Here is a 119550-nt window from a genome sequence, read left to right as displayed (position 1 = left end):
TCTTAATGCAACTATACCTAAAGGATATTCACACACAATTTTTATCTTACCTAATTGCAACAATTTTCAAAGCTCATTGACGTTGTAGAATTCGTCAATTTTTATTAAAAAACAACATGAGGTCAATTTGTAGTTGTCATTACAATTGAATCGACGAACCTCTTATTAAATTTCAAGGCTTTTCATCCTGATGCTATAATTTTTCGCACGTACCGATTGTAATTATAAAAAGAAGAATACTTTGATAAATATATATTCTTGCATACGTCTTACGCCTCGTTATAAACTAAAAAAAAAAAAAAAAAAAAAAGAAAAAACAAATAACCACCTTGTAAGTATAGCGAATACCCACGTATCCTTTAAAAATAAAGTTTACGCACTTGCTCGACATATATTCATTGGATGCATCTAATTTTACTTTAGCCGTGTACAATACAAGCGAGAAATAATTTAATTGTTTACAGAGTTTCAGAGCAAGTTACACATCAGGAAGAATATTCAGTGTGGGAAAGTCAATGACTATATTATACATAAGGTATAATTATTAAACGCTAAAAAAAGTCCACTGGACGCTGTGACTATAATATATGGTAAGATATAATAAGTTAAACGATATGAAGTGAAAAAGAGTATGAGAATATACCCGCGTAAGTAAAAAATGTTCAACTTAAACTGTTTGTTTGATTTCCTCGCGGCAGTTCGAAGTGCGAAAAACAGTACAAACAATGGATGAGCACAAGCTGTCCACAACGCGTTGTCCACAACGCATGCAACAAAAAAACGACTCCGAAGAGTACAATATACAAATTGTATACAATCCGCAACCGAAAGGAGTATGGTATGAAAAGGTACTTTTACTTGCCTTCTTCGTATGATTGTTCAACTGATGTGCATCTCATATTTACAAATGGTGGAAGCTATAGGTGTACAGTAGCAACTTTATTTCAATGTTTTTTTTTCCAGATCGGTCAAACGAGCCATCGTCCCCGATAACGATGAATCCTCCCCAACTGTGCACCAGCCGAGTTAAAAAGGTCCTGGTGCGTCACCGAGTCCCACTACAGCTCCGGAGACGAGGTTTGGACCAACGAGAGGCCGATTTTCGATCTTCCGCGAGCCCGTTGCCATCAAGGACACCGGTAGTGCCTCGGGACTCGCTGATGGGCAAGGGGGGGCGCTCGTTTCAGAAAGACTCGGCATAGATATCTTTTATTTCCTCTAAAATGACAACTTTGTTGCAACTGTTGCAATACGGTAAATTTTGTGCTCATTTTCATCGAGTGAAGTCATATATGCACACAGATAACAATTTACGGTCACCGTGGACGTGCAAAAGTCGTGGGGGAAGGAAAAATTCGTGAAACGGTCGAGTGCGGGGAGATTTTTCGTGAAAGCGAGATTTCTCGCGTCGGCCATTGATCGAACTGAAACAAGGAAGGGCGTAATTTACAAGCCCGCACGGACCGCAGTGCCGCTGAAGTCGAACCTTTCCGTCTATACTCATTGAAACGGCACCCATGGGGATTTTGGAAATTTTCGTCCCTATTGTTTTCGAGGCGTCGTCCTTCGGCGTATTGTTTGTTTCGGGCTCGATGCCGTATACTCGGTATACTCGGATACGCGCTTGCTCGAGGAATTTTTCGGACCCGCGTACATATATATACATATATATTTATACACATACAAGTAGATTTTTACCAAATACAGCAGAGGAAGGAAAATGAAATGAGGCATAAAGTAGCTCATGATGTGCGACAAAAACTATTTCGTGGTTTGAAACAGAAATTCACTGATAATAATAATACTATATACGTGTAAGTACATCGAGAAAGTGTAAGTATACTTAATAGTGATACATATACGTTTTGCCTGTCGAAAGATAACAATCGGAAGCTAAGATCTCGATATACGTGCCGTACAGGTGTGTGGATATACATATATGTTTATCGTCGAGCCGATGTGTTTACTATTAACATTTCGAATAATTTCTTGGAATCAATTTGTTTTAACAGAGTCGTTAACAACGAACCAAAGACGCTTGGCAACAATGTTCATTTGAAATCTTGAGAGAGAGAAAAAAAAAAAATTCATGCATAGGTACAAAAACTTACTTCAATAAACCTTTAGATTTCTTTGAAGAAAACAAAAAAAAAACAAAAAAAAAAATTAATTACCGAGCCACCCATGCGTGTACACACGAATACACGCATGTACATGTACACATTTTTCGTCCTGTATGTGAGAAGCGGTTGAGGAAGTTGAGCCGTAGAAGATTCAGTTATTGATCCGCGCTCTGTGCACTTTTCCCTCGGTTTTTCCTCTGTGGGGCCTGTACATGCATGATGTCGTGTACCCCATGTGGAGCGTCTGCAACATATACATACATACATGTATCGATCCCAATGCCATTTTCATCATCTCATGCATGTCCGTGTACGGCGCGCGTATTATAATTATATTTTCACCCGAAACAACATAATTACAAACGGGACGCTTGTGAGTCCTTTTAACTTTCAAGTAAGTATTTCAATGAACGGTGATTCCAAGAGACCGCGGCGAAACCTCATTCAACAAACAAATCCCCATGAATCGTCAACAAATGGCCCTTGCAAATGTAAAATCGGTTACCGATGCGAACTATCATTCGGTACATATTCCGTTGAACGACCCCGGCTCTCCTCCGTAATTATAAACCCCTTTTGCCTTAACGATCCGAAAAATCCGCGATACCGATCGCTGTAAAAAAAAAAACGCATGTTATACACAGAGACACGTTAAAATTTGTCACACCGCACGGAGGCATTATTAATTAACATTTTAAATGATGTCCTTCCTTCCACCCTCGCGTTGGGCTCTTGCTCCACACGAGCATCAGAGCCAAGAGGGAGGGAGAAAAGCCGCATCGACAGCAGCGCAGGTAAACGCGAAAGAGAGAGCACGATCTTTCATTTCTCCCGTCGAGAGCTGCACGTACATACGTACATATACATACATATATAATACTCGTACGGGCATATTGGCATATATGGCCCTCTTTCTCGCTCTGTCGAATTTTCAAGGGGGGGAAAAGCCCCCGGTGTGCCCTATCCTATATAAGCTACTGGGCAGCCTTGAGGCCCCTTTAGTTAGCCACCGACGCTTTTCCGAGTTATATTACACGCGCAGTTGCAGCCCGACCCACGAGGATTCAACACCGAACCGAGAAGATGTACTCTTTTCCCCCGATTCATTCAAGTATACGCGTGTACTCTCGCTCAGGTCTTGCGGACCCCTCCCCCCCCCCGGCCGATGGCCAATTTTGGTTCAGTTCTTGCGGTTATAAATTAGCAATCGCTGAAATACTTACCGATCATTCTGAAAGTAACCTGCAGGTACACACGTCCATGTATACTCGCGTATCGCCACGAGCACATAAAATAAGGTAATTTTCACACACATATATATATATGTATATACATAGGATATCTCTGCGACGCGTCATCATTAAGTGCATTATTAATATACACCTATATATATGCTCTTTTGTAAATCTGTATAAACGTACATGCGTCTCAATTTCACGGACAATCAAAGCCGCTCCTGCTTGTACTTCATTGCGTAGCTTTAATTGTACGTACTGATTATTCCGATAAACGTAAAGCTATTCAATGGGGTATACGAGAGAGCCGATAATCGCCGATCGATCGTCAAGATGCATGCATGTACCTATACTGTATAATGTATATAGGAGCGCGCGCGCGTGTGTGTGTCCGACCCACGTGCGCGCCAGCGTATAATAATTGGTGTTTAGTAGTAATATTACATGTAGTTTGCATCATCGAATATATTTTGATACGGAAAGAGAAGGAAAAAAAGAAAAAAAGAAAAAAAGAAAAAAAAAAAGGATACACGCCCATCACCAACGGACATCACTAAAGGACCGGATGCAGGCACCTGTTGGATATGTCATGATATAATCAGTGCATTCTGACCGCAGTCTGCTAAGCTTTCGGTGCTGTATTGTCGATGAAGCACAAAGCTAGCGTACTTGGTCCAAGCGCCTGATTAGTTGAATCATCGGGCCGCAAGCGCCCAAGTAACGAGAGAAATCGGCACGAAAAACCTGCATCGGGGTTTAACGGCGCGCCCTGGCAGCTGCTCACCTGCGCCCTTGATGGCCATAATAATATATATATACCGTCGTCGCCACCGCATGCCCCAGCTCTCCCCCCGCAGGGGGAAAAGGAGATGATGCATCGGCAGTAGTGTGTGTGTGTGCGTGCAGGAAAAGGGAATGCATTTTCCGGCCATCTGCTGCTGCCGCTGTGTGTATTATTTTCTCTTCCATTTGTCCGTCTCTTTTCATTTTGAGACTAGAGGAAACTCTGCACGGCAGAGGGGAGGGAGAGAGGATGCCGCGTGCATACATACATAATACTGCTGATGCGTAGTTTAATGTACGTATAATATATTATATGTATATGTATACTTTTAATATGTGTGTATATTTATCAATGCGATGGATTACGTTCATCTCCTCTCTCTCTACAGCCGCAACGTCATCAGTGTGATTTTGTTGTTATTTTAATGTAAATATATACGCGCTTATGGTAACAAATACTCCGTTTGTGCGATACCGTAGCGCCCACGCGATAGATCACGATGATCGTATTAACCAAGATGATATAATTCTCTTTTCAGGACCATTTGGACAATTAAACGCTTGTATGCCCACAATTGAGTAACATATGTATTATATGCACGGTTTGCTTCTCTTTGGTGATCTAGCTGTATGGTTGATATTGTACTCATAAAGCTAGACTATCGAAGTGAAGCGATCAGTGTGACTAAGCACCGTGGGAGACGCTGTGACTGCAGAGTTGTTTTTTTTTTTTTTTCATTTTCGCGATCGATGAATTTTAGGTGTTCCTATGGAGATTGCGCCCGTACAATACTTGCATACCTACCAACAATTTAAAGCAACTCGAACTGTGGATTTACGTTGTTGTGTTATTCGTATCACAGTTTGAGTTCTTGAAATTCGGTTGAGTTTCGTCTAAAGTCAACTATGGAAGCATAAGCCAAAACGATGTATCGGTCATCGATGACGCTCGAAAACAATTCATTCCATGGGAGATGAATTTTTCGTGCTTTCCTTCCATACCTCTTACCGTTACCGCAAATGTCGCTGTGTATTTTTGACTCGTCAAAGTTTGTAACAATAAAATTATCCTCATTTTTCATCCTCGCACTTTTGGTAACTGTATGTTGTATGGAACTTATTGATAGTTCGATTATCTAAGCAAAGGTACTTATATTTTACAGGCGCCTGAATAAGGGTACAACATCACGATGCCATCGTATGATCAGCGTTTCGGACGTTTTCCTCGTGTATACAATTGTAATGCAGGTGATTACAGTTCGAGTACAAGGTGTTTATCAAATGAACTATACGATTCAGATGAAAAACTTGAATATTTAATTACAATGCAATTCAACTGATGAATGTATAAACTTGTTATTTTATGAAATAAAAAAAAAATGTTTTTACTGAAAATTCTTCTTGTTTTCACTGATCGAAACCTCGCTATACCTACATCCGCAACGTGGAAATTCTTCATAATCTCATATTTCGAAATGGATACCAAAAGAATTAACGTTATTCTCTTTAACTAAATGTTTAAATAAAATAAACGTAGCTCTTGTTCAAGCTTTGATCTGATTTTTAATTTAGTTTTTTATCGAAAAAAAAAAATTTTAATTTATTTTTAAACGAAAATGATACGAATAAGTTACCGATAAGCACAACAAATTCCAAACCCAAATAACACATAAATTCACATTGATTGAGTAATTTTGAAAAAAATACAGAAAAATGCATAAAGCACGTATAGTTTCAAATGGATGGAAAAAAAGGAACATTCTTCTCTTTACCTACATTTTTCAATAAAATAAACGTAGCTTTTGTTTGAGCTTCGATCTGATTTGTAATAAGCCCCGACGAAGTTTAGTTTTTATCGAAAAACAAAAATTTAAATTAATTTTTGATGAAAATGACATCAACAAGTCACCGATAAGCACAACGAATTCCAAATCCAAATAGAACCAAAATTCACATTGATCGAGTAGTTTTGAAAAAAAAATACAGAAGAACGCATAAATGCCCGTAGTTGCGCGCGAAAATGGCCAATTTATTCTCGGCGTAAGGCTGAGCCGATGATGATGCGTGCATTGTACCGAAACATATTTTCGGAGCAACTTATGACGTGACTACACATGCATGTGGCTATGCGTGGAGAACCGCGATAACGGGCGAAGACAATTATCAAACGATTTAGATAAATTGAATACAATCGGGGAAAGAAACTTCTCGTAAAACTACTGTTGGGGCCTACAAGCTCGAGGTATCGATTTGATTTACTTTTCCACAAAGTCCGTTTATACGTTATCTCATTTTCGAGTGCGGGCTTTTATCTCTAGCGTCGTAGATTTTCAATACGACTCGAAACAACAGTAGGTATATGGGTAAAGTGAGCACAAAGAGTGAAGAAAAAACTAAATGGCACCAATGGCACTCTGTGCCGGAGTGCTTCGCGCCGTTTCTTTTTCCAAGAAGATGCTCGAACTGAGAGTTGAAATCAGCGATTTTTGATTTTCAATATACTGAGAATAAAAGACCGAATGGGCAACGAAAAATTCAAGAAAGCTTTGTTGGGCGGAAAGAGATAAAGCTTTTTCTTTTTACGTTACTTTCTCAGCAGAGCCTTGTTGTTTATCAAACTCGAATAGTTTTTACTTTCTTGTTTGACACGCGCAAACAAATCTTCGACGAGGACAGAAAAATCGATACAATAATGCATGTATTTTACACAATACATGACATTTCGCGAGGAAATACAGACCCACGAGTATTGATAAAATGTAACTCGTGTTAAGGTTATTTTAGAAATTCATTAAAAATCCATTAAGATAAACGACGCTTAATCCAATGAGGTGCCGGCTGCTTTTTCGACTTTTGGTCTTACAAGGCTTTCACTTTTCAGCTATTTGGACTCATTACTAAAAATGACATCACCCACTACGTTCTGAACAACAAAATCTCCTTAAACCTAACAGTACGACAACAAATTTCGAACGAGCACTACCTCCATTAGAAAACGTTGTCATGCAGAAGTACAGAATATCTTTGGAATGTGGAGACACATCGAGCTTACGTTCTAAAAAGACTCCCGACGGTTTTACTCATGATTGGAATGTTTGGATCAAAGGAGCCAACGACGCACCGATACATCATTACATAGATAAAGGTAAGAACGACTTTAATACTTCTTTTCTGCAAAAGTATATTTTTAGTATTACTCGAATAAAACTGTATTTCAGTGGTATTCAATCTTCACGAAACATTTCCGAAACCAAAGAGAGTCATAAAAGAGCCTCCGTACTGTCTCACGGAATCTGGCTACGCCGGTTTTGATATTCCAATTCACGTGTACTTGAAAAACAAAAATGAACCGAAACGCTTTGACATCCTGTATAATCTCAATCTCGACACTACAACTCCAACTGTTAGTCACCGTTCGTTGCATAATGAGATCATTGTTAATCCTACTGAAGAATTTAGGAAAAAGTTGCTGAAAGGTGGTGCCGTAAGTATTTTTTTGTTCAATCATTTTGCACCAAAAGGACAATCCATTGGGATTAAACACAAAATTCTATCTGTTACACCAGATGCCCACAAACGTTGGTAATCCGTTGGAAAAGAACCAGATGAAAACGCTGTCATTGGTTGGCAAACCCAAGCTCAGTGGTAACTCCGAAGCGAGGAAACGTAAAATTGAAGAGCCCAAAACTTCGAATCAATTTACAGATCTGTTTGGTCCTCCAATTAAGACTGCAAAGCTTATGTATCAGGAGAATAAGAAAACTGTTAGTCACGGTTCGTTGCATGAGGCGATTGTTAATCCCACTGAAGAATTGAGGAAAAAGTTGATGAAGGGTGGTGCCGTAAGTATTTTTTTGTTCAATCATTTTGCACCAAAAGGACAATCCATTGGGATTAAACACAAAATTCTATCTGTTACACCAGATGCCCACAAACGTTGGTAATCCGTTGGAAAAGAACCAGATGAAAACGCTGTCATTGGTTGGCAAACCCAAGCTCAGTGGTAACTCCGAAGCGAGGAAACGTAAAATTGAAGAGCCCAAAACTTCGAATCAATTTACAGATCTGTTTGGTCCTCCAATTAAAACTGCAAAACTCACGCAGGAGATCAAGAAAACGTCCGAAAAACCAAACAGTTTGAAAGCTCCTGCAGTCCCAGAAAAGTCCGACAAAGTTGACAAGAGTACAAAAGTTAAACATAGCTCCCACAAGGATAGCAAAAAGGAGAAGAAAGAGAAGGAAAAAGATGGAGTCAAGGACAAGGAGAAGAGTAAAGATAAGTCAAAAAGATCTTCAAGTCCCAGTGTCAGTAAGGTATGTCTAATTATTCGTTTGGTTGAAAATATCAATGAAATGGATTGTTATATTTAATGTTCTTCCTTTAGGCGAGTCAACACAGTTCGGATAAAAGGTCTTCCAAGGATAAAACATCTTCACTTGCTCCAACTGTTAAGCGGTTGTCCTCGCGATCGTCAAAATCCAAAGAAAAAGAAATTAAAAAACATCCCAAAAATGACAAGGACAGGAAAAAAGAAGAGAAATCAAAGGGCAGCTCTAAAAGCACAAGAGATGAAGTTAAAACTGAAAGGAGCGGAAAAGAAAGTAAAAGCGAGCGTAAGGAAGAAAGGAAGAAACACGAAGGAGATCGGGATAAGGAAAAAAATGACAAAGTACGAGACAAAAGTGAGGATAAAGATGGAGTAAAGAGCATCGCGAAGAAGGGCGAAAAGCCTTCGAAAGGAGAGAAGAAATCAGAAACAAAACCGAGAAAAGAGGAAAAGAAATCGTCAAAGACTTTGAAAGAAGATGTGAAGCCTAAAGAAGAAAAAATTTTGAAGCCGAAGAAAATAGAAATTAGTAAGAAAGAAAAGTCGAAAGAGTCAAAGAGTGAAAAATCCGACAAATCTGAAAACAAGTACCGAAGCAAAGACAAAAAAGAGAAGAGGGATGGCAGTCAGGAAAGAGAAAAAAAGGATAATCGTGAGAAGTCAAAAAGTTCCAGTGAATCTAAAAGTAGCAAAATTACGCATCCCATTCTCATGATTACCCCTGTAAGTATATAATCACTCTCTTGGTACCTTCTTGTTTTGTATTTTCAATAAATCAATCAATGTAGTGCACAACTTTGAATTTTAAGTTATTAATAGTCAGCTTGTTGCATGAAAACAAAGATACGATGAATTTTCTAAAATTCTTCGTATACCAATGCATACATAAAATATTGCTCAGATCAACTTTGTTCGAATTTTTTTTTTTTTTTTTTTTTTTCTACACGATAAAAAAATGTTTAAAAATTATTTAGGGGGCGTTTAAATGGTGTCTGCTTATCTGGCTTGAAGCTGATAAGAGTGGGAGAGAGGTTAGGTGTGATCGCGTGGTCAGCCTTTCTTGTACGAGCTTCAAGCCAGTGCCGGTCTGCAGGCAGACGCCATTTAAACGCACCCTTGCTCTGGTTGGTACAAATATATAAGTCAGTCAGACTTTGAAAGTTCATAGGATGAAATAATTATTTTTTACAGGTAACAAAGCGCATATTAGAAATTGTAGATATGGACGATAGCGACTCGAATTCGTTTGCCGGAGATTCAGATATGGAGGCAAGACAGAACAATGGTGGCACTCAGGAAAAAAAATGGCTGCCACCGGCAAAGCCACTGACACCGACTCCAATGGACGATAAGAAACATCAAACTGATATGAAGCACGACTGGTCGAAGGGCAGACAAGAAGAAATGGAGAAGCGGGAGAGAGACATTTTCGGTGAGTTTGGAGTTTTCATTTTTTTACTTTCATTAGGTATTTGGTTATGGCTTCCAAAAACGAGGAATAAATAATTGTCAAGTTAAAAGCGAATCAAAAAACTTTCTGTAACGTATAAGTAATACGTATCTCAAGTTTAATGATTGCGCTTGGGTGGATATGAACAATAAGGTGCTAGTTCAATTAAAGTTTATAATTGGTAAAAGTACGACACGATTCCTTGATATTGATTGGCTAAAATCTAATGATAATTATAATCTGAAAAATGATAAAAATTCGATTTGTCAGTAAAATGTGAAGATTTTCTTCTTTATCGTCAAAACTGTAATTTTTTTTAATTTGGCTTAGCTTAATTGTCACACCTTACGCCTCCCAAGTGACGATTAAATACTATGAGATCTGCCTGTGTAAAATTTGGGTGAGTTCAAAAATTACCGATCGTCACTTATTCCAAAATTATGAAACAACTTGTACTGATAATTGAATGAGCACACTATTGTTTCCACAACTTATCAAATTTTCTGAACATTTTTGGAACGAACGGTAATTTTCGAACGCGACCATATTTTTTATATTATTACTTCATATTCGGCTCCTATTATAAGATTCATCTTTAAAAAGAGATTTGGCATGGCCGTGAAAACCATCAGAACTAAGTACTAAACTTATGAAAAGTTGCGTGCAATTGTTTGAACGTAAGATAGCGAACAAACTTTTGCCCTCGCATGTACACTTGCACGTAACTTTTCACGAGTTGTCAAAAACTTATAAGATGACCCTCGTGATGATCCATTTACGATTAAGGAGTGAAAACATAAATCCTCCGAATTTTGAACCAATTGTAAACATGAAGAGATTAACGCGAATGGTCGGGTTTTCTTGTGATCAAAAAAATCATGTAGCACGCATACCGAGGCATACTAGGGAAACTCGAAAGAAAGAAAAATAATTGTCTTACTGCATCGATCGCGGGAAATCTACAATTTGATTATTTATTTAGCACCGAAGCTTAGAGAACAAGGAAAATATCCTACAAATCCTCCATTAAGTACTGACTTTGAAATTAATATTATTTCAACTTCTCTCTCAAGGTTCGGAAGATGAAAAAGACAGCGTACCCGTGAAAACGATCAAGGACTACGATCACTCAATTCTACCTGAAGCAAGCGATCCAAACTATCTGTTGCACTTGCTAAAGCTCCAACGAAAAATCAACGCGATGGAGGACGTTGAGCCTCAGGCACTGTTCGAAATCGCGCAGTTGATATTTGAAACAGGAAAGTACAATCGGGAAGAAAATATCATTGACTTTGATCTGTACCAACTGGACAGGCGCACTCTAGAGCTGATCCACGAAATAATCCTTCCCCTTGGTTTTGACTGATCTATACTATATAGGCTAGCAAAAGCTATACATGTAAATAATATATAAGTATCGTTATTTGTAACGACGCATGAGTTTTCTTTTATTCATTTTATACTTTCGTTTTAATTCAATATAATGTGTTAAGTACGTGTGACAATGTATTTTTTATTGATTTTATATTTATAATTAAAAATATTGACGTTTCTGTTCACAAAAGTATAAACCTTTCTTGTATTTTCTGTTTAGAAAAAAATAAAAATTTATTTTCAATTTACCATTTTGCTGAATTTTTACCCAAAAAGCACCCCGTTCAAAAATTTAAATTTCTATTATCTTTACAAGTATAGTAATGCACTAGTACTTACTTTTTTTTTTCTTTCTTTTTTTTTTTTATGAAGCTATATTCACGAATCGCTTATATCGTTAAATAAAGTGTCGAAAAAACAGTGATAAACAAAATGAGTTTTGAGAGTTAAAAAAAAAAAAAAAATCAATACTCTGGAAAGAAAAACAGTTTTGTAAAAGTCCACTCAACGATATATTGTATTGTTTTTTTTTTGCAGATGTAAACACCTGCAACAATGTATTCGCAATTCGTAAATTCAAGGAATTTCACTTGCCGTATGTTATTCGCATGTTGTAAATGTTACTTGTAAATATATTTTACATCACACATGCCTTTACTTACACATGACTGCACGAAGTTTACATATATACTTTTCGCATAGTTTAATCTCTCTTATCGAACAATCAAACCTACCTTATCTTGCGAGAAAAGTCCGACTTACCCGATCCGAATAGAATACAGTGCTCTCAAATGTGACTGGCAAACTTACGGGAAATTCAAATTGGCTATATGAAGCAAGACGCAAAACCCCAGATAACTCGACAACATTTCATACACCATAACTTGATAAATTAATCCTAAGTTATTTAACCCAATAACTCAACGCACCTTAAAGCAGTATCACAAGCTTTACTAATTAATAAAATACATTAAACAATAACGCAAGCGCCTATCCCCACACAACCCGGGGCGCTTACTGGCCACTTTGTTTTTTAATATAATAAATAAAATAACAGAAGCGCCAATCCCCACACAACCCGGGGCACTTACTGGCCGCTTTGTTTATAAATTAAAAAAAAAAAAATAATACTAGCGCCTATCACCACACAACCCGGGGCACTTTTTGGTTGCTTTGTTTTTTAATATAATAACTAAAATAACAGAAGCGCCAATCCCCACACAACCCGGGGCGCTTACTGGCCGCTTTGTTTTTTAATATAATAAATAAAATAACAGAAGCGCCAATCCCCACACAACCCGGGGCGCTTACTGGCCGCTTTGTTTATAAATTAAAAAAAATAAAATAATACTAGCGCCTATCACCACACAACCCGGGGCACTTTTTGGTTGCTTTGTTTTTTAATATAATAAATAAAATAACAGAAGCACCAATCCCCACACAATCCGGGGCGCTTACTGGTCACTTTGTTAACTAATATAAAAAAAAATAACACATGCACCAATCCCCACACAACCCGGGGCGCTTACTGGCCGCTTTGTTTATAAATTAAAAAAAATAAAATAATACTAGCGCCTATTACCACACAACCTGGGGCGCTTACTGGCCGCTTTGATAATTGATTAAATAAATAAAATAACAAGCGCCAATCACCACACAACCCGGAGCGCTTACTGGCCACTTTGTTTTTTAATATAATAAATAAAATAACAGAAGCGCCAATCCCCACACAACCCGGGGCGCTTACTGGCCGCTTTGTTTTTTAATATAATAAATAAAATAACAGAAGCGCCAATCCCCACACAACCCGGGGCGCTTACTGGCCGCTTTGTTTATAAATTAAAAAAAATAAAATAATACTAGCGCCTATCACCACACAACCCGGGGCACTTTTTGGTTGCTTTGTTTTTTAATATAATAAATAAAATAACAGAAGCGCCAATCCCCACACAACCCGGGGCGCTTACTGGCCGCTTTGTTTTTTGTAGCTCTTGTTCAAGCTTTGATCTGATTTTTAATTTAGTTTTTTATCGAAAAAAAAAAATTTTAATTTATTTTTAAACGAAAATGATACGAATAAGTTACCGATAAGCACAACAAATTCCAAACCCAAATAACACATAAATTCACATTGATTGAGTAATTTTGAAAAAAATACAGAAAAATGCATAAAGCACGTATAGTTTCAAATGGATGGAAAAAAAGGAACATTCTTCTCTTTACCTACATTTTTCAATAAAATAAACGTAGCCTTTGTTTGAGCTTCGATCTGATTTGTAATAAGCCTCGACGAAGTTTAGTTTTTATCGAAAAACAAAAATTTAAATTAATTTTTGATGAAAATGACATCAACAAGTCACCGATAAGCACAACGAATTCCAAATCCAAATAGAACCAAAATTCACATTGATCGAGTAGTTTTGAAAAAAAAATACAGAAGAACGCATAAATGCCCGTAGTTGAGCGCGAAAATGTCCAATTTATTATCGGCGTAAGGCTGAGCCGATGATGATGCGTGCATTGTACCGAAACATATTTTCGGAGCAACTTATGACGTGACTACACATGCATGTGGCTATGCGTGGAGAACCGCGATAACGGGCGAAGACAATTATCAAACGATTTAGATAAATTGAATACAATCGGGGAAAGAAACTTCTCGTAAAACTACTGTTGGGGCCTACAAGCAACAAGGTATCGATTTGATTTACTTTTCCACAAAGTCCGTTTATACGTTATCTCATTTTCGAGTGCAGGCTTTTATCTCTAGCGTCGTAGATTTTCAATACGACTCGAAACAACAGTAGGTATGTGGGTAAAGTGAGCACAAAGAGTGAAGAAAAAACTAAATGGCACCAATGGCACTCTGTGCCGGAGTGCTTCGCGCCGTTTCTTTTTCCAAGAAGATGCTCGAACTGAGAGTTGAAATCAGCGATTTTTAATTTTCAATATACTGAGAATAAAAGACCGAATGGGCAACGAAAAATTCAAGAAAGCTTTGTTGGGCGGAAAGAGATAAAGCTTTTTCTTTTTACGTTATTTTCTCAGCAGAGCCTTGTTGTTTATCAAACTCGAATAGTTTTTACTTTCTTGTTTGACACGCGCAAACAAATCTTCGACGAGGACAGAAAAATCGATACAATAATGCATGTATTTTACACAATACATGACATTTCGCGAGGAAATACAGACCCACGAGTATTGATAAAATGTAACTCGTGTTAAGGTTATTTTAGAAATTCATTAAAAATCCATTAAGATAAACGACGCTTAATCCAATGAGGTGCCGGCTGCTTTTTCGACTTTTGGTCTTACAAGGCTTTCACTTTTCAGCTATTTGGACTCATTACTAAAAATGACATCACCCACTACGTTCTGAACAACAAAATCTCCTTAAACCTAACAGTACGACAACAAATTTCGAACGAGCACTACCTCCATTAGAAAACGTTGTCATGCAGAAGTACAGAATATCTTTGGAATGTGGAGACACATCGAGCTTACGTTCTAAAAAGACTCCCGACGGTTTTACTCATGATTGGAATGTTTGGATCAAAGGAGCCAACGACGCACCGATACATCATTACATAGATAAAGGTAAGAACGACTTTAATACTTCTTTTCTGCAAAAGTATATTTTTAGTATTACTCGAATAAAACTGTATTTCAGTGGTATTCAATCTTCACGAAACATTTCCGAAACCAAAGAGAGTCATAAAAGAGCCTCCGTACTGTCTCACGGAATCTGGCTACGCCGGTTTTGATATTCCAATTCACGTGTACTTGAAAAACAAAAATGAACCGAAACGCTTTGACATCCTGTATAATCTCAATCTCGACACTACAACTCCAACTGTTAGTCACCGTTCGTTGCATAATGAGATCATTGTTAATCCTACTGAAGAATTTAGGAAAAAGTTGCTGAAAGGTGGTGCCGTAAGTATTTTTTTGTTCAATCATTTTGCACCAAAAGGACAATCCATTGGGATTAAACACAAAATTCTATCTGTTACACCAGATGCCCACAAACGTTGGTAATCCGTTGGAAAAGAACCAGATGAAAACGCTGTCATTGGTTGGCAAACCCAAGCTCAGTGGTAACTCCGAAGCGAGGAAACGTAAAATTGAAGAGCCCAAAACTTCGAATCAATTTACAGATCTGTTTGGTCCTCCAATTAAGACTGCAAAGCTTATGTATCAGGAGAATAAGAAAACTGTTAGTCACGGTTCGTTGCATGAGGCGATTGTTAATCCCACTGAAGAATTGAGGAAAAAGTTGATGAAGGGTGGTGCCGTAAGTATTTTTTTGTTCAATCATTTTGCACCAAAAGGACAATCTATTGGGATTAAACACAAAATTCTATCTGTTGCACCAGATTCCCACAAACGTTGGTAATCCATTGGAAAAGAACCAGATGAAAACGCTGTCATTGGTTGGCAAACCCAAGCTGAGTGGCAACTCCGAAGCGAGGAAACGTAAAATTGAAGAGCCCAAAACTTCGAATCAATTTACAGATCTGTTTGGTCCTCCAATTAAAACTGCAAAACTCACGCAGGAGATCAAGAAAACGTCCGAAAAACCAAACAGTTTGAAAGCTCCTGCAGTCCCAGAAAAGTCCGACAAAGTTGACAAGAGTACAAAAGTTAAACATAGCTCCCACAAGGATAGCAAAAAGGAGAAGAAAGAGAAGGAAAAAGATGGAGTCAAGGACAAGGAGAAGAGTAAAGATAAGTCAAAAAGATCTTCAAGTCCCAGTGTCAGTAAGGTATGTCTAATTATTCGTTTGGTTGAAAATATCAATGAAATGGATTGTTATATTTAATGTTCTTCCTTTAGGCGAGTCAACACAGTTCGGATAAAAGGTCTTCCAAGGATAAAACATCTTCACTTGCTCCAACTGTTAAGCGGTTGTCCTCGCGATCGTCAAAATCCAAAGAAAAAGAAATTAAAAAACATCCCAAAAATGACAAGGACAGGAAAAAAGAAGAGAAATCAAAGGGCAGCTCTAAAAGCACAAGAGATGAAGTTAAAACTGAAAGGAGCGGAAAAGAAAGTAAAAGCGAGCGTAAGGAAGAAAGGAAGAAACACGAAGGAGATCGGGATAAGGAAAAAAATGACAAAGTACGAGACAAAAGTGAGGATAAAGATGGAGTAAAGAGCATCGCGAAGAAGGGCGAAAAGCCTTCGAAAGGAGAGAAGAAATCAGAAACAAAACCGAGAAAAGAGGAAAAGAAATCGTCAAAGACTTTGAAAGAAGATGTGAAGCCTAAAGAAGAAAAAATTTTGAAGCCGAAGAAAATAGAAATTAGTAAGAAAGAAAAGTCGAAAGAGTCAAAGAGTGAAAAATCCGACAAATCTGAAAACAAGTACCGAAGCAAAGACAAAAAAGAGAAGAGGGATGGCAGTCAGGAAAGAGAAAAAAAGGATAATCGTGAGAAGTCAAAAAGTTCCAGTGAATCTAAAAGTAGCAAAATTACGCATCCCATTCTCATGATTACCCCTGTAAGTATATAATCACTCTCTTGGTACCTTCTTGTTTTGTATTTTCAATAAATCAATCAATGTAGTGCACAACTTTGAATTTTAAGTTATTAATAGTCAGCTTGTTGCATGAAAACAAAGATACGATGAATTTTCTAAAATTCTTCGTATACCAATGCATACATAAAATATTGCTCAGATCAACTTTGTTCGAATTTTTTTTTTTTTTTTTTTTTTTTTTTACACGATAAAAAAATGTTTAAAAATTATTTAGGGGGCGTTTAAATGGTGTCTGCTTATCTGGCTTGAAGCTGATAAGAGTGGGAGAGAGGTTAGGTGTGATCGCGTGGTCAGCCTTTCTTGTACGAGCTTCAAGCCAGTGCCGGTCTGCAGGCAGACGCCATTTAAACGCACCCTTGCTCTGGTTGGTACAAATATATAAGTCAGTCAGACTTTGAAAGTTCATAGGATGAAATAATTATTTTTTACAGGTAACAAAGCGCATATTAGAAATTGTAGATATGGACGATAGCGACTCGAATTCGTTTGCCGGAGATTCAGATATGGAGGCAAGACAGAACAATGGTGGCACTCAGGAAAAAAAATGGCTGCCACCGGCAAAGCCACTGACACCGACTCCAATGGACGATAAGAAACATCAAACTGATATGAAGCACGACTGGTCGAAGGGCAGACAAGAAGAAATGGAGAAGAGGGAGAGAGACATTTTCGGTGAGTTTGGAGTTTTCATTTTTTTACTTTCATTAGGTATTTGGTTATGGCTTCCAAAAACGAGGAATAAATAATTGTCAAGTTAAAAGCGAATCAAAAAACTTTCTGTAACGTATAAGTAATACGTATCTCAAGTTTAATGATTGCGCTTGGGTGGATATGAACAATAAGGTGCTAGTTCAATTAAAGTTTATAATTGGTCAAAGTACGACACGATTCCTTGATATTGATTAGCTAAAATCTAATGATAATTATAATCTGAAAAATGATAAAAATTCGATTTGTCAGTAAAATGTGAAGATTTTCTTCTTTATCGTCAAAACTGTAATTTTTTTTAATTTGGCTTAGCTTAATTGTCACACCTTACGCCTCCCAAGTGACGATTAAATACTATGAGATCTGCCTGTGTAAAATTTGGGTGAGTTCAAAAATTACCGATCGTCACTTATTCCAAAATTATGAAACAACTTGTACTGATAATTGAATGAGCACACTATTGTTTCCACAACTTATCAAATTTTCTGAACATTTTTGGAACGAACGGTAATTTTCGAACGCGACCATATTTTTTATATTATAACTTCATATTCGGCTCCTATTATAAGATTCATCTTTAAAAAGAGATTTGGCATGGCCGTGAAAACCATCAGAACTAAGTACTAAACTTATGAAAAGTTGCGTGCAATTGTTTGAACGTAAGATAGCGAACAAACTTTTGCCCTCGCATGTACACTTGCACGTAACTTTTCACGAGTTGTCAAAAACTTATAAGATGACCCTCGTGATGATCCATTTACGATTAAGGAGTGAAAACATAAATCCTCCGAATTTTGAACCAATTGTAAACATGAAGAGATTAACGCGAATGGTCGGGTTTTCTTGTGATCAAAAAAATCATGTAGCACGCATACCGAGGCATACTAGGGAAACTCGAAAGAAAGAAAAATAATTGTCTTACTGCATCGATCGCGGGAAATCTACAATTTGATTATTTATTTAGCACCGAAGCTTAGAGAACAAGGAAAATATCCTACAAATCCTCCATTAAGTACTGACTTTGAAATTAATATTATTTCAACTTCTCTCTCAAGGTTCGGAAGATGAAAAAGACAGCGTACCCGTGAAAACGATCAAGGACTACGATCACTCAATTCTACCTGAAGCAAGCGATCCAAACTATCTGTTGCACTTGCTAAAGCTCCAACGAAAAATCAACGCGATGGAGGACGTTGAGCCTCAGGCACTGTTCGAAATCGCGCAGTTGATATTTGAAACAGGAAAGTACAATCGGGAAGAAAATATCATTGACTTTGATCTGTACCAACTGGACAGGCGCACTCTAGAGCTGATCCACGAAATAATCCTTCCCCTTGGTTTTGACTGATCTATACTATATAGGCTAGCAAAAGCTATACATGTAAATAATATATAAGTATCGTTATTTGTAACGACGCATGAGTTTTCTTTTATTCATTTTATACTTTCGTTTTAATTCAATATAATGTGTTAAGTACGTGTGACAATGTATTTTTTATTGATTTTATATTTATAATTAAAAATATTGACGTTTCTGTTCACAAAAGTATAAACCTTTCTTGTATTTTCTGTTTAGAAAAAAATAAAAATTTATTTTCAATTTACCATTTTGCTGAATTTTTACCCAAAAAGCACCCCGTTCAAAAATTTAAATTTCTATTATCTTTACAAGTATAGTAATGCACTAGTACTTACTTTTTTTTTTCTTTCTTTTTTTTTTTTATGAAGCTATATTCACGAATCGCTTATATCGTTAAATAAAGTGTCGAAAAAACAGTGATAAACAAAATGAGTTTTGAGAGTTAAAAAAAAAAAAAAAATCAATACTCTGGAAAGAAAAACAGTTTTGTAAAAGTCCACTCAACGATATATTGTATTGTTTTTTTTTTGCAGATGTAAACACCTGCAACAATGTATTCGCAATTCGTAAATTCAAGGAATTTCACTTGCCGTATGTTATTCGCATGTTGTAAATGTTACTTGTAAATATATTTTACATCACACATGCCTTTACTTACACATGACTGCACGAAGTTTACATATATACTTTTCGCATAGTTTAATCTCTCTTATCGAACAATCAAACCTACCTTATCTTGCGAGAAAAGTCCGACTTACCCGATCCGAATAGAATACAGTGCTCTCAAATGTGACTGGCAAACTTACGGGAAATTCAAATTGGCTATATGAAGCAAGACGCAAAACCCCAGATAACTCGACAACATTTCATACACCATAACTTGATAAATTAATCCTAAGTTATTTAACCCAATAACTCAACGCACCTTAAAGCAGTATCACAAGCTTTACTAATTAATAAAATACATTAAACAATAACGCAAGCGCCTATCCCCACACAACCCGGGGCGCTTACTGGCCAATTTGTTTTTTAATATAATAAATAAAATAACAGAAGCGCCAATCCCCACACAACCCGGGGCACTTACTGGCCGCTTTGTTTATAAATTAAAAAAAAAAAAATAATACTAGCGCCTATCACCACACAACCCGGGGCACTTTTTGGTTGCTTTGTTTTTTAATATAATAACTAAAATAACAGAAGCGCCAATCCCCACACAACCCGGGGCGCTTACTGGCCGCTTTGTTTTTTAATATAATAAATAAAATAACAGAAGCGCCAATCCCCACACAACCCGGGGCGCTTACTGGCCGCTTTGTTTATAAATTAAAAAAAATAAAATAATACTAGCGCCTATCACCACACAACCCGGGGCACTTTTTGGTTGCTTTGTTTTTTAATATAATAAATAAAATAACAGAAGCACCAATCCCCACACAATCCGGGGCGCTTACTGGTCACTTTGTTAACTAATATAAAAAAAAATAACACATGCACCAATCCCCACACAACCCGGGGCGCTTACTGGCCGCTTTGTTTATAAATTAAAAAAAATAAAATAATACTAGCGCCTATTACCACACAACCTGGGGCGCTTACTGGCCGCTTTGATAATTGATTAAATAAATAAAATAACAAGCGCCAATCACCACACAACCCGGAGCGCTTACTGGCCACTTTGTTTTTTAATATAATAAATAAAATAACAGAAGCGCCAATCCCCACACAACCCGGGGCGCTTACTGGCCGCTTTGTTTTTTAATATAATAAATAAAATAACAGAAGCGCCAATCCCCACACAACCCGGGGCGCTTACTGGCCGCTTTGTTTATAAATTAAAAAAAATAAAATAATACTAGCGCCTATCACCACACAACCCGGGGCACTTTTTGGTTGCTTTGTTTTTTAATATAATAAATAAAATAACAGAAGCGCCAATCCCCACACAACCCGGGGCGCTTACTGGCCGCTTTGTTTTTTGTAGCTCTTGTTCAAGCTTTGATCTGATTTTTAATTTAGTTTTTTATCGAAAAAAAAAAATTTTAATTTATTCTTAAACGAAAATGATACGAATAAGTTACCGATAAGCACAACAAATTCCAAACCCAAATAACACATAAATTCACATTGATTGAGTAATTTTGAAAAAAATACAGAAAAATGCATAAAGCACGTATAGTTTCAAATGGATGGAAAAAAAGGAACATTCTTCTCTTTACCTACATTTTTCAATAAAATAAACGTAGCCTTTGTTTGAGCTTCGATCTGATTTGTAATAAGCCTCGACGAAGTTTAGTTTTTATCGAAAAACAAAAATTTAAATTAATTTTTGATGAAAATGACATCAACAAGTCACCGATAAGCACAACGAATTCCAAATCCAAATAGAACCAAAATTCACATTGATCGAGTAGTTTTGAAAAAAAAATACAGAAGAACGCATAAATGCCCGTAGTTGCGCGCGAAAATGTCCAATTTATTATCGGCGTAAGGCTGAGCCGATGATGATGCGTGCATTGTACCGAAACATATTTTCGGAGCAACTTATGACGTGACTACACATGCATGTGGCTATGCGTGGAGAACCGCGATAACGGGCGAAGACAATTATCAAACGATTTAGATAAATTGAATACAATCGGGGAAAGAAACTTCTCGTAAAACTACTGTTGGGGCCTACAAGCAACAAGGTATCGATTTGATTTACTTTTCCACAAAGTCCGTTTATACGTTATCTCATTTTCGAGTGCAGGCTTTTATCTCTAGCGTCGTAGATTTTCAATACGACTCGAAACAACAGTAGGTATGTGGGTAAAGTGAGCACAAAGAGTGAAGAAAAAACTAAATGGCACCAATGGCACTCTGTGCCGGAGTGCTTCGCGCCGTTTCTTTTTCCAAGAAGATGCTCGAACTGAGAGTTGAAATCAGCGATTTTTAATTTTCAATATACTGAGAATAAAAGACCGAATGGGCAACGAAAAATTCAAGAAAGCTTTGTTGGGCGGAAAGAGATAAAGCTTTTTCTTTTTACGTTATTTTCTCAGCAGAGCCTTGTTGTTTATCAAACTCGAATAGTTTTTACTTTCTTGTTTGACACGCGCAAACAAATCTTCGACGAGGACAGAAAAATCGATACAATAATGCATGTATTTTACACAATACATGACATTTCGCGAGGAAATACAGACCCACGAGTATTGATAAAATGTAACTCGTGTTAAGGTTATTTTAGAAATTCATTAAAAATCCATTAAGATAAACGACGCTTAATCCAATGAGGTGCCGGCTGCTTTTTCGACTTTTGGTCTTACAAGGCTTTCACTTTTCAGCTATTTGGACTCATTACTAAAAATGACATCACCCACTACGTTCTGAACAACAAAATCTCCTTAAACCTAACAGTACGACAACAAATTTCGAACGAGCACTACCTCCATTAGAAAACGTTGTCATGCAGAAGTACAGAATATCTTTGGAATGTGGAGACACATCGAGCTTACGTTCTAAAAAGACTCCCGACGGTTTTACTCATGATTGGAATGTTTGGATCAAAGGAGCCAACGACGCACCGATACATCATTACATAGATAAAGGTAAGAACGACTTTAATACTTCTTTTCTGCAAAAGTATATTTTTAGTATTACTCGAATAAAACTGTATTTCAGTGGTATTCAATCTTCACGAAACATTTCCGAAACCAAAGAGAGTCATAAAAGAGCCTCCGTACTGTCTCACGGAATCTGGCTACGCCGGTTTTGATATTCCAATTCACGTGTACTTGAAAAACAAAAATGAACCGAAACGCTTTGACATCCTGTATAATCTCAATCTCGACACTACAACTCCAACTGTTAGTCACCGTTCGTTGCATAATGAGATCATTGTTAATCCTACTGAAGAATTTAGGAAAAAGTTGCTGAAAGGTGGTGCCGTAAGTATTTTTTTGTTCAATCATTTTGCACCAAAAGGACAATCCATTGGGATTAAACACAAAATTCTATCTGTTACACCAGATGCCCACAAACGTTGGTAATCCGTTGGAAAAGAACCAGATGAAAACGCTGTCATTGGTTGGCAAACCCAAGCTCAGTGGTAACTCCGAAGCGAGGAAACGTAAAATTGAAGAGCCCAAAACTTCGAATCAATTTACAGATCTGTTTGGTCCTCCAATTAAGACTGCAAAGCTTATGTATCAGGAGAATAAGAAAACTGTTAGTCACGGTTCGTTGCATGAGGCGATTGTTAATCCCACTGAAGAATTGAGGAAAAAGTTGATGAAGGGTGGTGCCGTAAGTATTTTTTTGTTCAATCATTTTGCACCAAAAGGACAATCTATTGGGATTAAACACAAAATTCTATCTGTTGCACCAGATTCCCACAAACGTTGGTAATCCATTGGAAAAGAACCAGATGAAAACGCTGTCATTGGTTGGCAAACCCAAGCTGAGTGGCAACTCCGAAGCGAGGAAACGTAAAATTGAAGAGCCCAAAACTTCGAATCAATTTACAGATCTGTTTGGTCCTCCAATTAAAACTGCAAAACTCACGCAGGAGATCAAGAAAACGTCCGAAAAACCAAACAGTTTGAAAGCTCCTGCAGTCCCAGAAAAGTCCGACAAAGTTGACAAGAGTACAAAAGTTAAACATAGCTCCCACAAGGATAGCAAAAAGGAGAAGAAAGAGAAGGAAAAAGATGGAGTCAAGGACAAGGAGAAGAGTAAAGATAAGTCAAAAAGATCTTCAAGTCCCAGTGTCAGTAAGGTATGTCTAATTATTCGTTTGGTTGAAAATATCAATGAAATGGATTGTTATATTTAATGTTCTTCCTTTAGGCGAGTCAACACAGTTCGGATAAAAGGTCTTCCAAGGATAAAACATCTTCACTTGCTCCAACTGTTAAGCGGTTGTCCTCGCGATCGTCAAAATCCAAAGAAAAAGAAATTAAAAAACATCCCAAAAATGACAAGGACAGGAAAAAAGAAGAGAAATCAAAGGGCAGCTCTAAAAGCACAAGAGATGAAGTTAAAACTGAAAGGAGCGGAAAAGAAAGTAAAAGCGAGCGTAAGGAAGAAAGGAAGAAACACGAAGGAGATCGGGATAAGGAAAAAAATGACAAAGTACGAGACAAAAGTGAGGATAAAGATGGAGTAAAGAGCATCGCGAAGAAGGGCGAAAAGCCTTCGAAAGGAGAGAAGAAATCAGAAACAAAACCGAGAAAAGAGGAAAAGAAATCGTCAAAGACTTTGAAAGAAGATGTGAAGCCTAAAGAAGAAAAAATTTTGAAGCCGAAGAAAATAGAAATTAGTAAGAAAGAAAAGTCGAAAGAGTCAAAGAGTGAAAAATCCGACAAATCTGAAAACAAGTACCGAAGCAAAGACAAAAAAGAGAAGAGGGATGGCAGTCAGGAAAGAGAAAAAAAGGATAATCGTGAGAAGTCAAAAAGTTCCAGTGAATCTAAAAGTAGCAAAATTACGCATCCCATTCTCATGATTACCCCTGTAAGTATATAATCACTCTCTTGGTACCTTCTTGTTTTGTATTTTCAATAAATCAATCAATGTAGTGCACAACTGTGAATTTTAAGTTATTAATAGTCAGCTTGTTGCATGAAAACAAAGATACGATGAATTTTCTAAAATTCTTCGTATACCAATGCATACATAAAATATTGCTCAGATCAACTTTGTTCGAATTTTTTTTTTTTTTTTTTTTTTTTTTTACACGATAAAAAAATGTTTAAAAATTATTTAGGGGGCGTTTAAATGGTGTCTGCTTATCTGGCTTGAAGCTGATAAGAGTGGGAGAGAGGTTAGGTGTGATCGCGTGGTCAGCCTTTCTTGTACGAGCTTCAAGCCAGTGCCGGTCTGCAGGCAGACGCCATTTAAACGCACCCTTGCTCTGGTTGGTACAAATATATAAGTCAGTCAGACTTTGAAAGTTCATAGGATGAAATAATTATTTTTTACAGGTAACAAAGCGCATATTAGAAATTGTAGATATGGACGATAGCGACTCGAATTCGTTTGCCGGAGATTCAGATATGGAGGCAAGACAGAACAATGGTGGCACTCAGGAAAAAAAATGGCTGCCACCGGCAAAGCCACTGACACCGACTCCAATGGACGATAAGAAACATCAAACTGATATGAAGCACGACTGGTCGAAGGGCAGACAAGAAGAAATGGAGAAGAGGGAGAGAGACATTTTCGGTGAGTTTGGAGTTTTCATTTTTTTACTTTCATTAGGTATTTGGTTATGGCTTCCAAAAACGAGGAATAAATAATTGTCAAGTTAAAAGCGAATCAAAAAACTTTCTGTAACGTATAAGTAATACGTATCTCAAGTTTAATGATTGCGCTTGGGTGGATATGAACAATAAGGTGCTAGTTCAATTAAAGTTTATAATTGGTCAAAGTACGACACGATTCCTTGATATTGATTAGCTAAAATCTAATGATAATTATAATCTGAAAAATGATAAAAATTCGATTTGTCAGTAAAATGTGAAGATTTTCTTCTTTATCGTCAAAACTGTAATTTTTTTTAATTTGGCTTAGCTTAATTGTCACACCTTACGCCTCCCAAGTGACGATTAAATACTATGAGATCTGCCTGTGTAAAATTTGGGTGAGTTCAAAAATTACCGATCGTCACTTATTCCAAAATTATGAAACAACTTGTACTGATAATTGAATGAGCACACTATTGTTTCCACAACTTATCAAATTTTCTGAACATTTTTGGAACGAACGGTAATTTTCGAACGCGACCATATTTTTTATATTATAACTTCATATTCGGCTCCTATTATAAGATTCATCTTTAAAAAGAGATTTGGCATGGCCGTGAAAACCATCAGAACTAAGTACTAAACTTATGAAAAGTTGCGTGCAATTGTTTGAACGTAAGATAGCGAACAAACTTTTGCCCTCGCATGTACACTTGCACGTAACTTTTCACGAGTTGTCAAAAACTTATAAGATGACCCTCGTGATGATCCATTTACGATTAAGGAGTGAAAACATAAATCCTCCGAATTTTGAACCAATTGTAAACATGAAGAGATTAACGCGAATGGTCGGGTTTTCTTGTGATCAAAAAAATCATGTAGCACGCATACCGAGGCATACTAGGGAAACTCGAAAGAAAGAAAAATAATTGTCTTACTGCATCGATCGCGGGAAATCTACAATTTGATTATTTATTTAGCACCGAAGCTTAGAGAACAAGGAAAATATCCTACAAATCCTCCATTAAGTACTGACTTTGAAATTAATATTATTTCAACTTCTCTCTCAAGGTTCGGAAGATGAAAAAGACAGCGTACCCGTGAAAACGATCAAGGACTACGATCACTCAATTCTACCTGAAGCAAGCGATCCAAACTATCTGTTGCACTTGCTAAAGCTCCAACGAAAAATCAACGCGATGGAGGACGTTGAGCCTCAGGCACTGTTCGAAATCGCGCAGTTGATATTTGAAACAGGAAAGTACAATCGGGAAGAAAATATCATTGACTTTGATCTGTACCAACTGGACAGGCGCACTCTAGAGCTGATCCACGAAATAATCCTTCCCCTTGGTTTTGACTGATCTATACTATATAGGCTAGCAAAAGCTATACATGTAAATAATATATAAGTATCGTTATTTGTAACGACGCATGAGTTTTCTTTTATTCATTTTATACTTTCGTTTTAATTCAATATAATGTGTTAAGTACGTGTGACAATGTATTTTTTATTGATTTTATATTTATAATTAAAAATATTGACGTTTCTGTTCACAAAAGTATAAACCTTTCTTGTATTTTCTGTTTAGAAAAAAATAAAAATTTATTTTCAATTTACCATTTTGCTGAATTTTTACCCAAAAAGCACCCCGTTCAAAAATTTAAATTTCTATTATCTTTACAAGTATAGTAATGCACTAGTACTTACTTTTTTTTTTCTTTCTTTTTTTTTTTTATGAAGCTATATTCACGAATCGCTTATATCGTTAAATAAAGTGTCGAAAAAACAGTGATAAACAAAATGAGTTTTGAGAGTTAAAAAAAAAAAAAAAATCAATACTCTGGAAAGAAAAACAGTTTTGTAAAAGTCCACTCAACGATATATTGTATTGTTTTTTTTTTGCAGATGTAAACACCTGCAACAATGTATTCGCAATTCGTAAATTCAAGGAATTTCACTTGCCGTATGTTATTCGCATGTTGTAAATGTTACTTGTAAATATATTTTACATCACACATGCCTTTACTTACACATGACTGCACGAAGTTTACATATATACTTTTCGCATAGTTTAATCTCTCTTATCGAACAATCAAACCTACCTTATCTTGCGAGAAAAGTCCGACTTACCCGATCCGAATAGAATACAGTGCTCTCAAATGTGACTGGCAAACTTACGGGAAATTCAAATTGGCTATATGAAGCAAGACGCAAAACCCCAGATAACTCGACAACATTTCATACACCATAACTTGATAAATTAATCCTAAGTTATTTAACCCAATAACTCAACGCACCTTAAAGCAGTATCACAAGCTTTACTAATTAATAAAATACATTAAACAATAACGCAAGCGCCTATCCCCACACAACCCGGGGCGCTTACTGGCCACTTTGTTTTTTAATATAATAAATAAAATAACAGAAGCGCCAATCCCCACACAACCCGGGGCACTTACTGGCCGCTTTGTTTATAAATTAAAAAAAAAAAAATAATACTAGCGCCTATCACCACACAACCCGGGGCACTTTTTGGTTGCTTTGTTTTTTAATATAATAACTAAAATAACAGAAGCGCCAATCCCCACACAACCCGGGGCGCTTACTGGCCGCTTTGTTTTTTAATATAATAAATAAAATAACAGAAGCGCCAATCCCCACACAACCCGGGGCGCTTACTGGCCGCTTTGTTTATAAATTAAAAAAAATAAAATAATACTAGCGCCTATCACCACACAACCCGGGGCACTTTTTGGTTGCTTTGTTTTTTAATATAATAAATAAAATAACAGAAGCACCAATCCCCACACAATCCGGGGCGCTTACTGGTCACTTTGTTAACTAATATAAAAAAAAATAACACATGCACCAATCCCCACACAACCCGGGGCGCTTACTGGCCGCTTTGTTTATAAATTAAAAAAAATAAAATAATACTAGCGCCTATTACCACACAACCTGGGGCGCTTACTGGCCGCTTTGATAATTGATTAAATAAATAAAATAACAAGCGCCAATCACCACACAACCCGGAGCGCTTACTGGCCACTTTGTTTTTTAATATAATAAATAAAATAACAGAAGCGCCAATCCCCACACAACCCGGGGCGCTTACTGGCCGCTTTGTTTTTTAATATAATAAATAAAATAACAGAAGCGCCAATCCCCACACAACCCGGGGCGCTTACTGGCCGCTTTGTTTATAAATTAAAAAAAATAAAATAATACTAGCGCCTATCACCACACAACCCGGGGCACTTTTTGGTTGCTTTGTTTTTTAATATAATAAATAAAATAACAGAAGCGCCAATCCCCACACAACCCGGGGCGCTTACTGGCCGCTTTGTTTTTTGTAGCTCTTGTTCAAGCTTTGATCTGATTTTTAATTTAGTTTTTTATCGAAAAAAAAAAATTTTAATTTATTCTTAAACGAAAATGATACGAATAAGTTACCGATAAGCACAACAAATTCCAAACCCAAATAACACATAAATTCACATTGATTGAGTAATTTTGAAAAAAATACAGAAAAATGCATAAAGCACGTATAGTTTCAAATGGATGGAAAAAAAGGAACATTCTTCTCTTTACCTACATTTTTCAATAAAATAAACGTAGCCTTTGTTTGAGCTTCGATCTGATTTGTAATAAGCCTCGACGAAGTTTAGTTTTTATCGAAAAACAAAAATTTAAATTAATTTTTGATGAAAATGACATCAACAAGTCACCGATAAGCACAACGAATTCCAAATCCAAATAGAACCAAAATTCACATTGATCGAGTAGTTTTGAAAAAAAAATACAGAAGAACGCATAAATGCCCGTAGTTGCGCGCGAAAATGTCCAATTTATTATCGGCGTAAGGCTGAGCCGATGATGATGCGTGCATTGTACCGAAACATATTTTCGGAGCAACTTATGACGTGACTACACATGCATGTGGCTATGCGTGGAGAACCGCGATAACGGGCGAAGACAATTATCAAACGATTTAGATAAATTGAATACAATCGGGGAAAGAAACTTCTCGTAAAACTACTGTTGGGGCCTACAAGCTCGAGGTATCGATTTGATTTACTTTTCCACAAAGTCCGTTTATACGTTATCTCATTTTCGAGTGCGGGCTTTTATCTCTAGCGTCGTAGATTTTCAATACGACTCGAAACAACAGTAGGTATATGGGTAAAGTGAGCACAAAGAGTGAAGAAAAAACTAAATGGCACCAATGGCACTCTGTGCCGGAGTGCTTCGCGCCGTTTCTTTTTCCAAGAAGATGCTCGAACTGAGAGTTGAAATCAGCGATTTTTAATTTTCAATATACTGAGAATAAAAGACCGAATGGGCAACGAAAAATTCAAGAAAGCTTTGTTGGGCGGAAAGAGATAAAGCTTTTTCTTTTTACGTTATTTTCTCAGCAGAGCCTTGTTGTTTATCAAACTCGAATAGTTTTTACTTTCTTGTTTGACACGCGCAAACAAATCTTCGACGAGGACAGAAAAATCGATACAATAATGCATGTATTTTACACAATACATGACATTTCGCGAGGAAATACAGACCCACGAGTATTGATAAAATGTAACTCGTGTTAAGGTTATTTTAGAAATTCATTAAAAATCCATTAAGATAAACGACGCTTAATCCAATGAGGTGCCGGCTGCTTTTTCGACTTTTGGTCTTACAAGGCTTTCACTTTTCAGCTATTTGGACTCATTACTAAAAATGACATCACCCACTACGTTCTGAACAACAAAATCTCCTTAAACCTAACAGTACGACAACAAATTTCGAACGAGCACTACCTCCATTAGAAAACGTTGTCATGCAGAAGTACAGAATATCTTTGGAATGTGGAGACACATCGAGCTTACGTTCTAAAAAGACTCCCGACGGTTTTACTCATGATTGGAATGTTTGGATCAAAGGAGCCAACGACGCACCGATACATCATTACATAGATAAAGGTAAGAACGACTTTAATACTTCTTTTCTGCAAAAGTATATTTTTAGTATTACTCGAATAAAACTGTATTTCAGTGGTATTCAATCTTCACGAAACATTTCCGAAACCAAAGAGAGTCATAAAAGAGCCTCCGTACTGTCTCACGGAATCTGGCTACGCCGGTTTTGATATTCCAATTCACGTGTACTTGAAAAACAAAAATGAACCGAAACGCTTTGACATCCTGTATAATCTCAATCTCGACACTACAACTCCAACTGTTAGTCACCGTTCGTTGCATAATGAGATCATTGTTAATCCTACTGAAGAATTTAGGAAAAAGTTGCTGAAAGGTGGTGCCGTAAGTATTTTTTTGTTCAATCATTTTGCACCAAAAGGACAATCCATTGGGATTAAACACAAAATTCTATCTGTTACACCAGATGCCCACAAACGTTGGTAATCCGTTGGAAAAGAACCAGATGAAAACGCTGTCATTGGTTGGCAAACCCAAGCTCAGTGGTAACTCCGAAGCGAGGAAACGTAAAATTGAAGAGCCCAAAACTTCGAATCAATTTACAGATCTGTTTGGTCCTCCAATTAAGACTGCAAAGCTTATGTATCAGGAGAATAAGAAAACTGTTAGTCACGGTTCGTTGCATGAGGCGATTGTTAATCCCACTGAAGAATTGAGGAAAAAGTTGATGAAGGGTGGTGCCGTAAGTATTTTTTTGTTCAATCATTTTGCACCAAAAGGACAATCTATTGGGATTAAACACAAAATTCTATCTGTTGCACCAGATTCCCACAAACGTTGGTAATCCATTGGAAAAGAACCAGATGAAAACGCTGTCATTGGTTGGCAAACCCAAGCTGAGTGGCAACTCCGAAGCGAGGAAACGTAAAATTGAAGAGCCCAAAACTTCGAATCAATTTACAGATCTGTTTGGTCCTCCAATTAAAACTGCAAAACTCACGCAGGAGATCAAGAAAACGTCCGAAAAACCAAACAGTTTGAAAGCTCCTGCAGTCCCAGAAAAGTCCGACAAAGTTGACAAGAGTACAAAAGTTAAACATAGCTCCCACAAGGATAGCAAAAAGGAGAAGAAAGAGAAGGAAAAAGATGGAGTCAAGGACAAGGAGAAGAGTAAAGATAAGTCAAAAAGATCTTCAAGTCCCAGTGTCAGTAAGGTATGTCTAATTATTCGTTTGGTTGAAAATATCAATGAAATGGATTGTTATATTTAATGTTCTTCCTTTAGGCGAGTCAACACAGTTCGGATAAAAGGTCTTCCAAGGATAAAACATCTTCACTTGCTCCAACTGTTAAGCGGTTGTCCTCGCGATCGTCAAAATCCAAAGAAAAAGAAATTAAAAAACATCCCAAAAATGACAAGGACAGGAAAAAAGAAGAGAAATCAAAGGGCAGCTCTAAAAGCACAAGAGATGAAGTTAAAACTGAAAGGAGCGGAAAAGAAAGTAAAAGCGAGCGTAAGGAAGAAAGGAAGAAACACGAAGGAGATCGGGATAAGGAAAAAAATGACAAAGTACGAGACAAAAGTGAGGATAAAGATGGAGTAAAGAGCATCGCGAAGAAGGGCGAAAAGCCTTCGAAAGGAGAGAAGAAATCAGAAACAAAACCGAGAAAAGAGGAAAAGAAATCGTCAAAGACTTTGAAAGAAGATGTGAAGCCTAAAGAAGAAAAAATTTTGAAGCCGAAGAAAATAGAAATTAGTAAGAAAGAAAAGTCGAAAGAGTCAAAGAGTGAAAAATCCGACAAATCTGAAAACAAGTACCGAAGCAAAGACAAAAAAGAGAAGAGGGATGGCAGTCAGGAAAGAGAAAAAAAGGATAATCGTGAGAAGTCAAAAAGTTCCAGTGAATCTAAAAGTAGCAAAATTACGCATCCCATTCTCATGATTACCCCTGTAAGTATATAATCACTCTCTTGGTACCTTCTTGTTTTGTATTTTCAATAAATCAATCAATGTAGTGCACAACTGTGAATTTTAAGTTATTAATAGTCAGCTTGTTGCATGAAAACAAAGATACGATGAATTTTCTAAAATTCTTCGTATACCAATGCATACATAAAATATTGCTCAGATCAACTTTGTTCGAATTTTTTTTTTTTTTTTTTTTTTTTTTTACACGATAAAAAAATGTTTAAAAATTATTTAGGGGGCGTTTAAATGGTGTCTGCTTATCTGGCTTGAAGCTGATAAGAGTGGGAGAGAGGTTAGGTGTGATCGCGTGGTCAGCCTTTCTTGTACGAGCTTCAAGCCAGTGCCGGTCTGCAGGCAGACGCCATTTAAACGCACCCTTGCTCTGGTTGGTACAAATATATAAGTCAGTCAGACTTTGAAAGTTCATAGGATGAAATAATTATTTTTTACAGGTAACAAAGCGCATATTAGAAATTGTAGATATGGACGATAGCGACTCGAATTCGTTTGCCGGAGATTCAGATATGGAGGCAAGACAGAACAATGGTGGCACTCAGGAAAAAAAATGGCTGCCACCGGCAAAGCCACTGACACCGACTCCAATGGACGATAAGAAACATCAAACTGATATGAAGCACGACTGGTCGAAGGGCAGACAAGAAGAAATGGAGAAGAGGGAGAGAGACATTTTCGGTGAGTTTGGAGTTTTCATTTTTTTACTTTCATTAGGTATTTGGTTATGGCTTCCAAAAACGAGGAATAAATAATTGTCAAGTTAAAAGCGAATCAAAAAACTTTCTGTAACGTATAAGTAATACGTATCTCAAGTTTAATGATTGCGCTTGGGTGGATATGAACAATAAGGTGCTAGTTCAATTAAAGTTTATAATTGGTCAAAGTACGACACGATTCCTTGATATTGATTAGCTAAAATCTAATGATAATTATAATCTGAAAAATGATAAAAATTCGATTTGTCAGTAAAATGTGAAGATTTTCTTCTTTATCGTCAAAACTGTAATTTTTTTTAATTTGGCTTAGCTTAATTGTCACACCTTACGCCTCCCAAGTGACGATTAAATACTATGAGATCTGCCTGTGTAAAATTTGGGTGAGTTCAAAAATTACCGATCGTCACTTATTCCAAAATTATGAAACAACTTGTACTGATAATTGAATGAGCACACTATTGTTTCCACAACTTATCAAATTTTCTGAACATTTTTGGAACGAACGGTAATTTTCGAACGCGACCATATTTTTTATATTATAACTTCATATTCGGCTCCTATTATAAGATTCATCTTTAAAAAGAGATTTGGCATGGCCGTGAAAACCATCAGAACTAAGTACTAAACTTATGAAAAGTTGCGTGCAATTGTTTGAACGTAAGATAGCGAACAAACTTTTGCCCTCGCATGTACACTTGCACGTAACTTTTCACGAGTTGTCAAAAACTTATAAGATGACCCTCGTGATGATCCATTTACGATTAAGGAGTGAAAACATAAATCCTCCGAATTTTGAACCAATTGTAAACATGAAGAGATTAACGCGAATGGTCGGGTTTTCTTGTGATCAAAAAAATCATGTAGCACGCATACCGAGGCATACTAGGGAAACTCGAAAGAAAGAAAAATAATTGTCTTACTGCATCGATCGCGGGAAATCTACAATTTGATTATTTATTTAGCACCGAAGCTTAGAGAACAAGGAAAATATCCTACAAATCCTCCATTAAGTACTGACTTTGAAATTAATATTATTTCAACTTCTCTCTCAAGGTTCGGAAGATGAAAAAGACAGCGTACCCGTGAAAACGATCAAGGACTACGATCACTCAATTCTACCTGAAGCAAGCGATCCAAACTATCTGTTGCACTTGCTAAAGCTCCAACGAAAAATCAACGCGATGGAGGACGTTGAGCCTCAGGCACTGTTCGAAATCGCGCAGTTGATATTTGAAACAGGAAAGTACAATCGGGAAGAAAATATCATTGACTTTGATCTGTACCAACTGGACAGGCGCACTCTAGAGCTGATCCACGAAATAATCCTTCCCCTTGGTTTTGACTGATCTATACTATATAGGCTAGCAAAAGCTATACATGTAAATAATATATAAGTATCGTTATTTGTAACGACGCATGAGTTTTCTTTTATTCATTTTATACTTTCGTTTTAATTCAATATAATGTGTTAAGTACGTGTGACAATGTATTTTTTATTGATTTTATATTTATAATTAAAAATATTGACGTTTCTGTTCACAAAAGTATAAACCTTTCTTGTATTTTCTGTTTAGAAAAAAATAAAAATTTATTTTCAATTTACCATTTTGCTGAATTTTTACCCAAAAAGCACCCCGTTCAAAAATTTAAATTTCTATTATCTTTACAAGTATAGTAATGCACTAGTACTTACTTTTTTTTTTCTTTCTTTTTTTTTTTTATGAAGCTATATTCACGAATCGCTTATATCGTTAAATAAAGTGTCGAAAAAACAGTGATAAACAAAATGAGTTTTGAGAGTTAAAAAAAAAAAAAAAATCAATACTCTGGAAAGAAAAACAGTTTTGTAAAAGTCCACTCAACGATATATTGTATTGTTTTTTTTTTGCAGATGTAAACACCTGCAACAATGTATTCGCAATTCGTAAATTCAAGGAATTTCACTTGCCGTATGTTATTCGCATGTTGTAAATGTTACTTGTAAATATATTTTACATCACACATGCCTTTACTTACACATGACTGCACGAAGTTTACATATATACTTTTCGCATAGTTTAATCTCTCTTATCGAACAATCAAACCTACCTTATCTTGCGAGAAAAGTCCAACTTACCCGATCCGAATAGAATACAGTGCTCTCAAATGTGACTGGCAAACTTACGGGAAATTCAAATTGGCTATATGAAGCAAGACGCAAAACCCCAGATAACTCGACAACATTTCATACACCATAACTTGATAAATTAATCCTAAGTTATTTAACCCAATAACTCAACGCACCTTAAAGCAGTATCACAAGCTTTACTAATTAATAAAATACATTAAACAATAACGCAAGCGCCTATCCCCACACAACCCGGGGCGCTTACTGGCCACTTTGTTTTTTAATATAATAAATAAAATAACAGAAGCGCCAATCCCCACACAACCCGGGGCACTTTTTGGTTGCTTTGTTTTTTAATATAATAAATAAAATAACAGAAGCGCCAATCCCCACACAACCCGGGGCGCTTACTGGCCGCTTTGTTTATAAATTAAAAAAAAAAAAATAATACTAGCGCCTATCACCACACAACCCGGGGCACTTTTTGGTTGCTTTGTTTTTTAATATAATAAATAAAATAACAGAAGCGCCAATCCCCACACAACCCGGGGCGCTTACTGGCCGCTTTGTTTTTTAATATAATAAATAAAATAACAGAAGCGCCAATCCCCACACAACCCGGGGCACTTACTGGCCGCTTTGTTTATAAATTAAAAAAAAAAAAATAATACTAGCGCCTATCACCACACAACCCGGGGCACTTTTTGGTTGCTTTGTTTTTTAATATAATAACTAAAATAACAGAAGCGCCAATCCCCACACAACCCGGGGCGCTTACTGGCCGCTTTGTTTTTTAATATAATAAATAAAATAACAGAAGCGCCAATCCCCACACAACCCGGGGCACTTACTGGCCGCTTTGTTTATAAATTAAAAAAAAAAAAATAATACTAGCGCCTATCACCACACAACCCGGGGCACTTTTTGGTTGCTTTGTTTTTTAATATAATAAATAAAATAACAGAAGCGCCAATCCCCACACAACCCGGGGCGCTTACTGGCCGCTTTGTTTTTTAATATAATAAATAAAATAACAGAAGCGCCAATCCCCACACAACCCGGGGCGCTTACTGGCCGCTTTGTTTATAAATTAAAAAAAATAAAATAATACTAGCGCCTATCACCACACAACCCGAGGCACTTTTTGGTTGCTTTGTTTTTTAATATAATAAATAAAATAACAGAAGCGCCAATCCCCACACAACCCGGGGCGCTTACTGGCCGCTTTGTTTTTTAATATAATATATAAAATAACAGAAGCGCCAATCCCCACACAACCCGGGGCGCTTACTGGCCGCTTTGTTTATAAATTAAAAAAAATAAAATAATACTAGCGCCTATCACCACACAACCCGAGGCACTTTTTGGTTGCTTTGTTTTTTAATATAATAAATAAAATAACAGAAGCGCCAATCCCCACACAACCCGGGGCGCTTACTGGCCGCTTTGTTTTTTAATATAATATATAAAATAACAGAAGCGCCAATCCCCACACAACCCGGGGCGCTTACTGGCCGCTTTGTTTATAAATTAAAAAAAATAAAATAATACTAGCGCCTATCACCACACAACCCGGGGCACTTTTTGGTTGCTTTGTTTTTTAATATAATAAATAAAATAACAGAAGCACCAATCCCCACACAACCCGGGGCGCTTACTGGTCACTTTGTTAACTAATATAAAAAAAAATAACACAAGCGCCAATCCCCACACAACCCGGGGCGCTTACTGGCCGCTTTGTTTATAAATTAAAAAAAATAAAATAATACTAGCGCCTATCACCACACAACCTGGGGCGCTTACTGGCCGCTTTGATAATTGATTAAATAAATAAAATAACAGAAGCGCCAATCACCACACAACCCGGAGCGCTTACTGGCCACTTTGTTTTTTAATATAATAAATAAAATAACAGAAGCGCCAATCCCCACACAACCCGGGGCGCTTACTGGCCGCTTTGTTTATAAATTAAAAAAAATAAAATAATACTAGCGCCTATCACCACACAACCCGGGGCACTTTTTGGTTGCTTTGTTTTTTAATATAATAAATAAAATAACAGAAGCACCAATCCCCACACAACCCGGGGCGCTTACTGGCCGCTTTGTTTATAAATTAAAAAAAATAAAATAATACTAGCGCCTATCACCACACAACCCGGGGCGCTTTTTGGTTGCTTTGTTAATTAATACAATAAAGAAAATAACAGAATCGCCAATCCCCATCCCTTGTTGGCTGGAAAACGGGAGACTTGTGCCGCCTAATATATATTTGTCTCGTTTCCATCACCAATGACACGCCAAGAATGTGGCAGGTGGCAGCCGTGGCAGGTACTAATTCACTAACTGCTCGTTAGCTATTATCTGAGAAAGAACTAAATCGGATTTTTGACCAATCAGAGAAACCCCTGTAGCCTTAAAAGCGTCGTGTGATTGGTAAAAAATTCTCAATTAGCTATTCCTCTAATTTGCACTCACGCGCACTCACTGGCTTGAATAAGTTGTTTCGCATCGGCCTTTTTTGACCACTAGGGTGAACTTTGGCCGAGCATGATGACAAGATTCAATAGTGTAATTAATGCTTGCATATATATAGTTTTTTCATGTTTTCGAGCAGATTTAATAGGCTATAAGCAGTACAAAAGATATATTTCAAGGAATTATGTAGTCAACACGTTATCTTTTAGTAGCATAAAATTACAATAAATGCACCTGCGATACTGAAATATAAATATGAAAAAAAAAAAAAAAAAAAAACAATCGAAAACAACTTGGTAACAGATGAAAATATACATTTAGACAAATCATGATACTAAAAAACAGTATCTGAATCAATTATTATTTCTTCACTCGTTGCGTCATTGCATTATATTAATTTTCATGCAATAGTTTAAATTGGCCCTTTTTGTTTCGCAGCTTCAAGTATAGGTACTTACGCGTTACCTGAATTAAAGTACTCATTTCTGGTGTGACACATAATATTAGTGATATACCATGAGAGTAGATATAGAAGTTACTCGGTTACCCGGTATTAGAATAGAGCGAAATTGAAATTTAATACATGAGATTAAATTTAATAAATAGGTATGTATAGTATGTTCAGTAGAGTGTTTTGAGCTATAGCTTTTAACATACCATCATGTAAACAATGTGATCCATTTAAGTATATGATACACAGTTACGTTACATTAGTATAGAATATATATGTATGCATATGTATATGTATACTCTAATATACACATTCACTTGTGTGCGGAATTAAACTGCGTGTGTGAAACTGTGAACTGTGAAAGTGTGAAGAGTGTGAAGTCAACTGAGATGCCGTGATCGTGATCCATGACACTTTTCGTGATGAAAGAACAATAAATAAAAAGGAAAACATTTCACAGCAGAACTATAAGTAGGTTCTGGTAGAAACTTTGAAGTAATAGACCTTACAAAAAGCGATACTTACATTACTAATTTTACGTGCGTTGATTATCACACACACACATATATATATATATATATATATATATAGTGAATAGTGACTTTTCAAGAAATTAATCGAAAGCCATCATGTAAGCAAGTAGATCTGCAGAAAGAGAGAAACCATGGCATCACTCTTGGTCTTGTGCACTTGATCGCCTCTCTTTCACTCGTGTGCAGTGGGTACTTATGGGTATTTATTGTATTGGGTAGTGAGTGCAGAGACTGCAGAGACTTTATGGGGTGTATATACTTATCCATGTGTAAATACCTACAGGTTAAAAAGCTATAGAACCGAGAGAGGTGCGTTAATATATAGTTACCTCATAGAATTTTCTGGTTTTGTACTTTGGTGCTCCGTTTAATCTCGCTCACAGGGTGATAGATTTCTTTGATGAAACAAGTGAAAAATATAAAAAAACTTAAGCGATCGTTGTCACAGAAGCTGTCTGCTGGAGTTGTCTCTCTGCGTGCGCTCTTTACTTCTTTCAGAGGTACACATTGATGCCATTGATGCTGATGAAGATGAGGCTCACGAAAGAAGAATCATATACTTACTTAGCTTGTCCACATTCAGAAAACAATTTTACGCTCCTGAGAATCGCAGTGTGTTTTAGTGGAGTGTGGTGAGGGACACTTTCTCGGTGTTTCGAAAATTATGACATTTTAACCGCATGGATAATGGGAGATTAGATATTTTCCAAAAAAAAAACAGCTTAAACCTTTTGTTTACACCGTAAAGCAGGTGAATAAAGGAAAGTGCAGTAATTACGTTGATAAAGATTTTTTAAAATTTATGTTAATTACCTTGCAAAGGTACAAGCTTAGCACTTAAACTTTATTGTTTCACAAATGTAATATAAATCGATTGCTCAAATGAATTAGTTTTACACTATTTTTCAATTGGATTGCCATTTAACTTATCTCAAGCACTACATTTTTATAATTATTTACCTTACCCTTTTTTTGTTACAATGTATTGAAAAACATTTACATTAAGATATACACTACATTAATTTTTGGAGCAGTTATAACACAAGCTTCAAGTAGTGCTTTGCTGCCTGTACTTGAGTTCAGCAGAAAATTAAATTTCAAATGTATTTTAAACACATAACTTAACAGGAACTCATCAAGAGTAATTGATTTCAACACACAAACGATTTCTTGTAAGAATTGAAAAAAATGATGGGATATAGAATATCTTTGGAATGTGGGGACACATCGAGCTTACGTTCTAAAAAGACTCCCGACGGTTTTACTCATGATTGGGAGGTTTGGATCAAAGGAGTCGACGACGCTCCAATACATCATTATATAGAAAGAGGTAAATACAATTTTAGTTGCTCATTTCTGCAAAAGTATAATTAATTATTTTTAGTATTACTCGAATAAAACTGTATTTCAGTGGTATTCAATCTTCATGAAACATTTCCAAAACCAAAGAGAGTCATAAAAGAGCCTCCGTACTGTCTCACGGAATCTGGCTACGCCGGTTTTGATATTCCAATTCACGTGTACTTGAAAAACAAAAATGAACCGAAACGCTTTGACATCCTGTATAATCTCAATCTCGACACTACAACTCCAACTGTTAGTCACCGTTCGTTGCATAATGAGATCATTGTTAATCCTACTGAAGAATTTAGGAAAAAGTTGCTGAAAGGTGGTGCCGTAAGTATTTTTTTGTTCAATCATTTTGCACCAAAAGGACAAACCATTGGGATTAAACACAAAATTCTATTTGTTACACCAGATTCTCACAAACGTTGATAGTCCGTTGGAAAAGAACGAGACGAAAACGCTGTCAATGGTTGGCAAACCCAAGCTGAGTGGCAACTCCGAAGTGAAGAAGCACAGGATAGTGGAGCCCAAAACTTCGAATCAATTCAACGATCTGTTTGGTCCTCCAATTAAAACTGCAAAACTCACGCAGGAGATCAAGAAAACGTCCGAAAAACCAAACAGTTTGAAAGCTCCTGCAGTCCCAGAAAAGTCCGACAAAGTTGACAAGAGTACAAAAGTTAAACATAGCCCCCACAAGGATAGCAAGAAGGATAAGTCATCGGAAGAAAAAAAGGAAAAGAAAGAGAAGGAAAAAGATGGAGTCAAGGACAAGGAGAAGAGTAAAGATAAGTCAAAAAGATCTTCAAGTCCCAGTGTCAGTAAGGTATGTCTAATTATTCGTTTGGTTGAAAATATCAATGAAATGGATTGTTATATTTAATGCTCTTCCCTTAGGTGAGTCAACACAGTTCGGATAAAAGGCCATCATCGCCGACGATTCAGAAAACATCTTCACCTGCTCCAACTGTGAAACGGTTGTCCTCGCCATCGTCAAAACCCAAAGAAAAAGAAAGTAAAAAAGATCCTGAAAAAGACAGAGACAGAGAAAAGGAGAAATCAAAGGATAGCTCTAAAAGCAACCCAATCGATGAAGTTAAAACTGAAAGGAGTGAAAAAGAAAGTAAAAGCGAGCGTAAAAAAGAAAGAAAGAAACACAAAGAAGATCGGGATAAAGAAAAAAAAGATAAACACAGAGATAGAGAACGAGAAAAAAGTAAGGATAAAGAAGGAGTAAAGAGTATCGAAAAGAAGGTTGAAAAGCCTGAAAAAGTAGAGAAGGAGAAATCAGAAATAAAACCGATAAAAGAGGAAAAGAAATCGCCAAAGACTTTGAAAGAAGATGTGAAGCCTAAAGAAGAAAAAATTTTAAAGCCAGAGAAAATAGAAAAAAGTGAGAAAGAAAAGTCGAAAGAGTCAAAGAGTGAAAAATCTGATAAATCAAAGCATAAGCACAAAAAGAAAGAAAAAAAAGAGAAGAGGGATGGCAGTCGGGAAAGAGAAAAAAAAGATAAACGTGAGAAGTCAAAAAGTTCCAGTGAATCCAAAGGCACTGAAGTCACCAATCCTACTCCTACTCCTACTCCTACTGTTCTCGTAAGTATTCAACCAGTTTTTTAATCCGTTCTTTGTACTCAAATGAAAAATCTATTAAACTGTTTCAATTTCTCAGGTACCGGCACGCGTACAAGAAATCGTGGATCGAGACAGTAGTGACACTTCAGGCGATGAAGACTCGGTTGTGGAGACAAGACTGAGCAGTGGTAGCGCTCCAAAGGAGTTGCCGCCACCAGCACCTCCAGCAGAGGTTCATCGGACAATGTCTCCGCCACCAGCTCCTGCGGGTGATAAATATGACAAAAGTGATAGAAAACACGACAGATCAAAGGGCAGAAGAGAAGAAAAAGAGGGCAAAAAACGGAAGCGAAAGAGTGAAAGTAAAGGTAAAAATTAGTTTTTTTTTTTTTTAGCTTCAACTGTAAAATTCTACATAATTGTGGATTGTATTTATTTATTTGTTTTTTTTTTTTTTTTATAGGTCCGGCAGATGACGAAATCGTGCCAGTGAAAAAGGGCAAGGACCGGGATCATTCAACTTCACCGTTAGTCGAGCCAGTATCTTCTAGCCAGTCTCCAATCGCGACGAATGCTGATCTTTTGTTGCCAAAGGTCAAACACGAGGATCCAACTGTTATCGAGCCTACAGCCGGTGACAGCGAACAAGTCGCTCCCGATTCGACAAACAGCACGTTAGTCGACACGGAAGAGCCTCTAGTCTTTTCCGAAGATTATGTATTACAACTGAAAGAGCTCCAGCAGAAGATTATGACGCTGCAAGACAATCAGGAGTTGCAGAGGGTCGTGCAGGTAATCGCTGAGACTGGCCAATATGAAATTACTCAAAAGACATTTGATTTTGATCTGTGCACATTGGACAGACGCACGGTTCAACGGCTCCAGCAGTTTTTCGCCTCTTGACCGACTGTCGCTTAAAGTGAAAAGAAGAAGAATTAATGTCTTGTTTTATTGTATCATTGAATAATTTTGTGGGTTGATTGGATAGTGGCAATGCACATAATGACTATCGATAAAATTCGTTACTATTAATCAAACCAAAATTATAGGGTACCGATAAAATTGGTGCAGTAAAAATTTTTTAAATGTATAACGCATAATATGCTTACACTGACTGTAACCTCTCGTAATTTTTTTGTCGTTTTGCTATTCATTAAAGTAATGAAATCATGCACAAGTTTCAACACCATCAATGGGCAACTCTATTTTCTAACAAATATTGCTACTTATTTCGCAGTGATATGAGAAAGAAAAAGCGATGACGGAGTTCGTTTATACACAATGGACTTTATATGTATGAATAGTTATATTGAAAGTCTTAAGTATAGGTGAATAAAATTAAATCATTCAAATAGATTGAGTTTTTTTTTTTTCTCATCTCTCCTAGATATTCCGGGATATACCCTAAATTTTTACCGATACTTCGGGATTTCTCTATACATAACTTACATATTTTTTCTTCTGTACAGAGAAATCCCGAAGTATCGGTAAAAATTTAGGGTATATTCCGGAATTTATATCAAATTATTCCCACTTTTTATCCAATATATTATATCCCCAGATTCCCCACTAGTGTGTACTTAGGGTGCCTGTACATGGGCGTCTTAATGTCTTAAGACTGTAAGCCAAACCTATGGCGGGTGATTCAATTTAAACTGACGTTAACTGAATATTGATATAATTTGTTTTAAACAAGATAATAGGCATCCTGTTCATAACAAAACTATGTTACGTGATTGCATTATGATATTGGAAAGATATTTAGCCACTAAAACTAAAAAAAATTTTGTTAACGCCGAGTCGTTCAAAAGAGAGGTTATGTTGACAAAATTATTGTATTAACATGAATTGTAGAAACTTTTCAATTGATGCCTTAAAAAACGTTCTAACGTTATAATGTAATTAGGTTACATAGTTTTATGATGAACAAAGTGTCTATTTCCTTGTTTAAAACAACTTATATCGGTATTCAGTTAACATCAGTTTGAATGAATCACCCGCCATAGGTGTGGCTTACAGTCTTAAGACATTAAGACGCCCATGTACAGGCACCCTTATGTATGATGTGTCAAAACGACTAATTTTCGCAAACTTTTGACCATCGCGGCTAACGCTGGTTCAATATGGGAAATGCCGCTAGATGGCGCTGATCCACATACGCTGGTGTTTTACTACTTTTACTATTTTTTTTTGTGTTCTCCGGCGTTCCCGCCTGTTGAGCAGATTCACGAGTAATAGGTACGATCTGATATTGTTAGTTATTTTCATAAACAAAAAGACAAGCACAAATAATAGAATGGATGAGTCTACTTTGACGGATCTGTTGCGCCTTTACTACTCAAGGCTTTTTCCTTACGTGGATTACTATCGCTGGCTGAGCTACGGTGAAGGTAAAAATTTTGACTTATGTCAACGTCACTCAAATGTTTTTTAATCTCACTTTTTTCAGCCAACGTCTTCAGTCGCAGGGAGTTCTCGTTTACTATGCGGGATGATATGTACATTCGGTACCAGTCGTTCGATAAACTCGATGATCTCAAGGCCGAGGTAAAGAGGATTTGTCCCCACAAGATTGACATTGGTGCAGTTTATAATGTGCCGTGAGTTACGTCTTACCTTAACATTGCCTTTGTAAATTATGTACTCTGCTTAACAAAGATATTGATGCTTTATAGACCAATAAATAAAAAACGAGAGGTGAAGTTTGAACCTTTACAGAGGGAACTTGTCATTGACATCGACATGACAGACTATGATGATGTAAGGACTTGCTGCACTGGGGCTGATGTCTGTAGCAAGTGCTGGAAGTACATGGTGATAGCTGTTAAAATTCTCGACACTGCCTTTAGAGGTATTTTGTTTATAGTTTTTTTAAAATATGGTTACTGAATGCATTGGTTTGTCTCAGAGGACTTTGGGTTTGAACACATATTATGGATATTTTCTGGAAGAAGAGGTATACATTGTTGGGTATGTGACAAGAGAGCTCGCTTTTTAACACAAAACGGTAGAAAAGCTGTAGCAAACTATTTGCAGCTAGTCACTGGTGGTGAATTTACAAAGAAAAAAGTTAAAATAATCAAAAAGATGCATCATTCTGTCAGGTATGGAAATATTTATCCATGTTGAGTGAAATCGTGTGACTCAAATTGTTGATTGTATTTACAGGAGAGCAGTGCATATCATAGAGCCAATGTTTGTTCAGATGTGCGTTAAAGAGCAAAATATGTTGGGTACAGAAGACAGAGTGACAAAATTTTTAGGAATAATCACTGAAGATGATATGCGTGCTGAAGCAAAAGCGGAACTAGACAAACATACAACTAGTGTCAAAAAATGGGATGCTTTTGTGAGCTTTTTCAAAGACCAGCTTCAGTCTGTAAGTATTTTTTAAGCCCGGTCTGAATAGGTTCTGCAAATTCGCAGATCAACAACTTGTATTATTGCAGGGTTCAAAAAAATGGCGCAGGACTCCTTTCTTAATAGAAGAAATAATGATTCAGTATGCTTATCCAAGATTAGACATAAACGTAACTAAAGGAATGAATCATTTGCTCAAATCGCCTTTCTGTGTTCATCCCAAAACTGGCAAAGTTTGCATTCCGATAAATCCGAAAGTAGTTGAGCAATTTGATTTAAATAATGTTCCTACAATTACGAAATTAATCGATGAAGTCAATGCTTTTGATGACAAGGAGATTACTGAGCAAGGCGAATCTGTTGACAATGTTAAAAGGATAAAAGATTACAAGAAAACTTGCTTGAATAAACCTTTTTACGCATTTCAAGAGTTCTTACGAGGTCTTGAGAATTCTCAAAAAGGAGAGAAAATTACAAAAAGCGGTAAGGAGCCATTATAGCCACACTTGAAGTAACATATTCTTTGTAAATAATTTGATCAAAAATATTTTCAGATATGCAAATGGAATTTTAGAAATCGTGCATCTGTTATTAATAAACTAATAGTTTAAGAAAATATTTGTACATACATGAATGAGTATTACATTTTTTATAAAAAATATTATAATCTTTTAGTCTTACTTTTCCATGCGTGACATTTTGTGCATCAAGATGTCGAAAACTGTATTTTATCATCATAGAAATTAATTTTTTTAACGAACTTAAAACCAATACCCAAAGAACCACTTAAAAAAATTGTTCTTATGCATTTTAAATGTTAAAACTTAAGAAGATTTAAATAAACATAGCATTTGTATCTTTGTAAAATCGTTTAACTTTTAAAAAATAATTATATAACAAATTATATGTACATTAGGACTAGCAGTGTGCATGATTAAATTAATAAGGCTCTTCATAGCGTACCCACGCGAACTCTTCACATGCTCGTTTTATAGTAGGATATTTGTATTGAAAATTAGATTCCAAAACTCGTTTGGGAATCACTTTTTGACCTTCCAGCATGATCTAGAAAAAAAATTTCATTTAATTAAAAAAAAAAAAAAAAATAGTTTTTAGCAAACAAAAAAGTGAATGACTAACCTTGGCACGCTCTTCATTTAATAACGTTTTTAAGGCAAATTCAGGAAGTGGAATAAAAGCTGGTCTTCCCAAAGCTGAGGCAAAAGCTTTGGTGAATTCTGCATTTGTTACCAACTGAAAAATCAATCCAAGAAATTTGATAAATTCCATAATAAAAATAACAAAATGTATTTGAAATAATCACCTCAGGTGCTACACCATTGTAAATTCCTCTCACGCACTCATTTTGCAATGCATGAAGGAACAGATTCACAAGATCTCTAATGTGAATCCAAGGCATGTATTGTGTGCCACTCCCAATGGGTCCACCCAGTCCAAAAAAGAAAGGCATGATAACTTGTTTGATCATGCCACCAGTTCTACCTAAAACTACACCTGAACGAATAGTAATTTGCCTTGTGGAACTATCTTTAGGCAGTTCAGCAGCACATTCCCAGTCGTGACAAAGTTCTAGAATTAATAAATTTATCATTTATTTTGCACAGAAACTGTAGAAAAAAAAAAATGTTTCATGCATTCCTTTACCTGATAGAAAATCATACTTCTTACACTGGTCATATTCTGTGTACTCATTACGATCAGGTGGATAATAGGCAACACCAGATATTGTGATGAACGTTTTGACATCAGAATTAGAAATTGCCTCGGCAAGCTGTTTTGTGGTTTTTACTCTACTGTTGTACACATTTTGCTTGAAACCTGGTGTCCATCTTTGAGTGAAGTCTAGAATATTTTGTCCTGCCACGTTTATCACAGCAGTCGTATCCTTAGGAAGGCCATTGATTTCTAATTCTTGCTGCAAAAAATGCGAGGTCAATACATTACTGGATGCAGCTACACGTTGGTTTTTATGTTAATCAACGTAGGTATAACACAATAATTTCAGTGATTTTATCAGATAACAGTATAACACAAAAAATACTAGTAGCCCAACTTACCCAGGACATCCTGTTGGGTCCCGGCATACGGGAGATAATAGTCGTCCTGACGCTCAGAGGTGGTTTTAAGGTAGAGAGTGCTGTGGCGATGCAGGATCCAATGTATCCAGTACCACCACCTAATGAAACAAACAAAAGGTTGTAATTTGTAGCTCTCCAAGCATTCCTCCGAAATTTTTACATGAATAAGAGGCACATTGTTAAAAAAATCAAGCTTGAAAAATGTATTTAAACTCACCTATGACCACGTGTTTTAGAGCCATGTTTCTTTAATAGCGATGGATTCTACACTTATTTTAAATACTCTGGTTGACATATATATACTTACATCATACTATAGCTAATAGTTAGAAAAATACTTAATTTTCATTCGTTATGAATAACGAATAACGAATAAGGCTGCCCTGCATAAGTATACATAAAAGGTTTTATGCAGGGTTTGATCTCCTTATATAAACATACAAGTGTATTCGTTGTCGTCTGCTGTTTATTTGTAAACAAATGTGATTGACGCAACGATGACAGAAATGACAAGGCCATTGCGCAAATGCGCACTCTAAAAGGGATGTACATAGCAGATAGCAGGTGTGTGTACGTGTTACATGTAACTATATAAATGTATTTAATTTATGCATCAATCGATCGGTTATGTTGAGTTTTAGCCGGCAAGCGGCGTTACCACCACGACCTACGTAACTTTACAGCCTCTGATTTTATCATTCTGGTAAAGAGAGCACAGTTTAAGATGTACGTGAAGTTATGTGTAGTAATTGAAGTAATTACTACTAAGTAATGCCATATGGTAGATTTTATTCAACCATATGAATATCCATATTTTTGGAGGTCAACTTTTGGGTGAAAAATATATTGTAAACTTGCCGCAAACAGCACAAACTACGTCAACTTTTTATTAGCTATCTGTAAGATTAGTTGCGGCTGGTTTGTAATTATCAAAATGACTTTGCTGTAAATGGCAATAGTTATTTGGATCAGCGCCATCTAGCGGTCTTTATTTTTTGGCCAAAAGTGGCTCCTAAAATTCTCAATCAGAGCATTCCGGATTAGAGCCATTTAGTCAGTTATAAACCAGCCGCAACTTGTTGATAAAGCTATAGAATAAAAAAACAACGATACATGTGTTTTTGGCGGCAAGTTAACAATCTATTTTCTACCAAAAATCGACCTCCTATGTGTTTGTACTTTTGAAGATAAATTTTTAAGCATAAGACGTATTGTTAACTTGCCGCCAAAAACACATATATCGTTATTTTTTTATTTTATAGCTTCGATATAAGTTGCGGCTGGTTTATAATTGATTAAATGGCTCTAATCCAGAATGCTCTGATTTAGAATTTTAGGGGCCACTTTTGGCCAAAAAATAAAGACCGCTAGATGGCGCTGATACAAATAATTATTACTTCTTATATAAGAGCCAATTAATCAATTATAAACCAGCCGCAACGAATTTTGAAGATAGATAATAAAAAGTTAACATTTTTTGTGATACTTGCGGCAAGTTTCTACATTAATATTCTACATATCTTATATGGCTCATAAAATTGACAACATTTACAAAATTACAATACTCTTGACCTTTTACCATTAACTCATGTAAGCACAAATTAATCAGTCCATTAAAGAGACAACCGAAGAAAAAAGGCCTGAAAAAGAAGCACAGTCACACGAAAAGTCTCATATAAGAATGGAGCATTGATCAGAGAAGGTTGGGTTCTTTGTTTACTTATAACACTTAAAATTTACATCTCTGTAATAAATGTATTTTTCAATTAGTGAGATCAGATGCTCCATTCCTAGGAGACTCTTCGTGTGGCTGCTTCTTTTTAAGACCTTTTTTTTTCAATTGTCTCTTTTCGACTGATTAATTTACATGTATATTTGATCGTGATTTACGATTTCTGTAACACAAATTTTGCTATGTACATATTATATAAGTTAACTGTTTATTGGAAATCTAAAGTTGAAGGGCTGTTCTTTCATTAGTTAATGGTAAAAGGTCTAGAGTATTGTAATTTTATAAATATTGTCGATTTTATGAGCCATATAAGATAAGTAGAATATTGATAGTTTTGGAGGTCGATTTTTAGGTAAAAGATAAATTGTAAAGCAATTTAAATTAAGTGAGATCCAATGCTCCATTTTTAGGAGACTCTTCCTGTGTAACTGAACTTCTTTTTTAAACTTTTTTTCTATAGTTGTCTCTTTTGGACTTATTACTTTACGTATCTATTTAATCATTGTTTAAGATTTCTGTAACACAAATCTTGGCATGTACATATTATATAAGTTAGTTGTTAATTTAAACTAGAAAGTTAAAGGGCTGTGCTTCCGCGAGTTAATGATAAAAGGTCTAAAGTATTTTAATTTTGTAAATATGGTAGATTTTATAAGCCATATAAGATAAGTGGAATATTTATACTTTTCAGGGTCTATTTACAGGTAAAAGACATATTGTAAACTTGCCGCAAGTAGCACAAAAAATGTTAACTTTTTATTATCTATCTACAAGATTCGTTGCGGCTGGTTTATAATTGATTAATTGGCTCTAATATAAGAAGTAATAATTATTTGTATCAGCGCCATCTAGCGGTCTTTATTTTTTGGCCAAAAGTGGCTCCTAAAATTCTCAATCAGAGCATTCAGGATTAGAGCCATTTAGTCAATTATAAACCAGCCGCAACTCATGATGAAGCTATAAAATGAAAAAATAACGACACATGTGTTTTTAGCGGCAAGTTAACAATACGTCTTATGCTTGAAAATTTATCTTCAAAAGTACAAACACATAGGAGGTCGATTTTTGGTAGAAAATAGATTGTTAACTTGCCGCCTAAAACACATGTATCGTTGTTTTTTTATTTCATAGCTTTATCAACAAGTTGCGGCTGGTTTATAACTGACTAAATGGCTCTAATCCGGAATGCTCTGATTGAGAATTTTAGGAGCCACTTTTGGCCAAAAAATAAAGACCGTTAGATGGCGCTGATCCAAATAACTATTGCTATTTACAGCAAAGTCATTTTTATAATTACAAACCAGCCGCAACTAATCTTACAGATAGCTAATGAAAAGTTGACGTAGTTTGTGCTGTTTGCGGCAAGTTTACAATCTATTTTTTACCCAAAAGTTGACCTCCAAAAATATAGATATTCATATGGTTGAATAAAATCGACCATATGGCATTACTTAGTAGTAATTACTTCAATTACTACACATAACTTCACGTACATCTTAAACCGTGCTCTCTTTACCAGAATGATAAAATTAGAGGCTGTAAAGTTACGTAGGTCGTGGTGGTAACGCCGCTTGGGGTGTTTTTCGCAATAGTCGTCACCAGCAAGTAATTAATTCAAATTGGCGCTCTACGTTACCGTCAGGTCGGTAAGTCAACTACCTTGAATTAAACTGGCGCTAAATATTCTGGCCAGTTAAAACAGCGGACGACGTGAAAGTCGAGAAAAAATTGAAGATTTCATCGCTGTTGACTGTCGTCTGCTATTTTAACTGGCCAGATTACGGAACAGAGCGCCAGTAAATTCAAGGTAGTTGACTTACCGACCTGACGGTAACGTAGAGCGCAACCTTAAATTACTTGCTGGTGACGATTGCGGAAAACACCCACGCGCGAGCCACTTTCGACAGTTCAATAGTTTTCTGTATACTTTGGAAATAAATTTATGAACGTTTGACATCTTTCGGAACACGGGTCTCCGGTGGGGGTCCCTCCACGGCCCCCATCTCCCATCCCACATAAACGCAATGAGCAGTGCGCAGAAACAGTCGGACTTCACTCCAGTGTTGGGTTATTGGGCTTCAGTGGCTTCACTCGGTCAGTCGGAGCAAACAATAGGTATGTTCGGGGACCGAGATTGGGCGCACGCTGTCAACCCGTGCTCGCCCGCCCGAACTTGACCAAAGAACAAGCGTTGGGAACCAGCTGATAGATATAGATATACACGCTTGTGTGATATGGTAAGGAAAGGTTAGTCTGCGGACAGGACACACCACAACGCTTGTTCTTTGGTTGAGTTCGGGCGAGCGCAGGCGAGCGGGAGTTGACGGCGTATATAATATACACCCAATTTCGGTCCCCGAACATACCTAATGCTTCCTCCATGTATTGTATATATTCTCTAAGATGTGTAAGTAGACAAGAACAGTAGGTGATGCACTGCAGGGACAGGGAGTGCAGGGTGCGGTGAAGCAACGAAAGTAGATTGTGCGGGCGGGCACTGTATTTATTTGTATTTATTTTTCTCTATACATATAAGTTACACATATATATGTTATTGATAAGTAAACAGTGATATTGTGTGTCATTTTCAACAGGCTGCAGCAGCCATAACAGTATATAGCAGTGAGTAACGTGTCTATATACACATATAGCATGTAGTGAAAGCCTCTCTGAAGTCTGCTCTCTGCTCCGCATCAAAGTATATTTTTATTCATGAAGACTGTTGACCTCGCCGCGCATATACTGTCAATTACGCAATCTATACTCAAGCCTCGCAATATTATTATATAGCATATGCCAATAACCAACTTGGCTGAGCTGAGCAATAAACATATAGGTGGGCTAAGGAAAATATGGTAACCATCGTATACTATCTCCCAAAACTTGACCGATTAAGGAAAAAAATCACGAATATATCGGTCACCCAGCTGGTACTTCACACCCACGTCTACTGCGTCTTTTTTAATTGAGTATGTGTATTTGACAAGCAAATATTCTCGAGCATAATAAGGTACATGATCTAAGTTCGTGTGTGATCAAATTTCAAGAATTCAACTTTGATTTGTGTGCGTGTGTCGAACTTGCAGCCGATCTCAATTTTCTCGTGCCATTCTTTTTTTTTCTTTTTTTTCGCGCGAGAGAGATAAAATCGCGTACGTGAGTGAAATAGTGTAGGTGCGGGTGTCGTATCGCCGACATCGCCGTATGTCTCGTGTATACATGCATACACTTGTGTGCAGTAATAATAGTAGTGGTGGTGCTTATAAAAAACATCAGAGAATCAAAGAGAGAGAGCGAAAAACGATAATGCCGCGCTACGTAGCCACAGTCCGCGGCTTAATTTGACGACGCGCTAATGAGGCGAATGGACGCTTCAACAAATTAGTATACTTGCCTAATTGAAAATAAATAGCCTCGCTCTACTTACATACGCTTGAAGAAAAAAAATATACTAGCCTGCACTTCACACGGATCCAACATTAAGGACGGATAGGATATATACATCTACACACCCACAACATGGGTAAGTGTCAATTGACTTGGCTTTTTGTTATTAGTTATTATTCCTTCGCACGATATTGTTTGACTTTTAAATCTTTACAAGTAGTTGCAAAAATCTTTTGCTTACAATCAAAAATGAATCGCGTCCGGCTCGATGACTACGTACGTTTTTTTCACCGCTCGTAGTTAAAACAAATTGCAAATATATTAAGTTCAATGCGCTCGAGGTGCGGCGCGTTATATGCACATTGATAATAGGTATCACGTGTAATATAGTATAGGGGATATACCTGCAACGGTTGTATGCAGATAATTTTTTTTTTTTTTTTTTTCAATTTGCTAACAACGTAGTTTGATAATACGGTGCACCTACACTTTTCAAGACTTCATACGATTACTATTATTATCATGTTATCTCCTATGAATTTTCATAATTTTGTACGATAAGTGTTATCGTTGCAACGATTATTTAAAATCGGTTCATAGAGTTTTAACAAAATGAGTTTTCAATTTACGATACAAGAAAAGTTGTATCGTAACTGGTATTATTAATACAATTCATAACTTACACGTAGGATACAAGTGAGTAAGCTCTCGGTTGAAATTTCCTCGAATATTTTATTTTGATGTATAAGCGAGTATCAAAGTCATGTTACGTAAAATTCTCAAGTAAGTAGGCTTACTGATTTGCGTCAATAATTTGAGTTTACACGTAAAATACAAATTCAAAATGTAACGAGAAAATTAAAATGTATGCTAAGATGGAGTCACATTACTTATCTGCCATATCCTCGTGCAAGTAATTACGTTTTTACTTCACAACGTGGAATCAACTTAAATAATACTCCGCGATCTTGTGTTATAGAAAAAATAAAGTAATCAATCAATATTATTTTATATAGTACGGTATAGTACGTTTTAAAAGTGACTTGAAAAAAAAAAAGTTGACCACAATATAATACACTTTTGTTAACTTATTATGAGATTTGATACAATAATGCAAACTTCCGGACTATAGATAACGACCTGCACCCGTACACATCGAGATTATCATTCCTATTTATTGTAATGTTATGATATGCGTATTAATCAAATGCAATCGCACACCTTGTGTTTTTTTTTTTTTTTTTTTTAAATACCGAATTCCACCTTATCATACCGATGTAATCGGCAAGGGATTTATGATTTATGAATACGTGTCTACAGTGTTTACAGTTTTTATGACCAAATACTTTAAAGCATAGCGATAAGATAAAATAAAAATTAATAAGAAATAAAGATACACGATCTATGAGAGACCCACATGACATTTCATACGAGTTTATCTTGTGTGTAGCATTAGTTTGATTGCTTAAGTAGCTATATTATGACGACGTACGCAACCAAATTTTTTTATCCAGAAAAATTGATCATTTACAATAGAAAACGATTAATTAAATTTTTAAGAGACGATATTGCCTTGAAAAAGTTCATTTTTTAAAAATTCAATTTGACGAGTAAGTAACTGTAAGTAGACAAATACGTTGATATAGTGACTGAAGTATCGTCGAGTATCGATTTCATAAAAATAAAACAATTTGAAACGTTCTTTCAAAATTTAGAACCGTGCAGCTACTGTTTAAAAAATGTAATAAATACTTTTTCGCAGTAAACTTACCCGTGAAATAATTTTATGTTTTTGGCACATTGTTAATTGGTCGTGCTCGTATAATCGACAGGCTGCGCCAAAAGTAAAACCAAACACGTGGCGATTCCTTGGACACTGGCCTCGCACTCGAGACAAGAATGGATAGCATGGAGGAATTGTTTTTTGACTTATATGCACGAGCATTACATCCCGGTCTACAAGCAGGGTAACAAATTTTTCGAGCTCATCGGCAACGTTGGCTTGGAAATCGCGAAGAACTTTTATTACCACAACACAGCCAGTGAAACGGACATCAATACGTTGCTGTTCAAGTTCGATGTCTACTTCATTTTTGGCTGCAGAAAGAGACACGCCAACGAATCCATCGGCCAGTACGTCACAGCTTTGAAGGTACAACAACGTATCTTGAACATATTATGTATTATATTTACTTACTTTCTGCGTAGAGGAGTCATTAAAATTCGTCTCGTTTTTCAGGACATTGCTGAAAAAACGGCAAAGAGCAACATCGAAAAAGTTTTGAAGGAGAAACTCTTGCAAGACTTGAAGTCGGAGAAGATGTTTGAGGAGTTTTCAAAAATCGTTCCGTCGTTCTCCAATGTCACAGATTACGAGACACTGGCCTTGCACGAGCTTATTTTCATCTGGGAGGAGTGCGAGAGACCGCAAGATATCAAAGAGTGGGTGATGAGTTTGGAGGCGCGAAAGAGGGACGCGTTCGAGCACATCCGAGCGAAAAACCGTTGCCTCCACTGCGACAAGTTTCACATCGGCGAAAAGTGCAAGGCGATGGGTGAAAAATGCTGGAAGTGCGGCAACTTCAATCACTTTGCGAGGTGTTGCCTGAAGACGTACGTCAAAGATTGCCCGTTCTGCGGTACGGATCACGTGCAGACCAAGTGCCCGGCGTTTGCCAAGGACTGTCCCCGGTGCAAGAAAATGAACCATTTTTCCTGGCAATGTTTTACCGAGATGATTCTCATCTGTGATTTTTGCGGCCAGGGCCACATTAATAATCGACAACATTGTCCTGCTGTCAACAGCACGTGTTGCAATTGTCGCAAAAAGGGTCATTACTCGTTTAAGTGTAGATCGCGTAGAAATAAAAAGTAACGACGAGCACTAATAACGTTAGAGACGTTGGTGTTTTTTTTTTCTTTTTCAAAAAAATTTTTAGAAATTCCATTTTGGAGGCTTTGTTCTATCGTGCCGTTCAGAGTTTATTGCACTTATCGCTGTTAGAGCTTCAAAAACTATAAGTGCATTTACACACACACAAAATAGTTCAGCGCTCTGGACAGTTCCAATCTGTTATCAGCTAAGAATGGCACAGCCAAACTATTACAACAAAAAATTGATGTACGTCGAAGACGAAAGCATTTTGTAAATTGAGTGGAACTCAATTTTTTTTTTTTTTTTTAATAATTTGAGCATATTTCAGCTACTAATATGAATTTAATTAATCGGGCCAAATCGACTGATGCTCGTGATAATTAAAAAAACTGAAGTGCGAACTAGGAGAAAAAGATTTCATTTTGTACACGAGGTTTACGTTTGTAATTTTTACTGCTTCATCGGCTGACGAAAAAAAAAAATCAAAAAACTATTAAAATTTTCAAATTTCAATTATAAACGTGATCTCGGGTTCCTTTCAAAAAATACAAAAAACAAGGACACTCGAACGAAGGGCAACCTTAGAGTGCATACATGCAATTTATATAACGTGATACTCTATAATGTTTAATACCTAATGCTATAAAAGACTTTGAAATTTATACGATATAGTATAAATATAAGCGTTTGTATTATTAGACATACCGAAAATCACTGTTGACCACTCAAAAAATCGTCAAGCAAGAAAAAGTATTACGTTGTGTTTAGTTGAATTTATTAAAATTGTTGTTTTGGAAATTGTTAATGTTCGTAAAAAATATAAAATCAACAAAAATTTTTATAACACTTTTTATAAAATTTTATAATTTTTTAAAATGCGACATTGTGTAACGTAAAAAATTCGCTTTTAAAAGAAAATGATTAATTAGATTATAAGAAAAAATAAATTAATAATAATTTTAAGAAATAATATTCAAAGAAGATTTTTATGGGTATGGTGCAGTTGCGAAGTTAAGATTTTTAGTACTAAGTCATAGTGTAAATGATGTCACATATAATTGGAATAACATTTTGTAGCTGACGAAAATGTATTCTGATAATTAAGAGCTTCATTTCTTTTTGTAATAAATTTAGTCAGTATTCTGACGTATTGAAGCTATCATATATTCTATGCTACTGTTTAATTGTCGAATAAGCACCAACACCAACATTTAAATTAAAGTCACAAAACTTGGTTTTCGACGATTTTAGTTTTAACAATTATTATCTTTACTTATTATAAAAAGTGTACCTTTTAAGTATTTAATACAAAATGCGAATTACTTTCACAGATTTATTCTTATCTTTACTCTAACTCTCGTCAGCAAACCGTTCACTCAGCGGTTATTAATATAACAATACATAATTTGGAAACAGAAATTGTTGTTTAGTACCTTCAATTACAAAAACAAGTTTTGTGGAATTCTTATGTCCAACTAGATTTTTACTTAAGTGATCTTCAGTCTAGATGAAAAGGTCAAATTAATTTATACACAAAAATGTAAGTTTTTCTGGAATTTGCAAATTTTTAATCAAAGAAAAAAAAAACAAGTATCTTTTGTTTTACACACATTACACGTCAATAAAAAAGTACAAACAACGATACGAAAAAAGTTAAAGGAAATAAATAACGAGTTTGTTTAGTTACAAAGTTACAAAATAAGATATACTAAAAAGATTTACAATTTTTTGTTTCTTGCGTACTTTTAAAGTTATAAAAATGTTTTGTTTGAAAATTATTTATTTACAGTCTTTTTTTTCATCACAACAAATTACTTCTTGTTAAGGTTATAGTCTTTTTATCATGATTTGTAATACTTGAATTTTTTGTTGCCCTGAAAAATAAACTGACTTTAATTGACAATTTTCAAATTATTATAAAATATACAATGTTTATGCATATTCAGATAGCAAATACAAAAATATAATCATGGCAATCATAGATCTTGGTGGTAAAATATTTCATCACTGAACATACATAATTTGAAAAAAATGAATTAGTTTATGATAGACTATGGAATGTACTTACATAAAATTTTTCAAACAGTATTGTAATTTTTAGTATGGCAACACCTGAAAATATAAAAATTTTTGTGAATGCACAGCTTTCTCTACATTTTCATTCATATATATTTATTAAGTAATATCAGATAGCAAATACGTAGTATAATCATGGCATTCATCGATCTTGGTGGTTGCTCATGTCATCATTATTAAACTCAATCGTACGAAAAAAAAAAAAAAAATACGTCAAGTTTATTTACCAAAAGACTTTGATGGTTTGGATATCACCCACTGAATTTCTCAAAATAATTTATCAGTCTTTCAACATTTCCTTAAGGCACTAAAAATTAATATCGCTTTTCAATATATTTTTTAAGTTATTATAAAAAAATCATCCGTTTCCAAGGGTATAATGTTACAGTATCACAGATTCTCTGAAAAAAAGGCACGTATAAATTTAAGAAAAAATTTGGTTAGTGCACAAGTTTTTCGCTTTCTGGTATCAGATTAGCAAATACGAAACAAATAATCATGGCTCTCAGAGATCTTGGTGGTCGTATGTTTCATCATTTAATTGATTACTATTTTTAAGCTTTGATATAAATAATTAAAAAAAACTTACCTAAGCTTTTGGCAAGAGTTGAATCCAATTTTTTAATTAGTTTTTTTTTCTGGAAAGAAAATTCTGTATCAGTATTATTCTCGGAAAAATTTTTTAACTAAGTTTTCTCTTAAGAAATTGTCAGATAGCAAATACTGAAAATATAATCATGGCTTTCAGAGATCTTGGTGGTACTATGATATCATCACAAAAACTATGTTGAAGAAAACTTTGAAAAATCGTATCAAATAAAAAAATACTTACATCAAATGATAGATTATTGAAATTGAATAAATCAAATTATTATATTTCAATTTCTTTCGTAGCAAAATAAACATCATCACTATCGACATTTAATATTATTCTTTGGTGAATATCCTGTCTCGCATCCTCGGTCAAAAGCAGTCTATAAGAGCCAAGTCTGGCGCAGATTAAAAGGGCTCGTGTGATATTTGGTGGGTTTTCACCTATTCAAGAAAATCTTGTTTTAATTTAGTTCTTGCGATATAAATATTCGTGAACTAATACTCGACCGAGTAAAAGTATGTATTTACCATTTACTGACACTAAGGGCTTCATATGATGATATACATTCTTAAAGACGACTTCTTGTACACCAGTACGTTGGACTTCCGCACAAACGGCTTGCAAAAAGTACTTCTCCATCACCGAACAGTTTTTGATCGCCTGGATCTTAGGACTGGCAATCATTTCATCCAGAGCTTGTTTAACATGGGCTAAAGTGACCGTTTCCTTCCCATTAACTTCCGCGACTTCGGTGGATCTACGACATATATCTAGTGCTCTTCTGGCGTCACCCGAGACTGCAGCTACTTTTCTGAATTGTTAAAGAAAAATGTTAATCGATATTTGTTCTTTTTTAATGTTTTACAAATAAAATTTGAATGACTAGATATATTACCTAGCAACTAGTTGAATAGTGTCATTGTCGAAAGCGTTTTGATTTTTTAATCTTGAAACGACAATTTGTTCTAGTTGTTTATAGGTGTAAGATGGAAATGATAATCTTGTCAAACCTAAACGGGACGTAACTTTGGCCATAAAAACTCTCTCTGGCAGATCCATTGTGTTAGCAATTGTAACCACAACTAGCTTGGCTTGTTCTTTACTAGGCCAGTCCAGGAGATTGTAAATAACGTCTTGCCTCTTGGTGCATAAAAGATCCAACTAACTCAAGTTTATGGAAAACCATTTAATAATTTATTCTATATTAGAACTCTTATTCAATAAGGTAAAAGAAATCACCTCATCAACAAGCAGCAGGGTCATACATCTCTTGGAGTTTCGTTTGGAAAATCTTTCTTGAAGCATTTTCTGGGCATCTTCCCAGGTTCTACTTTCTCCAGTCAGTTGTTTCCACATTTGCACGTAAGCCTGACGTGGCTCGGACATTTTCATTCCGTTTATATCAACGTATTTGAATTCAGGCAAACTGCGTTCTTCCATTTTCTTTTTCAAGATACGTATGACTTCATTGACTGTGGCAGTCTTACCGGTTCCAGGCACTCCACTAATATAAATGCATCTGTAAAATATTAATAAAATATGTAGTTTGAGACAGTATTGTTCCATGGAGATAAGATTTAAAATTCAAAAGCATACCCTCCAGTGTTATCAGATAATCTAGCTGTGAGAAAAGTGTATATATCGTTAAACTGTTCTTCTCTACATGGCAATGATTTCGGAAGTACACTCACGTGGAGCTTTTGACGTGCCAGTTGCAATGGAGTTGTGGGTTTAGAAACCTGACTAACTCTTTTACGCACTGAAGGAGTCAATCCACTTAAACTCAATCGGGACATTTGTCTGGTAGGGGTTTCTACAGACGGTGTTACTGTTTTTGGTGCACGTTTAGAGGGTGTTTTGAGAATATTTTTAGGAGATGTTTTTGACTTGGCCCTTAGTGTTTCACTATAATTTGGTCTTTCATTCTCATCACTATCACTGTCATTAATTTCTTCTTCAGAATACTCACTAGAACTTTCTATAGACTCGTCAGGATTGTAACATGTATCTTTATCATCACTTCCTTCTGATTGCGCCTCATCCGTATCATCTTGATCAAAGTCATTATACGGTGCTTTACCTCCCTTCACACCACTTTCGTTTGGTTTAAAAGATAAGTTCAAATTTTTCCTGGCAGATGTAATTATTGAAGTTTTATTTGACGTGCATGGACTGTTTAAACTCATGTTTTTCAACTCTGTGTTTGGTGTTTTACAGACAGTCTGAGAACGTAAAGACACTGGTGTTCTGACCGGTGAACTTGTTGAAGAGATCGTTTTAGATGGTGTTTTGATTATATCACTAACAACGACTTTAAGGCGTTTTGAAGGAGAAGCATTATTTGCATTACACATGCTATTTTCATCAACTTCATGCACCTTAATATCTTCTCTTTTATTAACTTTAATTACGGTTACAGGACTTTTACTTCTTTTTTTACCTGCTCTAGTGCTCACACCGACTTTCCAGTCAGATAAAACATCTTCTTCGTAAGAAGGAACATTCTTTGCAGCTCTGGGATGCCTTGAACTTCTTTCATCATTTAAAGCTATCCGGTGGCTACTTTTTCTTCTCCAGGTATCTTCTTTATGCAACTTAAAATCTTTCCTCGATTTTGACTCTTTTTTATCATTTTCGCCAACTTTATTACTAATACTGTACATGTTCACGTCATGGTCACGGGTGAATGTCATTAATAATGATGATCTTGAGGCATCCTTGTGCATAGAAGTTGGTTTGGTTTTCGTATTAGTTACTGGTATCTGGTCAGATTCACTGTCTTCAGAGTCTGACAGCGCATTGGTAATGTCATGTCTATTTAATTTTTTCTTACGTTGCAACGTTTTTCCTGATACATCACAAATTGTAACTGAATGTACATATAATACATAGGGCAATATCAATTTAATAGATTTTTTCGAGACTTCAGCTAAGGATATTTTGGAATGCCTCAAAAGCCTTTAAAACTATCTAGTTGTGCAATAAAATGTTCATTCAAGCTTTAGCTTTTGAGCACCTCCAAACTAAACCTCTATCTCTCAACAAATCCATCATCTTGTTCAAAGATTGTACTCACCATGTCCGTGGTAGGCCATGTTGGACTCGAATTATTTTCCAGATCGAAATGTGTATTATTAATGACGCTTTTTTTTCTTCTTATTATACACTTTATACAGTATTGCAGTATTGAATAAATTTTTTACAAAGTTTACGGAAAAAAATCGCTTTAAAGAGTATCTGGAAAAACTTTGAACAGCCACGTGGAACGTAAAAATCTGTAAAACCACGTTTTTTAACAGAGTGCAACAAAGGACATGGTTTAATGGCAAATTTCGAATGGAAACATTTTTCTTAATCAAATTAAATTACATTTGATGGAAATTTATCAATAAAGTTATCTTATAAGGCAAAAATACTCACACTCGATATCACGACGATTCGGGAGCGAGAAGGCTAGGTTGTGGGTTCACCGTTTCGGCGGGAATTGAAAGATATTCGGAAGAGTCGGAAAGTCTGAACACTCTGAACATGAAGCGCGCAGCGCGCGTTGGGCGTTGCGCGTTTAAAGTGCCGACAGTAGCGACTCTCTTTACGAGCGTTTTTATTTTGTACTACATTCTGTCGTACGGAAACCAATTGCAATGGTCAAATGTCTCCGTAAAATTCAATTATTTGGACCATACTTACTCAATTATATCGATTCTAGCTACTAGTCTTGAACCAACGGTTTTACTAATAGTAGCCAAATTTATCTGTGATATTAATATCTAAGTTTTTGGATAAAAGATAAATTGTATACTTGTCGCAAACAGCACAAACATTGTCAACTTTTTATCTTCTATCTATAAAATTAGATGCGGATGGTTTATAATAGGTTAAATGGCTCTAACTATAAGTAGTAATAATTATTGGGATCAGCGCCACTGTTTTTATGCAGATGTCGTGCCGGGCTTCCGTATATTACTGACTACGGCGCTATTAGAAGTTTAAATTGATTAAATAACATTTTCGTACGTTAAAAAAGTAAAGAAATATTGGATATGAAACGTTAAAGGATTTTTTAAAGAATCAAAGGAACAAAATTCATTAGTTATATTTTTTATTAAAAAAAACACATACTTGCATACATTCAATTAATTTGTTTCATAATATTACACATAATTTTTTCACCTTTGATAAAATCATCTTACACGAACAAGCAATAAAAAAACGAAAAAGTTTAAGAATAAAATTTCATACGTAAAAAAAAAAGTTATTAAAAATCTTGTGTAAAAAATCTGTTAAACTTTAAAAAGTATATCGGGCACATGGTAATTTGGCATACTTAACGAGACCTATCTATCTAGACAGAAAAAATTTCATTCACAGTTGCCTTCTTTTCTCGTCAGCGTTTACTATTTTTTTTTTTTTTTTTTTTTTTTTTTTTTTACAACTTTACATCCTTGACGACTATTAGTAACAAAACAATTGCGTTGCCTAAAGTCCTTGCGAAGCTTCGCTTCTTTGGAAAAAGAGATCCTAAAAGTCATCGAGCAGTCACATTCGAATTCACGTTACTATTTATAAACTACTAATCATTATGATTAATCGATCACATAGTGTCGTTGTTTCCATACTTTTTAAAAATTATAATAATCATTATTGACAGACTTTTGTAATCGCCATGACTCGTAATTTCAATATAGTGTCATTGCACTTTGTTTTACTTGCTAAAATTCGAAATTGTCAACAAAATTTAAGACAAAAAAATACATTGCCTTTTATATACAATTTAACTTAAAAGACGATGATAATTATTATTTCGTGCTAATTTTGCAACTATAAAATTTTTATGAGTATAAATGAATATTATTAATAACTATTTGTAAAAAATTAGTTTAAAAGGAACATATTTACAAATAAAATAATTAACATCCCTGCGTTTCATTGTTTTACTTTTTTAAACTATAAAAAGCAACGATAAGTCTATTTAAATACGACTATAGAAGTGAAAAATAACAATCACTCTTAATCTTATGTACCTGTGATTTCAAACAATTACTTGTGTCGAAAAAAATCAATTTTTCTTGTTACTTTTGGGTTTTATGCAATTCCAAAGAATCAGTTAAGTACCTCAGAGTTTTGTATAAAAGTTCTTCTTTAGTTTTTCTTTAGAGTTTATTAAAACTTGTATTTTAAATATTGTCCTCGTCATCGAGTGACATACCAAATATTAAATTTATTTATACAAATGAATTTTGTAATTAGTAGTAAAATAAAAAAAAAAGTTTTTTACAATTATTGAGGTGTCAAACATATTTTAAAATAAGTGTTGAAAATCATTCAATTTGAATGGTATACCTTGATAAAAATAAATACCAACCGTTTCCTGGTTTTGAATATTAAAATCAAAGTCTAAAATATCGAAAAATCACAGGTTTTATCGTCTTACAAACACTTCTGGCAACGCTTCTCCTTATAATATTGAATTTTGACAAAAGCCTACAGTCAATTTTTTTTTCTTTTTACTGTTAAGTATAAAATGAAATATATCTATGCGTATTTATACTATAAATAATTCTATACACAATCTCTGTACAATTGCTGTCATTTTTTTTTTTTAACATGTGTGCTTCTAGTCAGCAATCGTTTATTTTTTTTTTACCCTAATGGAAATGATTGCCTGGGTGAATTGCGTAAACAAGTGAAAAACCTTAATATTAATTCTTGCTTAGTAAAAACAAGGATATTTACAGTTCTGCAAATAAACAGCAAGAGAGTATAAAAGATAACAAAAAGTGAGATAAATAAGTAGGTAAGGTGTGTTAAATTATACAGTCAGTTGAAAAGAAAATGCAGAAGAGAATGAAAGTCATTTCCACCAAAGTCTGTATCATTGAATTTTGATTAGAAGCTAGTTACGTTTCTTGCGTCAATTTTGGCAGTCATATTTTGTTGCTCGTCATCAGTAACGTCCATACTAAAGGGCACCGAGTTCGAAGAAGAGGGACTATTGATATCGGAGGATCTCCCTTTCTTATCCCTCTCCTCATTCGTAATGCTACACATGATCCTGTCATCATACAGCGATAGTCTAGCGTTTGTTGACGGATTCTTGGCACGAGTTTTACGCACAGGAGCAGCTGGCTCGCCTCGGTTAGAGGTATCTTTGGGGTCACAGTTCGCACCCTCGTTAAACCTATCTAAGCTCTCCTGTTGGCTAAGGCTTGTCGTCTCGCTTTTTCTTTTGTGACCAGAATTACTCCGTCTTAAACTAACAAGGGGAAGGGTCGAGGGCCGGCTCGAAGCAGAGTCACACATGAAAGATGGGTCGCTATTTTTAGTCTTTTCAGAAACGATACCATTCACATATTTGCCACCTGGTGAAATACTCACGTTGGTTTCGACGATTTTGGGCTGGTGAGAATTTGCCGCCACGGTATTTTTGTTAACAAGGAGGTTTGACTTGGAATCTTCGCGCTCGATTTCGCACTTACTATACGCCGGATGCTGCTGCTGATACATTAATTTTTTACTTGAAAGAATTTTTTTCAGACTTGCCCACCCGGAGAAGCCAAGGAGACGCTTTGGGCTGCCCTCCGGTGGATTGCTAGGCAGCGCTGTGTAGCAGGACTCTTGGATGTTGGTCTGTTTTAGTTTGTTGTAGGAGCCGCCGCTTCCACTGCATTCAGAGATGACGTTCTGAAAAAGTTTTAACGATAACATGTTTATCTGTCAGTATTTCCAAGAAACCGGAAATCAAGGTGTAAGCCTTGAATAAAGCATACCTGAACATAAGGTATAGGTGTAACAGATCTCAGTGACAGCTGCTGCGAACTTATGACGTGATGGTGATGTTGTGTCTGCACCTGCTGCTGTTGACCAAGGTAATCGTGAGGCACTAAGCTTTGAGTTTCACTGCTGTTGCTCAGTGGCTGGGGCACTTTGTCCGTGTGATGTTTATACGATTTGTTGACAAGAATGTTGCCTTGGCAGCCAAGCTCTTCAGACGAATCCGACTGCAGCATAAGGTTACGCTCCATGCATGGATTGCGGCCCTGGTAAGGCTGCAGTTGTGGTTGTGGAGGATGATGCACCGAAAAGCTGGCCGCGTTTGTCTCGTTTGAGTTTTTGCCTGTCAACACACATTTGGGAATTTTGATTACTAGAGTGTTCTTCAATTATTTTTATTTGTTGTTGAACAGTTAAAATAAATATTTGTAGTAAAACACAGAAATCCAAATTATTGATTGATTACAATTCTTATTTCAGTTAAACATAATCATCAAAACTGAATTGTAATTTTGGCTTGTATGACGGGAATTTTCACACTTCGATTGAACCATAACTTTATATTTTTTTGAAGGATGTGTTTTCTCTCCCGCCAAGTCTGTGCTAAAAAAAAAAAGCTCTGAAAAAGAGATACCTAACCTAACATACAGAACATCAACAAGACATGTCATCTGCAACAACGACTAACTAGACAATTTAACGTGTCACGTGCCAATTTTTTTTCGCTGTCGGTGAATGAAATGACAGTGAGTTCTAAAAAATTCAATCACTATTGTCAAGCTTAAGCTCTAGTTAAGTAGTTTTAAGGTATAATTATGGATTATGATTATTACAGGACAAAACAATGGATCCTAAGAACAGTAGAAGCCGGGGCTACTACAAGTACAGTAAAGATGCACTTCGGGAAGCTCTCGAAGCTGTACAAGCTGGAATGTCCTTTAAAGGGGCGAGTAATAAATTTAAGGTACCCAGGACGACTTTGCGCAATCGAAGTCGTCCCGATTTCTCGGGCAGGACATCTGGCTCCAACCCTGTGCTCGACAATATCGAAGAGAACACCGTGGAGTGTTGGATACACGAGTGTTGGCAGCGTAATATGTATGTCGGCAAAAAGAACGTGCTAAACAGCGTGGCCGAGCTGGTTTCTTTGCTAAATCGTACGAGTCGATTTGCCAATGGCAGACCAGGCAGGGGTTGGTACCATGGATTTCTTCACAGACACAAGAGTGCCGCTGAGAGGCTAAGCAGCAATTTGATAAATATCAGGAGCCCAGTGACCGAGAAAGGAATGAAAGGTTGGTTTAATAAAACTAAGTTGTTTTTGAAAAATAAAGGCTTGCTGAACGTCGATCCCTCAAGAGTGTTTGTTATGGATACCGTGCACCTGTGCAATCCTGAGTCTAATGCAGAGACTGAGAATTTATCTTTGCATGTATCAGGCAATGCTGCTGGCCAAGTGGCTCCCTGTATGGTGTTGTTCAAGTACCAAAACAAGATTCCTAACAAGATTACAGAGAAATTGCCCAATGACTGGTTGTGTGCAAAGACAGAGGATGGATTTATGAATTTCCAATTGTTTTCCGATTACATAACAAAAACGTTTCACAAATGGCTTAGAGAAGTTGAGCTGAATGAAGGTCCGATTGTATTGTTTTTGAATGGGAAAATTCCTCATATAACACTTACTCTGTATGACTTTTGCATCAAGAATAACATTGAACTAATGGCTCTACACCCAAATGCCTCCAGTGTACTAAATCCATTGGAAGTACAGCTATTCCCACGGATAAAGTCAGCTTGGAACAGTTTAATAAATAGCAAAAGATCAAAGAGTAGTAACAATACCCTATCCAATAAGGATGTGACATCTAGCTTACAGAAAATGATGCACGAATTGAATTTTGTGAAGATATTGAAAACTGGATTCAAGCAATCTGGATTGTATCCATTGTCTGAAGAAAAATGTAATTATCAGAGCATTGTCATAAAGGCATTTAATAATAATAATACTGAATCTGTCGAATTACCACCTTACATGCCTGAAAAAATTTTTTCAACGCCAGCACCGTTGAGTAACGACATGTATGCAAAAACTTTAAATTGCATAGAAGAACTGATAGATGAAGAAACTATTCAGTCTTTTAAAAGTGTTGACGAATTTAGTGGATGGTCTGGAAATGTAGAAGATACCAGTTTGTTTCACTTGTGGAGGAGACTTTCGAATTTGAGTGAAGCTGATGCAAACAGTATGGAACAAGAATTCACAGATGAAGAGACAACAGAAGCTGCAAACGATTCGCTTAAAGATCCTCTACTGATTAGTTTAACTACCGTTGGTAGTCTGTAAGACATCATCTTTGTACGTTACGGCAATGCATACTTAATTAATTTAGTTAATGTTAGTAAAAGACGTTAAAAGCTTAACTTTCTAACTCGAGTGAGACTGATGCAAACAGTATGGACCAAGAAAATACCAATAAAGAAACTACAAAAGTTGCAAATAAATTCTTTAGAGATTCAACTTACGTTGATCACACATGATATAATGTATTTGAATGGCAATTATGGCAATATGTTTTTACTTATTTTAATTAGTGTTAGTAATAATTCTTTGAGACGTTAAGAGTTTAACTGTTGTTTGAAATGCATAGTAATTTTAAAGAATAAAAAATTATTTTTTTTGAAACTCACAATGAGAAAAAGCACGATTGATGCAATTGTTTCGGTCAGTATTCATTGAATAATCAAAAAATTATTCTACCGTTCTACATCTAGGACCCATAATAAAAAATTTACATTTATAGACTGTGTTATCTGTTATTTTTACTCACTGCTGTGTTCATGGGAATTGCTTTCACTGGGAGATGAGGTCACCAAGTTTTCCAAAAGATCACTACAATCGTTTCCACTCATCTGCACCACGTGGTGAGCACCATCGCGATTAGGTGCATCACTATAAAGGCTATTCGTCGTTGAAGGCACAAGTCCACAGTGCGAATTCATCATTGGGCTACCGTCGGTAAAATGCATCGTAACTGTAAATAATTGAATGATACGTAAAACGTTAGATTGGTAATCCTCGCTCTGCAGTCTGTTGAAATATTTACTTCGATGAGATTGAAGCTCCGTTAATCGCTCCTCTATGCAAAGGGCTGTCAGTCTAGCTTCTGCATCGGCGTCCCAGCAGTCTTCCATTGTTTCCTTAATTAAACGTACCCCTGGCTTATCAACTAAGCTTCCTTCAAAAAGAGGTCTTGCCTTGTTACGGGAAACCAACACCAGCATTTGATCGAACGTTGGAAGAAGTCCTGTAGGAAAATCAATTTTTAAATAAATTTTAAACGGACCGTCAATATAAAATTTAACGAAGTATTTTATCTACTGACCGATTTCCTTTTCAAACGGCTGTCTGTACTGCGGCACTTCGTTACCAGAAACGTAAATATCAGTGCAACGAGATACCAGCTCCCAGAGAATTATGCCCATTGCATATACATCGATTTGCTTCAAAGAACTTTCGCAGTCGCGCAAATTTACCGCTCCTTCGAGCACCTCCGGGGCCATGTATTGCAACGTACCAACCTAAGTATACATAAAAGGATATTTTGCTGAATTTTTGACACCACCAACTCATTCATTAAATGTTTCTTGAAAATTTTTAATCTGGTTGATGTTTGCTTACGTCATTGATTGATTTAGTTTCAACATGCTGATCCTCTGAATAATATTTTGATCCTAAGATCTGAACTGCAATTCCTAGATCGCAAATGCAACAAGTACCGTCAGCTTTGAGCAAAATATTACCAGAGCACATATTTTTATGTGCTATGCACGGTTTGAATTTGTCTGCAACCATCGTGTAAATTAGGTTCATTTTTTTTAGTTTGTAATGATTTTATTGTTGTAAAAATAATAATCTGATTTACCTCCTTTACGTACGTCGGTATGTAAATAAGCGAGTCCCTTAACTACTGACAAACTCATTTTACAAAACGTCATCCAATCAAAGGTATGGCAGCGTAAAAATTCCGTCAAAGTACCACCAGGCGCATAGGAAAACACCAATAAGTATTCAACATTGCCATCCATACTTACTCTTTCATCAGATCCTGTATGAGAGCATGGGTGTATAAGTAAAATAAATTATGGATTAAAAAAAAAACGAAATCAATAAGCATTACCATAATAGTATAGTAATGAAGGATGCTCCATAAAAGGTAGACAGTAAAGATCACGTTCATTTAAAAAGTAGTTTTGATGGTGACCAGGAAAAATTTTTACAGCTACTTCTTCATCTCCTATACTACCTTGCCAGACGGATCCATATCTTCCTTGATCTAATTTTTATTGGAAAATTTTTCGTTTGATAAAAAATCAGCATGATTTTGTCAAAACCTGAGCTGTTACTAAAACTTACCAACTATAGTTGACAATTTTAGATGGTCAACAGTATAAGTACCAGTTCTGAGTCCATTACCATCCATATAATTATCGTTATATGGCACTGGCTTACCCAATCTCAATAAAATATTGTTTTTGTAGGCCTGATATATCAAAATTACCACTGTAAATGTGACTAGTAAAATGCAAGCTAATATGGTAACAGTAATCATGATCATTTGATCGGTATCTGTTTGTTCCGAAAATTCTGTAGCTGAAAAGTAATAAAAATTTGTAATAAATTTTAACTAGTACTGTCATTTAATTGTAATGTCCAAGTAAATAATTATAAAAACAAATAAATAAAAAACGTAAAAAAATTTGTAATAAAAATAAAGTAAAAAAAGCAAAATAAAAAGTACCTGTAACAGACACACTTAAATTATTCTTACTTGCTGGACTGGTCAAAATTAATTTGTTGTCCACATAATCAGTAACGTTCACATTACAATAATCATGTTTACAGCAACAGAACTTAGTATGCATTTTTGTGTTTGTATACAATTTTGCTATGCATTCTGTATTTTCACAATCATGACCCTCTTGACTCCAACAGCCTGCTTGAAATAATAAAAAATAATATTTACTTGGGGACGTACAGAATTAATAAAACAAATTTTATTTATAAAACCAACCCTGAAGAGACATATTAATAAATTTTATTGTCGTTCCATTTGATGTAACTGATTCTTCCCATGCAGCATAACAATATTGATTGCATTTTTCGAATTTGACATGCTTGCCAGTCTACAGGGCAAAAAATTTTACTGTGTTACTTAAAGTTATTTATATGGCGGTAAAAACAAGAGATAATAATTATGACAGAGATCAAAGATGAACATTCATTCAAATATATGTACATTCACATATTTGAAGCACACTGTGATTTAAACAGATGTCCAGAAACTATGATCTCTTCCATACTGACTAGCTACCAGTCCATAAAATTGAGCTTCTATCAACAAATGATTAAAAAACTGTGAATTGAGGTAAGACTCACCTGGTTACGATCATTGACATTGTAGGAATTCTCGATTTCACTATCATCTGCATGCTCAGACTCACTTGTATTCCATGTCCTGGATACAGCACATATTTGATCAGCTTGAATCAGGGCAAAGTCTGTGATGCAGACAATAGCCACGAGCAGCGCAATTTTTACAGTAGCTCTCATTGTGTCCACATGTGTACCACTACCAATTTATTGTTACAATCCATTACATTCTGCCATTTTTTTTCTATTTTCCTTTAACCAGATCCCTTTCGTTTTCCCAGGATTAGCATAGAAAAAATGAATCAAAAGAATAGTCATCTGCTAGTCTTGCTGCTCATGGCTAATTTTTATGTTCATTGATCCAAGTCAAGATAACTGCACAAAAATTCCCAGAAGCTCCAGCCCCATGTTCGTGCGCGAAATATGGAATTAATCTTTTACACATCTGAAACCAAAACCATAATTGTATATTTTTCTTTTCCTTACAGGAATGCATTTCCATTCATTAATGTAAAATAGTGTAGATGTCAACCAAAGAAAACAACACATGAAGCTCTAACCTCACTTTGCCTATCAGTTGCATAAGAAAAATTTTGCCAAAGAAAAAAAAGCCTAAAGATAGCACTCAATGCAACATCCGAATAAAGTTAATCGAACACAATAAGCAAATATAAGTAATCAATCAAATCTGAAAAACCTAAAGGCGACACAGAGAGACTGTAAGTATATATACGTACTGGCTTATCTTTTTCTCCCTCTCCCTCTTTCTTTCTTGGGCACTTGGGCTCCGTTTTATACTGCATGTCCCCAATTTGCGTGCATATAGACATACAGCAGACAACCCTATAAGTACTTATACACGAAATTCATTCACTTTAGCAAAGGAACACAATCAGCCAAAAATTAAATACGCACGACGACGCTATAGTTTATAACCGTATATCATTTGGATGAAGTTGGGTGTACATATTAAGTAAGCCTTACAAATAAAAAAATTAAAAAAAACAATCACGTTTCCAAACAACAAAAACGCCCAGTTGCTTGTATAGGCCAGAGCGAGTCATCTCAAATTCTCGATTCCCCCCCAAAAAAGAGTGCTCGACACTCTCTTTCTTGTTTAATTATCGGTAAATAAAAAAAACTCAGTCACTCGCTTCTCCTCAACCAAACCAAATTACATTTCATTCACCTTAACACACCACCACTTTCAACGGAAAAAACTGCACAGCTGATGCATCGTCGTCAGTGATCCTGATGATGCTGCAGCTGCAGAAACGACGACGGATCTTTGGACATGATTAACCGATGATAATTTATTTTACACTCGCACGCCGCACATGACAGATGAGGGAGTAAGTATAAACTTAACGATGCACAATGTAAGTAACACAGAGAGTGTCAATCATGTGAAATGTATAAAAAAAAAACGTTCACGGTGCATGCAGAATAGTTTTACTCGCTGCTTTTACTACATAATATATATAATACCGCTGATGCTCATCCGTCTGTCTGCTACTGTTGGAGTAAGAGGCCCCAGACGGTGCTTACACGCCTCCCTCTCGCGCCTGCTGCCGCGCTTCTCTCTCTCTCTTTTTTTTTTTTTATTCGCACGATATCAACGTACATATAGGTATAGAGCAGCGGCGGCGGCGGCGGCGACGATGCCGACACGATTTGACGGAGCTAAAGGAATATACTTATAAGTATATGTGTCCGTGTAAGAGAGAAAGAGAGGGAGAATGTTTGTTGATGATGAGGAGGTGAGGTGAGGCGGAAAGCAAAGAGGGGGGTATACATGTGCCGATGGAGCGGGGTCAGGGGGAAAAAGGCGAGACGTTTTCGGCGGCTCTGCTAGACGACGCTCAATTCGCGAGTGCGGGAGGTAGAGCGGTGTGGCGGCGGCGGTCGAGGGGGAGCGGACGGACAAACGACCAGTGGATGTACGTGTGTTATACCTATATAATTTTAATCGGCGCTTCTTACGCTCCTCCTCTCTCTCTTTTTCTCGTTCGCACTTTTGTTCGGCTGTACAGAGAGAGAGAGAGAGAGAGAGAGTAAGTACGTCTAGACATTCGCAAGCCGAAGTTTTTAGGGTGACGCGGCGGCGTTGAAAATGTTGGGGGGGGGGGAAAGAGTAGGGTACGTAGTACATGCACAGAGAGCCAGGAGCGTCTGGCTCTGAGACTGTCTGGGACTCTGGGATGCTGCAAACATATACATACATGTATAGGTGCCAACGTCTGCTGCTGTGCAAAGATTCACCAGAGAGGATAACGCGATCGACCTATAGCCTAGGGTACATTGTATTTTTGTACCTTACTTGTATATTCTTACATTTCTCATTACGCTTTTGTGTTTACAAAGAATTTTTTCTTCTTCATCAAGTACTTGCTTACTTTTCAACATTTACGATAGCCATAGTACTGCAGACTTGTAAGTATACGTACGCACTTTACACATACACTAATTATTGTACAATTCATGGAAAATAAATGAAAGATGGTAGATGGGACCTCGTACAACTCATCAAAATATATGTCATACTAGTTAGTATTCATTTAATCATTAAGATTAAGCTAACGCGATTTTACTTTTATATGACCATTGTTGGCTCTTGTATCGAACTATCAAATTACTATCACCAAAAAGTGATCGTTGAAAAAAAAAGGTAGCAACCTATCACAAAGTTACATTTTTATCAGAATACGGTTATATAAAACAGTTGGAATACAATATAAGTAAATTAAGACACGTAGTTGACAACGTTACTCGTGAATTCAGAAATTTCAGGAATGACGCAATTTCAGGGTTCAAGTCTAACGCGAGCAAACAGATAAGCTGCAGAGTACGAGTATATAGATGACGGAACAAGTGGTGGTGGTATGTACGGGGGCGATGATTTTGCACATTTGGAAAGATTCCAGAGCAACAACTGTTTCGGAAAGGCGAGGTCCTGTTTATTTACGCATCACAGCTTCATCGTTTTGTATGTACGCCAGCTTTACAACGAGGGCGAGGTGAGGACTGATTTTTTTTACTAACGTCTTGGAAAAACTAAAATAAACTACATTTTCATACATACATGAAATAACATAATCTTGTTTATTCTGAACAATAATATGCCATTTATTGTGTTCTCACGACTACACCTTCTACTGTGCTTGTTTTGAAACTTTAAAGTTGGTGTACAATAATGTAATTGCACAGTATCATTAAATCATGTATGTAAAAAAAAAAAACTTAAAAAACAATACAAACAAAAAATACAACGATAGTATTGTATTCACAAAAAGAAGATAGGTGGAGAGAGAGAGAGAGAGAGGATAGGTACGACTACAATATTTACGTTTTGAGGAAAAACACACTCGTCTGGCGTCTCGATGAAAAAAAGACCGATTAATGTATCCATGGAATTTGACGATCGAATCGACCTTTGATACTCGATTCAAAAGAGAAAGAGGAGAGGGAGAAAAAAAATGTTCGAAAGGATTATACATATATACTCGCGATGAACGAATGATTAATTGAATTGCGGTACTCACATGCGATAGAACACGAATATCCGATAAGTGTTAAATTATTAGCGATGCACAGGATTTTCGTTGGATACGTTTGCTTGAAATGTAAAATCGCGTGTTAATTTATATCTATTTTTTTACCTCTGAAGAAGCTTTTTTTTTTTTTTAAATAAGTATACAGTTTAGTGGTTCGAATCGGAGATCATCTCATCGGGTGTAAAGCTATATTTAACTTTTAATGAAACTCTTTGCCATCGAAATATTTTGAAACAGTTATTTATTTGGACTGTACCATTGCGTATTGTAAAAACAGCGTTCCAATCCAGCATGGAATTTATTTGTTTTTCTCTCGATAAAAAGTAATTTATAATATATCATATGGTTTAGGCTGCGATACGTTTGTGTGTCCACTGCAGGCACTTGTGGTCGCTCTTCTCAAACAGGATCCTATCCCCAATCAAGTTGTCCCTGGCGTAGTAAAACTCGATGTTCTTCGGAAGCATCTTGTAACCGATTCTGCAACAATCAAGTGAATGATCAAACTCTTTCAGCTAACGGATTATCTTATTTCAATTTCTTACATTTATAATTAGTCAACGGTTTACAAGAGAATCGACTATGGACAATGCTTTTGTGCTAGTTAAATCAACCAGAGATAACTGACGAGTGTTGTTTAGCTGGACTGGTACGAGGGTTGGTTGGTCACCTCGTCATATACCGATACCGCGCAAAGAGCAGTCGCAATTGTCTCTCACCGAGTTGAAAGTCAACACGGAGTGTCAAAGGGGGGGTGGCTGTGGAGAAAAAAAATGGGGGCCGGGGAGAATTAGGGGGATGGAAGAGGGGACACGTCCCACCCATGGTCGGTAATTCATCACCCCGCGCTTCAACATTAATTCCCACGCGCGTTCCATCAACGTGACCCACATATGCTTCACTACATGTATACACGTGCAGCCAGATATGCCTTCCCGAGCGAGGAGGCAAGTGTATAGGTGTATGCAGGGAGGCGCTACCGCACCCTCCCGGCTGTCATGTGCACGTGAAATGAGAGCACATACACATACATCTAGTGCACAGATTGCCTGGAAAAGTGTGCTCTGATGTCGCACCAACCCCCTTCCACAAAGCCCTGTCTGTGTTTATAGTTTCGCGTGCCAAGAACCTCATTTCGCGTACATCTTTTTGCCAGAGATTGCTTTGATACGGCGAGGGTGTATCCCCTGGCAGGTTGGCAACCAGGGACACATTCGGGTAGCGTCGAGACTTAAGGATGACAATTTCCATGAGTGGACCATATTATATACGTAATAGTGGATAACTCACAAGTAGTCGGGCATAGGAAGGTCCTTTTTGTTCTGCCTGACTTCGCCGAGTAGCCGATCGTGCCGAGCTTTCAAGTCGTCCCAGTCGACTTCCTGGTCCTGGTGGCAGATGTAAGCGCGAATCTTGCAAAACAGCTTGTCGCTCTCGTAAAGATCGGCTATTTCCTCCTTGTCCAGTACGATCATGTCGCCCTCTATTCTCACCTACAAAAGCAACGTTGCGCGTATTTTACATCCTCGAGCATCATGAGTATTTTTACAGGCCAAATTCTCACCTGCCTAGCGATCTTTTGGTCCTGATCGTCGAGGTATGTCCACAAGAAGCACATTGCAGCCGTGGAATTCTCGGCCTTGGAAATGTTTCGTCAATTTCATTCGATTTAAATTTAATCTCTTTTTTTTTCGTTACATGATGATGTCACTCTCTAATGTAGGGAACGAAGTTTCTTACCAACTCTTTTGATTTCCGACTTCTACTGTCTGTGTAAATCACAAAGCCATCCTCCTCGAGCCTCCTCAGTACGACATTCCTAGCGCTTGGCTTCAAATCGCTAAAATCATAAAACGTATTGTCCATGTAATGAAATCGAAAAAAAAAAAAAAAAAAAAAAGACTTGAAAAATTTAACGGTACACTGACTTCGACACAGTAGCCAAGCAAAGTGCGTTTGGTAGTCCAGTGCAAAATTTACACGCCTCTGCGTACCAATCTCGGAACAGGTCGTACGGACTATCGGATTTCAACTCGATGAAAGCTAAATCCGACGATTCGGAAATGTTGTTCGATGTGGTCATTGTGACACTAATGTCACTCTTTCATTAAGAAAAAAAAAAAAAAAAAAAAAAAATTGTCTAAAAAAAAAGCAATGGGTGTTTGGCTGCAAGATCGTCGTCACCTGTAACATAAAAACAAAAAAATAAACATAAAATATTGCAACACAATGAAAAACTATACCAGGGGAAAGGAGCGAGACTATCGCCTGTCTCATTACCCAATAGCTCGTCGATACAGTGCAATTGCAACCCGATATTTTTGCCCTCGACGCTGCTGCGACACTATTTACGAGCGCGCAAATTAGGTGTACGTTACGCGCGCACATCTACTCAAGTGCATATGCAACGGCGTATTTTGATCTTCTCGCGATACTCGTGATTTTTTTTTCTTATCCATCGATTGGTGATGATGTGACGCGCGAATGCATTAATATTCATGATAATTAACACCAAGGTCCCAACGGAGGGAGGATTTATATAAGACAACAAGAGTTTACGTAAACAGAAAAAAAATACCTTACGTTTTGTGCGTTTATCCAGCAAATTGTTTTATACTGCTTGTACATACACTCACAAGAAGGTAAAAAATGATGACTTACCACGTTGGTTGGTTAACCGCCTCTTTTAACAAAATAATAAGTAAAAACGAGGTTTGATGTTAAAAATATGGCACTTTGACTGTACCGTTTGATATATACTTTCTATGAAATTGTAGTTTTTCACAAAAAGCACAGTTTTACGTAATCAAATATTTTCCGATTCAATATTGATTGTTTGCAGCGTTTTCACAGCAATTTGTCCGCGAGCAAAAAAGTTATCAAAGGGCCATTTGGTTGTAGATTCGTAAACAGAGTGTGGGTAAACATCTACGCATGAAATATGGAACACTTGTTCGTTGTAATGCCGTGGCTTAGGCAAACAGGTAAATTATGATCGCAAAATACATTTTTTATACTTATCAATACTTACGTAGTTGATGGCACCGGAGTCGTTATGAATTTAGAATAAGTGTTGAAAATTAGTATTACTTTATTGGGAAATGACTATTTAAAAACTTTAAATTGCACAGCTATTTTTTCAGTTTTTATTTCGATTGTTTATTGATGAAAAATAATAAATGAATAATAATAATAATAACAACAACAACCCTCTCAACCAAAAAACTTGATATGATTTTTATAATTACTTGCCCTTTGAATTACGAGAGAACTTACTTTCATTGAAATCAGTTGAGAGGGGTAAAGCATTATTATTCCAAACAACGTACAACAATTTTTATCTTTTGCGACAACAAAAAAGAAGCTATTAGTATTTGCTAGTAGTAATGCTAAAGTACACTTTATAGTTTTTAAAATTGCTAAAATGTAAAAAATTCAGTCACTCCAAAGGGCCAACAGTCCCATTGGAAATTAATTTGAAAGAAAAACAATCCATTGTGGAGTAAAAATTATATATTTGTTTCCGCGTGCAAATATAATTAATCACGCAACCGAAACAGAAAAAACTTGTCAAGAGCAAAATTTTGCAACAAATTTCCCAATGACCTAATTTCAGGGCTTGCGCTAGAGTTCGTGCGCGTATCGCATTCTTATCGCTTGGTTTTGGTGGAACGCGACTTTAATAACTCCTACAAATTACCTTGGAAGCAAAACAAAAAAAGGAAAAAAACCCAATTCCACCACAACCAAACAACAGCGTTGTACTCGCAAGTAAAAAAAAATAAAAAAAAATAAAAAAATGAAGCACCGAAACGCAGCGGTGCCCGTGTGCATACCAGAGAAAATCCGCTCCGGCGAACAGTTAGCTCGTCAAAATCTCCTCCTTGGCCCGATCCTCTTTTGTTACAGACCCTATCTCTCTCTCTCTCGAACAAATGCAAATGGAGCAACAAATAGTGTCAGAGACGTACAGAAAAAAAAAAAAAAAGAAAAAAAAGAAAAAAAAGAGGCCAAATCCAGTCGAGGCACACAACTCGCGTACGAACGACACCATCAGACAATACAAAGTCCCCGCGATATATCTCGCCCGTTGTATCGCCAAGCTGAAGTTGACCGGGTATTATTTAAGTATCTGCAGTGCTACCTACTGGCCGCAGCGCTCGCAACTACCACGAACGATGTACCTACGGTCTTTGCTTAGCTCCACGAGAGAAAACGATTTCTCGCACCTGTGTGGGTATTAGCTAAATCCACACACGCGCGCGACACGCGTTACAACCAACGTCACGTGCACCGAGGAAAGTCGAAAGAGGGTCGACCACTTACATATCCATACGCGCCTTATGGTGGTTACGTATACCACCTGCGTACATATATATACGGACACACAGTCATGGGCACACCAGCAGAGAATCGCGTATAGCGCGCTCGAGCATCTGTACGTCTTCTTCTGGTGAAGCACTCCATTCCACTCTTCGAAACCCACCCCCGTATATACATATACACGTGTGTGCACACATGTACCTCTGCCCGAAGCTTCTTTTCATCCACACGGGCCTTTTTTTTCCACGCAGGTAACTTTCGCCTCGTCCTCGAAACACTCGTCACTTGTTTTGGTTTTTCCGATGCTCGCGTTGGGGCGGGGGATGCTACGGGTGAAGCCTGTACCTTACACATTCTACTTAACTGGGGCACTATTTCGCGACCAACTTTACGCGGCGCCGAGTTTGGGGGGGCTTTGTTACGGGTTCGTGGCCCGAAATTTGCGTGGAAACTTTGGCCCTCCCCCTGGTCTCTCTCTCAGGTAGGTATACCAGTCCACGCCCTTGCAGTGCAACCCGAGTACACGCTAATCTCTTTTTGATACTCAAGTTGGATAAAGCCTGGAATCCCGCGTAGTACCACCACGTGTATTGTACAGCCTTTACACTATATACTTATTTATATACATTTCGTTGAAATAAATGTGCAATTTTTATGCTCCACAACGTAATATGTACGTATTATATATACATAACTATATATAACTGAACGGATTAATATCCACCCTTGCGGCCGTTGCTTTATCCTCTGCTCTTATCCGAACACGTGTATATATATACGTACATCATGCATTTTCATGCCACTCCCTGACATATCTTGAAAGCCACAAAATCACGTCGCTTGCGTCGATTGTGTTCAACCATCGGTCGTGCGTAGCTTAATTCCCACGTGCGTGAGTTTGTTAGTATCGGCACGCGTCATTCTCTGGTTTTCATCTGATTTGGAAGGGAGGGGGGGGGGCAAAGGATCAGCCGTTAACATAGAAAATCCGTGGCCAGGCTATTACAATGTCACGCGGGCATAATTACACCAATAGTCGGGGTATCATAGACAGGTGAATCCAATCACTCAACGAGAGCCATTCGATGTGTAATTGCGTCGGAAGTATACATATATATTATTAATGCACTCATCGGGGATGGTAATTAGAGTCTTGGCAACCTTCGTCCTCCTCCTCGTCTCCGACGTGTATGTCTGTGCACGTAATTTGTAGGTCTTGATATCCGTTTACATCGTGGATTACGTAATTAAAATGTCTGCGGCTGCACTATACACCTGCATGATAAACTTTGTTCGAGTGTCTCACTTGGGTAGTGCGGATTTTTCATTGAAAAGATATCGGATGAAATAATCCATTAATTGGCTGGTTATTTTTATGATTTATTGATCGGTGGATGACAAATAATCGCGTGGTATCGATGTCCATAATCTGCGGAGACGAGCCAACTGTAGAAATTCACAACACATTCGGTACAGGTATTATACATGAGGCACGCGATGACAATATATTATGTTTTTGTAACATATAATATTTTACCGAGATAACATTATCTGTGGGGGGATATTCCCCAACAATCATCGGTACATCAAAAACAATGTAAATGAAGAAGAGCACGGCACATTTTACGTAACTCGTTTTTATTTGCAACGCACGAGCGTGAGTCCGCGACTCTTTTGTAATTTTTAAGTACACGATACGTATAGGCTCGATGCGTGCTTGTGTATATCCCGGCAGACACACTTGTTAACGATCTACGCTCTATCGGCAAATCGGTCGCGAGATTCACAAGTCCAAGAGACACGAAAATAACGAGATAATTTTTATTCACTCGTAAGTACTCGTACTTACTCGTAAGTTTAACGTGAAGTTTAAGTTTACACGTGATATATATACATACACGTATTACCCGGGTTGTGTACCGTTGATTTGGTTGACAATGCTCAGTTCATTTGAAAATTCACAGCGTCGTTATTTACTGAATCGCATCGGCAATTCGTGTACGCACAGGATTTTCGAAATTCCTTCGTCAGCCGATAAATATGCACTTGCACACATTAACAAAATGCTTATAATCGATTATTCACACAATCAAACGAATTTACGCGCGTGTAAGACCGATCTGCTCCTTGAAAAGAAACGATTCCAAAGTATTACACGTATATACATAATATGCGCACTGAGAGAGAGAAAAACCCTGGTAAAAATGAAAGAGAAGAGGAGCCGGTCGGTACAACTCGCCTTCCCAACGCTCCAAATGATGATACAATATATATTTATATTGTACCGTCCAAGAGGTGGAAATTTCGTTGCGCAAACTCTTGGGGTGTGTGCCCGGTGCGGGTGTATAACGCCGAGAATCCAATGTACAGATACCTACACACCAAATACCTGTGCGCTGCCGGCTCTACGATGCAGAAAAGAGGACTCGGGCGCAGCGCATCGTAAAATATATGATATCAGCACGAGAGAGACGCGGAACAAAAACGAGCTCTCCGCATCTCAACCCGAATCGCCAATACTACCGTGCGACGATCGTGCTCGAGCTTTATACAGCCAACGAGAGCTGGGAATTCCTTCGGATACCGGTTGCGCAGAGATTATAATGATGAAAAAAAAAAAAAAAGACAACAGCCGATAAACGCGAGTGGGAATTAAAAAAACATCATGCATGTATAATGTATAATAGTCATTGAGGAGCAGCTTGGGCTTCGGTCTGCTGTTTTTGGCCCGTCTGGTCGTCGACACCGCCGGCGTGGATGAGCGGCTCCCCGTCGAGCTTGACCAAGTTCGGCAGACGCCTCGCCACCTCCGTCCTCCACTGCTCGGTCTGTAACGACAAGTTGCTATCATCATCATCATCATCATCGTTATTACTATTGCATAAAATTAAAAAAAAAAAAAAACAACAACAACAACAAATAAATATGTACAATAAACCAAGTATAATTTGGAGGCTGTAACATGATGCACGACGAAAATTAACCTTCACGAGAATAGCGCTGGGTCTATAACGTATTTACACGGGATGATGATGCTGGAGAGAGGAGAGTTATCTCGCACTTTGAAGCTTGAATAATTCGCGTGGGGAGAGCCGGGCCGGTGGTGGTGGACGGAATTTAGCTCGTGTAGCGCCCGGTATAATTTTCGCCGCGCTTTCGTGCATCGTGTACGTATACAGGGGGCGGAGGGTAATTTCGCGTCTTTGTTCATATATTATATAAAAATTCATTTTCCTCCCAAAGTTGGCCTTGGGGCGATAAATTCGAGGATCATTGCAATGGATCGGCCATTTGGAAGGGTGTATGTTGTATGAAAACCATGAAGGAAAAAGACCGGCCTCCAAGCCGTCGGTGATGGGATTGCCGGTGAAGCCGAGATCCTGCAGGCTCGGCATTTCTTGCAGCCGGGCGAACTCGTTCCACTCCCTCACGAGGTTGTTGGACATGTACAGCACCTTGAGGCTCCGGAGCGCGGTCACTCCCTTCAGCTTCTCGATCGCGTTGTACGAGATCCACAGCTCTTCCAGGCTGTCGCCCAGTGTTTCCAGCCCCGAGAAGCCCTTTATCTGGTTCCTGCTCACCGACAGGACCCTCAGCTTCTTCAGGCTGCTCACACCTAAGCGCATTTTACGCCATCAGCATCTAGGTATATATTTATGTATATATATCATCACGCTAATTTTACGTATTGCCGTCTGGGTATACTTTTATTATTTCTGCGATGTAGCCAGGTGCGAACGTTTTATGATTTATCCTAACTAATGAGCGCGCGTTTACAAGTAGGTAAAACTTTGTTTGCTTTTTTCCTTCTTTTCTTCCGTAACGCGATGCATAACGTCATTTGCACGTAAACACAAACACGTATATCTTAAATGTGGCATCTTATACGCAAACACGTTGTGTTATCATATATACATTGAGCAATAATTTGCCGATCGCCGATTGCAATGAAAGAGCCTCGTGTTTTATATAGTTTCCAAGTCGGTACAACCTACCAAGTGGCTGCAACGAGTGTGTATATAATATACACGACACACCTGAAATCCGAGTCTCTCTTCATCTCTATTTCCCTCTCGTGCATACTATTACATGGTCAAACCGAGTGACACATCGGAAAAAAAAAAAAAAAATAAAATAATGGCCTTCGACGCTCTGCGCGTTATATATTGTAACGCGTATAGACAAGCTTTTTCAAGCTTTCTTTAAACATCACCTCTTGCTATACGCGTGTTGCGCGACAACAAGTAAAATAAACTTGTAACAAGTCAAATTTTAGTGGAAATGGTAACCTGCTATCTTCTCGATCATGTTGGTGGACAGGGAGAGCCGCTCGCAGGACGAGAGGACGGCCAGGGAGTTGTCCATGCGCTCGATGGGCGGCCACTGGAAGATGAGACTGACCTCGAGGGCTGAGCTCGCCTCCTGGCTGTTCTCCTCCTCCCACCGGCGGACCGCGTCCTTGCACGTCGTTGGCTTCCCCGCGGACATGCTTCGCTACTGCCGCTCCTTACCCCAGGGATAGATTGACACTCAAGGGTTTTTGCCAAACTTTCTTCCCAATCTGCAAAACAAAATACCTCTCCGCGTTTGAGATGAATCTTTTCTCGTTTACCGCGTCCGCGTGGCAAACAACGCGGCCATTCGCAAGTCCACCGATTTTCCAGGATGTTTTTCTTCCACATCGAACCGGACGATAAATTCTCCGCGGAGGTCCGAAAAATAGATCCACCCCCTACATACCGCGCGGGTGGAGTTGATTTTTCCCCATCGCGCGTCCACTACAGGGGGGAATGAAAAAGGGGCACATCCCTTGCACGTGGCTCCGGTTTCTCGAGCGAATTCATATTCCAGAGACGCGTTGTACCGGCCCCCTCGAGGTATCTCTCGGGTGGTGGAAATAGGTTTGGTACAGCTGCTGATATACATATATAGGTACGCGTGCACGGGAGAAAACCCGAGTTTGCCCCTCTCGGGCGCGGAAAAGTAGGTATATATATCCGAGGGATGTCGCGACTTCTGATGGCACGTGGAGGATAAAAAGTTCTAGGTCAGTAAAAGCGGAAGGTAATACACATATACGTATAGCTTTATAAATAAATAAGAGCTTGCATTTTTAAGGAAACGGAAAAGTTATTTCTTTGTGCCAGGAGGAAAAGGGGCGAGCTAGTATATCCGTGTATACCGTGTCACCGACTTGCCTGCAGTTGTTATTATTATACATGTAGGTACCTTACCCCGTGTCCTCTTTTGACCCCACTGCAACGAATGAATATTAATTACGAGAGGCAAAGTGTGCCCCGTTTGAAATAACAAAAGCGAAACATTGATGAAAGTACGGGCCAAAGGGGAGTAGGTACGATTATGTACACCCGTGGCGGGGCTCGCTTGCTTACTTACTGGCTGCGGGTATATGCGGAGGGTGCATTACGGAGACTTCAGTTGCTAGGAGAACAAACTTTTCCCGGCGCGGCTCGCGAGAATCGATTTCTTCCTTCCTTCCTTCGTATGATGTATACTTACGTGTACACGTTGTAGCGCCGAATTTGAATTATACGCCCCTTTACGCGGGGGGAAACTCCACTTTTGTCGCTACATTTTACCATCCCATCGAGGGAGGGAAAAAGGATGGATTTAATAAATACCCTCATGGGTGCGTGGGTGCGTGGGATGGGCGAAAATTTAATCCAAACATTCTTGTTCTTTTTTCTTTTTTTTTTTTTTCTAACAAAGATTATTTTATTATTATTATTATTATTATTAATAATATTTTACATCATAACAAACCAATTGTAAAATCATACAAAAATGTACATCACCCTGCTCAAAAAAAGCTCTACGTGCGCTATTATTTAACGCTCCCTACTGATGTAACTAATCTGTAAAACATGTGTGGTTTATAAGAAAAAATTCGTACTGCGTGTATGATAATTATGTATATCAGGGATTACGTATACTTATAATTACGCGTAACGCAGAAATGTAACGTCGCAAAATTCGTTTTCGTATGATACAATATTTTCGTCTCCACATGCACGTGTATGTATATATAAATTCACGAATTCGTAACGCGCGTGGACAACAACGAAAACGGTCAAAATATAACATCAGAACGGCGCACTAAGAATAAGTATAAAGTATACGCCAGTAAATTTAATATGATATATGTATATGTACATACACAGTTTTCGGGCGGATGATTAATTTTCTCGAGGCCCGAGCGCTCATTCGCGCAAATGAACCCGGAGGCTTTCGCCGAGCTGTCGCTCGGAAAGCTGCTAATTGTGTTTGTTTCCCCGCTCGTTCCGGTGATGTTCCGATTGTGACTTTGAAACGGGGCGCGGACGGGCAAATGAGCGACGCTTCGATTCAGATCCGCTGCCGCGTGACGCGAACCAATTATTAATTACTCGGCCTTTCTCGGGAAACGCCGATTGTCACGAATTTAATCTTTTACGATCGACGTTATTCAATGCGAGTGCAATTTGTCCCGCGTGTACCGAGTAATAGGGGGAGAAAAAAAAACTTTTCCCATTTGTTTGGCTCACAAAGTTTTTCCTCGTCCAACTGTAAATTTAATAAACCGCGAAGAAGCAAACTCGAGCACACCATTAGGGCTCTCGTTGGAAATTCGCTCGGTAACTAACTTTACTTCTGTATATACTCTCGAGTGTACATCGGACAAGCGTCTATATATATATATTATACACAATACAATGTATCTGCACTGCGAAAAACATCTTGGGGACCTTACTTACATGTATAATCTTGTATAAAAAAATATTCTCTCGATACAATTGTCGTTAAAAAGTAATCTTATGGTTTTCGCCACCAACTCGATTCCCTGAATCAAAGTGTATAGCTCTCCGTCGCCCCGAACGAGTGAAAAAAAAAAAAAAAAAAAAAAAAAGTATCCGTATGTACAAAAAAGTTCGGGGCTATTGCGCGTGGAAGTGCTCAGTCAACGGTCGACCTGATCCAGGCGAGGTTCGAGGATATCTGGTCGTACAGCCGTGGCCGCTCTATCCCGGACTTTGAGCAGGCGATGCGCCAACTGCTCACCCCCAAAATCGCCCATCTATGGTTGCCGGGCAGTTGACACAGTATCGGGCTCCCGGCAACCTCTTCTTCCTGCAATGCCAAATAAACAAATAAACATGATGTATTTGTATCTATTTTATGTCCCTCTCGTTTGCACTCCGTATGAAAATCGGCTTACCGTGCAATCGTCGCTCGGGTACACGGCCTCGGTGCACACGCTGTTCACCGAAGCTATGCTGACGTTCTCGCACATCTCCATCGCGCTGTACCTCAGTTGCACCCTTTGCAGCAGATCGCCTGTAAATTCACGAGATTTAGAAAAAAGCTGCGTGGGGGGGGGGGGGAAAGCTCGTAAATTTGTCGGTATAGGGTCTCACGGTTCTTGGCCCAGCCGAGGGTGTTGCACTGGGTGGCGTTGACGATGAGCTCGCCGCTCGGCGGCAGACAGACGGGCCTGACAAAGTCCGAGTACGGGGCGAGCGTTCGGTCGAGCTTCAACAAAACGGCGGTGCTGCCTTCCACCGGTGACTTGACCATACCCACGATTTGGCGCTCCAGCTGCCAGGGCGAGCTGCTCGTCAGCCTCACCGTGCCCAGCCGCGCCGTCCACTCCACCTCCGGTTGCCTGGGGAATTACCAACCCCGCGCGGGCTCGTTACATATTTCACGATTTTTGCGCCCGTGTGCAACGAGGGTCGAAAAATAATAACAATAACATCAGCCGATGACTTTTTACCCAACAACTGGCCTTTCGGACCAGAGTCAACTCGCGTAGCAAACGACGGCGATACGAAAATGTATAGTGTACCCCTCGCTTCCGATAAAAAAAAAAAAAAAGAAAAATAAATGTGATAGCCGCATCAGCTTCAAAGCGACGCGACCGATCTCGGCTTTGAAGATCCAAAAGCTGTGGGCGTGTGCAAGTGTGTACGAGGTAAAAAAAAAAAAAAAAAAAAAAAAAAAAAAGAGGTGGGCCGATAAAGGGAGCGCTCACCCTTGAAAACAGGAGGAGGTGGTGAGCAGCCAATTTGCCGAGACGAGGGTGGCGTCGCAGACGTGGTTCTCCTCTTTGAAGAGAGCCGCGTGCCAGGGCCAGTCCCCAGGCCCGGATATTTTGTCCAGGCTCCTCGTCGTCCCTGATCCTTTGGTGTTGCTTCGCACTCCCTGCACCCCGCAAGCTGTGGACACACGCGCGAGACTCATGTTAACTGGTTATGATGAACGGGGGGGTGACTCCTTATTTTTCATATGTTTTTTTTTTTAGAACAGCAGTGCGTACACGGATTCGCTCTCGAGCTGATTTTCTCGGGGATGTATCTATTTGTTTAATACATTTGCCATCACAACATTTTGTGACGAGTTTTAATTTCCAAAGGGAGTATATTTTCGTTTATGGACAGGTATATAAAGGAATGGTCGGTACAACTGTACAACTCTGACCATCGAGGCAGAAAATAACTTGAAAAAAATTAAAAAAAAAAAAAAAAAAAGGAGAAGAAGGATGGAATAAGAGTTTAGATACACTTTGTTCCAATCGAATGTTGCAAAAGGACGGAAGGAAGGAAACGAGAATGCACGGGGATTGTGTGGGTGGGGGCAGTGGAAAAGAAAATTTCCGAAAATAAAAGAGAAACTCACAGAGCTCGGCGCAGCGGACGTACATGACCTGTTTGCTCGGACAGGCCGCTCTAACGAAGGTGATTTCCGGGGCCGTGGGGTCCTGCATCAGGACGTACGGCACGTCCTCCTCCTCGTCCGTTCGCACCTCGACCGATTTGACGCCCCTGCGAGGCCAACCAAGTGTCACATGTTAATGCCGGTTAACACTTATAGCACTTCCATGCATAATATACGCATAGCGAGTGTAAACGATCGTCCGACAAATGTTTGCTTTTGTCTTTCAATTTTATATTATAGGTGATGCAAAACGAAATATATTTAAAAAACGTAAAAAAAACTCCATAGGAATAACAAGGTAATGCGTGACGGTTTCACGTATACGTATAAAAAAAAAAAAAAAAAAAAAAAAAAAAAACGGTTCCGAAAATCTCTCATGCCTTCGGGATTTATTTTATACTTTGTTTGTGCCGATATAGGTTTAATCACGAGTCAGAAAAATGATGGTCACTTGAAAACGAAACTTTATTAGGTCAAAAAATGTGATTAAAGTATTTCGAACGAATTAAAACCGTGGCAAATAAGCTGTATTAAAAAATGACCACGAAACGAATAAATTAATCGTAGAAAACGCGAAAATATGTATATACACAATTATATGTATGGGTATTATACGAACTCGTAAGTGAGCAGGTTGCAGAGAGAGTTCGCGGTGGTCTGGAGGACCGATTGCATTTCCGTGTCGGAGAGGGTCTCGTTCAAGTTTTCGGTGCAGATTTTGCCGAGGCTGCCCCTCTCGTTGAACACGACGTAGCCCTCGGACCAGTAGCGCGAGCTTTGCACGCTGTCCTTTGGCTGCAGCTTCAACGACCTCAAGCTCGGGGCTAGTGACACTGTTGAATCGAAAACATTTTTTCTTTTTTTTTTTTTTCTCCCTCTTTCCTTCCCTCTTATAAAAAAAACTATGTATACATATATATTCCACGGACACCCAATAACCCTCCTCGAGCCAACGAGACTCGCACGTATTTCTAACATACACCATGACACACCCTCGTGTACATGAGGATCGATATAATTATGACGTGTATATATATCATATAATATGTGTACTCACGGCAGTCCTTCTCATCGCTGCCGTTCGGACAGTCGGCCTTGCCGTCGCAGCGCTTGTGCCGCGGCACGCAGGCCGCCCCTACGCCGCAGTGCACCTGCCCGTCCCTGCAGTAGGCGCAGTCCCTCTCGTCACCAAAGTCCGGACAATCGATCACTCCGTCGCACAACCGCGACGACAACGCGTTGGCCTTCAACTCCCGTATGCAACCTATACCCTCGAACGAGTTATATTATAGTCACTCTTGTACACATATGAGCCATCGTACTATACATGTATAAATTGTATATGGGGAGGGGGTGCACGTACCGGGCTTGGGCCGGCAGCTGCCCTCGTCCGCGTACTCGGGGAACCTCGAGCAGTCGAGGGCGGCCCTGAGCCTCTCGGGCACCCGGCCGCCGCACCCGGCCCAGAACTCGGCGCAGAAGCCTCGGCAGGGCGGGCTCAGGGTGTCCTCCTCCTCCTCGCCGTCGCTCTCCACGCAGGACGGCTGCAACACCTGGCAGATAAAATCGTACGCCTGCTTGTAGCACTCGGCGTCCACCAGTTCCCTGCAGGGGGTAGTGACGATTATCATTGGTATAGATTTGCCGATAGAGAGAGAAGGGGGGGTTGGGGGATGAAAAAAAAACTTGGCTCACCTGAAGGCTATGATGTCCTCGTGGACTTCCCTGGAGCTCGCGTGCCCGACAAAGTTCGGGTAGGAGGTGGAGTTGTAGGGCAGGTGCTTGCAGTACGAGAACTCGATGGGCGAGCAGCGCCTCGGTGGCCTGGGACTCGTGCTCGGCATCCGGGGCTCGTTTAGCCGATCATTGCCACTCGAGTTTGTCTGCAGGGCCAGCTTGTTGGCGGCGCTCGCGCTCTCCTGGACCTCGAGGCTCGACGCGTCTATCGTCAGGTTGAGCAGGTACCGGGGACCGGTGATCTCCCGGGCGAGCACCGCCACCACGTCGCTCGCGTCCACGCTGCCGTAGCGCACGTCGAAGCGCAGGTCAAAGTGCACCATGAGGTACTGGTTCTCGACACTAGTGGGCCATTTAAACAAAAAATGGTTTTTTTTGTTTGCTTCGCTTTCTACAAAAGCTCAAGCTCGTCTTGCAAATGGAATGTTGTATGTACAAGAGCTGGAAAAGCCGCCTATGCTCGCGCGCGCACACACGATACGTCATCCGGTGTCTCTCGTTGTAAGATATGTAATATGTTACGTTGGACGCATTTTATGCGCGGATCTACGTGTACACCATAGGGACAATGAGAAACTCGAACGGTAAAATAAAAGTCGGTACGAAACTTTAAACGCCCCGAGTCTTTTACATACCCTATACTTGTACGCATGTGTACAGAGACGGAGTAGAGCGACGAGGTATCTTGTTACCGTCCTATAGCATAGCCGCCCGTACTCGTTTTTTTTTTTTCCCCCCTATATTTGTTTAGAAACATCCGCGATTGGTGAACTCGTGTACAGTTCATGCAAATGATTTTATGGAATAACCGAGCTTGAGATTTACTTAAACAGGTACAACCCAATAATCCCCGAACTGAATAATGAACGCTAATTGACCCTATCGACGAGGATTATCTGTATTCCAATTACGAGTTTTTTTTTTTTTTTTTTTTTTTTTTTTTTATTCAACTCCCAGAGGCGGATACCAAGCCGTTAATTAACTGCCGTTGTATATTCAATAGATAGACCGTCCGAAGAAACTTTGCTCGAAGAAAACTGATAAGCAGAGGAGCGGTAAACAACAGCAGCAGCATAATGGCTCATCAAAAGGGAGCGAAAGAGGGAAAAAGACACAAAGAGGATGAGTCGCACAATAATTCCCGAATCCGGTCTTTTAATCAAAAACTTTATTGCCCGCGCTGCTGCTTCGTTATATATACGTGTATACCTCGCAGAGAGAGGGATGGAGTTTTCCCCTTGGAAGAAAGTTGTAGCTTCATTACCCGAACTCCTTCTGCGTCTATTTTCAAAAACAATGGACTCTTTCTCCCTCGAGTATCCATGCACCTACCATATGTACATATGTTTATCCGGATGAAGGACAATTATTTTTCCGCGCAGTTGGCTACACGCGTTACATCGACACGCCGAGCTTTTTACGTGTACACCATGCCGTCCAAAGATGGGACCGCTCCCCCCTTTGCCCTCCCATGTATATGTGTACTATTGGAAACGAGCCAGAAAGCCCCCGCGAACAATTAGCGCGTGCGATAAAAGCTCCCAAGCGTACACGACAATTATCGTCTCGGTGAATCGCAAACGGGAGCGCGATCAGGAGGGATCGGTATCGGGAGAGGCCCGCGTCACGGCTCGGCGGGTTCCTTGAATACCCCCCCGCGCGCGTTCCGATCCATCAATTCCACCGTCCGTCTTTTTTTTCCTCCCTGCCGATTTACTTGACCGCTGGAGTGGAAGAACGGGATCATTTTTTCGACGACGACACGGGACTTTTTCAGGCGTAACTCATAATGTACTCACCCGTCCAGCGCAAGGATCTCGGCGGCGACGAACGGCAGGTGCAGCGGACTGCGCCGGAACAGCAAGTTCAGCCGGTCCCGGTAGATGCGCGACCGCTGCCGGAACGACTCGGTGCCGGGGTCCGCCAGCTCGGGGGTGAACGCGTCGCCTCCGGTCACCCGGAACGTCGCCAGGAACACCTGGTCGTTTGGCACATCCGACAGCAAAAACGTCGCTATACGGATGAGCATCGTGAGTTACACATACTTTACATTGATTTTCGTGCTTTCGAAAGACCCGCGGAATTTTTTCAAGGCCATGCCGGAGACACTCGCTAAAATAAATGCCACGAGAGCAATGACTCTGCAAATTTTTTCCCCACCGTTGGTGCCTGCACTGCATACACACTTTTTACTCTAGCTTTGAAAATGCTCGGGAGAAAAAGAAATGAAAATTCAGCTCGTGAAAACTAAACGAGAGAGGGAGCACTTGTTTCAAAGTTAATAACGCCCACTTGACCCCCCGCGGGCTACAGGTAAACTATAATATGCAATGGTATAGGTATACACATACGAGAGAGAGCTTTCGATGGGCGCACTTGTCGCGGAGGAAAGAAGGGCACTCGAATTCATTACCGTCGATTGCCGACGATTACAGCCTCCCCTTCGACCATCGATTATCCCCCCGCGTCTTTAATCACCTATTTTATACGTACGTGTATACATATGTATGTAGGAGGGGGTTGATCGCTGTCTCGGCTGTTTTATTCCGTTGGCGCGGGTCTCCCGGGGCGATGTGCGCGAGATGGAAATTCTCTTTGGGCGTGGGTCGCTCTTTGGCTCTTTGCGTTTTCTTTGGGGGGTTTTTCCCTTTTTCTTTTCTTTCTCTTCTGTTTTTAGGGGAGGGCGAGGGGCTGCAATGCGACAAGAGCAGGAAATCGCTTTCTTCGGGCCGGAAGGCTCGCTCCCTTGTTTTTTACGCTCCGCTCTCCCCGGGCTCCTTATTGAATGCTCGGCTCTAGGCTGACGTCTCGATTAAAATGTCGATTTGAGTTATGGGGGACTCGGAGTGCTTTTTTTTTTTTTTTTTTTTTTTTTTTTCTCTCTCTTTACGACCCAAGGACCAAAAAGCTATTTTTTTGTGCGTCCGAATTGTTTTTTTATGAAAAACAAGTTTGCTTCAACTCTATACTTGCACCCTACATGAATCGACGCTGATCAACAAGGATAAAAGTACATCAAAGTAGGAATTTCCTTTTTCCTCGGTGATTCAATCCCGCAGCTAAACATTCAACGGAGCCATAACACGAGAAAAGAAAAGAAGAAAAAAAAAAAAATTAATCGAAATTCGATTTTTCGGGGGACAGGTTCTCGCTCTCTCCGCGCCACTTGGCAGATTCCCCCCCAGTCTTCCTCTCTCTCTCTCTCGTATAACCTGTTGGAAATAGTTCGGCTAACTGTGCTACCATGTATAAGTATAAGCGCGGTATTTGCATAATGCCTTGAACTTTGCTTTTGCCTCTCGTGTGCACTCGCGCCTTAATTTATTCAAGATACCAGAGCAAGAGAGGCAGAGAGAGTGTCTATTTACGGAGTTCGACTCTCGCCCCCCCCCTCTCTATGCGTCTTTCACGCTCTTCCTTTTGTCTCTGTTTCTCGCTAGCACCCACTTACACCCGTAAAGTTATTCGGGTTCTAGGGATACATCATTTTTTTAAAAGCTGCAACGTTAAACGGCACACTACGCGCACGTAATAATCATCAGTAGGTACACGCGAGTAATGGATTTGCATACACGAGGAGCAAAGTAGTTTGTGAGAACTGTAGTTTGCCCGAAAGCTGCATTGTTCCGCGCAACGCTCCGACGACTTCTCGAAAGCTCATTCCGAAAAGCTCTTTCCCTCCCTTTTTTTTTAAATTTTCCCGCCTTTCGAAAGCTCGAAACCGTCCAAGCGTGGAAACAATAAAAGTCACTCTTGTACAAATAATAATACTCACATCCGAGGTAGACGGAGACACCGGCTACGAGGAGGAAGAGCAGAAAGGCGGCCAGGACGCAACAGCCGCACCTGTACTGGCTGCCCAGTTTGCGCGTGAACCGGATGTCGCTGTCCGAGGATAGGATCGAGCTCGGCGTGCCCGCTCGGCTGAACCGTCGCGTGCTCACAGTGCTCACCGAGATCTGAAAAGATAATCGGACATCGGGTGAGTTTTTTCCTCCCTTTCTTCTACTGAAACATATTCATATATATTTGTTTACATTTTACTACATGTCGCAAATGTGCTCAAAGCGATGATGATATAGTTGGATGTTTATCGCAACTCTATACTAATTGAATTTCACAGGGAAACTAAAACCATAAACAGTCGAAGCTCCATTTGTACAGTGTAGTTATACAACGGAGCATAGGTATACATACGTACCGGGGCTGCCGAACTTTTCCGAAGATCGCAATCTTCATTTCGGCCGTATCTTCCGAGTGTTCCGACTCGCAAAAACCCGATCCCCAAATGAAAATTACAGACTCGGTTGGCGAAGAGAAAAAAAAAGAAAAGGTCCCTCCATCCCGCAGTGCAAATATACTTATGGGTCGGCGTCGCCGTTCCCCGTTATTTTTGCACTCGGAGTTAAAAAGTCGCCGAGCACGTGTGGCAGGGCAGCTCGGGCCAACATCTTATCGCGGACACTTATCGAGGCGCACTCGTTCGGGAAAAAAGGGGGTGGGGGGAGAAAAAATAAGCTCGCGAAATTTCGCCTCGGAACATATCTTTCTTTTTTTTTTGGTGGCGAGCGAGCTAGGGCTTATCTCGAAATTGCTCGGGTTGCCGTGGCAGGTTGTTGTGCTCCAAGGCGTAAATAAGGCATTAATTACAAGGTGTGGGTGTATACATGTATACATACGTATTCTCGCGCCCCCAAATCACTATAGTTCTGGGCTTTGGGAGAGTTACTTTTCTTTCACGGGCTGCGCGAGTGTGCATGTATATACGTACTCACGGTACGGCGTTCATGTGTTGCGCGCGTGGGAGAAAGAGTTTTCCAGTCGTACCTGTGTACGTACGGCAGGCGAAAATGTTATTGTGCTACTGCTTATACGCCGCGGCCCTTGATTTTCTTTGTTTCGGGAAATTAATATTCTCTTCAACGCTACACTCATCGAAAGTACATAAATGTTTTCCTAATGATTTGACAATTGAAAGAAAAGAAAAAACGAATAAAAAAGTTTGTTTATTGGCTTTGTTTTCATTTTTTCCAAAGTTTTGTCATTTTAACGGACTCTCTGTTTGTACACATATACATAAATACCTTGAACACCCGAACACACTCTCTGTTTTTTCTATCGTGTTCTCATATAGAGTGTATACTATATTATATGTACTGACTGAGCCAGTCCGAGAAATCATAGGAAAAAAAATGAAAAGATATAAGAAGATGGCCCAATCTTTCTATTCGTCAACCAAAGACGCTCAAGTGTGTATAGAGAGAAAAAAGAAATAATAATAAAGCGACAATCGTACGTACACGACGTCAACGGCAGAACAGAGGGAACAACGAGGGCTGTCGATAATATCGTTTCTCTTTTCTTTCCGAGGAAGTAATTTCGCATCGGTGCAGAAAACGCGCTCTAATCGGTCCACTGACCGCAACAACACACTGCACCCATTGTATATGTATATGTACCTGTATATACTCTGTAGCGCGTCTTTATACGTCTCGCAGCTCCCACCCATCGATCGGACCAAGTGCGGTGTATACGGTAGACCCTCCCCTGTTTTCTCTCCTCGAGTATACATATAGTAGACGACACACGCAACGGCTCAGGGATAACCGATGTGTTGTAAATCCCGTACGAAATGCACCGATTGTCGACTATAAGTAACTACACTGTAATTTCGTTTTCTTGATAGTTTTTTTTTTTTTTTTTTTTGCTCCGAAAGATTTCACGTACCCTATATATTATACATCGGAGATTGCTGCAAAAGGTGGCGCTTTTTGCACGCCCAAGAGCCATACACGTACAACAGTGGAGTCGCAGCTGTTAATTTGAGCCGGAACGTTCGGAAGCAGGACTTTATTTATCTGTTAATTGGATTTGTCGCGAGTCTCGGTGACGGCCGGGAGAAGGAGAGGAAATAAATTTTCCTCGTCTCTCTCTCTGGAGGAAGCTCGATTCCTTCCGATAAACTGTACTTTTGTATCATACAGATGTACAGAAACCATTGTCTCCTCGTAATCGATGAATCAGTCACTCGAGCGTGTGTAATTCTATGTATATACTGCGGTTCTATCGAAATTCATCGTCTCCTTCACTCTACCTCCTATATAACGGATACCTTGGGATAATACGTTATTCAATTAACTCGTCGTAAAATCCAATCTGTCAACTCATACGTATAATATACATTATGTGTCTTTTAGACGGTAAATAGTCGCTTTTCAGTACCACCCAGTATAATATCCAATTTACCGCGCCCAAATTGTAAAAGCCATTAGTCAGCCAATGGCGGCACACCTTTCAAAGTTATTTACTGCTCCTCAGCCACGACGCACACCGGCGCGCTGTAAATTGCGTTAAAGCTCTCGAGTACCATGTCCTATATACGTGTATGTTTCCCGATACTATGCTACACGAACTTATTGTCGTTAATTTAAAGAGCCGTTTTCCAAACTGCTTTGTATAGTAAGCATCGTGCCACTGGGTAATGGATTATTCGTCGCTTTTTTTCAAAGTTTTATAAAACTTAGCGAAACTGCGTGGACGCAGTAATATTTATAATTTAAAAACTTTGCTTTCCATGGACCGCTGAACTTTGAAACTTGTTTGTACGTAGCTGGAAAAAGCAGGGGGATGGGGCTGTACAAAATTAATTCGAGTTACCTTGGACGAGTAAAAGTGCGCGCCGATTGTTCGCACCGCGTAATCATACAGCCACGATTTCTCGATCAAAAAACAGCTGCACCCATCATACCTCGCTATTTATTCCCCCCCCTCTTTTCCTCAACGCGAGAAAAAGACAATCATTGTGTCGCTCTCTCTCCCTCACTCCCCCCCTCGTTTATGCTATTCAGTTTTCGAATTGTCCTTTTTGCACAACGACCGCGCGGTGAACCGCACTAGGTACATACACATAAAATTTTATACAAAAAATACTGCACTCTCTGTGCGCCGTTCTCTCGAAGAGTTGCGCAAGCGGAGCCAGCGCGTTGATTGTCGACGGAGGAGCGCCGAGTTACGTGTGTACGGGAGCACCCCCTCGCCGTCGAGGGCTAATCCATCCATCATTTCGCGGCTTCGCTCCCATACGTGCATACCTATATAGTTACACGTAAATGCACAACGAGATCTTCTATGCACTGGTCTGTATAGGGTCGTTGATCCCCGAGAGAGAGAGAGTGCACACTTTTGTCCCCGTCGTGGTCGCGTTGGATCTCGTTAAAAAACTAAGTACATCTCTCTGCTGAAGGTGTTGTTGGCCCTAAAGCCTCCCTTTTACCAAAGACTATGTGTACTGTCCCTCCGATGGACAAAGCGAACGCGAGATGGAAAAGGGATTCGGTGAGAGGCAAAATAATATACATGCCAAGGCTCGCCAATACATATAGGTACATCACGCGTGCTGTTTCTTGGTTGTACATAATATATATAGGTAACAGGTGGTTACTTTTGTGGGAAATTTTTTCCTGTAAAATGGGACCTTATTTGTTGTTACTTATACTTTGGGACGAAAGTTTATTTACTGTTTCGATGGAAAACCATGGACGGTACAGTTCATCAGTGGTTAGGCCGTGGCCTCGGATCCACCCTTACACCCCGACTATTTTCCCTTATTTGTGGTTATTTTATCAACCAAGTTCACCTATGAAGCTTCCTGGTCTAAAATACTATATTTAGGTATTTTAAATTAAAAAAAAAAAAAAAAAAAAGTAAAGGGTGATCCAAAGTAAAAAGTCACTTTGATACTCATTACACCTGTAGATCACGTGGCAAACGCTTGATTAATTTTTTAATTTACCTGCCACCTAAAAATCCAATTAGCTTTCAACGGAGGGACAGGAAAAAAAAGTTGGAGCTTATATATTATATATACGCTTTTAGGCCCGCGCACAGTATAATATACATCGCGTAAAACTGTACGGCTAATGTTTTCCGTGCGGTGCTCCCGGAATATTGTAAAATTACGTGTACAAAGGTAAAACTTTTTGCCCGCCTCCCACGTGCCTCCCGGTCCAAGTGCATTTCCCTCGGTGTCGTAATTATTTTTCCCCCTCGCGGGCTTTTCTCCGCCTTGTACGATATATTATATATACGTATATATATGTATTCGTGCCGAAAACCGCAAAAAGCCATTTGAACAATTAATCCACGGGCTTGCCTTCGGAAGATTGGATTGTGACGTTGGTTATTCAACGAATCGTGCATAAAACATCCTTTCCCTCTCTCTCTCCGAGAGACCTTACGGAATCACTGCGAAAAATCCACGTTTAATATTTCATACCCATACGTATAGGTACGAAACACCGTTTCACAACCAACCTGATTATCCCACGCGAGGGAGCGCGGATGTACATACGCCTAATCCGAAATTACGAAAATCGAGATCGTCCCTCGATGCTAATAGCGCGTACACGCAACTTTGTATACACACGTAATACCCCCTATCGCGCACGGAATCATCCTCAAAAAAGGAGCAACATCCTCGTTCATCTTTTTTTTTTGTTTTCATTCCACACTTCTCCACTCGACTTTCCTTATTAAGTATACCGTCGAGCACTTCGCATATCAAATCATCTTTCCCTCTTCACCTCTCGACTAAGTGTATGTATATATATATATACGCGCACTCGCGTGCCGATCTTTCACCCACAAGTATATAAGTATACTTACAATGCTCGCACTCTGCTCGCACACACTCTCTGGCCCGCTTTGTCCGACGCACACGGTGCACCGCATGCATTGCACGTATACCTTATAACGTATACAACTCTCGAGCCACTCACGTACCACAATGGCTTCTGTCTCACTTGCGCCACTTCTCCGTACACTCGCATAAGTATACACCTTTAATAGTACAAGAGCACAATGTAACACACGTATATATATATATATAACATACCACCTCTTGGTTACACACTTAACAGCGTACCGTTATATGCCTCTTTCTCTCCCCCAACTCTGTGGTGTAAGAGAGAGAGAGAGAGCCTCGCCTTTCCTCGTTCCCTCTCCTATCAAATATATTATTATTATTATTATTATCATACAAAAGACGAGAGATCGCGAATAAGACGCGGCATATAATATATGAGGTCTCTATAGAGTCAAGCCCAAACGCTCTACATACGAGTATAAGGATACAATCTTATACACTCCTTAATTCCTCTTACCGATCTCCGTTTCTTTCCTTCTCCTCGTATCACGTGCTCGCGCTCACGGGTACGCATATTCTATACCTATATGAGCATATACATGCCGCGTTCGTATATAATATCCTTCGACTCGAGATCGTCTTTTTTTGCTCCAGAAAAGATCGCCGGTGGAGTTTGAACGCCCATACCGATCTCGGGCGCCGATTTTTCGTTGTTTTGGCGTTACGCGCACGTTACTTTGTTAATCGCGATGAGAATCGAGAACGACAGAGGATGGATGATCATGATGATGGATTACGAAAGGCAACAGTTATTACGGGAACCTCACGGGTCGATGTTCGCGCCCGGCAGGTGTGCTCGCTCTCTCATCCGCTGCTACTGTTTCTTCTCTCTCTCTCACTCTGTATATTAGGTAAGTTTTGATGCTGCCGGTAGCGAGTGCACGACTCGCGCAAAGTATACGAATATATGCTTCAGGTATAGGTGTATGTATATGAATGGGGGGGGGTGTACAATGTACCTCCATGAACAAGTGCATGGGATCGTGATCTCGATATAAAATTACATGCCCACGGAGTACACGTATCCCAATGGGGCCTACATGAATCGATGCAATGGGCAATAAGGATGTCTATTACTTTGTTCCTCCTCGTTCATCGTGTTCTCCCTCCATGTGGGAGGGTATAAATGTACCCAATCGTACATGCGATTAGCATCGGCATTTGTCGTTGTGTTACCTGAAGATCCGAATTTTGACGGCAAGTAGGTATATACGAGCGCACGTGTATTATACTGCACGGGTACATTTGAAAGTCAAATCGTTGACGCGGTGCATTACAAGGGAAAACATAACGTTTTAATTCCACGGCACGCAAGAGTCTCGCTCGGGTTATTCTATTACGAGATCTTATCTTCGAGATCTTCAGGGTCAATGCAAGTAGGTACCTATATGATACGCAGTTTGCTTGTATCGAATTATCATTGATGTATGCATACGTGCATTACGTAGGTATAGGTATATACACCGAAAAAGCTTCGTTTTTTTTTTTTTTTTTTTTTTTTTCTTTCCCTCGTGATTCCAACGCTGAAAGCAAAATTCGATAAAAAGCCCGAGCACGCGCGGCGCGCCGTGTTAATTACTCTCCGTATGGTGTACTTTCCCGTTGGTATCATCGTCGGCGATTCGATTGGAATCCAATAGAGATCCTCGCGATTGCATTCGCGGAACAAGTGCGTACACCTATATACTATACGCGTAGCTATCCCGTGTTTATCTGTAAGTATATGGGCATCGATCTGCAGCCCATGTTACTGCCACAATTGAATTTTCGTTACGTTCATTCGATGTACGCGCGTTATAACAATAGCGCTGCTGTACTTTACATTGGATGAACTTGCGTTGCACCTATATTACCCGAGATACAGGTATATACCTAACTTACGCGTGTAAAACCTACCAGTCATAAGGACACTATATTTTACATACGAGCAATGATTACTTTATTGGCTCCCATCGCGCACGCGATATCATTGCACCCAGTTAGCCCTAACGGGAATTAACACACGGGCGATACGTTTTTTTTTTTTTTTTTTCTTTTTTTTTTTCAAGGAGAACACTGTGCGTGAGCGCATAAATTTACATTCATAAGAAGAGCGGCCGATCGTTTATTACAAGTATATATGTATACTTGCTTCGAAGCCGGTAACCGAAAGGCGCGCGCGCGATTTATGCCCACAACGCCATTGTCCATGTATATTTTGCCTTATTTACTCGTACAACGTATACACATCAGATACAACTGCGCCTCTCCTGCTTTTTCATACTTATGGGCATCACCAAGTTTATATCCTTAATTATCCATTGTCTTCCCAAAACTGAGCGCACCAGCTGCTTGGGCGCGTAAAGTTCGGTGCACCGTACATTTTACGGTTCATTTGGTAAGCTATTTTTTTTTTTTCCTTTCCTTTTGTCTTAAACTATTTGTTTTTTTTTTTCTCTCACAACTTACCGCTACAGACGAGGATATATATGTTTTTCATCCGATATAAGTAATATAAATAAACGATAATTTTCGAAGGGGCAGACTAAACATCGGGCTTTTATATCCGCTAAAACTGTATACAATCACGTAAAAGATAAGATTCATGAAAATCCTCGGACACGCGCGAAGAAGCAAATGAAATTCCGTACGGCCAAAAGAGAGAGAGAGAGGGGGGGGAAGTAACGGGATCGGCGGCGAGAGCGCGTATACGATTTTACTTTCGGAATACGTATATATACGCGCGAGTCGCGAACAAGTAGGTATACCTACATCCTCGCGCTCGACCCTTTCGTGAGTGCCCATTACACACGAGCCGGCGTGGATTCTCCTCCTCCCTCGGCCCCTCAAGGCTGACCCGCGGAAAGATAGCCTCGACCCGGATCACTTTCTCATCCCCGAGCGCCTCTGTGGGGTATGTGTATACAACATATACACACACACACCTTATTTTATATATTATGTACACCAACATTTTTGCGCAGGTATATCTTCCGCGAGTGGCCTTGAGTGGGTTAAACGAGACGGTGATGGGCTTACGGTTCTCTACGCCGTTTTTCGTCCAAGAGAAATATACATATATACGCATGTAGAGGCGCGCTGTGCGTCTTGTTTGTTTTTCATTGGCTACGATTTTTTTGTTCTTTTTGGATCTCCGTTTCGGTGTACCGTTAGGGTTTTGGGTCTGGTTCTTTTTTTTTTTTTTTCTTCGTCATAGGTGCGAACGACAAGTGGGTCCCCCCGTGCCCGAGAATATCGTTTTGCGCGTTTATTTGTTATTCGCGCGTATTAACGAGCGCCGAAGCAAACAAAGCCTCGATAATCACCCTCCGATTCCAGTTCGTAGTACACGTATACGCTTCCCGAAACCGTACAATCATCATTTTGACGTAGATTTTTTTTTTTTTTTCTTTTTTTTCGTCTCGTCAGCTCCAGATTTGTTCCACGTATACGCCAGTTGGCAGTATAAAAGACACACGAATCGCTGACCTAGAAGAATGTCGTACATCACGGATTCGCGACGAGTCTACCTATTACCCCTTTCTTCTGTGTCTTCATTTTTGTATACGCACGCCCACTCACAGCAGGTGCTTATATATTATGTTATTATTGTAATTGTGCATGCGCCTTTTTGTTTTCTTCTTCACGGAAAACGAGTTAATTATTCGCGGAAATCGCGCACGTGTGCTCGCGTATAGTCATTAATTATACAGTTATATTGGCTTTTACCTTTTCTGTATAAATAGAAGTAGTTGCAGGTGCGCTTATATACTGTATGCGTGGATACTTTTATAAAAGTCTCTCTCTCTCCCTCCTCGAGTGAGCAGAAAATCGGCTTTCTCGTGTAAGTGTATGATTAATATGTACATTCTCATGAATAATCGTGCTCGCGTGTATCGGTTATCGGTAAATAAAAGGAGTTTGATTTTTTCACAAAAATAGTTATACCTATGTATGATATCGTATGGTGCGAATAATGTACCAATAAGCAAATATGACAGTATAGTCCCAGTGTTATTAATTGCAAACATTTGTATTGTCACCAAAGTTTGGAGCCCATATAATTACGGCGCGACGATGATGCGGTAACACACACACCCATACATACATGTCTATTAATATTATGAGGTAATACGGCAATCTTCTCCACATTAGGTGGTTTATTATGTTAGCCACGTCAAACCCGTGCAACAATTTTCGAATAAGTAGGGCATCATGGAGTAACTTGGTCGGAGGAGGAGAAGAGCTGGAACTTTAGAACTATTGTATAAGTAACTCGAAACGACAGCCCCTTCCTATCTTCTACCTCGTGGGTATACCTGCATAAATGCAGCGCATAATAAAGTTCAAGCTTTGTCTGTACTCAAAATTGGAAAAATGTGATGTCTGACTTTTCTTCGAATTCCATCACGTCGAAACAATTCATTTAGCTTCAACGTGCCGTTATTAAAAATTATTGCTCAACGAGTAAACGCGTGTGAAACGGTGGTCGTTGTTCAGTACCCAAGAGAAAAATACCGCCTTCGCACGTGAACTAAGAAAAAAAAAAAAAAAAAAAAAAAAAAAGCACCTACTTATTATCTGCTCGCACACAGTAGTGCACGAAATTACACGTATTTCGAGCGAGAGACACAATCACGTCCCGTTTTCGTGTATACACTTCCTTCATCGTTTTCACGGCTAATTGAAACCACTCGACCATTATATTCTTTCTTTCCTCCGTTAGTACCTCTATATTTATATTTGTACATCCTGAATTACTTAATAGCGATAATGACCGATTCACGAAGGCAATACACACACGCACACGGGGTAACGTACATTTAATATTATCCAATAATTACGCGATGGCGCGATTATCACTTTGAGATTGCTCGTGTCCAGCTTATCGTTTATTGGAAAATGTTGTTACTCTTCACTTTGGATGAATATTGAAACGTTTGAGCAAAATGTAACTTGTTGATTTAAATGATGTACCAGTTTTATTTTTTTCACGAAAATCAATAGCGCAAGTACGGATATTGCAAAATAGGAAAAAAAAAAAAAAAAGAAGCGAGTCCGGAACTAAATAACTAACCTGTGTTATACTAATTTTTCGTCCTTTGAATCTAATTGCTTATATCATGCCCTCCCTCTCACTCTTAATTAGGCTCCCACACGGAGTCTCGTCGTCCACGGACACATACACATCACAAAGGGGCTGCGCGAAGCCGCGCTGGCAACGATCAAAGGGAATCTTCCACGAGAAATCGTGTGTGTAGTGTATACGTTTAGTATAGCGTACGTACACTTCCAAAGGGAGGCAGAGTATTAGATACCTGCACTCGACGAGTAGTAGAGCAGCGCCACTCAATGGAGATGGGAGGGAGAAACGCGAGGAGGGAAGATAAAGAAAAAAAATCGGTTATCGATAGTATACTCCCTCTTGCAGCCGTTGCCGTAAAAGCACCCCCATGCAGGCGCTTTTTCCCGATGCATGAATTGAAAGGATCGCGGAAAGTATATTACATGCACACGTGTCTTTGTGCCTGTCCCTATCTCCTCAGGTTTTGCCCATAAATGGGTCTATTATCGATTTTCATGACTTTGCGCCAAAGTCGATGTCCTCGTTCGATGATTAATTGCTTCGCTCACGAGTGCCGTGGGTTTTCAATAACAGGCCAATCAATCCACGAGCTCAAATACATATATAATTATATACATAGTTGCAATTTATACAAATACGGGTGCATCAAATGTACCCCGTGTAATACATATACATAGTTTCTAACTCCATCCCTCGTCGAAAGCTCAAATAATCTCTCAGTTGCATCATAGCAATTTATCGACGTTATTGAATCAGGTGTATGTGTGTACCGAAATGCAATATATCTGCATCATGTACACTAAAAATGGGGAGAAAATTATTTTAATTGTCATTATTACCGTGGAGGCACGCCGAGATGAAACGTGTAACAAAAAGTGCGCTATAATATTATATACTATATTTCTTGGAACGTAAGCAAATAAACGAACGTCCTCTACATACCACCTCTCGTCACTTGGTCCAGTTTCGAGGATAATTGACGTTTATTGCCTCGCCTTGGTAGTTTTATGAAAATTATAAGGATTTTTTTTTCTCTCCTTACAAAACACAAAGGATCCGAGGTCTAAGATCGAGACTCGTGAATCATATCCAGGTCACGTTTAGTCCCGCGGGTGTGGACCAAAAGGAAAACAACTCTAATCTCTATCTCTCTCTCTGCCTCCCAACACCTTCGAGGTACGTGTGCCATGATCACCGTATTCGTGTAAAAAAAAAAAAAAAAAAAGATCAGACGTTCGTTGTAACCCCACGACGACGACGTCAGCGGGTCTCTCTATCTTAGGTCTATATATATGTGAGATAGGCATCTCCAACGGCGGTAGCTATATGTGTATAGAGAGAAGAGCGACGCGACGCTGGTATAGCTATACAGTATACCTAGTGGCACGATTTTTAACGGCCTGAACGGGACGACCCGTTATACACTCGACTCGGCTCTCGAGCCAATGAAAGACTGCGCTCTTTTTTTCTTTCATCCTCTTATTTTTCTCTTTTCTCGGGAAGAGACGCGAGGAGGAAAGGGGATTTTTCAACGGCTACTGGGACGCGACCTCTGGATACTCTAGGTATATGTACCTGGACATACTATGCGTGGTTATCTTTATATATACACAATAGTTGACTTGGGGGGGGATCTCCTACTTTTCGATGGGCAGTAGACAGATGACCCAATGATGCCGTAATAAATACCGATAGTGCGCTTTTGTTGAAAAAGGATCAGCGATGACGTCCAAATGAGAATTGAATAATATTATTGCGTTGTTGATAAACATGTTGTTATTATAATTTATAAACGCGTGGACTCGTATAAATATTCATCGCGTTTGTTTACTGCAGTATCGAGCCAAAGTTTTACTTTCGTCCCAGGGAGCCTCTGAAGTGTGGACGGTTATACATGCAATGTTTTGTTTATTTTATTTTTGTTTTTCCTTTCATCAGAGGCATGACTCACAATTTGTGTACGTCCCAAACGCGCCTCCGCTCGATTATCATCATTATTATTCCCCGTTCGATGAGACACGATACAATAATGTGTAGACACACTCGCGCCAAAACGATGATTCATGAAAAATTACACGTATCGCGATGCAACATACCATGTTTATTTATTTATTTATTTATTTATTTTTTTTTTGGTTACCCATTACTCCCCACGTGTTGTCGTACATACACCTGTGCAGGTATGCCCATACTTGGGGAAACATTTCGAGATTTACAAGTTGATAAGTGTAAGTACAATGCAAAAAAGGAAAAAAAAACGCGCCCTGCAGGCCTCGATCGAGCCAGTCAAGTCGGGGCTGTACCATTTAATCCTGCGAGAGAGCTTTTACTCGTATAACCTTTCAACAAAATCGGTGCACTGCAAATGCAAAATAATAATACTAGACACGCGTGCACACGCGGTTGTAACTAAAAGTAGAATATTCAACTCTTGTGGCTGCAATTAGCATATATTTTACGTAATGCACGGGCACAGGTACAGTGACCCTTACGTAAGGACAATTACGATAAAGAGCAGAGATCGGGCGAACGCGCCGGCAAGTATAGGTATACACAAAGTATTTCTGGCTCCCTTCTTTCTCCGCAAAAGCGCCGTAGTTGCGTAATGTTACAACAAATCCCACAAGAGAGCCTGTGCATGTTACCTCTTTTGTGCACCTTTACTTTCCTCGCCTCGGCGGGAAAGGCTGTGTATACACACAGGCATACACACATATAACTATATAATATGTACTAGAGCGCGGATCGACAATCAAATGGGTTTGGCAAAAACGCCGTATATTATTCAGGAGGTGAACTCGGCGTGCCGCGACCGCTAAACACGGACGCGGAGTTCGCCGGGCTCCATTGTACAGCGTATACATATATATATACCTACTTATATGTCTACATGTGAGTCCTTGTTCTGCTTTTATGTCTCTTTGTTTTTGTTGCACCCATATACGCGTAGGACATGCAAAACGAGCCAAAGAAAGTCGAGCGCTGTCTTTGTGCGCGCGCTAGCCAATTTGCTAGATTTCGTTTGGGAATCGGATTTAGACGAGGGAAAATGATGTGGGAGCAGAGAAATGATGATGCACAACAGGATATTGCATTGAATTACATATTCACGGGGAATTAAGAACTATATGGTGCAGGTTGGTGTCTATTATATTTAATAGCTACATCAAGTGGTGTATATATATGGGACTATGTGCATTACATTTTTGGTGATGGATAATACACAAGATTGGGTTGGGTGTATAATATGCGCATGTACAAGTGCACTTTCGGTGCTTTCTCTTCGTACATCGGAAAGATTGTAACTATATACGCTGCTTACGCAATGTATATATCCATGGAGGCTGTATGGATCAGGTTTTTAATAAAAATACGATTGAAATGAAAATCTTGCATCGGTTTTTCGAGAGAATTTCCCGCCAGGAAAAACACCTGTGATCGGTAACCTGTTCTTTTTTTTTTTTTTTTTTTTTTATTCGTCCCCGGGAACTTTTTTAATTTTTGCGAAACAATGTGTTGAAACGCGGTTATCTTTTCCTTTAAGAAAGAAGAAAAAAATGGTAAAACTTTCAGACCAAATTCCAGCCCCGTGTGTCAAACTTGACGAACTATCTCCATGCAAAATTGTGAGGTAAAAACTGTTCTTTCGAAGCACACCCCGTTTCCCACGCAATTTTCATCCACCTTGTTTTTCTTCGACAATTCACTCAAAATTACTAAAATTGGCATCCTCGCGTCAACTGGCCCTTACAATGCCTATAGTTTTTCAATGAAAATGAAACAAAGTCGGCTGCAACGGCCAAGTAACGAGTAAGCCGACATCAGGAGTATACCCAACGCACTCGGTCCAACTCGGTTATCGCGTACTTGCACCAACGTCTTAACGGTACAAAAGCCGAAGCCGCAGCTTCTGCAGCCTCGTGTAATCTCCGAGAACAGAGTAGACCATCTCTTCCTCTCTTGCGTGCGTCGACCCGCGTACTTTCGACTGAGACCCCGTAACAGCATGCGTATGTACCTAATACGTGCGCAATTGACGAGAGCCTCGTTGCAGCTTGTTGAGAGAATTGGAGAATCCGAAGATGAAAAAAAATCGGAGAGATAGCGCCGGGATGAGCGATTGCGCCGATTATCGCTTTTTCTCGGACCGATTTACTGTACGTATATATAGGCATACAAGGTATAATATCTAATGGCCGATTCTCTGCGTTTATGTGTACGCACACGTGTATGCACGGGACATTATTTTCGCGATGCGCGGCAGTGGTTCGTTTGTGTTTGTAACGAGGCCATCAGCGGTGAACGCAGGGAGCGTGAACTTTTTTTTTTTTTTTTTTTCATGCCTACCCAGCGCTAATTGCGCTTGGGACTAACGAACCGTTCGATGTACTTACTTTGTGCGCAGAAAATAATTGTCTCTTTGGGTCGTTCGTTTTTTTTTTTTTTTTTTTTGGGGAGGATGGGATTTAGGAGGGTTTTTTTTAGCGTTTTTGGCTGGATGAGTTTTTTTTATCATACACGCTGTCGCTGAAAGCCTTCGCGTGTTGGGCCACTGCGATTTCAATGCGTGCGACCGAATAAAGTGCAAAGAAATAGAAAAAGTGTGTTTGAAATGCTTAGTTTTGTTCTCACCAAATGGGCTTTTTACGAGTACCCAGAGATTATTTATTATATTTTTTTTTCAATTTGCGTGAAAGTGAAACAAAAAACTCGATCAATAAAAATATGACATTACAAAACAGAATATGATCACCATATCTCGTCAAAGTAGATCTCACTCGTCGCATGTAGGTTGATTGTATACTTTCCAAATTATTAACCACGACAATTTTGCATCTTTTCCTTTTCCTCGTAACTGTTCTCATTCTGCACTATACCTATAAACGTTACGTTCGCAAATGAAACTAAACGAGGCTCATCGATTAAAACTGTAAAGCTGTACGAAAGCATTTGGCAAAATTAGAAATTGCGTGGCGAAAAATTTTTCGAAAAAAACAATGGCGCTGATACGCGCGAAAGCGCATTTTCGTCCAATTTTCTCCCTACCATTTGCCGCACGGAAGGATATCGTATTATGTATATCCAGTTGCGGTTGATTTAATCCACATTATCTGTACGTGTATATATATATATATGCCTGGACGAGAACTGCGTGAGGGTATACGTATATACATATACCTATATGTATATAAAGTAACACTGTACGTAATGTACCGGCATCGGACGGGGATAACGGATCATTGCGGTATACCTCCATATTTATAAACTCGTCGGGCCACCAGGAAGAAGCCGGCACGCGTGCATACGTACATACTTACAGACACACGCGCGCGCGCACACGCATCCATAAACATCATATTCCACATGTTACACTGGTTATTCGTAACAAGGTCGCGCGTAGGAGGGGCAGCAAGCACACACAAGAGGTAAAAAGGTGTACACAAGCGCAACGTCTCTGGTGTACATAAATATATTATTATGTCGTCCTCTGCCGTCAGCCTAAATTAGGTGTTGCGGCCGAGCTCTCCTCGGACGCCGGGATGAATCGTATCGTAATAATACACGATAAACATGCAAGGGACGCCATTCGTGCATAAGTATATATACACGCGTGTATGTGGATGCTCTACTTTCGCGCGGCTGATAAGGCGAATATATACGTTTGCATGGTCAAGATCGAGTTTTGCTCGACCGACCGGTTTTTGCGAGGGAGTTGTCTCTCTCTCCCGCTCTTTTTTTTTTTTTTTTTTAAGAGGAGCCGCGGAGAGGAAAGTTGCGCGCTGACCTGATTATCGGACCACGATTTATTTGCGGCATCTTTTGATTTGTCATTTATGCTCTTTCAATTTAAATTACATTTAACGTTGACAAAATTTGTGACCGACATGCTCTGGCCGAGTGGTTGTATCTCCCCTAACCGATTAATTTGCGCTTGATCAAAAACAACACTCATTCATCGCGGACCTTTGAGGTGAGAAAATCGCGAGTGAAACGGCCCGTACGAGCCCGTTTTCGCGTATCGTCAGCGCGACTTGTCGCGTCGTTCGAGTTGGGCTGGAGGGAGGCACGCCTCTTCTGTTTTTTTTTGCCGAAAGAGCATCGACAGGTCGTGAACGGTTACTCCGGTGACGTCAGGGAAAAGAGTACAGTCTCGAAGAGAGCAAATTCCCGATGGGTGAGGTACAAGTATGTAGGCGATGGTGTGTGTGTTTACAAACTCGCGGAGCTGCACCGGGGAACGGGGGGGGGTCGATTTTTCAAACGTCGACAGACAGCTCGCAGGAATGCGCTCTCCTCGCGATGGTAAATGGCACCAACGGCCCCTCGAGCTTGGTATGCGCGGTGTTTCGCGTATTATGCTCACGGAGCTCTTGAGAAGCGTTTCGCGAAATGCACGCGAGACTTTCGTTTCTTTCTTCCCTTCTTTCTTTTTTTTCCCCCTCGCGCGCGACTTGCAGTGTCACTGGGTGTTTTTTTTTTATTTAGGAGGATTTAGCGTGTGTTTGGGCTCCCGAAAGTTGCTGTAGTAAATCATATCGACATGGCAGAGTTATCGCCTGACTTGAAAGCACTTTTTGTTGATTGACAATATTTGTTGTGCGTAATCCGAGTGAAAGAGCTTTAAGCACAGGTGACGACTAATCAATACATACTTGTTGATGCATTATCTACAAGAAATGATTTTGAAATGACATGTATTGGAGATGATGGTGCCTTTTTCATAAAATATGGTCATAAAGCGAGTAGAACCATATAGGTAAACTAATTTTTAAATGTAATGCTTAAATAAATAATTGTTTTTTGTTTTTCCGCGTTTGGTATTGCACAAGCGAGTGAATAAACAAAATTTTCGTAGTTAAAAATGCTTGTGAAATAAATTAAATTTTTTATTTCCTCGCGCGTTGGGCAAACGTACGAAACGTTTGCACATAAATGTACGCTTATAAATATTCCGTAAGCGGATGTGAGCGCAGAACTAATCGATTAGCCCGAAAAGCTGACGAAAACGCTGGCGCGTGAAATATTTCACGTACGGAAACGTTGGCGCTCGAGGCGTGCATGTTTTGCAGGTGTAAGAATTCACGAAACTCCTTGAAATTCATCGCGGCTATTTAGGTAACCAAAATTCAAATCCTCTCATGTGCATATAATTTACACCTACTAAACATAAATTTAGCAAGTGTTTTCCTACACAGGGAGAAAAATGTATAAAATTCTCCGATGAAAACAATTACGTATCTCGTTAGCGATTTATCGCCCCTTAAATCACTATGGGCAATTATTCTTGAACACTTAACTAACTCCAAGGGCGTAATTGCTGGTCCATTAAATGATTTTACAAATTTTTCGGGACTCCATAGTTAACAATGATCGCATTGCTGGAAATAAAAAATATAAAGTACGGCAGCTAAAAGTACCGATGATGGTACACACGTGCCACGATGTTCCCAAAGCGCGCATAAATCGAACCGCGACGTTTGGAAGGGATCGATAAGCCGAAGCGTGGCTGTTGAAAAATTCATTGCACCGTAAGTGAGTGCAGCATCTCCGTGCGAATAAGGGAGACTTTGCGTAAACGCCGCGCAACGCGCAGCGTCTCATAATAACAATTTCAAAACGTCACGCTCGGTATGATCGGCTTGGCCGATCTTTCATCCGTTGCGCCATAGTTTCGTGGCAGCTACGTGTCTGCATCAGCTGGGAAAATTCGACGGGCTTTCACGAGAACCCGACTGGGTGACCTATTTTCCTTTATTTTTTCTTACACCCCAATTTGCACAACAGACACATTTTTGCTTATCGGCGACGGTTTTGTGCTTACGTGCAGGGCGCGAAATTGAATTCTCGAGGCGATCAAAGACTTTTATCCTATATGTATACGAGACTCTGCGTGTACACGTAAAAGCGTGCCGAGACTTTTGCTCAAGTGGAGCGTGACGCGGAAAAAAGAAAATTAATAAACCACCATCTAAAATTTCACATAGTAACAGAGTGGCGCATGTACATATTATACCCGCACCGCTGGCGAGAGCTTCCCTGTGTCACTTGGTAATCGAATCTTTGGAAGAAAGGAGAAAAAAGTGCAGGTATTGATACTACATCGATAAGTAGAGAAAAAAGTGTAGAATATTATTATATCCGCGTACGAAACGAGGGCACGGGAAGAAAGACGCGCGCAACAGATATATGTATATATATATATACGAGCGAGTGGCAAAAGAGAGTTGAGAAAACGCGCAGTGCCGCTGACGCCAAGAAGAGCGGGCAATCATGATATACCCCCGAGCTAGCCTCTCTTGCGATGCGGGTGAAAGTATGGATACATGCACACATATATACATATAAGTACCCATACGCGTGTGTATACGTATTATACGTTACGTGCTTAACTTTTTTTCTCCCAAACGGATGGATAATGGAAGGTGAGCGAGTCACGATTTTCGGGCACCGGTAGCGATCGATTTTCCGGGCTGATATTGCACGTACGGGGTAGACCCGCGCGCGCGTGGAGCGTATGTAAGTTTCTCTTCCAAGGGGGAGAGCATTTAGAGATCTTACTTCCTTAGTGGTAATTTTAGCAAGTACTGCATGGGGCACGGAGCACAGCGCTACTTGCACTTGGGGCCAACTTAATGCGCCGAGCGTGACGGCGCACTGAGGGTGGAGGTAACAGCGAGCTTATCTCTTTTTTACTTTGCTCGACAAACGTCCAACTTTGTCGTAAATTGGGGGATGGCTAGTTTTCTTTCTTTTTTTTTTTTTTTTTTTTTTTTTTTACAATGAAACAAACTACACCTCGTATGCGTTCATTGAAAATAAAAATAAAATAAAAAATATGACACCGTGACCATCGAATGTATATTTTTATGTACGTGTTTGAAGCATTTGACATGAGCTTTACATGTATAATGTGTCCGTCTCGAAACTCCAGAGAGTATATGACATACCCGAGTCTCTCGCTCTACCGGCTGGATTGTACAGGACAGTTTGTTCGGTAAATATTAAAACTTTGTGAAACCGCACTGCTACTGCAGTTGAGACGAAATTTCATTGGTCTGAAATACACGCACACGTATGGGTGTAACGGCAGTCAGTGCTCGTTACATGATTCATCAAAAGGCGGGTGGAGGTTGAAATATTTAATTTGCCGAGTGATCAACATTTTAAATTCAAAGACGACGGGGTGGCCGGAAATCGGATACCATCGGCTGAGAGAATTTCCAAGAGCTTCACATGTTTAAGGTGGCTCCAGTGTCCTCAACGTTAAAATTATAAATAACCCAACCTAGGTTAATAAAATTGAATTATATTCTTTGAATTCCCATCTTTCTATTCGTATAAAAAAAAATTAAGGTTGACGATGAAAATTGTAAGGAATTATGCTTACAAAATCGTAGTTTTAAGACGGGTTAGATAGGAAATGCAAGCTTACGCGATTTACAACCTACTGCTGCACTTATATAAATAACCCTTAAGGTGTAAAAAACATACTATCTTGTATATATTATTACGCAGTTTTCGATGACATGAGAAAAGTGTCTTGTTATCGAACAAAATCTTTAAATAATCGGAGACTAAGTATACAGTTGCGAGTGCAAGTCAGCTCTCAGCTGTCTGCATTCTGCAGAGTACATATATATAGGTATAACTACTCTTGAACTTAGGAGCGTACCGTAACAGTTCATCAATTAGGGCACCATAAAACTTTTTTGTTTTTTTATATTGACTCACTAAAGTAACAGATAAAATGTAGAATATGGCTTACAACAGTCTCTACGATAATTTTATACCATATTTTAAAGAAAATAATGATTTATTTTTAGTCTCCCCATTTTGATACGGCACTAGGCGCTGGAGCCACCTTAATGAGCCATTATAATTTAATTGGAAGGGGCACTTTTAATATTTTCTCGTTTTACTTGCTTATCGGCGATATACATGTAATACATGTACAGCAGTAATAGAAAGCGCTGATAACGTAGTCGAACCTCGTTTATCTGATTTCACGTTACAACAAATGCCTTAAATAACCATTAAAAACGATTTAAGGTTTACGATGATTCGGTTTAAACGACTCATCGAAGATAATTTTAAAATAACATTCGAGAATATTATATGGTTTACGACTTCACGTCTACTGGAGGTGACGAATAGATAATTAGAAACAAATGCGTTTTACGTGAATAAACAAGAGTAATGGATGAGCCGTTGTAGGGTCAAACCATCGACTTGCGTTTGGGCCACTAGTTTCGTTTCAGCACTCACAGGCCTCTAGTGTTGAACGCCCGTGATTTACGGCCACAGTTGGCACTCCCGATAGAATTGTCAAAGTCTACGGACTCGCGAATAAAAATTTACCATTTTCCATCAAAAAGGTACATTATTTTGATTAATGAACATGTACTGGATATTTGTCGACGTGGTGCTGGTGGTGATAATAATATTCGGGAATGTCATGACCATCGTGGCTAGGAGGCTCAACAACAAACCAAACCAAAAGTTGATCAGCGTCACTTCAAGTAAGCTGTTGCTCAGCCTTGCCATTTCGGATTCGTGTGTGGGTTTTGCGGTACTCTACGATTTGGCGTTCTGTTTTACTCCGTTTCTCAGTGACCACAAGTTCTCGTACGTGCTCAGGTAAGTGACGAAACAGTACACGGCATACATACATAATAAATATATATGCACCGAATATGCGCAAAGCTAATCCACAATGTGTTGCTACTCGTGTGTGGACTGCAAAAATAAATGCAATTCTACTGAAAAAAAAAGATAAGAAATATTTTCAATAATACATTGTCTTTAATCGACAGATTGGTGTTTCTCTGTGGTGCCTGTACTGCTAGTTTCTTCAATGTTGCTGCAGTAGCCGTGAATCGCTACATCGCGATAGAGTATGCGATCGAGTACACGACATACGTGACAAAAAAATTGGTGAATTATGTAATAGTTGTCAATTGGTGTGGAGCTTTGCTCATGTCCACGATACCCTTTTACTGGAACGAGTACCAATCGCCAAGTACCAAAAAATGTGAATTGTTGGACGTTTTTCCAAAGTAAGTGAAGAAGTATTTTTTTTTTTTTTTTTTCCTCACCACATGGCTCATTGTAAAAACATCACTTAATTTTCACAGCTACTACGTCAACGTGATTCTCGTACCCATATTTCTGACAGTCTGGGTCAGTATAATCGTACTGTACTGGAAAATCTGGAAGAAATCGAGGGTGCAGTTTCAAGAGATGAAAGATAGGTTGAAAACAAACAACCTGGACTCAAATCGCGTCTACAGCAAGCGCGATCAGGTATGAAATATCTCAATTCACGCGCGTCTACTATAGATGTCAAGTTGTGTTTATGATTCAATTTTTTTGTTTTTCAAGGTCGTGCTTTCGATTCTGAGCTGCTTCACGGCCTGCTGGCTGCCCTACGTTGTCGTATCGTTCATACAATTTTTGGAACCACTGTACGAGCCGGACTCGATGGTTCGGTGGATGGTGTACTGGATAGCCATGTTGAACAGTGGCATCAACCCGTTGATTTACGCCTGGAACAACCCGAGCTTCAGCAAAGGCTTTCGCAACTCGATAAAACGCAAATCGCAGCTGGCGAAAAATAAGCACGACTTGAATAATTGCCAGGCTGTGAAACAACAGCCTGCCGAGACTTTTGCTTTGACAAAGGGAGACAATAAACTAATATGCGATGTGGTTTGAATGAAATGTTTTTTTTTTTTTTTTTTTTTTTATTGGCACAAGAATCGTTTGTGCAGTGAGTGTATCATTTATTTGTAAAATAGTATTTTAAAGTGTATCTTGTAATTTTAGTTTGAAAATTAAGTGAACTTTTGTTGGTATGGATTCAATTGCTTGTCCATATAAACATTGATTCGACAATGAAGAATACTGGATTCTCAAAACGTTAAAGTAATGCATACGTCTTAAGAATAAGTACTCGTAAACAATTGAACTGTGATAATGTGGCTGTACGCTATTATACTGTGATCCATAAGTCATCATTCTTTGGGCTAATAGGTTATTATTATTCAACTTAGGTTTTTACATGCGATCGAATAAGCAGTAATAAATACTCAAATATATTACAAATTGTAATATTTGTATTTCATTTATTCAACCGTACTTGCTTAGAGACTTTATGATTCATGAACTTAAATATCGTATGGTGCTTTTTTTTTCTTTGACTTACCCTAACGCGGTGATCAAAGTGGATACTATAATAATAAATAAAACGTCTGCCTATTTATTAGCACCAAGCTTCCTTACTTTTTTTTTTAGTTTTTTTTTTTGTGGACTTGATCGATTTTATATATTTTTTTTTATAAAATCATAACAACGTATTATTTTTAGTGATAAATTCATATTATGATCTACTCAAAATTTTTCAAAAATTCTGTTTAAATACATATTTTTGTAGATAACTACATCATCTCTCAGAATTTTTGTCATAAAAAAAATCTACATTGAATTTTCAAAATCCATAAAATTTAAATAAAAAGTTGATTTTATCAAAATTGTACTTTAAAGCTATCATGGTCATTATTAGCCGGGGAAAGCTTGAAATAATACTAATTATGCGTATTCACTTTCATATACTTACTTATGCATACTAATTAAAAAATCGATTATTTCAAAACTATGCAAAAAGTATAAATTGATTTTTTCACGATTGATCAAATAAAAATTCAATCTAAAAAATAAAAATTTTTTCTTAATGGTAATAGATGTCCAAATATAAACACTATAAGCCTTGTTTTATCAAAATCGGTCAAGAAAATGTCGAGATGTTAATGACCGTATGCATACAACACTTTACCCACACAAACGTATATCCTATTTTTATATACAAATGCGTACTTATACCCAAGCACACCTACATACTGAATTTATTCTTAATTTTACCCAAATGGATTTTCTATCATAAAATATCTTGAAACAAAAAAAAATTGGTTTTTCAAAACTGATAAATTAAAATTAAAAAGATAATCAATTAAATGGAAAGTTTTAAAATTATATTTTTGATTACCTTTCAGATTTTTTATGTTAAATTACTCCACACCAACAATAAAAAGCTGACAAATGTTCTAAAAAAAAAAAATTATTTTTAAAAAATTCTTAAAATCACAATGAAAATAAAATTTCTAGTTGTCATCGGTGATAAGTATCCAAAATTAAAAGTAGCCCAAAGTATTAAAATCATTCCAAGAAATTCTGGAATAAGACCGATAACACACATAAACGCCCAAACGCACACACAGGGAGGGTGAGAGAAAGAGACAGGCAGATAGGCAGAGCAATATGGCACGTATCCTGATGTTCGGTAGAATTTATCATTACGTGCGTATGTCTTTACAGCTCGGTAATGTGCATTATCAAAGCAGCAACTTTGTAGAAGCAATTATTTAGAATATTTAAGTGGATAGTAACGTGACACTGAAAATAACACGCAGACATAAAGTTTCTAAAATGCATCAATAAACGCACTTCATAGCTGTCACTTTTACTTATCTAGTAAAGATTTACGAATAATAAGTAATTACGTTGTTTTTCAAACATATGAAAGCTGCCTAATCAACTTGCGCTTTTATGATCAGTTTCACTTTGGTGCTCATACGAGTTACTCAGTGCTTGCTGTTTACTTAGTTCGTTTGCAACGGAATAAGTTGAAAATAAGATGCTCTTTGTTCATTTTGTATTGTAAATTATAAAAATTTACCATTTTCCATCAAAAAGGTACATTATTTTGATTAATGAACATGTACTGGATATTTGTCGACGTGGTGCTGGTGGTGATAATAATATTCGGGAATGTCATGACCATCGTGGCTAGGAGGCTCAACAACAAACCAAACCAAAAGTTGATCAGCGTCACTTCAAGTAAGCTGTTGCTCAGCCTTGCCATTTCGGATTTGTGTGTGGGTTTTGGGGTGATACTCCATGATCTGGTGTTTTACTTCGTCCCGTCTCTCGGAGACCACGAGTTCACGTGTATACTCAGGTGAGTTGCAAAAAATAATCAAGAAAAACGGCAAAAGGTGCGATGTTTACAGAAGCTAATCGTATTTATCGTCTATTTTTCAAAAGGTTTGTTTTCCTGTTGGCCGCAGGCTACGCGAGTATTTTCAACATCCTGACCGTAGCCGTGAACCGCTACGTCGCAATAGTTTATGCGCTTTGGTACACGGAGTACGTGACGAAAAAAGTAGTGAATTTTGTCATAATTGTCAATTGGTGCGTAGTTATATTCATATGCTCGATAGCGTTTTACTGGAACGAGTACCAATCGCCAAGTACCAAAAAATGTGAATTGTTGGACGTTTTTCCAAAGTAAGTGAAGAAGTATTTTTTTTTTTTTTTTCCTCACCACATGGCTCATTGTAAAAACATCATTTAATTGTACAGCCTTTACGTGGATGCGATTCTTGCACCGTTGTTTCTGATAGTCTGGGTATGTATTATCGTGCTGTACTGGAAAATCTGGAAGAAATCGAGGGCGCACTTGAAAGGATTCAGGGCTAAAGTCATCGGTTCGGATAAAAATCGCAACTGCAGCAAGAGCGATCGGGTACGGTCATGTACAATCAAGTATTTGTAATGGAGCACGTTTTCCAAAGGTTTTTTGGATTTTGGGTTATTTTTGGATTTTTTCTTTCTCCAGGTTGTGCTTTCAATTCTAAGCAGCTTCACGCTCTGCTGGCAGCCCTACGTCATCATGATGTTTGTCAGATTTTTTCAAGCATTCGACACGTCGAATGGCGACTCGAGGCTACCTGTAGAATCAGTACCGGGAGCAAATCTGATGAAGTGGATAATATACTGGCTACCAGTGTTGAACAGCGGCATCAACCCGTTGATTTACGCCTGGAACAACCCGAGCTTTAACAAAAACTTTTGTAACTTGATGAAGAGCAAATCGTCGATCGCAAATGAACCTGTTTGGTGTTCGGAGACTGTGAAACGATTGCCCCGTGAAACTAGTTTAAACTTAATGAAGCTTCATTCCAAAGTCGAGCCCAATTTAGTTTGAAGAGAACTTTTTACTATTCGATTATTTAATTTTGTAAAATTTGTTACGTGACATTTTTTCCAAGCGTTTTTGTACATACATTTAATTCTCCTTATGGTAAAATCATTCTACCTTGTTTTTAAGCGAGCCACTATTTCGCCATTTACTTTTAATTAGGTAAAGGTTTTATTATTTAAATAAACCATCTCAGGAGTAAATAAGGTGGGTTTATATATTTATGTTTGTCTTTCGATCTGTAATAAAATTAACGTGTGCGAAGGTACCATAGACATGATTAGCACCCCAATAACCCCTAAAAATCTCCGATCCAACTACGTCTCGCTGACGCAAAGTTGAAAATTCATGTAATATGGTGTGACGTATGGCTCAAAGTAACGAGTTCTCGGCTCTTTTTGCCCTTCGAGGAGGGATGAGCAACCACAAAGGTTAACGCTACGTTTGATCACAAAAGCCCAACACCACTATGCCGTCAGCCTCGCAGACACGAAGGGGGATTATCTTCAACGCGGGCAATGCTGAGATTGCCATTATCTCCTATCGGACAGGCGCTCACGGGCCGCGTAAATCAGGTTGTACCCCCGCACGCCCTTGCCACTAGCGCCCCCCCCCCCCGCATTCAGTTCCAGCGAACTAGTTTACCGTGTGCATTGCACGGCTGCCCGAAAAATCCTTTGGGCCTCTGCCGAGACAACTTTGCGCCAGCTTTTTATTTTTATTTTATTTCTCTTTGATCAACGGTTGTCAAGATAATACCTTCCAAAGATATTTTTACCGCTCCGGAGAAACGAAGAAAAAAAAGAATAGCATCACTTGGGCGTTACTCGTTTTTCTGTTAACTGATGACGGAAAAAGTGCTTGTTTGAATACTCTGCATTTCTATTGAACTCATTCAACTGTTTTGAACAGTATGCAACGCGTGGAAATGAGCCTGAACTTTTAATATAAAAAACCTCAAGGGCTTCCAAAGATTTGTAACTCTGGAGCTTTAACAATGGTAATCTCTGAAAATCCGGAATCCACCCCCGCAAGGAAAAGCAAGAGAGGAAACAATGTGTATGGATAATCCATCAAGCGGATCGCCTACTTGTGTAATATTCGTAACTCGGATTTTGACATTTTGCTCCCGGTGAAATTAAATTTGGTTTAGTGTCATTTGGAGCGAGATTTGAGAGCTCAAGCATACCTCCGATCGCTGCACCAATGGAAATCGGACGTACAAATGAAAAAAAATGTCTTTTTCTTTATGAAATAAAATGACCACGAACCTTAGAGTCCCAGGAAGTCTTCCTCTTGTGCTCCATCGCAACCATCGTGGCCGCTCGCTCGGATGGACGAACAACCCAATAAACTACTTATTCCCTTGTCCCGCACTGAACGATCTTTTTCCACAAAACCACACGAAACAAACAAAGCTTGGGTATATAGTTACGTTGTGCTCCTCCACTCACGAATCAACGGCCTGTGCCATGGTTTGCTCGTACGATACGATGCTTATAATATATACGGACCCACTTTCTTCCGCTCCTCTCCGACTACGCCTCCTCCGTCGCTGCAGGACCTTGCATTTTACGATGTAGCCGAACAATCGACGCGTCGTCGTCTTCCTCTCCAACACACGCCCGCCCACGACTCACATTGGCACGGTATTTTACGTGGCCATGTACACCTGTGTATACGTATATGACACTTGTCACCTTGCGCGCAGTTGTTAAATGCCCACGTATATGTATACACCTCCAAGAGTATACAAGTATACGTGTACTGTTATTGCCGGTGTCGTTATATATATTTTCACAGCCAGTCCGACATGGGTGCACAGCAGCGGCTACTTTTCCGCTCGATCGCCCCTCGGTGCTTCCGCGAGTCCGTGTAATGCCCTTGGCTGTGTATATATATACCCACGCTCCGAAAACGGGAAATGTCTCCGTCTATACGTTGGCAGGTGCTTTCCTGATGCTGAAATCAGAAAGTTGGAAAAGTCTGTTTAATGCGCTGTTCTTCTTTGCCTAATTGCCATAAAAGCACATGTGGGCCGGAATTTGCGGTGGTGTATACAATGTATACAACGCGTGAGAAATACGTTACTCGATCGCTCCGATTATTCCTTCGACGAAAGCGTAACCGCGCCAGTACACGGTTTTTCCTTTTTTTTTTTTTTATTATATATGTACATGCATACATGAATTATTATCGAGGTAAAAGTGCGATTAATTTGTTTTAATCATCATCGGCACCAACGGCGATGGTTATTATTATTAGGTAAGAGGTACTTTTCACTGCTCGGTAACTTTTGTTTTTCCCCCCCGAGTATGTAAAAATGTACGAAAAAATAATGGCGTATAATATGTATGTACATTTCTCCCTGGCTCGTCTCCAAAAAATTTAAATTCATCGGGCAAAGAATCGTAAAGAAAAGAAAAAAGATAATTGGCCTGTGATATACCTCATTAGGCAGTCATTGTTTTGTTCATTGTTGTCGTGTTTTCAATGTATTAAACGCGCCTTAAATAGAGCGCAAAAGTTGCTGGTAATTAGTGCGCCCGACTCTCCGTTATGCGCCAGCGTAGAGAGTTTTTTTGTGCACATCACCGAGAAACTACACAAATGAATTTCCAAGGAGCTTCGGGATACGTATACGCATCTCTCTTTACGAGCCGCTGGCTTTTCAAAGCTCGCGTATACATACCTGCTCGTAGTTTTTTTTTTTTTTTTTTTTTTTTTTTTTTCTAAAAGGCCGGAAAAAGTTTTACCAACTTTGAACGCGCATCCACGAATATTTCGGTTTTTTCGCTCGTTAGAGGACCATCTGAATTAATTAAACGGATAATTTGTGA

At 38.7% G+C, this 119550-nt stretch overlaps 15 protein-coding genes, 1 long non-coding RNA gene and 1 pseudogene across 23 annotated transcripts; 10 read left to right on the top strand and 7 right to left on the bottom strand.

Annotated features, from left to right (window-relative positions):
- Positions 1-7025: 7025 nt before the first annotated feature.
- On the top strand, positions 7026-11541 carry LOC149374247 (uncharacterized). The gene is made up of 7 exons (XM_089594669.1): positions 7026-7286; positions 7360-7625; positions 7708-7983; positions 8066-8455; positions 8527-9192; positions 9661-9901; positions 10993-11541. Exons 1-7 carry the CDS (start codon positions 7145-7147, stop codon positions 11283-11285), a joined length of 2274 nt encoding a protein of 757 aa, XP_089450795.1. The 5' UTR covers positions 7026-7144; the 3' UTR covers positions 11286-11541.
- A 3088-nt stretch (positions 11542-14629) lies between these two features.
- On the top strand, positions 14630-19147 carry LOC106644847 (uncharacterized). The gene is made up of 7 exons (XM_089594673.1): positions 14630-14890; positions 14964-15229; positions 15312-15587; positions 15670-16059; positions 16131-16796; positions 17267-17507; positions 18599-19147. The coding sequence occupies exons 1-7, from the start codon at positions 14749-14751 to the stop codon at positions 18889-18891; spliced, it is 2274 nt and encodes a 757-aa protein (XP_089450799.1). The 5' UTR covers positions 14630-14748; the 3' UTR covers positions 18892-19147.
- Positions 19148-22235: 3088 nt separating this feature from the next.
- LOC149374246 (uncharacterized) lies at positions 22236-26753 on the top strand. Its single transcript, XM_089594672.1, has 7 exons — positions 22236-22496; positions 22570-22835; positions 22918-23193; positions 23276-23665; positions 23737-24402; positions 24873-25113; positions 26205-26753. The coding sequence occupies exons 1-7, from the start codon at positions 22355-22357 to the stop codon at positions 26495-26497; spliced, it is 2274 nt and encodes a 757-aa protein (XP_089450798.1). The 5' UTR covers positions 22236-22354; the 3' UTR covers positions 26498-26753.
- Positions 26754-29841: 3088 nt separating this feature from the next.
- On the top strand, positions 29842-34358 carry LOC106646439 (uncharacterized). The gene is made up of 7 exons (XM_089594120.1): positions 29842-30101; positions 30175-30440; positions 30523-30798; positions 30881-31270; positions 31342-32007; positions 32478-32718; positions 33810-34358. The coding sequence occupies exons 1-7, from the start codon at positions 29960-29962 to the stop codon at positions 34100-34102; spliced, it is 2274 nt and encodes a 757-aa protein (XP_089450246.1). The 5' UTR covers positions 29842-29959; the 3' UTR covers positions 34103-34358.
- A 4024-nt stretch (positions 34359-38382) lies between these two features.
- Positions 38383-42598, top strand: ear (ENL/AF9-related super elongation complex transcription factor). Of its 4 annotated transcripts, none has more exons than XM_089594122.1 (6): positions 38383-39654; positions 39736-40001; positions 40084-40488; positions 40569-41267; positions 41344-41614; positions 41719-42598. In XM_089594122.1, the coding sequence occupies exons 1-6, from the start codon at positions 39513-39515 to the stop codon at positions 42147-42149; spliced, it is 2214 nt and encodes a 737-aa protein (XP_089450248.1). In that variant the 5' UTR covers positions 38383-39512; the 3' UTR covers positions 42150-42598. The 4 variants fall into 4 exon arrangements, with proteins under 4 accessions (XP_089450248.1, XP_089450247.1, XP_014216056.2 ...); XM_089594121.1 differs by having other exon boundaries at positions 40084-40497; positions 40569-41261; positions 41710-42598; XM_014360570.2 differs by having other exon boundaries at positions 40084-40497; positions 41710-42598.
- Positions 42599-43449: 851 nt separating this feature from the next.
- Positions 43450-45190, top strand: DNApol-alpha50 (DNA primase small subunit). The gene is made up of 7 exons (XM_014360578.3): positions 43450-43636; positions 43696-43846; positions 43922-44097; positions 44155-44350; positions 44415-44625; positions 44696-45089; positions 45161-45190. Exons 1-7 carry the CDS (start codon positions 43543-43545, stop codon positions 45178-45180), a joined length of 1242 nt encoding a protein of 413 aa, XP_014216064.1. The 5' UTR covers positions 43450-43542; the 3' UTR covers positions 45181-45190.
- Positions 45191-45460: 270 nt separating this feature from the next.
- On the bottom strand, positions 45461-47119 carry LOC106644883 (epimerase family protein SDR39U1). Its single transcript, XM_014360579.2, has 6 exons — positions 46923-47119; positions 46685-46803; positions 46272-46542; positions 45931-46196; positions 45747-45860; positions 45461-45671 (listed from the first exon to the last, which is right to left on the bottom strand). The coding sequence occupies exons 1-6, from the start codon at positions 46945-46947 to the stop codon at positions 45546-45548; spliced, it is 921 nt and encodes a 306-aa protein (XP_014216065.2). The 5' UTR covers positions 46948-47119; the 3' UTR covers positions 45461-45545.
- A 3775-nt stretch (positions 47120-50894) lies between these two features.
- Positions 50895-56021, top strand: LOC106644879 (uncharacterized). The gene is made up of 3 exons (XM_089594147.1): positions 50895-51960; positions 53657-53976; positions 54064-56021. Exons 1-3 carry the CDS (start codon positions 51957-51959, stop codon positions 54697-54699), a joined length of 960 nt encoding a protein of 319 aa, XP_089450273.1. The 5' UTR covers positions 50895-51956; the 3' UTR covers positions 54700-56021.
- Positions 56022-56250: 229 nt separating this feature from the next.
- Positions 56251-57345, bottom strand: LOC106644881 (uncharacterized). The gene is made up of 3 exons (XR_001339151.2): positions 57003-57345; positions 56768-56811; positions 56251-56573 (listed from the first exon to the last, which is right to left on the bottom strand). It is a non-coding gene; the product is annotated as an uncharacterized LOC106644881 (long non-coding RNA).
- Positions 57346-57607: 262 nt separating this feature from the next.
- Positions 57608-60878, bottom strand: Orc1 (origin recognition complex subunit 1). Its single transcript, XM_089594146.1, has 7 exons — positions 60791-60878; positions 60447-60645; positions 58967-60218; positions 58610-58889; positions 58266-58531; positions 57898-58181; positions 57608-57810 (listed from the first exon to the last, which is right to left on the bottom strand). Exons 2-7 carry the CDS (start codon positions 60463-60465, stop codon positions 57647-57649), a joined length of 2265 nt encoding a protein of 754 aa, XP_089450272.1. The 5' UTR covers positions 60466-60645; positions 60791-60878; the 3' UTR covers positions 57608-57646.
- Positions 60879-62292: 1414 nt separating this feature from the next.
- Positions 62293-71083, bottom strand: wit (kinase protein wishful thinking). Of its 5 annotated transcripts, none has more exons than XM_089594205.1 (13): positions 70765-71083; positions 69582-70020; positions 69217-69328; positions 68944-69141; positions 68559-68795; positions 68323-68478; positions 68068-68250; positions 67824-67987; positions 67528-67723; positions 67249-67449; positions 66973-67176; positions 64138-64484; positions 62293-64051 (listed from the first exon to the last, which is right to left on the bottom strand). In XM_089594205.1, exons 2-13 carry the CDS (start codon positions 69753-69755, stop codon positions 63257-63259), a joined length of 2967 nt encoding a protein of 988 aa, XP_089450331.1. In that variant the 5' UTR covers positions 69756-70020; positions 70765-71083; the 3' UTR covers positions 62293-63256. The 5 variants fall into 5 exon arrangements, with proteins under 5 accessions (XP_089450331.1, XP_014216049.2, XP_023244925.2 ...); XM_014360563.2 differs by having other exon boundaries at positions 68974-69141; XM_023389157.2 differs by having other exon boundaries at positions 68944-69138.
- On the top strand, positions 64819-66910 carry LOC149374245 (uncharacterized). Its single transcript, XM_089594208.1, has 2 exons — positions 64819-64887; positions 64977-66910. Exons 1-2 carry the CDS (start codon positions 64882-64884, stop codon positions 66486-66488), a joined length of 1518 nt encoding a protein of 505 aa, XP_089450334.1. The 5' UTR covers positions 64819-64881; the 3' UTR covers positions 66489-66910.
- A 2325-nt stretch (positions 71084-73408) lies between the features above and the next one.
- LOC106644873 (uncharacterized) lies at positions 73409-77281 on the bottom strand. The gene is made up of 6 exons (XM_014360568.2): positions 76966-77281; positions 75058-75313; positions 74870-74969; positions 74694-74768; positions 74420-74622; positions 73409-73609 (listed from the first exon to the last, which is right to left on the bottom strand). Exons 2-6 carry the CDS (start codon positions 75210-75212, stop codon positions 73477-73479), a joined length of 666 nt encoding a protein of 221 aa, XP_014216054.2. The 5' UTR covers positions 75213-75313; positions 76966-77281; the 3' UTR covers positions 73409-73476.
- A 2858-nt stretch (positions 77282-80139) lies between these two features.
- Positions 80140-81940, bottom strand: LOC106644848 (dynein axonemal light chain 1 pseudogene; annotated as a pseudogene).
- A 2466-nt stretch (positions 81941-84406) lies between these two features.
- On the bottom strand, positions 84407-108776 carry LOC106644849 (atrial natriuretic peptide-converting enzyme). The gene is made up of 13 exons (XM_089594831.1): positions 108708-108776; positions 96218-96256; positions 91680-91863; positions 89704-89917; positions 87863-88246; positions 87531-87772; positions 87225-87431; positions 86787-87000; positions 86129-86274; positions 85485-85668; positions 84868-85115; positions 84669-84787; positions 84407-84580 (listed from the first exon to the last, which is right to left on the bottom strand). Exons 1-13 carry the CDS (start codon positions 108774-108776, stop codon positions 84407-84409), a joined length of 2424 nt encoding a protein of 807 aa, XP_089450957.1.
- Positions 108777-111926: 3150 nt separating this feature from the next.
- Positions 111927-113388, top strand: LOC149374244 (alpha-1A adrenergic receptor-like). Its single transcript, XM_089594666.1, has 4 exons — positions 111927-112311; positions 112488-112730; positions 112809-112977; positions 113056-113388. Exons 1-4 carry the CDS (start codon positions 112067-112069, stop codon positions 113386-113388), a joined length of 990 nt encoding a protein of 329 aa, XP_089450792.1. The 5' UTR covers positions 111927-112066.
- Positions 113389-115307: 1919 nt separating this feature from the next.
- On the top strand, positions 115308-116836 carry LOC149374243 (histamine H2 receptor-like). Its single transcript, XM_089594635.1, has 4 exons — positions 115308-115687; positions 115774-116016; positions 116092-116254; positions 116348-116836. The coding sequence occupies exons 1-4, from the start codon at positions 115440-115442 to the stop codon at positions 116714-116716; spliced, it is 1023 nt and encodes a 340-aa protein (XP_089450761.1). The 5' UTR covers positions 115308-115439; the 3' UTR covers positions 116717-116836.
- Positions 116837-119550: the final 2714 nt, after the last annotated feature.

Source organism: Copidosoma floridanum, unplaced genomic scaffold, assembly GCF_036245765.1.
Source record: "Copidosoma floridanum isolate Cflo_tuat_1 unplaced genomic scaffold, Cflo_Japanese_pri ptg000021l, whole genome shotgun sequence".
NCBI lineage: Eukaryota > Metazoa > Arthropoda > Insecta > Hymenoptera > Encyrtidae > Copidosoma > Copidosoma floridanum.
This window is presented reverse-complemented; position numbering and strand designations above follow the sequence as displayed.

Excerpts from the sequence above, each read along its gene's own strand:
- LOC106644847 (XM_089594673.1), top strand. The coding sequence starts at position 14,749 with ATGCAGAAGTACAGAATATCTTTGGAATGTGGAGACACATCGAGCTTA. Across the intron at positions 14,891-14,963 it reads ACATCATTACATAGATAAAG|TGGTATTCAATCTTCACGAA; the intron begins GTAAGAACGACT and ends ACTGTATTTCAG. Across the intron at positions 16,060-16,130 it reads CAAGTCCCAGTGTCAGTAAG|GCGAGTCAACACAGTTCGGA; the intron begins GTATGTCTAATT and ends TTCTTCCTTTAG.
- LOC106644849 (XM_089594831.1), bottom strand. The coding sequence starts at position 108,776 with ATGAATTTCAAGGAGTTTCGTGAATTCTTACACCTGCAAAACATGCAC. Across the intron at positions 96,257-108,707 it reads CCTCGAGCGCCAACGTTTCC|GCGTATGTACATCCGCGCTC; the intron begins GTACGTGAAATA and ends ATTTCGGATTAG. Across the intron at positions 87,432-87,530 it reads CAGCTGCCGGCCCAAGCCCG|GTTGCATACGGGAGTTGAAG; the intron begins GTACGTGCACCC and ends TCGAGGGTATAG.
- LOC149374244 (XM_089594666.1), top strand. The coding sequence starts at position 112,067 with ATGAACATGTACTGGATATTTGTCGACGTGGTGCTGGTGGTGATAATA. Across the intron at positions 112,312-112,487 it reads AAGTTCTCGTACGTGCTCAG|ATTGGTGTTTCTCTGTGGTG; the intron begins GTAAGTGACGAA and ends TTTAATCGACAG. Across the intron at positions 112,978-113,055 it reads TCTACAGCAAGCGCGATCAG|GTCGTGCTTTCGATTCTGAG; the intron begins GTATGAAATATC and ends TTGTTTTTCAAG.
- LOC106644879 (XM_089594147.1), top strand. Across the intron at positions 53,977-54,063 it reads AGTACGTCACAGCTTTGAAG|GACATTGCTGAAAAAACGGC; the intron begins GTACAACAACGT and ends CTCGTTTTTCAG.
- LOC106644883 (XM_014360579.2), bottom strand. The coding sequence starts at position 46,947 with ATGGCTCTAAAACACGTGGTCATAG. Across the intron at positions 45,861-45,930 it reads ACAATGGTGTAGCACCTGAG|TTGGTAACAAATGCAGAATT; the intron begins GTGATTATTTCA and ends TTGATTTTTCAG. Across the intron at positions 45,672-45,746 it reads TAAATGAAGAGCGTGCCAAG|ATCATGCTGGAAGGTCAAAA; the intron begins GTTAGTCATTCA and ends TTTTTTTTCTAG.
- LOC106646439 (XM_089594120.1), top strand. The coding sequence starts at position 29,960 with ATGCAGAAGTACAGAATATCTTTGGAATGTGGAGACACATCGAGCTTA. Across the intron at positions 30,441-30,522 it reads AGTTGCTGAAAGGTGGTGCC|ATGCCCACAAACGTTGGTAA; the intron begins GTAAGTATTTTT and ends CTGTTACACCAG. Across the intron at positions 32,008-32,477 it reads CCATTCTCATGATTACCCCT|GTAACAAAGCGCATATTAGA; the intron begins GTAAGTATATAA and ends TATTTTTTACAG.
- LOC149374243 (XM_089594635.1), top strand. The coding sequence starts at position 115,440 with ATGAACATGTACTGGATATTTGTCGACGTGGTGCTGGTGGTGATAATA. Across the intron at positions 115,688-115,773 it reads GAGTTCACGTGTATACTCAG|GTTTGTTTTCCTGTTGGCCG; the intron begins GTGAGTTGCAAA and ends ATTTTTCAAAAG. Across the intron at positions 116,017-116,091 it reads TTGTTGGACGTTTTTCCAAA|CCTTTACGTGGATGCGATTC; the intron begins GTAAGTGAAGAA and ends TTAATTGTACAG.
- Orc1 (XM_089594146.1), bottom strand. Across the intron at positions 58,890-58,966 it reads TTATCTGATAACACTGGAGG|ATGCATTTATATTAGTGGAG; the intron begins GTATGCTTTTGA and ends AATATTTTACAG. Across the intron at positions 58,182-58,265 it reads ACTATTCAACTAGTTGCTAG|AAAAGTAGCTGCAGTCTCGG; the intron begins GTAATATATCTA and ends TTAACAATTCAG.
- DNApol-alpha50 (XM_014360578.3), top strand. The coding sequence starts at position 43,543 with ATGGATGAGTCTACTTTGACGGATCTGTTGCGCCTTTACTACTCAAGG. Across the intron at positions 43,847-43,921 it reads GGTGCAGTTTATAATGTGCC|ACCAATAAATAAAAAACGAG; the intron begins GTGAGTTACGTC and ends GATGCTTTATAG. Across the intron at positions 44,098-44,154 it reads TCTCGACACTGCCTTTAGAG|AGGACTTTGGGTTTGAACAC; the intron begins GTATTTTGTTTA and ends GGTTTGTCTCAG.
- LOC149374247 (XM_089594669.1), top strand. The coding sequence starts at position 7,145 with ATGCAGAAGTACAGAATATCTTTGGAATGTGGAGACACATCGAGCTTA. Across the intron at positions 7,626-7,707 it reads AGTTGCTGAAAGGTGGTGCC|ATGCCCACAAACGTTGGTAA; the intron begins GTAAGTATTTTT and ends CTGTTACACCAG. Across the intron at positions 9,193-9,660 it reads CCATTCTCATGATTACCCCT|GTAACAAAGCGCATATTAGA; the intron begins GTAAGTATATAA and ends TATTTTTTACAG.
- ear (XM_014360570.2), top strand. The coding sequence starts at position 39,513 with ATGATGGGATATAGAATATCTTTGGAATGTGGGGACACATCGAGCTTA. Across the intron at positions 39,655-39,735 it reads ACATCATTATATAGAAAGAG|TGGTATTCAATCTTCATGAA; the intron begins GTAAATACAATT and ends ACTGTATTTCAG. Across the intron at positions 40,002-40,083 it reads AGTTGCTGAAAGGTGGTGCC|ATTCTCACAAACGTTGATAG; the intron begins GTAAGTATTTTT and ends TTGTTACACCAG.
- wit (XM_089594205.1), bottom strand. The coding sequence starts at position 69,755 with ATGAGAGCTACTGTAAAAATTGCGCTGCTCGTGGCTATTGTCTGCATC. Across the intron at positions 67,724-67,823 it reads AAACTAAATCAATCAATGAC|GTTGGTACGTTGCAATACAT; the intron begins GTAAGCAAACAT and ends ATGTATACTTAG. Across the intron at positions 64,485-66,972 it reads CAATTCCCATGAACACAGCA|GCAAAAACTCAAACGAGACA; the intron begins GTGAGTAAAAAT and ends GTGTGTTGACAG.
- LOC106644873 (XM_014360568.2), bottom strand. The coding sequence starts at position 75,212 with ATGACCACATCGAACAACATTTCCGAATCGTCGGATTTAGCTTTCATC. Across the intron at positions 74,970-75,057 it reads TGCTTGGCTACTGTGTCGAA|CGATTTGAAGCCAAGCGCTA; the intron begins GTCAGTGTACCG and ends TTATGATTTTAG. Across the intron at positions 74,769-74,869 it reads GTCGGAAATCAAAAGAGTTG|GCCGAGAATTCCACGGCTGC; the intron begins GTAAGAAACTTC and ends AACATTTCCAAG.
- LOC149374246 (XM_089594672.1), top strand. The coding sequence starts at position 22,355 with ATGCAGAAGTACAGAATATCTTTGGAATGTGGAGACACATCGAGCTTA. Across the intron at positions 22,836-22,917 it reads AGTTGCTGAAAGGTGGTGCC|ATGCCCACAAACGTTGGTAA; the intron begins GTAAGTATTTTT and ends CTGTTACACCAG. Across the intron at positions 23,666-23,736 it reads CAAGTCCCAGTGTCAGTAAG|GCGAGTCAACACAGTTCGGA; the intron begins GTATGTCTAATT and ends TTCTTCCTTTAG.